This window comes from Saimiri boliviensis, chromosome 7 (genome assembly GCF_048565385.1).
Source record: "Saimiri boliviensis isolate mSaiBol1 chromosome 7, mSaiBol1.pri, whole genome shotgun sequence".
Lineage (NCBI taxonomy): Eukaryota > Metazoa > Chordata > Mammalia > Primates > Cebidae > Saimiri > Saimiri boliviensis.
Window position 1 is genome coordinate 63,467,972 of NC_133455.1, and position 121,896 is coordinate 63,589,867.

At 39.5% G+C, this 121,896-nt stretch overlaps 3 protein-coding genes, 1 long non-coding RNA gene and 1 pseudogene across 4 annotated transcripts; 3 read left to right on the forward strand and 2 right to left on the reverse strand.

Moving 5' to 3' along the window:
- Positions 1-2,690: 2,690 nt before the first annotated feature.
- Positions 2,691-118,806, reverse strand: LOC141585107 (uncharacterized). Its single transcript, XR_012518422.1, has 3 exons — positions 116,416-118,806; positions 89,911-89,998; positions 2,691-2,843 (listed from the first exon to the last, which is right to left on the reverse strand). It is a non-coding gene; the product is annotated as an uncharacterized LOC141585107 (long non-coding RNA).
- LOC101031470 (olfactory receptor 8S1-like) lies at positions 50,955-53,080 on the reverse strand. The gene is made up of 2 exons (XM_039472242.2): positions 53,040-53,080; positions 50,955-52,021 (listed from the first exon to the last, which is right to left on the reverse strand). The coding sequence occupies exon 2, from the start codon at positions 52,004-52,006 to the stop codon at positions 51,089-51,091; it is 918 nt and encodes a 305-aa protein (XP_039328176.1). The 5' UTR covers positions 52,007-52,021; positions 53,040-53,080; the 3' UTR covers positions 50,955-51,088.
- LOC101031161 (ER membrane protein complex subunit 3 pseudogene) lies at positions 54,677-61,424 on the forward strand (annotated as a pseudogene).
- C7H12orf54 (chromosome 7 C12orf54 homolog) lies at positions 79,919-94,141 on the forward strand. Its single transcript, XM_003927774.3, has 9 exons — positions 79,919-79,997; positions 80,659-80,780; positions 83,517-83,547; positions 84,037-84,075; positions 86,672-86,704; positions 88,313-88,337; positions 90,957-91,005; positions 92,529-92,710; positions 93,796-94,141. The coding sequence occupies exons 2-8, from the start codon at positions 80,716-80,718 to the stop codon at positions 92,668-92,670; spliced, it is 384 nt and encodes a 127-aa protein (XP_003927823.1). The 5' UTR covers positions 79,919-79,997; positions 80,659-80,715; the 3' UTR covers positions 92,671-92,710; positions 93,796-94,141.
- OR8S1 (olfactory receptor family 8 subfamily S member 1) lies at positions 110,005-110,943 on the forward strand. Its single transcript, XM_003927887.3, has one exon. It carries the CDS (start codon positions 110,005-110,007, stop codon positions 110,941-110,943), a length of 939 nt encoding a protein of 312 aa, XP_003927936.1.
- Positions 118,807-121,896: the final 3,090 nt, after the last annotated feature.

The following is a 121,896-nucleotide window of genomic DNA, read 5'->3' on the forward strand; positions in this document are numbered from 1 at the left end:
ATTGAAGAATACTAAGGATCTCTAAATAACCCACATAACGCATAAAAATCAATACCTGCACCTCCACCCCCAAATGACAGCAAGGGAGAAATGTTTGCTTTTAGTGTTATTAAAACGTTTGCTTTTAGTGTTATTAAATTCCTACCCAAGTTCTTTTTCTTATCCAAAACAGGTGTGCTACATAAATTAAGCCCCTCATCCAAGCATTACTAATAGTTAAGTTTTTTGCACCAGCCCACAGTAGGAGGTCTCTAAGGACCATTTTACTGTGGTCAGTTAAATCTCAAACTAAAAACTCATTTCTCCGAGGATTCATACTTTCGATATGAGGTTTGAGGCATCCCAAGGCACAGTCAAGCTGCAACCCCACAATAATACTATATTCTGGGCATCATTCAATTCTGTTATAGTAATCCCCAGACATCCACCCTTGTCAAAACCCCAGAATACTGCACAAACGAAGCCAAAGCAGAAACACAGAAAATCATTTACCATATATATGCAACTGCTGTTGTAGTTTGAGAATTAAAACATCTCAAACCTACATGTCTAATTTCATGCTGTATGATAATATATCCCCCGCTCAGAGATCCTTATTTCTATCCAATCTCTAAAAACCTAAAATTCCACAAAATCCAAATTCATTAATTAAAACTCGTTCTCCAACAAATTAAGTAACCATGAAAATAAATGTTCATGCTAAAAAATATAACCAATAACAAGCCTTATTTTCATTCCTATTTCACAATGCTTTCCATAATTATACTGTATCATAGCATAATTTCCTCCATTTTTCCTTAAAAATTCCAATTCTAAATTTTCAATTCAAAAAACACTAAATTCTCAATTTTCTATGGAAATCATACCTGATTTTCTATTTTAACCCAACTCCTGCTTGTATGGCTTTTTCTCTGTTTTTGATTCATGTAGGGAAGAATAGCTACCATATACTGAAGCCCTGGATTCATCAGGCATTGTGTTTAAATTATCACTACTTCTTTCCACACCACTGGCAGGTGACTAGTGTTATTCATATTGTACAGGAGAATGTAAACACCTCACCTAAGGAAAAGCTCAGAATAAGAATTATCACACCTCATAGGTAAACCCAACAAGGATACTCCTTCTCGATCTTCCACCCAGAAAACAAAAGTTGCCACACCAGCTCTTTTCTCACATCTTCTCATTAATCAAAGCTTTGCTTAAACCACAGTCCTTCCCCTACCATAATTTCTACCACACCAGCTATGCTACTCGTTTTCAGTGTTTTACCTCTCAGCATTGTTGCCTGATATGTGGAAATAAATGTGGACCTTTTAAATATTTTACATTTTCTAGCTGGCAAGCTTTGTCAGTAGAGCCCATTGAAGAGATCCTGCAGGAAAAAGGGGTTTTCCTCTCCCGTCTCTCCATCACCAGGTTCCTAGAACAGAGAGTGAAAAACTGTGGCCTACAGGCTAAATCCAGCCTGCCACCTGTTTTTGTATGGCTTGAGGGAATCCCTCAAGTGGTTTAGGACTTTGAGCCGCAGAGAACAAGCAGAACGTCCTGCTTCTATTTCCCCCCTCCACGCTCAGCAAATGCCTCTCTGGCCCAGGTTGCTGTTCCCCACCCCTTTTCCCAGTTTTGAGTACACACCCACCAGGGTCATTACAGGGCTTGCTGCTCTGCCTTTGTTCCACATAGCTGCTTTTAGACATCCTGGCCCAAGTTGTACACAAAAATACGCTAGATTCCCGAAAGAGTGGTCTCCTGAGCTCCTGGTTCCAGGAATGCCTGCAGTAGCACATCTGACACCCTCTCCATGCCCACTTATCAGCCTGTTTTGTCAGCACCCCAGAAGGTTATTCCTGCCTGTTCAGTGAATAGGGATCAGCTCTAGCCTAGGCAAACCTGCAAACCTCTCTTTCACCCAGTGTGCTGCAACTATATATTCTTCAACAAGGCCTGAACTCCCATCCCAGCTTTGTACTTGCTTGTTACTCTTCTATTGTTGCTTAAAAATTCTTTTTATTAACTTTCTTTATTTAAAGTTACTGTGTGGTTTCTGTTTCCTGGGGGCCAGACTGAAAAAGTAGCCCTATTACCCTGATTTGATCATCACACATATACACATATCAAAATATCATATTGTACCTCATAAATATGGTTATTATATGTCCGTTAAAAATAAAAATAAAGGCAAAAAAGTAGCCCTCTTATAGGTGTTGCAGAAGTGGGCTGTTTACTAAATTCAATCTAAAAAGCAAATGTACATCTTTAAATTGAAGCCCAATTTTTAAAACCACTTTCTGTTTTTTAAAAAGACCATGAAGCTTGTATCAGTTTGTTATTAGAACTTTCAACATGTTAAGAATAACTTGTAATGAGAAATATATAGTTTACAACTTGAAAAATGGCAGAAGTCAGAGGAACATTTAAAAATGAGGCCAGAAGTCAGAGGAACATTAGAAAATCAATAGTAATTTATCTACATGGCTTGTAAAATCTCTTCCATGGGATGTAATTTGAATATGGTATTTCCATATAACTGGATAAGCGATTGTACACATACAAAAAAGGAGATACTGAATAATTCACTAAAGCTTAATGCCGTCTCTGCATGAAAAAGATTAGAAAGCAAAAGAAAAGATCTTACTATTCTCTAGAGCAGCAATTCTCAAAATACAGTCCTTATACTCCTAAGGAAACCAAACACTTTGGAGGAAATAACACAAAGTCAAAGCTATTTCCATAATAATTCCAAGCCATTCCTCACCTGTAGTGATTGCATAATGGGTCTCTTTCTGCCTCTTCCATTTTTGAAAACGTTTGTCTTCAGGAAACCTCCTTTCCTGGTTCTTCTGAAAACAAAAATTAAGAGTAAGAATTATTTAAAAGATAAAGAGTTTTCAAAAATTCTTAATCTTTCCCACCCTAGACGTGTAGGCTCACAGCAGGAAGACCTCACAATGACATGGGCAGAAGGCTCCAGGGGAGCTGGAGGGGCCCTAAGGAGGCCAGGGTAGTCCCAAATTCACATGGTGGCTCACGGGACTAGGGAATCTCCTTTTCAGAGATGGCTGAGCCGCCCTTCCGCTCTCCCAGAGCTGCGGGACAGAGAAAGGTAGGGGATGGGCCTTGAGTTCCGTGAAACCACATGCTCAGTGGCAGAGTAGGCAAGGAGTTAGGGTGCTGCTTCCACCCAAGAAGGAAAATAAAACAAAACAAAACCCAAAGACAAAAAACTGAAATTCTCCTCCCAGGAGTCTCCGCGATATGGGAAAGGCAGCCATTGGCCTTGAGATCTTGAGAGCCACTGTTCCCCTTGCCCCGCCATGGCGGTCTGCTCTTATTTCCAGAGGCGGGAGGGAAATGGCTCCTGAGAGCCTTGCTAGGATAGCAAGGGTATGATGAAATTACCCTTTCATTTAAAAAGGTAACGTATACCTTTTGATAAGTTACATTTCTTCAGCATCCTGTGCATAATGTTATATAAATAATAATCATATTATTTTCGGGAAAAAAGGTAAGCAAAGATATGGCAAACATATGGGTAAACCTAAACAAAAGCCAACTGTATAACTAAAATCCTAATAAAAATGTTAATGTGTGGAGGAAGAGGAAAGAACTAAAATACTGGATTGAAATAGCATATAAATGGATGTTTTGATTTCAAGTGTCTTATGGTCTTTATCTTGATTTGGAAGAGGATGAAGATGCTAACTTTAGACTTTGTTAGGTGAAGTTAGTATGATAAAAAGATAGGGTAGCCAGCAAAAAAATAGACAAGGAGAAAGAAAAATGGAATAGGAAAAAGAGCCAGAAAGAAAAGGAAGATGAAGATGTGGGAAAAATAAAAATGGATCTGAATACACCAATAATAATAATTATTATTATTATTTGAGATTGAGTCTCACTCTGTCACCCAGGCTGGAGTGCAGTGGTGCAATCTCAGCTGACGACACCCTCCGCCTCTCAGGTTCAAGCAATTCTCCTGCCTCAGCCTCCCAAGTAGGTGGGATTATGGGCGCATGCCACCATGCCTGGCTAAATTTTATATTTTAAGTAGAGATGGGGTTTTATCATGTTGGCCAGGCTGGTCTCGAACTCCTGACCTCAGGTGATCCACCTGCCTTTGCCTCCCAAAGTGCTGGGATTACAAGTGAGCCACCGTGCCTGGACTGAATACATTAATAATTATTATAATGATTATTGATGAAATTTCCTGTAAAAGAAAATAATTTTAGGCTGGGCGCAGTGGCTCACATCTGTAATCTCAGCACTTTGGGAGGCAGAGGTGGGCAGATCACCTGAGGTCAGGAGTTCAAGGCCAGCCTGACCAACATGGAGAAATCCCATCTGTAAAAAAAATTCAAAATAAATAAAAATAAAAATAAATTTAAAAAAAGAAAATAATTTTAGGACTGAATAACATGATCAAAATGCAGCATATGTTGCTTACAAAGACATATCTCAAAACACGAGAAGAAATACTCTTCAGTAAAAGAAGCGAGTCATAGAAGAAAACACACAGTATAATTCTAGCTATATGAATTTCAAAAATAGGCAAAGCTCGACAATCTGATTTAGGGATAATGAATCAGTGATAAACTATAAATAAAAGCAAAGAAATGAGTACTGTGCAATTTGGAACAATGGTCACCTCTGCAGAGAGGGAGACAGCAATAAAATGGAGGCCACACACAGGGCTTCTAAGGCTCTGGAAGTAAGCTGTTGCTTCAGTCAGGGGATGACTACACAGTTGATTGATATATTTTTATTCTTTACACTGTACACACAATTTTGTAAATTGTAACATATGATATCATTTATAGTTAAAAATAAAAGATTGAGAGAGGCCTGGAGTCCTCAAAAAAAAAAAAAAAAAAAAAAAAAAAAAAACGACAAAAAAAAGAAGGAAAAATAGTCATGTGGCAAAATGTATAGAAGCAAGAAGTCACCTTCCAGAGCTCCTGACAGCACAGTGCAGGCCACCAGGTCAGGAAGCAGATAATTTTCAGTGAAAATCACCTGCACATGAAGCCCCATCTCATGTGCACTCTTGCATCTGCCATCGCCTCAGGCTGTCCTTGCTGTCAGGAACAGGATTACATGCTTTGGCCATTAAGAGTATGAAACCAAACAGGAAGTCTCAGATGAAACATTTCAGACATTTAGTTGCAAGCCTTGAACTGAGGTTTGGGCCTTAAAGTCAAGAACTATAGAGTTCACCATCTTGTCCTAGACATTCTGAGTTTAGCAAAAATGTAGAAAAGGGGCTTGAATGATGCTATGGGGCTTTCCAGCGTCACCAATCATCAACCACAATGAGATATCATCTTACTTCCATTAGAATGACTATTATTAAGAAGACCAAAAAAATGCTGGTGAGGATGCAGAGTAAAGTGAACTCACACATTTTCTGATGTGAATGTCAATTAGTGCAGCCATTATGGAGGCACCTCAAAAAACAAAAATAACTCTACCATACAATCCAACAATCCTACCAATGGGGATTTATATAAAGCAATATATTAAAGGGATACCTGTACCCCTATGTTTATTGCAGCACTAACTACAATAGTCAAGACATGGAATTAACCTAAGTGTCCACCAGTGAATGAACAGATAAGAAAATGTGACATGCACACACAATGGAGTACTATTCAGCCATAAAAAAGAATGAAATCCTGTCATTTGCAGCAACATGGATGGAACTGGAGATCATTAAGTGTAATAAGCCACCCACAGAAAGACAAATATCACATGTTCTCATTCAAATGTGGGAGCTTAAAAAGTTGATCTCATGGAGATAGAGAGTAAAATAATGGTTACTCAGAGGCATAATAGAGGCTAGGAGGGTTGGGTGGCAGGGTGAAGATAGACTGGCAAATGGGTGCAAAGATTCAGTTAGATAGAAGGAATAAGTTCTAATATTCTATGCCAGCATAGGGTGACTAAAGTTAAAAACAATGTGTATATATGTCAAAATAGCTAGAAGTAGAATAGACTTGAAATGTTTTCATTACACAGAAATGATAAATACTCAAGACAATGAATATTCTAAATACCCTGACTTGATCATTGCACATTCTATGCATGTAACAAAATATCACATGTACTCCATAAATGTACAAATATTATGTATCAATAAAAAATATGTAAATAGGGGATTGCTGGCAAGAGGGCCAAATAGGAACAGCTCCAGTGTGCAGCTCCCAGCGAGATCAACGCAGAAGTCAGGTGATTTCTGCATTTGCAACTGAGGTAACTGGTTCATCTCATTCAGACTGATTGGACAGTGAGTGCAGCCCAAAGAGGGCAAGCTGAAGCAGAGTAGAGCATTGCCTCACCTGGGAAACACAAGGGGTCAGGAACTCCTTCTCCTAGCCAAAGGAAATCATTAGGGTCTGTACCATGCACTCCAATCCAGATACTGTGCTTTTCCTGTGGTCTTAGCAACCTGCAGACCAGGAGATTCCCTCTGGTACCTACACCACCACCAGAGCCCTGGGTTTCCAGCACAAAACTGGGCAGCCATTTGGGCAGACACTGAGCTAGCTGCAACAGTTTTTTGTTTCCTTACCCCAGTGCACCTAAAATGCCAGCCAGAGAAAAATGTTTACGCTGCTGAAAAGGGGGCTGAAGCCAGGGAGCCAAGTCGTCTGGCTCAGCATGTCCTACCCTCATATAGACCAACAAGCTAAGATCCACGGCTTGAAATTCCCACAGCCAGCAGAGCAGTCTGAGCATGACCTGGGACATGTGAGGCTGAGACTCGAGTACTCGTACTTGAGTAGGCAGTTTTAAACTCACAGTGTAAACAAAGTTGCTGAGAAGTTTAAACTGGGCAGAGCCCAACACAGCTCAGCAAGGCTGTTGCAGGCAGACTGTCTCACTAGATTCCCTCCTCACTGGGCAGACTATCTCTGAAAAAAGACAGAAGCCCGTCAGGGACTTATAAAATAAAGCCCCCACCTTCCTGAGACAGAGCATCTGGGAAAAGGGGCAGTTGTGGGCATAGCTTCAGCAGACTTAAACGTCCCTGTCTGGCAGCTCCGAAGAGAACAGCAAATCTCCTAGCATAGTGTTCAAGCTCCAGTAAGGGACAGACTGCCTCCTCAAGTGGCTCCCTGACCCTCATGTAGGGACTGACACCTCTCAGTAGGAGCTGACAGACACCTCATACAGGAGAGCTCTGGTGGGTACCCCTCTGGGATGAAGATAACAGAGGAAGGAACAGGCAACAATATTTGCTGTTCTATAGCCTCCTCTGGTGATAACCAGGCAAGCAGGGTCTGGGATGGACCTCCAGAAAACTCCAGCAGACCTGCAGCAGAGGGGCCTGACTGTAAGGAAAACTAACAAATAGAAAGGAATAGTTTCAACATCAACAAAAGGATGTCCACTCAGAGACCCATTCCAAAGGTCACTGACTTCAAAGACCAAACATAGATAAATCCACAAAGATGGGGAGAAAACTACACAAAAAACCTGAAAATTCCAAAAAACAGAATGCCTCTTCTCCTATGAGGGATCACAACTCCTCATTTGCAAAGGAACAAAACTGGATGGAGAATGAGTTTGACAAATTGACAGAAGCAGGCTTCAGAAAGTGGATAATGACAAACTCCTCCAAGCTAAAGGAGAATGTTTTAACCCAATGCAAGGAAGCTAAGAACCTTGAAAAAAGGTTAGATGAATTGCTAACTAGAATAACCAGTTTAGAGAACAACATAAGTGACCTGATGAAGCTGAAAAACACAGCACGAGAACTTTGTGAAGCATACAGAAGTTTCAATAGCTGAATTGATCAGGCAGAAGAAAAGATATCAGAGATTGAAGATCAACTCAATGAAATAAAATGAGAAGAAAAGATTAGAGAAAAAAAGTGAAAAGAATTGAACAAACCCTCCAAGAAATATGGGATTATGTTAATAGACCAAATCTACATTTGATCGGTGTACCTGAAAGTGATAGGGAGAAAGAAACCAAGTTGGAAAACACTCTTCAGGATATTATCCAAGAGAACTTCCCCAACCTAGCAAGACAGACCAACATTCAAATTCAAGAAATACACCACAAAGATACTCCTCAAGAAGAGCAACCCCAAGACACATAAGTATCAGATTCACCAAGATTGAAATGAAGGAAAAAATGCTAAGGGCAGCAAGAGAGAAAGGCCAGGTCACCCACAAAGGGAAGCCCATCAGACTCACAGTGGATCTCTCGGCAGAAACCCTACATGCCAGAAGAGAGTGGGGGCCAATATTCAACATTGGGGGCCAATATTCAACATTCTTAAAGAGAAGAATTTTCAACCCAGAATTTCACATCCAGCCAAACTAAGCTTCATAAGTGAAGGAGAAATAAAATCCTTTACAGACAAGAAATGCTGAGAGATTTTGTCACCACCAGGCCTGCCATACAAGAGCTCCTGAAGGAAGCACTAAACATGGAAAAGAACAACTAGTACCAGCCACTGCAAAAACCTACCAAATTGTAAAAACCATAGACACTATGAAGAAACTGCATCAACTAAAGTGCAAAATAACCAGCTAGCATCATAATGGCCCATCAAATTCACACATAACAGTATCAACCTTAAATGTAAATGGGCTAAATGCCCCAATCAAAAGACACAGACTGGCAAACTGGATAAGGAGTCAAGACCCATCGGCGTGCTGTATTCAGGAGACCCATCTCACATGCAAAGACACACATTGGCTCAAAATAAAGGGATGGAGGAAGATTTACCAAGCAAATGGAAAGCAAAAAAAAAAAAAAAACCTGGGGCTGCAATCCTAGCCTCTGATAAAACGGACTTTAAACCAACAAACATCAAAAGAGACAAAGAGGGACATTACATAATGGTAACAGGATCAATGCAACAAGAAGAGCTAACTATCCTAAATATAATAAACCCAATACAAAAGCACCCAGGTTCATAAAGCAAGTACTTAGAGACCTACAAAGAGACTTAGACTCCCACACACAATAATAGTGGGAGACTTTGACACTCCACTGTCAATATTAGACAGATCAATGAGACAGTAAATTAACAAGGATATTCAGGATTTGAACTCAGATCTGAACCAAGTGGACCTAATAGACATCTACAGGACTTTCCACTCTAAATCAACAGAATATACATTCTTCTCAGCACTTCATTGCACTTATTCTAAAATTGACCACATAATTGGAAATAAAACACTCCTCAGCAAATGCAAAAGAACAGAAATCGTAACAAACAGTCTCTCAAGCTGGGCACAATGGCTCACGCCTGTAATCCCAGCACTCTGGGAGGCTGAGGTGGGTAGATCACAAGGTCAGGAGATCGAGACCAGCCTGATCAACACAGTGAAACCTCGTCTCTACTAAAAATGCAGAAATTAGCTGGGTGTGGTGGCGCACAACTGTAGTCCCAGCTACTCAGAAGGCTGGGACTACTCAGAATTGCCTGAACCTGGGAGGTGGAGGTTGCAGTGAGCCAAGATCACATCATTGCATTCCAGCCTGGGCAACAGAGTGAGACTTTGTCTGAAAACAACAACCACCACCACCACCAAAAAAAAGTCATACCACAGCGCAATCAAATTAGAACTCAGGATTACGAAACTCACTCAAACCACACAGCTACATGGAAACTGAACAATCTGCTCCTGAATGACTACTGGATAAATAACGAAATGAAGGCAGAAATAAAGATGTTCTTCAAAACCAGTGAGAATGAAGACACAACATACCAGAATCTCTGGAACACATTTAAAGCAGTGTCTAGAGGGAAATTTATAGCACTAAACGCCCTCAAGAGAAAGCAGGAAAGATCTAAAATCAGCACCCTACCATCACAATTAAAAGAACTAGAGGAGCAAGAGAAAACAAAATGCTAGCAGAAGACAAGAAATAACTAAGATCATTTAGTTAGAAATAACTAAGAACAGAAATGAGGAGATGGAGACGTGAAAACCCCTTCAAAGACACCAATGAATCCAGGAGCTGGTTTTTTAAAAAGATCAACAAAATAGATAGACTACTGGCCAGACTAATGAAGAAGAAAAGAGAGAAGAATCAAATAGATGCAATAAGAAATGATAAAGGCAATTTCACCACCAATCCTACAAAAATACAGACTACCATCAGAGAATACTATAAACACATCTATGCAAAAAAAAAACACAAAATCTAGAAGAAATGGATAAATTACTGGACACTTACACCCTCCAAGACTAAGGAGTCTATTCCCTGAATAGAACAATAAAAAGTTCTGAAATTGAGGAAGTAATTAATAGCCTACCAACCAAAAAAAGTCCAGGACCAGACAGTTTCACAGCCGAATTCTACCAGAGACACAAAGAGAAGCTGGTACCATTCCTTCTGAAACTATTCTAAACAATAGAAAAAGAGGGAATCCTCCCTAACTCATTTTATGAGGCCAACATCATTCTGATACCAAAACCTGGCAAAGACACAACAAAAAAAGAAAATTTCAGGCCAATGTCCCTGATGAACATCAAAGTGAAAATCCTTAGTAAAATACTGGCAAACTGAATCCAATAGCACATCAAAAAGCTTATCCATCACAATCAAGTTGGCTTCATCCCTGGGATGCAAGCCTGGTTCAACATACACGAATACATAAACATAATCCATCACATAAACAGAACCGAAGACAAAGGCCACAAGATTTTCTAAATAGATGCAGAAAAGGCCTTCGACAAAATTCAACAGCACTTCATGCCAAAAACTCTCAATAAACTAGGTTTTGATGCAACGTATCTCAAAGTAATAGTACCTATTTATGACAAACCACAGACAATATTATACTGAATGGGCAAAAACTGGAAGCGTTCCCTTTGAAAACCAGTACAAGATAAGGATGTCCCCTCTCACCACTCCTATTCAACATAGTATTGGAAATTCTGGCCAGGGCAATCAGGCAAGAAAAAAAAATAAAAAGTATTCAATTAGGAAAAGAGGAAGTCAAATTGTCTCTCTTTACAGATGACATGGTCATATATTTAGAAGACCCCATTGTCTCAACCCCTTAAGCTGATATGTAACTTCAGCAAAGTCTCAGGATGCAAAATCAATGTGCAAAAATCACAAGTATTCCTATACACTAATAACAGACAAACAGCCAAATCATGAGTGAACTCCCATTCACAATTGCTACAAAGAGAATAAAATGCCTAGGAATGCAAATTACAAGGCATGTGAAGGACCTCTTCAAGAAGTACAAACCACTGCTCAAGGAAATAAGAGAGGATACAAACCAACAGAAAAACATTCCATGCTCATGGTTAGGAAGATATTGTGAAAATGGTCATACTGCCCAAAGTAATTTATAGATTCACTCCTATTCCCATCAAGCTACCACTGACTTTCTTCACAGAATTGGAAATAACTGCTTTAAATTTTATATGAAGTCAAAAAAGAGCCCAGCATAGCCAAGACAATCCTAAGAAGAAGAATTAAATTAAATAAAAAAAACACCAAAGCTGGGGGCATCACTCTGCCTGACTTCAAGGTATACTACCAGGCTACAGTAACAAAAACAGCATGTTACTGGTACCAAAACAGATATATAGACCAATGGAACAGAACAGAGTCCTCAGAAATAGTGCCACACATCTACAGCCATCTGATCTTTGACAAACTTGACAAAAACAAGCAATGGGGAAAGGATTCCCTATTTAATAAATAGTGTTGGGAAAACTGGTTAGCCATGTGCAGAAAGCTGAAACTGGATCCCTTCCTTACACCCTATAGGAAAAAATCAAATCAAGATGGATTAAAGACTTAAAGATAAGAGAGATCCAAGATGGCTGATCACCAGCAGCTCGGGATTGTAGCTCCCAGTGAAAGCGCAGAGAACGAGAGGACGCCACACCTTCACATAAATTCTTGTTGCTCACGCACCAGGAGATTCCCAGCGGAGGAGCCCCACGGGTCGCCAGCACAACTTTTGTAACCAGTGAGGCAGTTTTGCCGGTGCCTTGGAGCATCAGTTCTTGGTGCAGAATCAGAAAAGCACCATCAATCTTAACGCCGCTGTTTTAGTTGGCGCAGTGGGTTGCTCAGATTTCAGCGCTGAAAATCAATAAGTTGGACGTCCACTCAGAAACCCAATTACAAAGGCGGTAATTATAAAGACCACAGATGGATAAATCTACAATGAAGGGAAGAAAACAGCCAAAAAAGGCTGAGAATACCCAAGATCAGAATGCCTCTCCCTCAGCAGCAGATCACAGTTCCTCATCAGCAATGGAACAAGGCTTGATGGAGAACGAGTGTGTTCCAATTACAGAAGCAGGCTTCAAAATGTGGATAAGAAACTTCTGTGAATTAAAAGAACTTGTTCTAACCCAATCCAAAGAAACTAAGAACTTTGAAAAAAGGTTTGACAAAATGTTAACAAGAATACACAATTTAGAGAGGAAAATAACTGAATTGATGGAGCTGAAAAACACAATACGAGAACTTCGTGAAGTATGCACAAGTTTTAACAGCCGAATTGATCAAGCAGAAGAAAGGATATCAGAGGTTGAAGACCAACTCAATGAAATAAAACGAGAAGACAAGATTAGAGAAAAAGGAATAAAAAGGAACGAGCAAAGTCTCCAAGAAATATGGGACTATGTGAAAATACCTAATCTACACTTGATAGGTGTACCTGAATGTGACGAAGAGAATGAATCCAAACTGGAAAATACGGTTCAGGATATTATTCAGGAAAATTTTCCCAACCTAGTAAGGCAGGATAATATTCAACTCCAGGTAATACAGAGAACACCACAAAGATACTCCTTAAGAAGAGCAACTCCAAAACACATAATCGTCAGATTCACCAGGGTTGAAATGAAGGAGAAAATACTAAGGGCAGCCAGAGAGAAAGGTCAGGTTACCCACAAAGGGAAGCCTATCAGACTTACAGCAGATCTCTCAGCAGAAACCCTGCAAGCCAGAAGAGAGTGGGGACCAATATTCAACATCCTTAAAGAAAAGAACTTTCAACCAAGAATTTCATATCCAGCCAAACTCAGCTTCATAAGTGAAGGAAAAATAAAGTTTTTTGTGAACAAGCACTCAGAGATTTCATCACCACCAGGCCTGCTTTACAAGAGCTTCTGAAAGAACCACTACACATAGAAATAACCACTACACATAGAAAGAACCACTACACATAGTATCAGCCTTTCTAAAAAATACCAACAAGTAAAGAGCATCAATATAATGAAGAATTTACATCAACTAATGGGCAAAACAGCCAGCTAATATTAAATGGCAGTATTAAACTCACATATATCATTATTAATTCTAAATTTAAATTGACTAAATCCCCCAATCCAAAGACAGACAGGCAATTCGGATAAAAAACTAAAACCCATTGGTATGCTGCACCCAGACCCATCTCACATTCAGGATATACAAAGACTCAAAACAAAGGGATGGAGAAAGATTTACCAACCAAACGGAGAGCAAAAATAAATAAATAAAAAGCAGAAGTTATAATTTTTGCCTCTGATAAAATAGTCGTTAAAGCAATAAAGACCAAAAGAAGCAAAGAAGGACATTATATAATGATAAAACGATCAATGCAACAACAAGAAGAGCTAAAGATCCTAAATATATACACACCCAATACAGGAATGCCCAGACATACAAGACTTATAAAGAGACTTAGACTCCCACACAATAATAGTGGGAGACTTCAACATTAACATTAGACAGATCAATGCGACAGAAAATTAACAATGATATCCAGGACTTGAACTCAGATCTGGAACAAGTAAACTTAATTAACATTTATAGAACTCTCCACTTCAAATACACAAAATATACACTCTTATCAGTACCACATCATATCAACATAGAAGTTTAAACGAAATATTGGTTGGCTCCTTTTTTATTATTCTCTTCCCTCATTTTCTTTCATGTCTCTATTATTAAGCACAATTATAGGCATACCCATATTTAGACTGCATTCTAGCCCGGGCAATAAACAATACCCCCATTCTCTCTCCCTCTTCCTCTTTCTCTTTCTTCCTCTTCTTTATTCTTTTTCTTATTATTGTTTTTTTCTTTCTCTCTTTAAAAAGAAAAAATTTAAAAAAAAAATAGTGCTCGTGCCGCCTTTGCCGAGAAGCCTGCTTTGGCTTACATTAAGCTGCCAGCATCTTCTGGGAAAAAACTTGGCAATGTGCTCAGCTAGAGGCAGTGCTGATATTTTCCCTTGACTCTGTTTCTCATTCATTTACTTGTGCCTCCATTAGCAATTTATTTTTAATTCCACACTCTATGGAAAAAAACATATTGCTGGAAAACAAGCACATCTTACATGCATATGCCTGACATTTAAAAAAATGAACGTAACACACTCCGTGCTCAAAATAAACAAGCTGCTTTTCCCTTTCCCCACACAATATTTATGAACCTCCAGGAGATTGCTAATGCATTTGCCACCACCAGTACACTAGTCCTTGCCATATAACTCCTTTGTTCCTTTGAAAGAACTGTGCCCCTGGCTCTCAGAATCCCACCCTGATTGCCCAGGTTCAGGAGTCACTGGCCATCAGGTAGGAGACCCTCTCCTGGTGACCTGCTGGATTCAGAACAGCAATATTTCAGTTAACCCAAGAAAGTTCTTGGAGCTTGCATATTTCTAATGAACAGTTGTGTTTACTTTGTTTGATAGTATTAATCTGCTTCCTCTGTGTTCTGCCCATTGAAGAATAGTTAAAATCACCAGGCATATCTGAGATGAGTGCCTATTCCATTATTCTCTGAAACCCTTGGCAAGAAACTTTTCTGAGTCTTAGCTTACTCATCCATATTTAAAATTTCTACCAAAATATATACATACACACACACCTATATTAAAAGATTATTGTAGGGATTAATGAGAAAATACTTGCAGAGTGCTTAGCTCGGGGCTAGACTTGCTAATAATTATTATTTGCTAAACCAATGATTAGATAATATTATTGATGTTTATAAATAGCTTTGCATTTTACAAAGCTGCTATCCTGAACAGCATCGGAAAAGCAATTGGTGTCCACATTAATATTGTTTTTCTTTAAATATCATTTTGATACTACAAATGAATTACCTGGGCAAAAAAAAAAGACTTAAAAATAAGCCCTAACACCGTAAAACCCCTAGAAGAAAACCTAGGCAATACCATTCAAGACATAGGCATGGGCATAGACTTCATGACTAAAACACCAAAAGCAATGGCAACAAAAGCCAAAATTGAAAAATGGGATCTAATTACCTAAAGAGCTTCTGCACAGCAAAAGAAACAATCATCAGAGTGAACAGGCCACATACACAATGAGTGACAATTTTGGCAATCTATCCATCTGACAAATGGCTAATATCCAGAATCTACAAAGAACTTAAACAAATTTACAAGAAAAAAATCAATAACACCATCCAAAAGTGGGCAAAGGATATGAACAGACACTTCTCAAAAGAAGACATTTATGCAGCCAACAAATATATTTTTTAAAAAACTCATCGTCACTGGTCATTAGAGAAATGCAAAACAAAACCACAGTGAGATACCATCTCACACCAGTTAGAATGGTGATCATTAAAAAGTCAGGAAACAACAGATGCTGGAGAGGATGTAGAGAAATAGGAATGCTTTTACACTGTTGGTGGGAGTGTAAATTAGTTCAACCATTGTGGAAGACAGTGTGGCAATTCCTCAAGGATCTAGAGCTAGAAACACCATTTGACCTAGCAATCCCATTACTTGGTATATACCCAAAGGAGTATAAGTCATTCTGTTATAAAGACACACACACACATATTGCAGCACTGTTCACAATAACAAATACTTGAAACCATCCCAAATGTTCATCAATGATAGAGTGGATAAAGAAAATGTGGCACATAAGCACCATGAAATACTATGCAGCCATAAAAAAGGATGAGTTCACGTCATTTGCAGGGACATGGATGAAGCAAGAAACCATAATTCTCAGCAAACTAGCATAAGAATGGAAGAGCAAACACCACATATTCTTACTCATAAGTGAGAGTTGAACAACGAGAACACATGAATACAGGGAGGGGAACATCACACACTGGGGTCTGTTGGGGGGTGGGCAGCTAGGGGAGGGATAGTATTAGGAGAAATACCTAATGTAGATGATCAGATGATGGATGTAGCAACCACTATGGCACACCTATGTAACAAACCTACATGTTCTGCTCATGTACCCCAGAACATAAAGTATATTTTTTGAAAAGTTTTAAAAAATAGGTAAATAAGTAAAAGCCTCATACAAATAAAAAATTTATAGTATGCATTCAGTAGGAAAATAGAAAAGTGGTATGCTAATGATAAAACAGGAAATACTAATGTTTAATAAACATTTCAGAAAATACTAAATATTATTTATGGGCCGGATGTAGTGGCTCATGCCTATAATCCCAGCACTTTGGGAGGCTGAGGCGGGCAGATCATGAGGTCAGAAGATTGGGGCCAACATAGTGAAACCCTGTCTCCACTAAAAATACAAAAATTAGCTGGGTGTGGTAGCACATGCCTCAAACCCCAGTTACTCTGGAGGCTGAGGGAGGAGAATCACTTGAACCTGGGAGGTGGAGATTGCAGTGAGCCAAGATGCTGCCACTGCACTCCAGCCTAGCAACAGAGCAAGACTCTCTCTCAAAAAAAAAAAAAAAAAAAAATATATATATATATATATATATATATATATATATATATATACATATATATAATTTATTATGAAAAATAAATGCAAACAAATGAAAGAATTAGATCTAATCCCTATCACATTGAAAAACATTAAAAAATGATTTTAAAACAATTCTTAGGCCTGACAAGTAGCATTTCTAGACTCTTTAATATTCTCCTGGCTGGACTGTAATTTAATACAAATATTTGTGCAAACTTATGGACACTATAAATCAAGATCATAAAATGCTAATAACAGGGAAACAGAAGAGAAAATGAGAAAGAGAAGATGAGGGGTTGCAGTTTCAATGTAAGCCATGCTTCACCAACAAAATTCATACATTCGGGGTATATGTGGAAGGCTGGAGGGACAGCCCGCCAGGGATAATTACTGCATGAGGTTCTGTGGTAGGTGACAAGCATGTATGCCACTTTATGCCAGTAACTTCCTTAGTCTCCTAAGGGAGGAGAAATTGTGTCTAGATTGGTTTTTGGATCCATCCCTCAAGGATGCAGATGAAGAAGGTAGTGTTTGCAAGACGCAGATGACATATTGTTAGCAACAATTTATATGACTTCATTTCTACCCCCTATTAGAGTTTGGTGTGGGGAAGAGGACCCTTTCCACTAGCCCATAATCTAGATTTAAATAGATCCACTTTAGAGAGTAACTTAAAAATACGAAAAAAGGGGGAAAGGTTGTAATGATGTTATTATTAACTCTTCCTTTATTTAAAAAAGTCAATTAAGTCCTGTTAGTCCTAACTATATCTCGAATTTGGATCACCTAGGAGAGAACCAAGATGCTCCACCTTAGGAATATGATTGACTACACTCTTGACTAAAACCTGTCTTTCCCTTGAAAAAAAATCAGATGACTTGTCAATTTTTAGAATAACTGACCTAAATGGTAATTTCTATTGATCATAATCATTACACATATTGTAGAAATACACTTGAAGACCAAGTATACTTTTTTCTGAGAAAAGTGAGTGTTTTAGACTCACATCTTTAAAAAGTGTAAAATATTTCTATTGTTCATCTGCTACCCATTTACCCTACTAATTCTACAGAATTTATTATATACTTAAGATTAAAAATTTATAATAAAAATATAAAACAAAGCAATAATGTAATTACTTCAAGTTTTAATAAATTAAGAAAATGTCAAATAAAAAGAAAATTTTGCTTTTGTTTAATACTTAAGAGTAGAAACACAACGGTGCCTGGTAAGTATTTCATTAAAGGGAACACGTGGGCCAGGCTCCACATTGGGTTTTGAGCTTATTGTTCCCCCACAATATATATCTTCTGTGACAAGAAATAAATGTCTTTGATTAAATGTATGTGCACACCACTCTAAGAAAGAAGGGCCAATACATAGTTCCAGCACACAAAAGAACAATGACGTCATTAGAAACAGTGTGTGTGTCAAAGTCCACTTGGACAGGGAGTTCAGGAAAGGCTCGGCTAAATGGGCCTGGCAGATGCTGAGTGTACTCATTGACTTGGCATTTCCAAGGTTGAGTGAAACATCGTTCTGAGATAGCACAGACATTTGTCACCTTGTATCCTAAGGAGGTCCCCATTCTAGTCACCAAGCAACCAGATTCTATGCAAGACATTCACAATGAGATCATCAGCACACCTGAAATTGTTCTTTTTCCTCTGAACAGGTTAGGGCAACTTCTTGACAATCTGTGTCTTTCCTCCTGACAACCAGAAAGTTAGTCAACTCTAATCAGACACATCAACGTTTTAGGGGCCCCCAAGTCAGGTGGATGAAGCAATCTTCCTTCAGTACCATCTTCAATCAGTAACTAGTTTACGCTTGGAAGAGTATTTCACATTCCCATTTTTTTTTTAAACCTTGGTAGTTCTATACTTTCAAAACTCTTACACAAAACAAGCAGGTTTGGACTCTATCTCCTCACATGACTCCATTCCAATGCCTATTTCTCAGTCTTTATTTTCTTGCCAAATATAATGTAATAAGGCATTTCACACTTGAATCTTCTATTACTCATACCCAAGAGGTTATGTTCATCAAATGGCAATTTTCTTAAGTGATGGAGTTAGCCATTAATATACTTCATCCTCTTGAGTATTTTTTCCTCATTGCCTTCACACCAAATGTAACATGAATCTTCCATACAGGGAAGGGCACGTTTACTGCTTCAACATTTCACATGGAGCTGCCTTCACCTCCTGGTTCTTGAGGCTGCAGATGAGGGCTTCAGCGAGGATGTGATCACACTGTACTGAATGCAGACCACTTGCTCCAAGATGGAACCCAAGAGAGGGGTCACATACCTAAATAAAACCTTGCCATAGTACAAAAGCACCACAGTGAGGTGGGAGGAGCAAGTGGAGAAGGCTTTGTCTCGACCCTCAGAAAAACAAATGGCTAGAAGGCAGAGACGGTGTTAGAGTAAGGAGAGAGGACCAGCAAAAAGTCACAAATCCTATCAACGTACATGATCCAACAAGAACGGCCTCATTGGCAGCAGGGAAGAGTGAAGGCAGCTCACAGCAGAAGTGAGGGATGACAGTGGGGCCACAGAAGTGTAAGTGGTAAATGAAAAGATTCTTTGTCAAGAAGTTCAGGAATCCCACTGCCCATGCTGTAGCATCTTGGACATGGGGACTGAAGGAAGGCAGAGATCTGGTAATGACAGGTGACCTAGGAAGAAGTACATGGGTGTTTTAAGGTGCAAATTGGTCCTGATTACCAGGATCACCATCAGGTTATTTGTCAGTGACAACAGGTAAAGCACCAGGAACACACAGGGCATGGTCTGCGTCTGAGGATTTCTAGATGATTCCATAAGGACAAACTCAGTAGTGATGGTGAGATTTTTCATCATTAGAGATACTGGCCCTAAGAAGAAATATAACACAGTTGAGTCATTCCAGATGCACATGAGTGCCACTTTTGTAAAAGGTAAATAAATAAATAAATAATGTTACTTTCAGTTTAAAGATACAAATGAAGAACTATTAAGCCAAGGAGTTTCTTTCTGGGTCATACCCATCAACCTCATCATTACTTCAATTCTGGAGGAATGCTGCATCCCAAAGTCCCTCCTCCTAGACTGCTTCCCTAATACCCATTTATTTATTCAACGGATTTTTAAAAAGCATCCAAATGCTGGACACTGTACCAGACTCTGAGGATACAAATCTTAAGATTAAGACATGATTCCCGCCCTCCAGGAACTTAGAATTTAATTGAGGTGCATAGACATGTAAAGAAACAAAATAAAGGCTATAATAACCTAACACACATGATACAGTGGTAGCACAAATGTGAATCAGTTATCTCTGTATGACCTGGTAAACCTTCAGAGAAGAGACGATGGTTAGGCTAATTTTGACTGATAATTACTCTCCCTGGGGAAGACAGCACCCCAGGAAGAAGAAACTGTGTGATCAAATATAGGAAGGCATGAAATCATAGGATCTCACTCAGAAACTTCATTAGCCTGGCGTAGATGGCTGCAAGGGGATGCAAGGTAGCATATTATGCTAAGCACGGGGTCACATGACAAGATCAGTAGTTTAGCCTGGACATGTGGAAGACAGGCTGGAGCAAATAGGTAGGGCAGTATCATTCATTCATTCATTCATTCATTCAGTAGATAATTGTCGAGTACCTACTATGTGCCAGGCACAGGTCTAGACTCCTAGTATACACCATTGAACACGACAGACAAAAATGCTTGTCATCAGATAGCTTACATTCTAATTGAGAAAGACAGAAAAGAAATAATGACATAATAAATAAATATCATGTGTTAGAAAGTGCTATGGAAAATAACAGATGAGGGAAAGGGAGATTCTGAATGGGGACAGGGTAGAAGAAGGCAGTTGAGGTTTGCAGTGTAAAGTACAGTGGTCAGGAAAGGATGAAATGAGACAGCATCCCTTGAACCAAGATTTGAAGGAGGTGAGATCACAATACATGAGAACATCTCATCTGTGGAAGGAGAACTTGGAGAGTATAGCAGAACCCTGGTCAGAGGTAGGCTAACAGAGGCTGTAGCACTGAAGGCAAACTAGAAGAGACGGATTTGAGCAATGTTACTGATTTGGATGCTAAAGGATGTCATCCTCCAATTAGATATTTAAGGTAAAGGGAAATGAACACAAAATGATTCTCAGGTTTCTGGTTTTGGTAATGGAGGGGCCCCATTTACCAAAATAGATGGCCCAGGAAAATGAACGTTTGTGGGGAAGATGATAACCTCAGTTTTGAAAATGTTGTCTCTGATGAGCCTGCAGATAAGGAGGGGATATCCAGGAGACACTTGGATGTAGGGTCCTGAAGTTCAGAAGAGATATTTGGGCTGAATATATGAGTTAAACTGTCATTGACAAGCTTACTCAGAGAAAACCCACTCAAGAGAGAAGATACTTTAGGATAGAGTTCCATATGACAGAAACATTGAACAGGAAAGAGAGGAAGAGAGACTCACAAAGGATCCCTGCACTCATTCAGCCTGTCAATCATGGACCCGAGTCTTTCTGATCTGAAGGATGCCTTGGAGGTCATGGAGTCCAATGCCCTCTCTTCCTAGGTGGGGAGACTGAGGCCCAAAGAGGAGAAGTGTCCGGTGACCCTTCCTGCCAGCTCCATCACTCACCAGCCCACCCACTCCAGCCCCATTCCTCTTTTATGTCTATCCTCTTAAGAAACTTCAGGTCTCAGCCCAGGGGACTTTTTCCCCAGGGAAGCCTTTACATCCTGTACACTATAATTCCATTTTGCTATACTTGTTTTTCTTCTATGATGTTTATTACCATTGTAACAAAAACAAAACAAAATATTTTGGGTATGTAAGAAAGGTCTCCCCATCCTCCCTCAGCCTGTCTCCATTCCCTGCTATCAATCTCTTATTGCCCTGCTTTGGTTCCATAGCACTTACCACCTGGCATTTTATAATATATTTATAATTGTCTCTTACATTGAAATGCAAGCTCAAAAACTTCATCTGCTTTTATTAACTTTTTTCTTTTTTTTATTTTTGTGGGTACATGGTGTCTATATTTATGGGGTACATGAGATGTTTTGACAGAGGCATGCAATGTGAAATAAACACATCATGGAGAACGAGGTATCCAGACTTTATGTTTTAATCATTGCTGTATCCCTAGCACTTATTAGAACAGTGCCTAGAATGTAGAAAGGGCTCAGAGTAAATATTTGTTGAATGGCTAAATGACCGAATGAATTGGTTTCATATCCTTCTATGTTTTAAGTAAGTCCCATGAGGATAGGGACTCTGTCAGTATTTTTCAACATTTTATCTTCAGAGCTAAGCATGGTGCCTGGCATTTAGTAGGAATTTAGTAAAGGTTTATAGAGTGAATGAATAAAAACATCACAAAGCTAGTTCTTGCACAAGTTTATTCTATTTTAACGCATTCTAGAGATCACAAATACATATATATATATATATATGGAGAGAGAGAGAGAGAGAGAGAGAGAGAGAGAGAGAGAGAGAATTGCTCCGTTGCCCAGGCTGGAATTCAGTGGTGTGATCTCAGCTCACTGCAACCTCCACCTTCATGATTCAAGCGATTCTCCTGCCTCAGCCTCCGGATTACAGGCACCCACCACCACACCCAGCTAATTTTTGTATTTTTACTGGAGACAGGGTTTCACCCTGTTGGCCAAGCTGACCTCAAACTCCTGACCCTCAGGTGATCCACCCACCTCCCAAAGTGCTGGGATTACAGGCATGAGCCACCGAACCCGGTCTACAAAAATATTTTGATTATTGAATAAATAAAAGAACAAATATATAAATGAATGTATTATTCATTAGCAACCCCATTAGTGAGACTGTAAGCTCTCTTGGGAGTCTAACGTCATATATGCTGTAATGTCTATGGCCTTCTTCCATGGAAAGGGACAGTTTGAAGCCACTGTGGCTCTCTTGAATGGATGGTGACGGGGCCGTATAGTCAGAGGACCTTGACATGAATCTCAGCTCTGCTACTGGTCAGGCATCTGACTTTGGGCAAACAAGCAAATTTAAATTGTCATTTTCTAATCAAATACATCTCTCAAGGTTTACATAACACACTATATAAAAATGAATTATTTTAAACAATAAATTCTGGTTTGTGATCCTAGTTCCAACACTAATTGGATTTGCTTGAAAACCTTGGACTAATTAGTTCACCACAGAAAGGCTGTGTTATGTTGTTGGAGAAAAAAAAATAGGGATAATAACATGTCTTTAACAGAGTGTAATTTATTGCAAAACAAATGCAACTTATTAGTGTATTAACTTCCTATTTCTGAGAGGAACTAGCTTAACTAGCGCTCAGTTGATTCTTCTTGGTTTAGTCTAAACACACTGCTAGGCACAAGGTAGTCTTCCCATTTCTGCCTAACAAATGTATTACTCTTTTATTTGTCTCCTCAGTATTTTTAAATTTTCCTCTTTCAATACTACTCTACCACATTTGCCTTATGAGATTGATCACCTAGGACTGAATGACTTGTGGCCCCTTTGCCTTCAGGGTCTCTCCTTCCCTGATGGTTTCTAGTTTCTGCAATTTCTGGGGCAAAACTAAAAAGGTAATATAAATAGCCTGAAACCCTATGCATATACTATCAATATAATGAAATATTTCCATTCTATTTATAAGCAAAGACTTGGGCATTGAAGCCAGATGGTAACACCAGGCCTAAATCTATTTATATAAAAACTATTTTAAATTACAATACCCGGTGCTAGGAAGATTTGGTGAGACTGATATGTCATTCCATGTTGTTGGAAGCATTATGTGTTGATACAATACTTCTGACAAGATGAAATCTCAAATTTCTTTTGAAAATGTATCCTAAGCAAATGATTGAAAAGAAGAGAAAAATAGTCTGTGTGTGAAAAATGTATATGTCAATATTTTTTTCAAGACAGTTTCACTAGGATCAACTTAGGTCTAATAAGTGAGGAATAGCTACTACATTTTAATAGAAACACATAATGGAATATTTTCTAACGATTAAAATAATAATTACAGAGAAGAGGCAGAAACAGAAAATATTGTTGACATGCTATCTAGTAAAAAGATCAGAAAACAGTTTAAATTCATTTGATTACATAAAATTGTGCACACCATAGAGGATTTTATGGAACTTAAAATGGAAAAATTAACAACTGAGTTGTTAGGGTCGTAACAGAGTAGACAATGCTTTTGATTTTATTTATTTATTTATTTGTTTGTTTATTATTTTGAGACAAAGTTTTGTTTTTGTTGCCCAGGCTGGAGTAAAATGGCGCAATCTCGGCCTACTGCAACCTCTGCCTCCTGGGTTCAAGCAATCTCCTGCCTCAGTCTCCCAAGTAGCCGGGATTACAGGTGCGTGCTACCATGCCTGGCTAATTTATGTATTTTAGTAAAGAGGTCACACCATGTTAGCCTGGCTAGTCTCAAACTCCTGACTTCAGGCAATCCATCCACCTTGGCCTCCCAAAGTGCTGGGATTACAGGCATGAGTCACCATGCTCGGCCTGATTTTACTTTTTCAAAAACATGTTTTTTATACTTTTAATGAAAAATATCTTTTTGGGTGGAGTAATATAAATTCACATTCTACCTTTTTGCTTCAAATTCAGCAATTAACTAAGCCTAATTCCAATAAGGAATATGCACATCTTCCTTTTACCATTCTATTTTTGCCCTACATACCCTCTAATAAAATTGAATTTGGCTGAGAAACCATTTCTGTAAGACGAAGGCTTGGTCGCTCAATTGGAGCATAAAAATGGCTCAAGCAGTTGGATTTTTCCATTAGTTTTTCTGCCTTTTGCCTGCCCTCTGTCTAGCACTCTTCAATCCCAAATCTGTGGTCTAGGAAGCTTGTCTGAACAAGAGGACAGTCCTGAGGCCACTGAGGAGGTTGAAGGCTGGGGCTTCTCTGCACTGAAAGCTCCCTGGTAGAGAAGGCAAAAGAAAAGCCTTTGAAGAGAAGAGAGTGTTAGAAGTGAAGCATGCTGTGCCCCTGTGGAGTCAGACAAGTGGTATCAAAGATGTTCTTCTCTTCCTTCATCTCACTCTCTAGTTACAGACTGTGGTCTCCATGAGTAAATCTTTGTAGACACATGTTATTTTGGCTTTTATGGAATGAAACTTTTGAATTTTTTATGACAAGAATGTGAATGGGGATTATAGAGTTTGCTTTATCCTGAAAAATTCTATGAAACTGCCCAATTAGTCTGTGCTTCCTACCTATTTTGTGTTGCCTGAGGATGGGACCCTGAGCTAAATGACCTCTCAAATTAATTTCAACCAAAGCTCTTGACATTTAGCGAGGAAATCCCCCACCAGAGAAATACTCCAAACTCACTGTTACCCATAATTCGGGATTGCTCCTCGGTGGCTTCCATCCAGCTCCCCACCTACCAGCTATGACCCTGCACCCCCACTAATTTATTCCAAAGGAATCTTAGCCTTTTGTCCAAAATCTGATAAATGAAGGAAAAGGACAAACAATTACAGATTGATAAAGCGACAAACTGTTCAACTTCCTAAAATATCTTATTCCAGCTCCGTTCATGACCTATTTTTGTGATTTTGGCAAGGCATTTTCTGCTTCCTCTTTCTGAGCCAGTTCTCTGTGCTGTGCAATGAAAAGTGTGGAACAATTGCTTATTAAGATTCTTCACATCTGGTGGTATGGGAAGGGCTGACAAGGACTGTTGACTCCAGTTCTTCCTGGAGACCTGAGCTCCTGCCTACCGCCTTGAGAAACAAATGATGTGGGGCACTCAAAGCACTCAGGCAGTTCTCTGGAAAATCTGATTTTCTTTTCCAACCAGTTGACAACTGTATGATTATTGCATTTAAGCAATATTCGATATGTGTTTAGTTTGGGATAAAGGCTAGTGTTGGCAGGCGTGGGCTCTGGTTTGAGTCAGTACCTCTAAGAGGCTTGGGCCATCCTCTCTTTCTTCCTCCTCATTAACCTCCTTTACCACTCCTGGTTCGGAGGATGGCTCCTAGCCAGTTGTGTGACTTTTTTCACTTTTTTCTAGTATTTTCCTATTGGTATCCATGTGCCAGGCTGGCCCTTGGAGAAGGAGAGAGAGTCATCCGGACCCCAAGTTGCTGGGGACTAATTCATACACATAGAGAAAGTATTAGTATCCAGTGATCTGGGCCCCCGAGATGGGCATCCACTCCTGCCACTTTTGTGATCTAGGGAAAGACCATAGAGTAAGGCACTGAAGGCTTTCTAACCCTTCTGCTAGCCAGGGACCAGCCTGGGGCCTCCTCAGATTTGGCAGGACCTGGTCTTTACTCTACACCTGCACGCACACATACTTAACCCACATTCTCTCACACAAACGCAAACAGACAACCCTTTTTCTAGAATCACAGGAGTCTATGGAGCATAAAAGATCACATGGATCACTTTATTTCTATCTCTAACCTAATACATCAGCCCCATTCAGCATCTCCAATAAGTGTTCATCCAGCCTCCATTCAACACCATCAAGAACTCATTTCCATTAGTGGTTGTAGAAGTGATTCAAAGTTTGTTTACCTCCATCCTACCTAAAATCCTGATATTACATTACCTTGACAGTATCCATGAACACCCAAACTTCAGTATTTTAAAAAATACTAAAAACAAACAAAAACCAAAGCAAAAAAATAAACAAAAACAAAAAGAACTCCCTTGACTTCATATCCTCTAAACATACTGCTTTATTTTCTCAATCTCCTTCACAGGAATACTTCTCAATAAATTTAACTGTGGTTGATTTCTCTATTTTTTCACCTACCATTCTGTTTTCATCTTACCCTAGCCAGCTGAAACTTCTCCCATCAATATTATCAACTACTTTCAAACCCAATGTTATAAAACCCAATGGAAACTTTTCTGTTCTTTCCTTACTTGAATTTGCAGTGGCACTCAACACAGCTGACCTCTCTATTCTTGAAGCAGTCTCTTTTCTTCACTTTTGTGATACAAAAACTTTATGATTTTCCTCTTGAGGCACACAATGGCTGCTGTGCCTCAGTTTCTTTTGCTGGATCATCCTCAGCTTGAACTAGAAATGCTGGCATGCTGTAGGGCTTCTTTCCAGGATTTGTGCTTCTTTTTCCTTAGATGCTCTATGCCAGTCTTACAGCTCAGAATACTACATATTCCCCAAATATTAGCCCTGACCATTTCCTAGAGCTTCAAAATAATATACGCAACTGGATACTTGACATTCCACTCTGATAACCAATACATATTTGGGCATTTTATTCACAATGCAACCAACCAGCCAAACTAACAGAAAACAAATCCTCAATTTTTGCCCTCCTAATGTGCATTTCCCCAATTATCCTGACTTCCGTAAATGATGTACCATCATCTACCCAGTTGCCCAAAAGAAAATTTAAACTTACCTCGAGTCCTCTCTTTCTTTTCTGGTCTATATCTAACGTAGCAGCAAGCTCTATAACTGTACTTTCAAAACAAATCCCAAATTTCTCTTCTCTTTATCTCTGAGCAATCTTAGTAAAAAAAAATGCCATCATACGTCACATAGAGTCTTGCAATAGCTCCTAATCATCATCCCTGATTCTACTCTTGTCCTTCCATAATTAGTGCTCCATAGAGAAGCCAGAGTAATCTTTCAAAACTCTCCCATATCACTGAGAATCAAACACTAATTCCTGACATCATGGTCTAAAAGTGACTATGGGATCTGACTGTGGACAGCCTTTTATACCCATCACTTGCTGAGCTTCAGTCATGCAGACTTCTTTCTGTCTACAATAACTCAAGTTTCTTCTGTGCCAAGGCCTCTGCATTAGCTCTTTCTTCTGACTGGAATGTCCTTCCTTCTGAGGACAGTGAGCTTCTCAATATTCAATATTGGCTCAAACAACACCTATTCCTCTAAAGTTCATGTCGAAGTTTAATTGCCATTGTATCAGCATTAAGAGGTGGAGCCTTTAAGAGGAAATTTGTCCTTAAGAGATGGCTAAGCATAGTGACTCATGCCTCTACTCTTAGTGCTTTGGAGCCAAGACGGGTGGATCACCTGAGGTCAGGAGTTTGAGACCAGCCTGGCCAACATGATGAAACCCCATCTCTACTAAAAATATAAAAATTAGCCAGGCAGAGTGGTGGGCACCTGTAATCCCAACTACTTGGGAGGCTGAGGCAGGAGAGTTGCTTGAACACAGGAGGCGGAGGTTGCAGTGAACTGAGACCATGCCACTGCACTCCAGCCAGAGCAACAGGGGGAGACTCCGTCGAGAGAGAAAGGGGGGGGAGAGAGAGAGAGAGAGAGAGAGAGAGAGAGAGAGAGAGATGATTAGGCTCCACCTCATGATTAATGCTGTTATCGTGGAATGGGTTTCTGATAAAAAAGGATGAGTTTGGTATGATTTCCCCTCTGTCTCATGTGTATGCTTGCCCTTCCACCATGTTATATGACACAGCAAGAAGGCCGTCACCAGATGCAACTCCTCAATATTGGACTTCCCAGCCTCCACATTCATGAGTCAAATACATTTCTTTTCTTCATAAATTACCCAATCTATGGTTTTCTGTGACAGCAGAAAAATGACCTAAGACATTTCAGAAAGAAGCACATGGGTATGCAGAGGTGGAATCAGCTCTGATCGCCAATGGCACTACCAAATTCTCTTTCAGGACCAGGAAGTAAACTACCAGAAACAGCAGAAAGAGCAGAGCCTGAATGTGAGCATCAGAGGCATCTCAAGAAGGATGAACTCAGAGATAATGCTGTGGTTCCTCACCCTCAAACAGAAAAATTCCACTTGGAAAAAAATAAATGTTTTAAAACTTCATTTTCTGCTCCCCTATTTCCTCCAAGTCTTAAATCCTTTTGCACATTATTTCTTGACCTTGGAATCAAGGTTCAAATTCTGAACCATCTTCACTAATTCTTTAGACACAATTACATCTTGATTTTGTTATATTCTATACCCTCAACCTTAGTCCAGTCTGATGCCATTAGATTTTTTTTTTTAAATCTTGTAATTTCAGCTTTTGTTTTAGATTCAGAGGGTAAATGTGCAGATTTCTTACATGGGTAGATTGTGTGATGTTAAGGTTTGGGGTACAATTAATCCCATCACCAAGGTAGTGAGCCTAACACCCAACAGTTAATTTTTCAACCCTTGGCCTCCTTCCTCTTTCTAGTAGTCCTCACTGTCTATTGTTGCCATCTTTATGTATATGAACACCCAATGTTTAGCTGCCACTTATAAGTGAGAACACGAGGTATTTAGTTTTCTGGTCCTGTACTAATTTGCTCAGAGCAATGGCCTCCAGCTGCATTCATGTTGCTACAAATAACATAATCTCATTCTATTTTATGGCTGCACAGTATTCTATGGTGTGTATGTGGCACATTTTCTGTGCCCAATCCAGCACTGATGGACACCTAGGTTTGCTAGAAAAAAAAAATATTCAGATGGAAAACAGACCATAGCATTTGCCAATGCAGGGAGAAATTGCTAATACATCAGCAAAGGGGATGAGTCAAGGTGTGAATTTATTGCAAATGAGAATTCCAAAATGATCCAGAGAATAGTGGAGACCACCTCAGGAATAAAGATTCCTTACCTACTGCAAAACGAAGGAAAGCAAAATATGTATAAAGCAGTACAGGGAAGGTAGGAATTTTAGAGTCTGGAAGGGAAGGGCATTCTCTGTGTATTGCTTCTGTGCTGTCAACACAGTGCAAGGTAAGTCATCAATAAGAGTGTGCTAGACAGGCTAGTGTTGGATTGATGGTAGTGTGGAAGGTCTATTCAATATTTTTATTATAAATTTGAATCCAGTGGTCATTTTTGTGTGATTTTTCTCCAGTTTGGTATGTGGGAAGAGTAAGTTGCCTTTATGTCAGACATGTGAGGGATTAGAGGGACAGACGACTTAACAAGTGAATTTAGTCTGAGTAAGAAGACAAGTGATGCTATGAGTGGCATGAGAATGAAAATGTGGCAGACACAAGGATCAGCATTCTCAATGCATGTGAGGAATGGCTGGCATGGGAACACCAAATCATATTAATTAGAAAAGGATGTGACTATGTTAGAATAATGTGGTTGAAATTGAGGTTTTTGAAGGTAATGGCTGAGTATGTAAAGGAAACAGGGACACAAGGAATTCCATTGTTGTTATTTTTATTAAGATGAAGATTTTTCTGTTGTTTAATTTTTTTCTCTTTTAGAAAAGAAGCCATATGATGTTTTAAAAAATTTAATATGTTACAGTTTTAAAATTTAAAAAGTAGAGCCCAGGCCAGGCACGGTGGCTCATGCCTATAATCCTAGCACTTTGGGAGGTCAAGGCAGGCAGATCACAAGGTCAGGAGTTCGAGACCAGCCTGACCAACGTGGTGAATCTCATCTCTACTAAAAAAAATACAAAATTAGCTGGGTGTGGTGGTGCATGCCTGTAATCCCAGCCACTCGGGAGGCTGGGGCAAGAGAATCATTTGAACCTGGGAGGCAGAAGTTGCAGTGAGCCAAGATCGCACCACTGCACTCCAGTCTGGGTGACGGAGCGAGACTCCATCTCAAAAAAAAAAGTAGACCCCAAGTAACATAGCCCAGAGATAGCATCCTTTTCATTTTCTGATAGGTGGACAGAATTAGAGATCATTATAAGAGCAGAAAAATCAATGCTCTGGCATCCACGAAAGTGGCATGTTGGTTGAGATGATCTGTTGAGCCACAGGAAACTCAATATACCTCTTAATGTCCTCTCTTCTATCTTTTCTAGACTGGGCAGTGCCAGAACTCTAATTTCAGCTTCGCTGAAGTTTTGTTACCCTAAAGAAATGCAGACTCTTTGCCCCAAAGACCAGAGAAGGCAGCAGGATATATGAAAATAAAAACGGCCTTGAAGACATACTTGGGATGGGGCCATAAATTCCTAGTTCTGTTTCTTACCAGCTCTATGAACTTTGAAAGGATTTTACGCCTCTCTTATCTCAATTTTTTTCCAGCCATAAAATGGCATGTAACTTCTCTGGCAATGGTTTTAAGAATTTATTTTGATAACATGTGCAGTGCTCAGCACAATTAGTCAATTTGTTATTATTAGAATTTGATGCTATCCACTGCCTTAATTTTAATCCTTCCATGTTCCCAAGCAAAAGAAAAGTCAACTCTGAGAGCAGATAAGAACATGTTGGTGAATAGATAAATAAAAACAAAATCAAAGAGGGATGGTGGAAATGGGGGATAGGAGAGAATGACCCCACTAAGAGAGCAGAGCTGCAGGAGAGCTCAATGACAAAGAAAGTACAGAAGAGAGGAGACATGGAGGAGAAGAAGGGATGAAAAGAAGTGATAAGTGCTGGAGGAGCTGGTCAGAGATATCAAGGAAGAGCTAACTCTTGTCATCCCAGTGGAGAGAGGCTCCAGGTACTCAGACCCATTAACAAATGCCCCAGTAAACCTTCACACAGATGGAAAAGAACAACAACTATGTTTCTCTAGGAACAGACTTCTTTCATCTATCTAGATTTCAATACTAGAAAAAAAATGTGCCAGGAGTCTTCCAGGTAAAGAGCTCAAAACCCTTTTCTAGATTCTTCTAATCTTGTGCTGAATCCAAAGAAAAGAGAAATATAATTTTGAGAAGTTCTGATTCTTCACAAATAGATATGTGAGCAATTGCTCAGACTATTTCAAACACGATTCTACAGTTGGTTTTTTTTTTCACTACTTTCTCTTGTCGTTCTAAATGTTATTCCCAAAATGTGATGCAAATAGACTTCTAAAATCCAGCCATTCAGAAAAGCAGCTAGCTGATATTACTCAGTGGGTGGGCAGCTAAGCCTGCAGCCCAGGAGGGAGCTGAGTTGATGCCTGCATTCCTTGGGGTTCAGCCAGAAGCAAATTTTTGACCTCATTATCTTAGAAATTTGTTTGTATGTATGTAGGTATTGACCAAGACAGCCTTAGCATTCACCTCCGTTTGACTAAACTTTAGACAGGTCTCTTTCTAAGTATAAGCCTTAGTTATCCTTTTCTTAGAGCATTTACTTTAGAAAACTTGAAATTGCAAATTCTGTCTCTGCTTCTTTGAAATATATGTAAATATTCTCCAATCCTCTTGCCAGTTTTACAACCCAGGGAATAATCTTTCTTAAGGACCTGGGAACCATCTCTTTGAAATGCAAACACTGAAGGAGAAAGCATCTCTTATCTCCCAGTCACTGTGGGAGGATAGAAGCATAACTTAGATGCCAATTCGTAAACACAGATGGCCTAATCACAGAGAAAAATGTAGCAAACTCAGGAATAACTTAATGTGATGGACGCATTCCATTGACCAACTTCCCTGCTAATGTCGTCCAGTGCTTTTCTAAACGATTACCCCAGTGCTGAAAAACTCCCGTCTTTGATTTCAGAAGAGTTGAGTTTAATCTCTCTCTCTGCTATTGCAGTAGTCTTGAATAAAGTCTTCCTTGCCTGTTTAATATGTCTGGTGCCATATATAGTGTAGTATGTACTGACGGATGGATTTAATTTTAACTCATGCACAGAAGATCAAGTTAAACATTTCTTAGTTCATAGCACTTCATCAACATTGTTCATTTAAAGGCTTTACTCTTCACCAATTTCCTTTTAAACTCATATTCTATTTCTATTCCTCTCCTCCCCTCAGGCACCTTTTCTAAGATGTTTAATTCTTATCCTTTGTCTATATGCCATATTAGTCCATTCTTGCACTGCTATAAAGAAATACCTGAGCCTGGATAATTTATATTTTTAAAAAAAGAGGTTTAATTGGCTCACAGTTCTGCAGGGTGACAATGCTGATCATCTACTTGGCTTCTGGGAAGGCCTCAGAAAGCTTACAATCATGGCAGAAGGCAACGTGGGAACAGGCGTCTTAATGGAAGAAGCAGGAGAAGAGAGAGAGCAGGGAGGTGCCACCCATTTTTCAACAACAAGATAGCAATGACAGCTCCAAGAGGGGTGGAGTGAAACCATGAGAAACTGCCCCCAGGATCAAATTACCTCCCACTAGGCCTCACCTCCAACATTGAGAATTACAGTTGAACATGAGATTTGGGTAGGGACACAGATGCAAACCATATGATATGCATTCTTTTTCTTTTGTTTTTTAAGATGGAGTTTCACTCTGTCCCCCAGACTGGAGTGCAATTGTACAATCTCTGCTCACTGCAACCTTCGTCTCCCAGGTTCAAGCGATTTTCCTGCCTCAGCCTCCCTAGTAGCTACGGCTACAGGTGCACACCACCATTCCTGGCTAACTTTTGTATTTTTAGTAGAGACAGAGTTTCATCATATTGGCCAGGCTGGTCTTGAACACCTGACCTCAGGTGATCCGCCCACCTTGGCCTCCCAAAGTGCTGGGATTACAGGCATGAGCCACCATGCCCAGCTAGCATTCTTGAATTAATGTTGTGAGTGGTTGCTTTTTTTAAAAATGCAAAAATGAAACCATTATATGAACACTAGAAAATGAGTAAATCATATATATTTGGTGTTGATATGTTAATTTGCCAAGAACAATCCAAGAGACTCTAAAAACAAAACTAAGAGAACTAATAAGAATTAAAAAGAGAGTTTTGTAACGTGGATAGTGCATCTATTAATGGTTAATTAGCAGAAAATAGAATCCACTCTAAGAAAAAAAAGATTTAAAAGTGTAAATGTTGTATTAAATAATAATTGTGAGAAGGGTTAAAAGAGGGGACTCTATTCTCAGATTCTCTAATGAATATCCTTGCACTGAGAATAGCTTCGCTTCTGTTGAAAAAAATACTGATAACAGCAGTGCAGGAAGTTGATGAATCAGGGAGCTGCTATTGCTACTGCTGACTGCAGGACTTCTAGACATCTGTCACCATTGTAACAACACCTGCTGGATGGAGATGCCAAATGCTGAATTTGGACATATTTGCTACGGTTTCTGCTTAAGAACTATTTCTTTTCATCAGGATTTATATGAGCAAAATGCACCTGACTAATTGGAACTAAATTATAATGGGAGGCCATGCTTTTTAGCTTTCTACACTTTGAACTCTAGAGGGTAGTGGAATAAACTTGAATGACTCAATCTAGTATATTCTACACCAGGTACAAGATGAGTACACAAAACTTGACAGTTTTTCCTGTGCTAGAAATTGTCATATCATGGAAACAGGAAAACATACTCATTCAGAATGGCAAAAAAAAAAAAAACTCAAGTTCTTAGAGGAAACTTTTACATGAAAAGTTAATATTTCTTTAAATGACATAAAACAATATATGAAGAGACTGAGAAGCAATGTTTATGATTGGAAAGACAGTGAAAATATCAATTTTCTTCAAATAAGTATGTGCAACTGATAAAGAATTTAATTAGAATCCTATTTTTCATGATTTGATAAGAAGATTTTGATATTCACTTGTAAGAATAAATTCTTGAGAATAGACAAGAAAGGGATGAAAAGGATCACTATTTAAAGCATTTTGAGAAGACTTCTTTTACCAGGTATTAGAACAACTAATACATTTTGTAAAGAAAAGCCTGAATTAATACAAAATAGTAAACCCAGACAGAGTTGCCAAACTATGTCATGAAGATTTGATTTTTCTTCTGTGAGGAAGGAACAACTTTCTTGCAAATGCATCTGTCACAGGTGGTCATATATTCGTAACATAGAATAGTTTACATCCATCTCATGCAGTTTGCAATAATTTGAGTTGTTTTAGTTTTATCTGAGAAGGTATTAGAAGAGAACATGTAGACAATGCACACTTATGACGTGAGGAAGAACTTCTCAGCCAGGCTAGGAGTTTTACATAGGAAATGCTATAATAAAAAGTGTATTTGACTACATAAAATAAAAATTTTGAATGACAGAAATTCCACAAGAAAAGTTAATAGAGAAATAACAGAGCTGGAAAAATATTTTCAACATATATCACAGGAAAGAGATAAGATATTTGACATTCCAAGAATACTTACATGTAGATAAGCATAATACAAATGCTCCAAAGAAGAAGTAGAAGATGAGTATAGGCAAACCACAGGAGCGTAACATCAAATGGTTCACAAAAGATGAAAATATGCAGAAATTCAGTAGCAGTCATAGAAATAAAAATTATCATTGATTTGTACCCATCTGGATGCCCCCAAATGTAAAAAGAATAAAGTCATTCAGTCTAAGCTAAATAGCACTCTAGCTTCATCTATTAAAATCAAACATAGTGATGAGGTAATGTACTTTGTTTTCTTGCTAGTATATAGAAATACAATTGATTTTTAATATCTTGTACTTTCTACCTTGTGACTGCTACTAGTTCTATTAACTTTTTGTAAATGTCTTAAATTTTTTCCATTAATTTATTAATAGAGTGTTACTGTTTTCATTTCAATCTATGTATCTTTTTTTCTCTTGCCTTACTATACTGGCCAGAGTATAGTACCAGACTATTCTACAGTACAGTCTTGGATAGAAGTGGTGAAAACAGGCATCCTTGCCTTGTTCTCTAAGAGAGAAAACACTCAGTGTTTTTTCCTTTAAATATAATGGTAATTCTCAAATTTTTAAATAAATGTCCCTTTACAAGTTAAGGGTGTTCTCATCTATTCTTAGTTTGATGAGTTCTTTTCTTTTTAATTATAAGTGGAAGATAAACATTATCAAAGGCTTTTTCTGCATCTGTTTAGATGATCATATGCTTTTCTTTTGTGATCTAATAATGCAGTGAATTACATTGTGTGATTTTAGAATGCTAAGAGCAACCTTGCATTCTTGGGGTAAATCCCATCTTGTTATGAAATGTTACTGATTTAAATATTGCTGGATTTCACTTGATGATGTTGAGATAATAAGTTTTGCATGTATATTCATGAGGATATTTGTTCAATTTGTTCAGAGTTTTCTATTCATGTATGTTTTTGTCTGGTTTGGGTATCAGAATCTCACGAAGTGAATTAGGAAATATATCTCTGCCTCTATGTTTTGGAAAATTTGGTTTATAATTAGTATTCTTTCTTTCTATTAATGTTTGTTAAAATTAACCACGAGGCCATCTAGACCCGGAGTTTTCTTCATGAGAAATTTTTAAGTAAAAATTCAACTTTTTTATGCTCACTAGAATGGTTTTAAATGAAAAATATCTTCAATACCAAATATTGGCAAGGATTTGGAGAACAATTGAAATCCTCATATATTGCCAATTGGAATACAGAATAGTACAGATACTTTGGAAAGTAGTTAGGCAGTTTCTTATAGAGTTAAGCACATATGTACGATGTGGCGCAACAATTTCACTCATAGGTATTTACCAAGACAGATGATCACATATGTCTTCACAAAGACTCCTACTCATATATGTGTATGGTGGAATGAATAAATATACCAACATCACTATGCTAAGGGATAGAACCCAGACACAAATGACTACCTTATTATTATTCCATTTATGTGGAATAGTAGGAAAATAAAAGCTATAGTCATAGGAAGTTGATCTGTGGTTGCCCAGAGCCAAGCAGTGGGAGAAGGAAACAATCTCTTGTAATGGAGATGTTTAGTATTACAATTGTCATGGTGATTAATACATATATGCATTTGTCAAAATGATCAAATTTAGTGATCAACGATCACTAAAAATTGGTGAATCATATGTAGGTTATATCTCAATGAAGCTTATTTAAAATAAAAACAAAAGCAATTTTTTTAACTTTTAGGTTCAGGGGTACATATGCAGGTTTGTTATATAGGTATGCTTGTGTCACAGGGATTTGTTATACAGATTATTTCATCACCCAGGTAATAAGCCTAGTACCCAATAGTTATTTTTCTGATTCTCTCCCTCCACCCATCCTCCATCCTCAAGTAGGCCCCAGTGTGTGCTGTGCCCCTTTGTGTCCGTGTGTTCTCGCCATTTAGCTCCCATTTATAAGCAAAAACACGCAGTATTTGGCTTTCTGTGTTAGTTTGTTAAGGATAATGGCCTCCAACTCCACTCATGTTCCCATAAAGGATATAATCTTGCTCTTTCTTATGATTCCATAGTATTCCCTGGTAAATATGTACCACATTTTCTTTATCCAGTCTGTCATTGATGGACATTTATGTTGATTCTGTCTTTGCTGTTGTGAATAGTGACAATATAAGAACTTCTTCAGATGTATAGTGTGCACATGTCTTTATGGTAGAATAATTTCAATTCCTCTGGATACATACCCAGTAATAGATTTCTAGTTCAAATTGTAGTTCTATTTTTAGCTATCTGAGGAATCACCACACTGGTTTTCACAACAGTTGAACTAGCTTACACTCCTACCAGCAGTGTATATTAGCGTTCCCTTTTCTCTGCAACCTCACCAGCATCTGTTATTTTCTTACATTTTAGCAGTAGTCATTTTGACTAGTGTGAGATAGTATCTCATTGTGGTTTTGATTTTCAATTCTCTAATGATCAGTAATACTGAGCTTTTTCTCATATACTTGTTGGCCACATGTATGTCATGAAAAGTATTGGTTCATATCTTTTGCCCATTTTTTAATGCGGTTATTTTTTTCTTGTAAATTTGTTTAAGTTCCTTATAGATGCTGAATATTAGAACTTTGTCAGATGTACAGTTTGCAATTATTTTCTCCCATTCTATAGGTTATCTGTTTACTTGGTTGATATGTTATTTTGCTGTGCAGAGGTTCTCAAGTGTAATTAGATCCCATTTGTCCATTTTTGCTTTTGTTGCAATTGGTTTTGGCATCTTTATCATGAAATCTTTGCCAGTTCCTATGTCCAGAATGGTATTGCCTATGTTGTCTTCCAAGGTTTTTTTTTTTTTTTTTTTTTTTTTTTAACTTTAAGTTCTGGGCTACATGTCCAGATCTTGCAGGGTTGTTACATAAGTATACACATGCCATGGTGGTTTGCTACATCCAACCCCCCATCACCTACATTAGGTATTTCTCCTAATGTTATCCCTCCCCAATCTCCTCACTCCCTGCTATTCCTCCCCAAGCCCCCCACACCCCCCAAAAGACCCTAGTGTGTGATGTTCCCCTCCCTGTGTCCATGTGTTCTCATTGTTCAACACCCACATATGAGTGAGAACATGCAGTGTTTGGTTTTCTGTTCTTGTGTCAGTTTGCTGAGAATGACGGTTTCTAGCTTCATTCATGTCCCTGGAAACGACATGAACTCGTCCTTTTTTATGGCTGCATGGTATTCCATGGTATATATGTGCCACATTTTCTTTATCCAGTCTACCATTGATGGGTATTTGGGTTGGTTCCAGGTCTTTGCTATTGTAAACAGTGCCGCAATGAACATACGTGTGCATGTGTCTTTATAACAGAACGATTTATAATCCTTTGGGTATATACCCAGTAATGGGACTGCTGGGTCAAATGGTGTTTCTACTTCTAGATCCTTGAGGAATCGCTACACTGTCTTCCACAATGGTTGAACTAGTTTATACTCCCACCAACAGTGTAAAAGTGTTCCTGTTTCTCCACATCCTCTCCAGCATCTGTTGTCTCCTAATTTTTTAATGATTGCCATTCTAACTGGTATGAAATGGTATCTCAATGTGGTTTTGATTTGCATTTCTCTAATAATCAGTGATGATGAGCATTTTTTCATATGTTTGTTGGTCTCCTGTATGTCTTCTTTTGTAAGTGTCTGTTCATATCCTTCACCCACTTTTGAATGGGCTTGTTTGTTTTTTTTCTTGTATATTTGTTTTAGTTCTTTGTAGATTCTGGATATAAGTCCTTTGTCAGATGGGTAGATTGCAAACATTTTTTCCCATTCTGTTGGTTGCCAGTTCACTCTAATGATTGTTTCTTTTGCTGTGCAGAAGCTCTTAAGTTTAATTAGATCCCATTTGTCAGTTTTGGCTTTTGTTGCCATTGCTTTTGGTGTTTTAGTCATGAAGTGGTTGTCTATGCCTATGTCCTGAATGGTATTGCCTAGGTTTTCTTCTATGGTTTTTATGGTGTTAGGTCTTATGTTTAAATCTTTAATCCACGTCCTTAAGATGATAAGCCACTTCAGCAAAGTCTCAGGATACAAAATCAATGTACAAAAATTACGAGCATCCCTATATGCCAATAACAGACAAACAGAGAGCCAAATCATGAGCGAACTCCATCCATAATTGCTACAAAGAGAATAAAATACCTAGGAATACAACTAACAGAGGAAGTGAAGGACCTCTTCAAGGAGAACTACAAACCACTGCTCAATGAAATAAGAAAGAACACAAACCAATGGAAAAACACTCCATGCTCATGGTTAGGAAGAATCAATGCCATGAAAATGGTCCTAACTGCCCAAAGTAATTTATAAATTCAATGCTATCCTCATCAAGCTACCATTGACCCTCTTCACAGAACTGGGAAAAAAAACACCTTAAACTTCATATGGAACCAAAAAAGAGCCTGCACAGCCAAGACAATACTAAGCAAAAAGAACAAAGCTGGAGGCATCTAGCTACCTGGGCTTCAAACTATACAACAAGGGTACAGTAATCAAAACAGCATGGTATTGGTACCAAAACAGAGATATAAACCAATGGAACAGAACAGAGGCCTCGGAAGAAATGCCACACACCTACAACCATCTGATCTTTGGCAAACTTGACAAAAACAAGCAATGGGGAAAGGATTCCCTGTTTAATAAATGGTGTTGGGGAAACTGGCTAGTTATGTGCAGAAAGCTGAAACTGGACCCCTTCCTTACACCTTATACAAAAATTAACTTCAAGGTTTTTATAGCTTTGAGTTTTACATTTAACTCTTTAATCTGTCTTGCATTGTTTTTGTTTGTAGTACAAGAAAAGGGTCCCACTTCAGTCATCTGCCTATGGCTAGCCAATTACCCCAGCACCATTTATTGAATAGGAAATCCTTTCTCCATTGCTTCTTTTTGTCATCTTGTCAAAGATCAGATAGTTGTAGGTTTGAGGCCTTCCTCCTAGGTTCTCTATTCTGTTCCATTGGTCTTGTGTCTGTATTTTATAACAATACCATATTGTATTGGTGACTGTAGCCCTGTAGTATGGTTTGAGGTCAAACCATGGCTCCAACTTTGTTCTTTTTGCTTTTAAGATTGTCTTGGCTATTTGGGCTCCTTTTTGGTTCCCTGTGAATTTTTAAATAGTTGCTTCTAGTTCTGTAAAGAATGTCATTGGTAGTTTTATGGAAATAGCATTGAATTTGTAAATTCCTTTAAGCAAAGTAGTCATTGTAATGATATTTATTCTTCCTATCCATAAGCATGGAATGTTTTTCCATTTGTTTCTGTCATCTCTGATTTCTGTGAGCAGTGTTTTGTAATTCTCATCGTAGAGACCTTTCACCTCCATGGCTAGTTATATTCCTAGGTATTTTGTTCTTTGTGGTAACCGTGAGTAGGATTGCATTGCTGATATGGCTCTCAGCTTGGCTGTTGTGGGTGGATAGGAACTTCGACTCCTTGAAGTTAATAACAACAACTTTACCAATACAAATATCCATCCATATGTTAGTTTCATCTGAAGACATCTTACACTCAAGAACTATTCCTTCATTAGGCCTCAAAACAGATGCAATCCCCAGATGCTTAAACCAAACTACCTTAGCTGCTATATGACCAGGCCTATGCTATGGGCAATGTTCAGAAAGTTGTGGGTCCAACCACAGTTTCATGCCTATTGTCCTAAAATTAATTCCCTTAAAACATTTCAAAACTTGATCCACATCCACACTTTAATATCACTATAAGCTACCCAGCATTAACCTTTTAAGTTAAAGATTGAAAGGATCTGTACCTTTCTGCAGTGAATGTCCCAACTAGATACTTCCTCATTATTCATTGTGATTCTGTCAATAGTCGTAACTTTATTCTCCATTATTCAATTAAAATTATTAAAGTTTATTTATTATACATCCCCTACACCAAAAATAGTCAAAACACAAAAACATAAAAAACTCTGAGAATTAAAATGAACGAAAACCTATTCACTTCTTTTATTACCCCAACAATTCTAGGTCTGCCTGTAGTAGTATTAATCATTTTGTTTCCTACCACACTAATTTCAACCTCTAGTCATTTAATTATTAATCAATTAATTTCCATTCAACAATGATTAATTCAACTTATACTAAAACAAATAATCATTACCCATAATATTAAAGGATGAACCTGATCCCTTATACTGATACCTCTAATTCTCTTTATTTCCTCAACCAATTTCCTTTGGCTTCTACCCTATTCATTTACACCAACTACTCAACTATCAATAAATTCAGGTATAGCAATCCCCTTATGAGCAGGCACAGTAATCACAGGATTCCACTTTAAAACAAAAATAACCCTAGCTCATTTTTTGCCACAAGGCACACTATAGTTTGTACACTGATTTTGTGTCCTGAAACTTCTCTAAAGTTGTTTCTCAGCTGAAAGAGCTTTTGAGCCATGCCAATGGGGTTTTCTAGATACATAATCATGTAACCTACAAACAGCAATAGTTTGTCTGCTTTTCTTCCTGCTTAGATGCCCTTTATTTCTTTCTCTTGCCTGGTTTCTTTGGCCCATACTATGTTGAATAGGAGTGGTGAGAGAGGGCATTGTTGTCTTGTGCCAGCTTTCAAAAGGGATCTTTCAAGCTTTTGCCCATTCGGTATGATGTTGGCTGTGGGTTTGTCATAGATAGCTCTATTTATTTTGAGGTATGTTCCCTTGATACCTAGTTTATTAAGGGCTTTTAACATGAAGAAATGTTGATATGTATCAAAAGCCTTTCCTGTATCTATTGAGATAATCATACGATTTTTGTCTTTAGTTCTGTTTATGTGATGAATCACATTTATTGATTTGCATATGTTGAACCAACTTTGCATCCAGGAATAAAGCCCACTCAGTCATAGTGGATTAGCTCTTTAATGTACTACTGGATTCAGTTTGCTAGTATTTTGTTGAAGCTTTTTGCATCAGTATTCATCAAGAATATTGGCCTGAAGCTTTTTCTGTTTGTTGAGTCTCTGCCAGGTTAAAAAAGACAAAGAGGGACGTGATATAATGGTAAGTAGCCTTGTCCAACAGGAAAATATTACAATCCTAAACATATATGCACCTAACAAGGGAGTTCCCAAATTTACAAACAGTTGCTACTAGACCTAAGAAATGAGATAGTAACACAGTAATAGTGGGGGACTTCAATACTCCACTGACAGCACTAGACAGGTCATCAAGACAGAAAGTCAACAAAGAAATAATGGATTTAAACCATACCTTGGAACAAATGGACTTAACTGATATATACAGAACATTCCATCCAAGAACCACAGAATACACATTCTATTCAACAGTGCATGGAACTTTCTCCAAGATAGACCATATGATAGGTCACAAAACGAGCCTCAATAAATTTAAGAAAATTGAAATTATATCAAGCAGTCTCTCAGACCACAGTGGAATAAAACTGGAAATCAACTCCAAAAGGAACCTTCAAAACCATGCAAATACATTGAAATTAAATAACCTTCTCCTGAGTGATCATTGGGTCAAAAATGAAATCAAGATGGAAATTTAAACATTTTTCAAAGTGAACAACAATAGAATAGTGACACAACCTATCGAAACCTCTGGGATACAGCAAAGGCAGTCCTAAGAGGAAAGTTCATAGCCCCAAACACCTAGATCAAAAAGACTGCAAGAGCACAAACTGACAATATAAGGTCACACCTCAAGGAACTAGAGAAACAAGAACAGACCAAACCCAAACCCAGCAAAAGAAAAGAAATAACCAAGATCAGAGCAGAACTAAATGAAATTGAAACAAAAAAATACAGAAGATAAATGAAATGAAAAGCTGGTTCTTTGAAAAGATAAAATTGATAGACCATTAGCAAGATTAACCAAGAAAAGAGAGAAAATCCAAATAACCTCAATAAGAAATGAAACAGGAGATGTTACCACTGACACCACAGAAATACAAAAATCATTTAAGGTTACTGTGAACACCCTTACACACATAAACCTGACAACCTAGAATAAATGGATAAATTCCTGGAAAAACAACACTCTCCTAGCTTAAATCTGGAAGAATCAGATACCTCAAGCAGACCAATAACAAGCAATGAGATTGAAATTGTAATTTAAAAATTACCAACAAAAAGCTTATCCACCATGATCAAGTGGGATTCATCCCAGGGATGCAAGGCTGGTTCAACATACGCAAGTCTATAAATGTAATTCACCACATAAACAGAACAAAAGACAAAAACCACATGATTATCTCAATTGATGCAGAGAAGGCCTTTGACAAAATTCAACAGCCCTTTATGCTAAAAGCCCTCAATAAACTAGGTATTGACGGAACGTATCTCAAAACAATAAAAGCTATTTATGACAAACCAACAGCCAATATCATACCAAATAGGCAAAAACTGGAAGCATTCCCTTTGAAATCTGGCACTAGACAAGGATGCCCTCTCTCACCACTCCTATTCGATATAGTACTGGAAGTTCTAGCCAGAGCAATCAGGCAAGAAAAAGAAATAAAGGGTATTCAAATAGGAAAGGAGGAAGTCAAATTGTCTCTATTTGCAGATGACATGATTGTATAAGTAGAAGACCCCATTGTCTCAGCCCAAAATCTCCTGAAACTGATAAGCAACTTCAGCAAAGTCTTGGGATACAAGATCAATGTGCAAAAATCACAAGCATTCCTATACACCAATAACAGACTTAAAGAGAGCCAAATCAAGAACGAACTGCCATTAAGAATTGCTACAAAGAAGGCCGGGCGCGGTGGCTCAAGCCTGTAATCCCAGCACTTTGGGAGGCCAAGGCGGGTGGATCACGAGGTCAAGAGATCGAGACCATCCTGGTCAACATGGTGAAACCCCGTCTCTACTAAAAAAATACAAAAAACTAGCTGGGTGTGGTGGCGTGTGCCTGTAATCCCAGCTACTTAGGAGGCTGAGGCAGGAGAATTGCCTGCGTCCAGGAGGCGGAGGTTGCGGTGAGCCGAGATCGCGCCATTGCACTCCAGCCTGGGTAACAAGAGCGAAACTCCATCTCAAAAAAAAAAAAAAAAAAGAATTGCTACAAAGAGAATAAAATATCTAGGAATACAACTAACAAGAAACATAAAGGACCTCTTCAAAGAGAACTACAAGCCACTGCTCAACGAAATAAGAGAGAACACAAACAGATGGAGAAACATTCCATGTTCATGGTTAGGAAGAATCAATATCATGAAAATGGCCATACTGCCCAAAGTAAATTACAGATTCAATGCTATCCCCATCAAGCTACAAATGACCTTCTTCACAGAACTGGAAAGAAAAAACACCTTAAGCTTCAGATGGAACCAAAAGAGAGCACGCATAGTCAAGTCAATTATAAGCAAAAAGAACAAAGTGGGAGGCATTACACTACCAGACTTCGAACTATGCTATAAGGCTACAGTAATCAAAACAGCATGGTACTGGTACCAAAAAAGAGATAGACCAATGGAACAGAACAGAGGCCTCAGAGGCAACACAACATATCTACAACCATCCAATCTTCAACAAACCTCACAAAAACAAGCAATGGGGAAAGGATTTCCTGTTTAATAAATGGTGTTGGGAAAACTGGCTAGCCATGTGCAGAAAGCAGAAACTGGACCCCTTCTTGACATCTTACACTAAAATTAACTCCAGATGGATTAAAGACTTAAACATAAGACCTAACACCATAAAAACCCTAGAAGAAAATCTAGGCAAAACCATTCAGGACATAGGCGTAGGCAAGGACTTCATGACCAAAACAGCAAAAGCATTGGCAACAAAAGCCAAAACAGACAAATGGGACCTAATCAAGTTCCACAGCTTCTGCATGGCAAAAGAAACAGTCATTAGAGTAAATTGGCAACCAACAGAATAGGAAAAAAAAATTTGCAGTCTACCCATCTGACAAAGGGCTGATATCCAGAATTTACAAAGAACTAAAACAGATTTATAAGAAAAAAAACAAGCCCATTCAAAAGTGGGCGAAGGATATGAACAGACACTTTACAAAAGAAGACATACATGAGACCAACAAACATATGAAAAAAATGCTCAGCATCGCCGGTCATTAGAGAAATGCATATCAAAACTACATTGAGATACCATTTCACACCAGTGAGAATGGCGATCATTAAAAAATCTGGAGACAACAGATGCTGGGGAGGATGTGGAGAAATAGGAACACTTTTACAGCATTGGTGGGCATGTAAATTAGTTCAACCATTGTGGAAGACAGTGTAGCGATTCCTCAAGGACCTAGAAATAGAAATTCCATTTGACCCAGCAGTCCCATTACTGGGTATATATCCAAAGGATTATAAATCCTTCTACTATAAGGACACACACGCACAAATGTTCATTGCAGCACTGTTTACAATAGCAAAGACCTGGAACCAACCCAAATGCCCATCAATGGACTGGACAGGGAAAATGTGGCACATATACACCATGGAATACTATGCAGCCATCAAAAATGATGGGTTTGCATCCTTTGTAGCGACATAGATGAACCTGGAAACTATCATTCTCAGCAAACTGACACAAGAACAGAAAATCAAACACCGCATGTTCTCACTCATAGGTGGGTGTTGAACAATGAGAACACATGGACACAGGGAGGGGAGCATCACACACTGGGGTCTGTTGGGGGGGAACAGGAGGGAAAGTGGGGGGTGGGGAGTTGGGGAGAGATAGTATGGGGAGAAATGCCAGGTACAGGTGAAGGGGAGGAAGGCAGCAAATCACACTGCCATGTGTGTACCTATGCAACAATCTTGCATGTTCTTCACATGTACCCCAAAACCTAAAATGCAATAAAATAAAAAATTTTTTTAATTAAAATAAATTTCTTGAAAAATAAAATAAAATAAAAAGAGAGAGAAACAAAATGCAGTATCTGTAAAGTACAATACAGGTATTGATCGACTTACGACCTATGCAACTTACAACCATTCAACTTTACGACGACGATCACTAGCCACGACTGCTCCGCATCTGGCAGCACAAACGTTGCCCAACTGGGCGTACAACAGTGCGGATCAGCTTCCGGCAGCACTACCATCTCCGTGTGCACCATTTCAACTGTTATCCCAGACTCGGTACAGCAATTTGTGTTTTGTACATGTTTATATATTTTGATATGTTTTGCAATTGGGAAAATGTTTCCTATGGTACTTTTTACACCTGTATTTTGTATTTTTGTATGCACCTGTATTTTGTAATTTTGTATGTTTTGCAAATATTAAACCAGTTGTACTGGTAATGCAGTGTTTTACTTAAACCTGACGAATGTAAAAATAAGAAACAAAATGGTGTAGAGATGATACAAATGGCATAAAATGAACAAAGAAAATTATGATATATAATAATAATGAAAGAAAAGTATGATAAAATATGACTTAAAGATTTTTATAACATCATTTCACAGTACTGTACATATAGCCTACTCAGCTTACGACCAAATTGTGTTACAACCGATCTGTCGGAACCAATCATGGTTCTAAGTAGAACGCTAGCTGTAAATCAAAACATGAAATGAAAAAAAAAAAATTACCAACAAAAAAAAGTCCAGGACCAGACATATTCACAGTGGAATTCTACCAGACATTCAAAGAAGAATTGGTACCAATCCTATTGTCACTATTCCACAAGATAGAGAAAGAGGAAACCCTCCCTAATTCATTCTATGAACCCAGCATCACCCTACCAAAACCAGAAAAGGACATAACCAAAAAAGAAAACTACAGACCGATATCCTTGATAAACATAGATGCAAAAATCCTTAACAAAATACTAGCTAACTGAGTCCTACAACATATCAAAAAGATAATCCACCATGATCAAGTGGGTTTCATACTAGGGATGCAGGGACGGTTTAGCATATGGAAGTCAATAAATGTGATACACCACATAAACAGAATTAAAAACAAGAATCACATGATCATCTCAATAGAGGCAGAAAAAGCTTTCAACAAAAATCCAGCATCCTTAATGATTAAAACTCTCAGCCAAAGAGGTATACAAGGGATAGACCTCAATGTAATAAAAGCCATTTATGACCAACCAACAGCCAATATAATACTGAATGGGGAAAAGTCGAAAGCATTCCCTCTGAGAACTGCAACCAGACAAGAATGTCTACTCTCACCACTCCTCCTCAATGTAGTTTTGGAGGTCCTAGCCAGAGCAATCAGACAAGAGAAAGAAATAAAGGGTTGGGGGCCAGGCACAGTGGCTCACACCTGTAATCCCAACACTTTGGGAGGCCAAGGCAGATGGATCAGGAGGTCAGGATTTCGAGACCAGCCTGATCAACATGGTGAAACACTGTCTCTACTAAAAATACAAAAATTAGCCAGGCATGGTAGTGCACACCTGTAATCCGAGCTACTCAGGAGGCTGAGGCAGGAGAATAGCTTGAACCTGGGAGGCAGAGGTTGCAGTGAGCCGAGATTGAAATTACTAAGGAATGGAAAACCAACATCGTACATTCTTACCGATATGTGGGAGCTAAGCTATGAGGATGCAAAGGCATAAGAACGATACAAAATAACTTTGGGGACTTTGGGAGAAAGGGTAGAGGGGGAGGGATAAAAGACTACAAACAGGGAGCAGTCTATACTGCTGAGGTGATGGGTACACCAAAATCTCACAAATCACCACTAAAGAACCTACTCACGTAGCCAAGCACCACCTCGTATCCCCATAACCTATGGAAAAATAAAAAGTAAAAAGGTATGTGTTTTAAAATGTTAATCATAAAATGTAGATGTGATTATATGGGTGTTCATTGTAAAATTTCTTTAACTTTGCTATATGTTGGAAACTTTTCATTTTTAAATGAAATGAATGCTGAATAAATGAATAATATTGAAAAATTGTAAGAGTATTATAAGAAACAAAATGCCAATGAAACTAGATGAATAATAGTGATGAAAATTACAAATCACCAACATTGATTAACAAAATATAAAATACAAATGTACCAAAATCACCAAAGGAATTAAATTAGAAATAAAAAAATTCTCAACAACAAGACAAGAAGTTCTTAAAATGTCAAAGATGAGTTTTTTTAAAAACCTTCAAGAAAGTGATCAACTCTTCTTTACACAAATATTTTAAGAAAATACAAAGATGAGAGAAAGCATATTATTGATACGCATTCAATGTCTAGAACAGACAAATTTATATAGATAAAAAGTAGTTCAGTGGCTTTCTAGGGCCAAGAATGGGAGTGGGATTGGAGAGTGACTACCCATAGGTGTGAGATTTCTTTGGGGATACTGAAAATGTTCTGAGATTGGTGGCACTGATGGTTGCACAACTCTGTAAATATGTTAGAAACCATTGAATTGTATACTCTGAATGGGTGAATATTGTGATATATGAATTATAATCTCAGTAAAGTTCTTAAAAAGAAAAGATGGGGTGAATGTGAGAAAAAATTATGCTATCTCACTTGCAAACATAAATAGGAAATTCCTAAATTAAATATTGGCAAAAGTTAATTAAGTTTTTAATACTTTACCTAAGTAGGGTGATTCCAGGAATGCAACAATTCTTCAAAAACAGAACATGTACTGATACAGTTTATTATTAACAAATTAAATAACAAAAATCATATAACCATTTCAATGAATTTATTTTTTTCCAAAATATTTCTATAGCATGCCTATTGTGTGACAGACACTATACAGTAGTAAACAAAAGAGAAACAATCCTAGTCCTCAATAGAAGCAGAAAAAGCATGTGATAAAATATCACACCAATTCTTAGCAAAACATGTTTAGAAAAGAATTCTCCTTTCAATATAATCCATAGGTTCAGAAAACACTAACAAACAAACAAAAGAACTATCTTAATAAGTTAAAGATATTCATCAAAAATCGAACATCATCCTTACTGCTGATACATGAGAAGCTTTCTCAGTGATTCCAACAGAAAGATGTCTATACTGGAGGTCCTGGCTGCTGCATTAACTTTAAAAATGAGATATATAAAAATTGCATACAAAAAAACTTTCCCTAATTTAAGATAAAATAATTAAAATGTAATGTTAAAATCCAATAGTATCTATAAACAAGACACTAGTACTAGAAAGATAGTCCAACAAAATTGACAGATACAAGATCAATGTATAAAATACCACAACACTCCTATACGTTAGAAACAGACAAGTAGTAAATGTATCTGAATTTTTAATTCACAATAGGAACAAAAAATAGGCAGTATCTGGTAATATATCTGGCAAAATGTATGTGTGATGTATATCAAAATACCTTTCACCAACAGCAACAGCAGATCAGCCTTGGTGAATGAAAGAAAATTTTGCTGTTTATGTAACCACCACCTTGCTCAGCCACAGCTAAGGTGCTTGTGCATTCATGGACCAGAACTAGGCTGACCAGGAAGGAAAGACTGGCATTTGCATGATAAGTGATTCTATACAAAAAAAAAAACTGTTTTGAACTGCTTTAGCAGTGGGATCCCTCTGGTGAGAATAATCCAAAATGGACTATTCGTTTCTTGTCCCATAACTTAAACATTCAAAATATAGTTATTGTGCAACAAGCATGTTAGAAGCTTTTAAAAATATTCTTGAGAAGGTAGTAAAAATGGCAGAAAAATGTCCTTGTTCTCTTAGAGTTTATACTCTTTGATGCTGAGGAGTACAAGGTGAAGGGAAGGGTGACAGTTGCCAGCTTGTAAATAAATAAAAACTAAAAAGTAACTTCAGACAGAATAACTAATTTTGGACCATGATAATTTTAGTCCACACGCCTCTCTCAAATCCACTTCTCACTAATCCTCCGATTGCGTTTCATGATCTAAGCGGTCTTTTGCTTAAATATTTCTGGTTTCTTTTTGACGTTTGCCACAGGCTCTGCCCAGTCCTTCCTCTGCCATTGGGCTCTCTCATGGCTGCCATTTCTACAGCATCATTAGGACCAAGAGGAAGAGCTACTTGTCTAGCAATGTGCATGGGCTGGAAAATCATCTCTTGTCACACACAGGTCCCCTCACAGCTACAGATGGTTGGCCACTGGACGAAAGTTTGAAGCAGAATAAACAAATATGTTATTTATAGTCTCTATGGGACATGCCTAGGTCCAAAAACACAATTTCAAATATCCCAATTGTCCTTGGATGTCTATACTTGCAATTCTATTGTGGTACCAATATTTATCTTTTAGGTCCTTTCCTTGCGAATGACAGAATCTAATTCTGACTTAAGCAAAATAAAATAAGACAACAATAACAAATCATTAAAAGGATAATTCATGTATGGAGTCTAGTGTAGCTCATAACCTCAATGGGATAGTCAGTGTATCAAGGTGGTGGTAAAGAAAACAGGCCTTGGTGCAAGTCCCTTTGGTTCCAAATTCCAACACCATGATTTATCTCCCTGAACCAGTTTCTTCTTTTCTGAAATAGGAATAACTTAAGCATTTGCCTAATGTATGTGTTGTGGCATTCAAATGGAATGAAGTATATAAATTGCTTAACACAGTGCCTGATATGATACAAATATCTAAGAATGGGCTCTTATTATGATTCATGTTTATAAATCTGGCCTTGAAAGGACAGAATCCAGGATAACTCTAGTGATCTTATCAGCAGAGGCACTTGCATAGGCTGTCAGAGTGCTGCATACAGCAAGGCTGATCTCTGACTCTCTCCTCAAGATTAAAATTCCTAAGACAGTAGTCCCAGCCACTCGGGAGGCTGAGGCAGGAGAATCGTTTGAAGCTGGGAGGCGGAGGTTGCAGTGAGCTGAGACCTTGCCACTGTACTCTAGCCTGGGCAACCGAGGGAGGCTTTCTCAAAGGAAAGAAACAATCCTAAGAAGAGTAAATGATCTGGCATTGACTATGTGCCCTTTTCTGGACCAGCCACTGTGCCAGCAAGAATGAGTGAATAATGACGGGGGGTGGGGGGTGGAGAGGTGAGGGTGGAGAGGATTTGGGGATTCCATGATTAACAACGTCTCCTGGAAGCATATTGAACTGTGGAGTTCAGTTATTAGAGGAATGGTAGAGATAAGCTGAGCGGATGGTAACAATGTTTACCGTACTGTGGATCATACATACATCTTTGTAAGAAAAAATTGCTAAGCAAGAGATTTATCTTATCCATCTCCCTCTGACTAGGACTAAACTGGTATCATCCCATGAAAATAATTTTCCACCTTTTCTTAAATATTTTTCAGAAAAGGTAAATTTTCCACCTTTTCTTAAGTATTTTTCAGAAAAGGACCTTGAAGATCTTGAATCAATGAATTCTCTTAGAATCCAGGCACTGCTTACTGCAGGTCCATCCCGTTCCCTTGTCATTCCGACTTCACAAGTCTATTGAAACACTAGAAATATTTTCTCAATGTTCTTCTCATAGCTGCCTTCACTTCCCTGTTCTTCAGGCTGTAGATGAGGGGATTCAGCATGGGAGTGATCACACTGTACTGCAAGGAGAAGATCAACTCTTGAATGGACCCTGAATTTGGCATGAGATAGCGGAGTAATCCGGAGCCATAAAAGAAAATCACTGCAGTGAGGTGGGAGGAGCAGGTGGAGAAGGCTTTGCTTCTGCCTGTGGTGGAGCTGATCCTCAGGATGGTGGACAAAATGCAAACATAAGACAAGAATATCATGAGAAAATTTCCAAAGAAATGCAGGAAGCTGGAGCAGAGCAGGGTGGTAAAACTCACAGACACATCAGAGCAAGACAAAGGGTAGAGAGAGGGTAGCTCACAGCTGAAGTGGTGGATATTTTGAGCCTCGCAGAAGTCTAAATCAAGAGCTACAAGGATATTGATGAGGGCATCCAGAAAAGCCAAGCCCCATGAGCCCCCCACCAGCCCTGCACACAGCTCTCTGTTCATCACTTGGCCATAGAGCAGAGGAGAGCTGACGGCAACATAGCGGTCATAGGCCATGACAGCAAGCAGGCAGGACTCAGTACCCCCGGTGGCAAACACGAAGAAGACCTGAGCCATGCAGCCCTCTACTGAGATGGTTTTCTTCTCAGACAGGAGATTCTCCAACATTTTAGGTACAGTCACAGAGGAATGGCAGAGATCCAAGAAGGACAATTGTCCCAGGAAGAAGTACATGGGTGTGTGGAGGCAAGAATCAGCACCGATCACCAGCACCAGCAGCAGGTTCCCTATGACGGTCAGGAGGTAAATCACCAGGAACAGCGCAAAGAGCAGAGCCTGAGTCTGGGGGCCAGCAGACAGCCCAAGAAGGACAAACTCGAGGACAACACTGTGGTTTCTCATTGCCTTCAGTAGTGTCTTTGGAATGAGATAAACAAATTGAGTGAAACCTTTTCTTATGCCTAACAAATACGTCAGTGTTTTAACCCTCTTTTCTATTCACAGTTTCCTGCTTACCCAAACAGTCCTGTGCAGAAATGATAAATTACTCTGCCCCTAGATTTCCTAAACCTATGATAATCTTTCCTGCAGGAGCCAAACCTTAGATCCACTCTCTTTCCACCTTTATGTTCGTTCTTTTATGTTTCAGAGCTTGTTGTTGCTGTTGTTTTATTATTAAGGCTACTAGGGAGCGTTTGTAAACTATTGATAATGATCTAAGAGAGAGGGAGAGACTGAAGGAAAAATAAGATAAAAATTGTAGAAATGGTGTCTCTGAGAGTGTGAGAGCAGAAGTAGAGCACAGCCTTAGGTGGGAGCGTGTTGACGTCATCCTCAGACATCAGGAAGCTAGCGGATTTGGTGCTGGGGAGGAAGCAATTTCCATCCAACGACTTTTACTTTTTAAATAAATTCTTAAGTGAGGTCAGTCATGGAAAGTGAAAAGGGACCATGACTGGAGAACTGCAGAGTATAGAGAAAGGGAAATAATCAGAGAGAAGGCAGCACAGAGAGACCTCCGATGCTCTGTAACTGATCATGAGAAACTGTTGGTCAATATGGGAACATACTCCAGTCATAATCTCCATGCCCCATTTAAACGTAATTTATATGTGAACTGTTCAGATTCAGATCTTGTCTATATCTTCACGCATTTGTAAACATAAACTACCTGCTAACTCTAAAGCATGATCTTCTTTTTTTCCTACTCTGCACTGACAGCCCAGTTTAATATCACAGACTCAGGAGAATTCTTCAGCACTACCGACCACACCATTTTGGCCCTTCCTATTCTGCTGTCTTTTGTGTTCATACTGCGAAACAGGCACATTCAATTCTCAAAGGACTTATGGTTTCTCTCTCATTGTTTATCCAAACACCACCCAGCAATAATGCCATTCTTACGAACCAAGTCCACACTACTTGCATTTCTTACCCAGTTTAACGATAAGCAGCACAGAATTAAAGAAAAGCTTTTTCAAATCCAGGGGTCCAGACTAGTAAGTCTGAATGTCAATGTGAGAATTAAGAAGTTGGGAGTTTGAAAATTCCTGTTGTTTATAGACCTCTTCCTTGATTCCTAAAAGAGGAAAATAAAAAGTTAAATAGTGTGTATTATTTCTAAAAACCTAAATACTTCTGTCATGTGGGGAATGCATTTTCCATGTAATTTTATTGTTTTTCTTTTACTCACCAGTGTAGCTCTAACTAGAGCAACCTGGATTCTTTCTGAGAACATCACGTCATTGGCAGAAGATGCTGGAAAGGCAGGGAATCAAACCAAGAAATGCAGACAGAACCACATCACTCATTATGATTTGGAGGGCAGCAAAAAGAAAGGTCTCCCCTTTTCCACTCGTCTCCAGATGGAGCCCCATTCGCCAGTACTAGAAACTTCTTAAATTGTGGGGGGAATCTCTCCTTTTGAAATAAAGGCCAAAGAGTGAAAATCTTACAAAGACGTTTTCACAAAGGACAAATTTGGAAATTGTACCCTGTCAGAGCCAGACTTCCTCACAGAAAAATGTACACTGTGTTAGCATTATTCAAGGGGCCACAGGAATAAATAAAGTCATCGCTTGTTTTTTTTTAACCTGGTGCTGCAATTTCACTATTCTCAATGCTTCATCCATTCAGACTCTGAATCCAAATTTAGAATGGAAACAGCTCTGAGAATGCCACCACTCTGTTTAGTTATTGGCATAATCAGTTGGAGTCAGCTGACCAGATCTTTCCCAAAAAGGCCTGTCTGAGAGGAACTTTTTTTAAGAATGAGACATACAAAAGTATCTAGCAAAGTTGCTCTCAAGCAATTCCTAGATTAAAATAAAATAAAATAAAATAAAAAAAGAAAGACAGTCACAAAAGTTGCTCCAAATATATTATTTTAAAATACAAAGGAATACATTGATGAAGGATGAGTATGTGAATGAATGCGGCTCAGGAAGAGAATAGTTTAGGGCTTTCGGCTCTCAGAGAACAGACTGACTGGGGGCCTGTAAGGGATTTTAGACACCCCGGGCTTGCATTAATCCAGATATAGCAAAGGTAAGAGAGCAGAATTTCACCAGTTGGAAAGGTTTGCCCCAAAGCAGTGTGTCTTGTTCTATTCTGTACTTCCACATACATCAGAGTATATAATTATAGGGGATATCTATAATTAAAGATATGGTTAGTTTCAGAATCTAATATGGTTGGCGTTCTGGGAGACAGTTCTTTCTGAGTCACAAAGTGCCCAGAGTCTATCGCTGATGTCTTCATCTCCTCCCACCCCTCGTAGTGAGCTCTCAAGTATTAGCCTCCCCAGACTTCCAGGTTTCTGGCATAATGTGGGCTTTCAGCACTAGAAACAAGAAATAGGAAAGAGATCTTGTCTCAATTGTGTCGTTTGTACAATGGAATCAAACAATAACTACCCTGCAAAGTGGTGAGGTCTTAATTGCTAACTTGAGTACAGTGCTGAAGACAATCAAATTCTCTTTTCTTCACCCCTCAATCCAAGTGTTTCATGTTCCCAAAAGGAACAAGAGTAGTGATGTTGAGCAGCAGACCAAAACATCTTAGGTAACCGAAATGAGCACTGTATCGAGAGAGCGGGGAGAGGACTCAGACACCTCCAGTGCAGGAGAACAAAGAGGACTGAGAGGGAAAGGAAGTACCAGATGGAGGAATGACGGCAAGTGGTGGAAACAGAGGGGGACAAAGTAGCAGGGAAAATCCTAGAAGGACAGAGAGAAAACATTACCATGCTTCTGTCTTTTCCCGGTACACAATGTATCCTGTTTTTCTGAGTTGGTGGGTGTGCCTCTGAACTTGGGAGAAAGTCACAGAAGAGAAAATGTACCGTAACTCTCTACTCTTGTGCGCTGACATTATTTTTTAAGACCTTTTTTGCATAAAGAGAAATACGTAAGTTCATTCCTCAAAAGCTCCTGCAAGCAAAGACTTTAAAAAGCTTTTCTGAAGTTTGACGTGTTTGCTGTTTTCCTGTAACAACCCCAAAACTACAAAGAAAGGAAAACTAGAAATCTTCAAATTCTTAACAGCAACTTCTTTCATACTTCCCCAAGCAATAATTACACAATCATTTCTCTATGCCTGTTAATATAGTGCCAAGCACCACGCTAACAAAGGAGGGTCAGGTCTAGCCATTCAGAAAGGCTGCTGGGGTAAGGTGGCCAAAGAGATGGCAGAGTATGACCGGAAAACCCTGGGGGCAGCTAGGCCCATCCTGATTAGAAAGTAAACACTAGGCTCATTAGCTAAAAATGGTTACTAGCTGATTCCACTGGGAATTCCCATTGAAGCTAAGCAACTCACGGCTTATTTTTAGATCACCTTGCCAATATTGTCATGTATTTAATTAGTAGATGTATTAAAAAGAGTGACTATTATATATATGATGTTATTATTAGGCAATCCATAATAATTCAAATCTACCCACATATTTGCCTTTTGGCTTTTTGCTCAACTTTTCTGTGTCTAGGACTGAAAATCTTGATAGCTGAAACTGAGATTTCATTGGATACATTTGACAAAAAACAGACAAAGCGGAAGAAATGTTAGTGACTCAAAAGATAGGTAAGAAGAAAATAAGAACATCCAACTATGAGCATTTTCTTTCTCCTTGAAGGCCTCCTTTTAAATTTTCCCTATTTCTTATAGTGATACATATATATATATGTATATATATATATATATATATATATATATATATATATATATACGTGTCCCTGCCCCATGATGACACTGTGAGGAGGTGACCATCTATAAGCCAGGAGGTGGCATGCTTTGATCTTGGACTTCCCAGCCTCCAGAACACTGAGCATATAGATTTATGTTGCTTAAGGCACTCAGACTATGGTGTTTTGCTATAGCAGTCCAAGTGACTAATACAATAGAAAAGACATCTCTTCTCAATTCAAAATAAATGCCTCTATCTGTGCTTTAGATAGATTATTCTGCTTCCTCAGAAACCTTGCTCTTCCAGACTTGCCCTTCCTCCTCTCAGGATTCCAATTTTCAAAAGTAGGAAATTATAGAACGGAAGTCTTTTTTATGCCATTCTCTAATCTGTTCCTCCCTACCCATAGATAACCACTATCCTCAAGTCAGAATGTCGCTTCTCGTGTAGCTTCTTTGTCTACTTGTGGTAGCAGAATTGCCTTCTAAAGATGTCCATGCCCTAATCCCTGGAACCTATGACCATGCTACCTTACCTGGCAAAAGAGATTTTGCAGATGTCGTTAAAGTTATAGACCTTAAAATAGAGAGATTATCCTGGATTGTCCAGGTGGATCTAATCTAATCACATGAGTTTCAGAAAACTTTCTCCCAGTGGTGTGAGAGAGATGTGATGCAAGCGGAAGTCAAAGAGATTTAAAGCATCAGAGGACCTGACCTATTGTTTGTTGTTCAATGAGGGACACACAGAAAGCATGAGAAGTAATGTGGGTAGCCTCTAGGTGCAAAGACCAGCCCCCAGCTGGCAGCCAGCACAAAAAACGGAGACCTCAGTCCCACAACTGAAAGAAAAAAAATCAGCCATCAGTCTAAGCTTGGAAGTAGAGTCATTCCTAGAACCTCAGGAAGGGAATGCAGCCCTGATGACACTTTGGTATAGGCTTGGTGAGACTAAGCAGAGAAACCATGTGAGCTACTCTGTACCCGGACTCCTGACCATAAAGCCATGAGATAATCAATAGGTATTGTTTTAGGTTGCTATATTTGTGGTAATTTGATTTGTTACACAGCAATAGAAAATGAATATATTTCCCCATGTATGCTTTTATATTTTTATTACACATGTCTGTTTTTAAAAACTTTACATAAATGTCTCCTGTTATATGTGACATTCTGAAATTACCTCTTTTTCTTTTTTTTTTTAATTGTACTTTAAATTCCGCAGTACATGTGCAGACCTTGCAGGATTGTTGCATAGGTACACACATGCCATTGTGGTTTGCTGTCTCCATCCTCCCATCACCTACATCAAGTATTTCTCCCAGTGTTATCCCTCCCCAACTTCCCTGCCCCCACTGTCCCTCCCCTGGCTCCTCACCCTGCAACAGACCCCAGTGTGTGATGCTCCCCCTCCCTGTGTCCATGTGTTCTCATTGTTCATTGTTCAACACCCGCCTATGAGTGAAAACATGCAGTGCTTGGTTTTCTGTTCTTATGTCAGTTTGCTGAGAATGATGGTTTCCAGATTCATTCATGTCCCTACAAAGGACACGAACTCATCATTTTTTATGGCTGCATAGTATTCTATGGCATATATGTGCCACATTTTCTTTATCCAGTCTATCATTGATGGGCATTTGAGTTGGTTCCAGGTCTTTGCTATTGTAAACAGTGCCACAATGAACATGAATCAATGAATCCAGGAACTATTTTTTTTTTTAGAAAAATAATGAAATAGACTGTTAGCTAGACTAATAAAGAAGAAAAGAAAGATTCAAATAAACACAATCAGAAATGATAAGGGGGATAGTGCCACTGACTCCAGAGAAATACAAACAACCATCAGAGAATATTATGAACACCTCTATGCACATAAACTAGAACATCTAGAAGAAATGGATACATTCCTGGACACACACGCCCTCCCAACACTGAACAAGGAAGAAATTGAATCCCAGAACAGACCAACAATAAGTTCTGAAATTGAGACAGTAATAAATATCCTGCAAACAAAAAAAAAAGCCCAGGCCCAGATGAATTCACAGCTAAACTCTACCAGAGGTACACAGAAGGGCTGGTACCATTCCTCCTAAAAAACGATAAAGGAGGAAACTCCTCCCTACCTCATTCTATGAGGTCAGCATCATCTTGATACCAAAGCCTGACAGAGATACCAAAAAAACAGAGAGAAGCTTCAGACCAATATCTCTGATGAACATCAAGGAAAAAAATCCTCAATAAAATGCTAGCAAACCAAATCCAGCAGCACATCAAAAAGTTTATCCACCACGATCATGTTGGCTTCATCCCCAACATGGAAGGTTGGTTCAACATGCACGAATCGGTAAATGTGAATCATCACATAAACAGAACTAAAGGCAAAGACAAAAACAACATGATTATCTCAGCAGATCCAGAAAAAGCCTTTGATAAGATTCAACATCCCTTTATATTTTAAAAAAATCTCAACAAAGTAGGAAGCATTCTCCCCTTGAAAACCAGCATGAGACAAGCTTGACTTCCCTCACCACTCCTATTCAAAATATTATTAGAAGTTCTGGCTAGGGCAATCAGGCAAAAGAAATAAATAAATGATATTCAAATAAAAAAGAGGAAGTCAAACTGTCTTTGTTTGCAGATGACATAATCCTATATCTAGAAAACCCAGTCAACTCAGCCCAAAAGCCTCTTAAGCTGATAAGCAACTTCAGCAAAGTCTCAGGATGCAAAATTAATGTGCAAAAATCACTAGGATTCCTATACACCAACAACAGGCAAGCCAACAGCCAAATCACAAATAACATCCCATTCATAATTGCCATAAAAAGAATAAAATATCTAACAATACAGGCCCTTGTAGGACCTCTTCAAGGACAGCTGTAAACCACTGCTCAAATGAATCAGAAATGATACAAATAGAAAAACATTCCATGCTCATGAATAGGAAGAACCAATATTGTGAAAATGGCCATACTGTCCAAAATAATTTATAGAGTCAGTGCTATTCCCATTAAACTACCATTGATATTCTTGACAGAATTAGAAAAAAAAAAACTATTTTAAAATTCATGTGGAACCAAAAAAGAGCGCAAGTGGCTAAGACAATTCTAAGCAAAAAGAACAAAGCTGGAAGCATCATGCTACCCAAATTCAAACTATACTACAGGGCTATAGTAACCCAAACAGCATGGTACTGGTACAAGAACAGACACATAGACCAATGGAACAGAATAGAGAACCCAGAAATAAGACCACACACCTACAACCATCTGATCTTCAACAAACCTAAGAAAAACAAGCAATGGGGAAAGGATTTCCTATTTAATAAATGGTGCTGGGAGAACTGGCTAGCCATATGCAGATAGCTGAAACTAGACCCCTTCCTTAACCCACACAAAAATCAACTCAAGATGGATTAAAGACTTAAATGTAAAACCCAAAACTATAAGAAAAACTCTACAAGAAAACTTAGGCAATACCTTCAGGACATAGGCACAGGCAAAGATTTCATGACAAAGATGCTAAAAGCAATTGCAACAAAAGCAAACTTGAAAAATGAGATCTAATTAAACTAAAGAGCCCTTGCATAGGAAAACACACACACACACACACACACAATAACAAAAAAAAAAAAAAAAACTATCAACAGAGTAAACAGACAATCTACAGAATGGAGAAAATTTTTGCAATCTATGCATCTGACAAAGATCTACTATCCAGCATCTTCAAGGAACTTAAACAGATTTACAAGAAAAAAAAAAAAACTCCATTAAAAAGTGGGCAAAGGACATAATCAGAAGAAAATATACATACAGTGAACATAGGAAAAACAGCCCAATATCACTGATCATTAGAGAAATGCAAATCAAAACCACGATGAGACACCATCTCATACCAGAATGGCTATTATTAAAAAGTTACAAAATAACAGATGCTAGCAAGATTATGGAGGAAAAAACACTTTTACACTGTTGGTGAGAGTATAAATTAGTTCAACCATTGTGGAAGACAGTGTGATGATTTCTCAAAGACCTAAAGACAGAAATACCATTCAACCTAGCAATCCCATTACTGGGTATATACCCAAAGGGATATAAATCATTCTGCCACAAAGGCACATGTGTTCACAGCAGCACTATTCACAATAACAAAGACATGGAATCAACCCATATGCCCATCAATAATAGACTGGATAAAGAATATATATATATATATATATACACCATGGAATACTATGCAGCCATAAAAAGGAATGAGATTATTTCCTTTGCAGGGACATAGTTGAAGCTGGAGGCCTTTATCCTTAGCAAACTAACACAGGAACAGAAAACCAAACACCACATGTTCTCACCTATAAGTGGGAGCTGAATGATGAGAACACATGGATACACAGTGGGCAACAAACAGCACACACTGGGGCCTGTTGGAGGGTGGGGCATGGGAAGAGGGAGAGGATCAGGAAGAATAGCTAGTGGATGCTGAGCTTAATACCTGGGTGATGAGATGATCTGTGCAGGAAACCACCATAGCACATGTTTGCCTGTGCAACAAACCTGCACATGCACCCCTGAACTTAAAATAAAAGTTGGAAATAGAAGGCCGGGCAGCCCAGCTGAAGGAAGTATGCTGGGCTCGCCGCTGCTGCAGAGTTCTGGGCAAGCCGGGCCAAGGGGCGTGAGAAGGCCCCAAGGCGAAGTCGAAGAGAAGCAAATGCTTCCCGAAGAGAAGTTCGCCCATCCCCGGCTGGGAGCCAGCTTTCAGTGAAGACAGAAGGCCAGAACTGTTGCTCAGCTCCAACATCCGCCTCTAGGTGGTCCTACCCATCGTAATTATCACTTTCTTCATAGTCATGATCCACCACTACGCGTCCGTCCTGCTGCAGAGCGATAAGAAGCTCACCTAGGAACGAGTGTCTGACAGTCAAGTCCTAATTCGAAGCAGAGTCCTCAGGGAAAATGGAAAATACATTCCCAAACAGTCTTTCCTGACACGAAAATATGACTTCAACAACCCAGAGGATGGATTTTTCAAAAAAATAAATAAATAAAACTAAAAGGAAGATAGTGCCACCTTCTCTTGTGACTGATCCTACTATGCTGACGGGCATGATGAAAGGGAATGTAACAAATGTTCTTCCTATGATTCTTATGGGTGGATGGATCAACATGACATTCTCAGGCTTTGCCACAACCAAGGTCCCATTTCCCCTGACCCTCCGTTTTCAGCCTATGTTACAGCAAGGAATCGAACTACTCGCATTACATGCATCCTGGGTGAGTTCTGCATCCAGGTACTTCCTCAATGTATTTGGGCTTCCGAGCATTTACTCTCTGATTCTAGGCCAAGATAATGCCTCTGACCAATCACGAATGATGCAGGAGCAGCCATGGCCATGCCGGCAGACACCAACGAAGCTTTCAAGACAGAGTAGGAAGCTTTGGAGCTGATGGATCACCAGTGGGCACTAGATGATGTCAAAGAAGAGCTCATGGCCAAAGACCTTCACTTCGAAGGCATGTTCAAAGAGGAATTACAGACCTCTATTTCTTATAATATTCTTACAATTTTTCAATATTTATTCATTTATTCAGCATGCATTTCATTTGAAAATGAAGTTTCCAACATACAACAAAGTTAAAAGAATTTTACACAATGAACACCCATATAATCACGTCTACATTTTATGATTACCATTTAATACACATGCCTTTTTACTTTTTATTTTTCCATAGGTTATCGGGATACAAGGTGGTGCTTGATTACATGAGTAAGCTCAAGCTACTGGTAATATATAAAAATCTTGGCAGAAATCCAGTCTTTGGAGGAAGCATTGTTAATTATAACTAGGTATTATGTGCAGTCAGCCTGACATCTAATCACAGGAAACTCCTGCTTTCTTGGGATCCAAACACCCTGTGTTTTACGATTAGTTTTGTTAGTATTGTTAACTTTCGTTACACAAGTAAACCATTTCCACTACCAAAGGTTTAGAAACTATAGATGAACAAAATGAATCTCCCTGTATTGTTCATTTTGAGCCTACATAGACATAGAGAGCAAATATGTCAAAACCTTACTCAAACAAACTCTCTTCAAAGTGAATACCCAGGGCCAGGACAGACTCAGCAAACCTTCTATATCCCTTAATTCTGTCCAGTGAAAATCAGTGACCCTGAGGCACTACCAGATTCTAAAGTGCCTTTGGGATCATCAGAGACAGGTAATAAATCATACAAATTTTGATCTGCGTGTCAGTATATCAAATCTATCAAACTCATTGACAAATCAGTGGTGCTATACTGGAAATGGCTACTTCCTTGGATGAAAGACCTGATTTCCCAGTTGCTCAGAGCAAAAGAGAATTTACATATTGCTGTAAGAAGGGAGAAATAGCAGTTGTTGGTAGACACGTAGATAAGGGTGCCCAAGAATAATTTTGTCTGGATTAAAGGTCCCAGGGAAGTGAGAAGATGCCATTTCTGTACCAAGAGGTGAATATAACTTGCATGTTGAGTGCGGTAATTAAGAACAAATGACTCTTGACTCCACAAATTAAACCATCCTGTTTTCTCTTAAAAAAAAAAAGTTGGAAATAAAGAAATGCAAATATGTATTCATATTCTGATGTTCAAAGAAGCTAATTTGCCCAGAGCCACACAGCTAGAAATTTAGAGATAATGAAGAGCCAGAATGTATCCTCAAGTTTATTTAAATCTGAAGTATTTTTAAAGAATAAAACAGGCTGAGGGCAGTGGCTTATGCCTGTAGTCTCAGCACTCCGGGAGACCAAGGTGGGCAGATCACGAGGTCAGGAGTTCAAGACCAGCCTGACCAACAAGGTGAAACTCTGTCTCTACTAAAAATACAAAAATTAGCCAGGCATGGTGGCATGTGCCTGTAATCTCAGCTACTCTGGGAGGCTGAGGCCAGTAGAATCACTGGAACCCAGGAGGCGGAGGTTACAGGGAGCTGACATCCTGCCACTGCACTCCAGCCTGGGTGACAGAGCAAGATTCCATCTCAAAAAAAAAAAAGAAAGAATAAAACAAAATACTTTGCACATTGCCTGTTTCAAACACACACACATTATATATATGAAACACATAAGCATAATATCATATATCTATATCCATCTATCTACCTATCTATCCATATCCATATATATCATATAATCCATATATCCATATAATCATTCACAGTTCATTTATCCTGACCTTGTGAAAACAAAGAAGGTGATATTTTACTTCTCAACAGAACTGAAAAAAGAAATTCCTTCTTTTGATTTAGACTCATTGTACTTGAAGCCTTCTGTAACTTTGGACCATCAGGACACCATGAAGTCAGGGAACTCCTTTTATTGTTGAGAAATAAATCAGAGTCTCTAAATTACGGGAAACAAAATCAAGACAGTTCTTTAATTTGATTAATCCGATTGGACAGGTTGCATAGTCACTTTTACTGACATAGAAACAAGATGAAGACTATCACAAACTGCAGGCAGATGAGGAAGGCCTAGGAGATGTGGAGTTTGCCTGAGCAGGTCTGAATGCTAAGAATAAAGCTTGGGCCTGCTTTCCCCCTTCCTGCCCCTTCTTCTCCATCTCTTTCTATCTTTCTTTAATGCAGCCTAAGAGGAAAGTTATTTAGAATAAGTGTTAAAAGAAACATGCAAAATTATACTTCGACTTTCTTTTTAAGATTGAAATTATTTCTTTGTAATATAAATCCCAAATATCATATTTTTAAAATACCATTGGGTAACTATAGTAACTTGGTAAATGAAATACGCAAAGCTCAAGGTTGTAAGTCTAGAGAAGGCATTGGCATAAATATGCCAGCCTCTTCAGACCTTATGGCTAGGACACCACTGCCTCCTTGTGGCTCAACTTTAGAATGACAAGTTTTAACTATTCCATGTTTCTTCAAATCATAGGGGCTTCTTTTTGGGGTTGTTTTTCCTTCCAACTTTGATTCTAGGTTCAGAGGGGACATGTGCAGGTTTGTTACCTGGGTAAATTGCGTGTCACTGGAGTTTGGTGTACGAATGATTTCATCATCCAGGTAGTGAGCATAGTACCAGACAGGCAGTTTTTCAATCCCATCCTCCAGCTTCAAGTAGGTCCCAGTGTCTATTGTTCTCTTTGGGTCCATGTGTCCTCAATGTTTACCTCTCACTTATAAATGAGAACACGCAGGATTTAGTTTTCTGTTCCTGCATTAAACCGCTTAGGATAATGGCCACCAGCTGCATCCATGTTCCTGCAGAAGCCGTGATTTCATTCTTTTTCATGGCAGCACAGCATCCTACGGTGTATATGTACCACGTTTTCTTTTTCCAGTCCACTGTTAACAGGCATCTAGGTTGATTCCCTGTGTTTGTTATTGTGAAAAGTGCTGCGACAAACATACGCATGTGTGTGTCTTAATGGTTGAATCAGAGTTTTGATAGTCAATTCTAAGCAGCTCACCAAAGCTGTGGCTTGGGATACAGAGAGAGCTGTTAGCAGAACCACAGCCTTGGACAGAGACACAACTGTAGTCAGCCAGGTTTTTCTTTCAGGCCTCCCAGGTTTTGGAGCAGAGAGGCTGAAGAAAAGATTGAAGTAACAAGAAAACCTGGAGTAGAGCAGCACCTACAGATCAGTGAGCAACTCCAGCATGATTGTACAGAAGAACTCACAGGCACTGGAGTCAAGCCTAGAGAACAGGCACAGATTTCTCATGTGATGTGTAGAATTATTAAAAATGTATCCATGAGGTAAGATTTGATGCATAACACATAAATGATCAAAATCTGTCATTCATTGTTTGACAGGGAATAAGTTACTTCTCCACCCGTTAGTTGCCTTATTTTTAGAATAGTGACAATCACAGTAAGTACTTCAGTGAATTTTCCCCATGGTTAAATAGTGATAACAATAAAAATAATAACCTGATTGAGTCCTTACCATGTGCCATATGCTATTTTAAGTGCTTTACACTGATTATCTCATTTCTTCCCACAAAAAGAATAAGAGCATATAAAGCTCTTAGCTATTACTATGTCATTAGTTTGTACTCAATAAATGATCATTTGTAAGTCTGTAAAGCTTTCTCTGTATCTGAACCAAGTAGGGAAAACACATTTTTTAAGCAGCTCAGCCAATAACAATTGTTTTCCACTCACTGTACTGGGCCCTGGGTATACAGAGAAGAGTAGGAGAGAGTCTCTGCCTTTAAGACACTCACACTGTAATGAGGAATAGTTATTCCTTATTCAGCTGAGTAATGAGGAATAACTTTATTCCTCATCACAGTGTGACATTAGAGTTGAAAGCTGTCATGCAATATAGTAAATTATATTCTACCAGTGTGACAAGATTGCTATGGGAGTTCAGAGGAGGAAAAATTCAAGCTGTATCAAGTGGTCAGGGAAACAGTTACAGGAAAGATACCATTTGACCCTGCCTTATCTAGATAAGCAAGCCCTTTTTTTTTTTTTTTTTTTTTTTTTTTTTGAGATGGAGTTTTACTGTCATTGCCCATGCTGGAGTGCAATGGTGCAATCTCAGCTCACTGTAACCCCTGCTTCCCAGGTTTAAGCGATTGTCCTACCTCAGCCTCCTGAGTCACTGGGATTACAGGCATGTGTCACCTTGCTGGCTAATTTTTTGTATTTTTAGTAGAGATGAGGTTTCTCCATGTTGGTCAGGCTGATCTCAAACTCCCAACCTCAGGTGATCTGCCCACCTCGGCCTCCCAAAGTTCTGGGATTACAGGCGGGAGCCACAGGGCCCGTCAATAAGCAAGTCTTAGAACAAAGAGTGGCAGAAGTCTTCGAGGCAGAGAAAACAGTTTAGCAAAGGAAGAGAGATGTGAACAGGTAGCACCTGAGATTAAGATCATGAACTCAGGAGCCAGAGTTGAATTTGAATCCTAACTCTGCTCCTCGCCTGCTGTGACCTTGGTGACCTTGGAAAAGCTATTTCTCTTTGTTTCCTTGCCTGGAAAAATGGCTTTGATAATTGTTCTCTATGTTAGGTTGGTTGTGAGGATTAAATGAGATGTTCACATAACGTTTAGCATATTGCCTAGCGCATTGGTGCTGTGTTATTATTAATACATTTCCCTCTGTCTAGGTTGCCATCAGTTGAAAAAACTGAACTATCTGTTAATTGTCAGCTTTCTTCTTTTTTGGCAAGCAGAATAAACAGCATTAAATGTACACATTCAATTGTAAGATGCAGCTGAATCTCAGAAACACCAAAGTATGATAAATGTGCTCTTCAAATCAAGGAAAGTATATTATCATCATTATGAGGACCAGTCTGCAAAGAATCTTTCATATGATGGTGAATATTTAGTTGTGATCCTACTGTTAAAGTCTTTCCTTTCTTGGTGGTTTCTAGATACGCTGTAGCTCTTAAATCATGCATTAAGTTTAGTGTGTAGTTAGTTGTATCTGTCTCCCCTGTTAATATGTGGTCTCTGTGGAATGTGTCCCAGCACATCGCCGGCAATTTGTAGACTATGAAATTAGATGGACTTGGGCAAAGTTGGGGGTGGTATGGGCTGAGAGGTGATCATAGGGCCACAGGCCAGAACTCAGAGGAATGGGCCATAAGCTTGGTGCCAAATGAATGCAACAAGCAGTTTTTTTCTTTTTTTTATTATTATACTTTAAGTTCTGGGATGCATGAGCAGAACATGCAGGTTTGTTACATAGGTATACATGTGCCATGGTGGTTCACTGCACCCATCCACCTGTCATCTACATTAAGTATTTCTCCTAATGCTCTCCCTCCCCTAGCCCCCACCCCCAACAGGTGGCAGTGTGTGATGTTCCCCTCCCTGTGTCCACGTGTTCTCATTGTTCAACTCCCACTTATGAGTGAGAACATAAAGTGTTTGGTTTTCTATTCTTGTGTTAGTTTGCTGAGAATGATGATTCCCAACTTCATCCATGTCCCAGCAAAGGATATTAACTCATTCTTTTTATGGCTGCATAGTATTCCATGGTGTATATATGCCACATTTTCTTTATCCAGTCTATCACTGATGGGCATTTTGGTTGGTTCCAAGTCTTTGTTATTGTAAACTGTGCCATAATAAACGTATGTGTGCATGTGTCTTTATCATAGAATGATTTATATTCCTTTGGGTATATACCCAGTAATGGGATTGCTGGGTCAAATGGTATTTCTAGTTCTAGATCCTTGAGGAATCGCCACACTGTCTTCCACAATGGTTGAACTAATTTACACTCCCACCAACAGTGTAGAAGTGTTTCTATTTCTTCACATCCTCTCTAGCATCTGTTGTTTCCTGACTTTTTAATGATCACCATTCTAACTAGCATGAGATGGTATCTTACTGTGGTTTTGATTTGCATTTCTCTAATGACGAGTGATGATGAGCTTTGTTTCATGTTTGTTGGCTGCATAAATGTCTTCTTTTAAGAAGTATCTGTTCATATCCTTTGCCCACTTTTTGATGGGGTTGTTGGGTTTTTTCTTGTAAATTTGTTTCAGTTCTTTGTAGATTCTGGATATTAGCCCTTTGTCAGATGGGTAGATTGCAAAAATGTTTTCCCATTCTGTAGGTTGCCTGTACTCTGATGGTAGTTTCTTTTGCTGTGCAGAAGCTCTTTAGTTTAATTAGATCCCATTTGTTTATTTTGGCTTTTGTTGCCATTGCTTTTTGTGTTTTAGTCGTGAAGTCTATGCCCATGCCTATGTCTTGAGTGGTATTGCCTAGGTTTTCTTCTAGGGTTTTTATGGTGTTAGGTCTTACGTTTAAGTCTTTAATCCATCTTAAGTTGAATTTTTATATATGGTGTAAGAAAGGGGTCCAGTTTCAGTTTTCTGCACATGGCTAGCCAGTTTTCTCAGCACCATTTATTAAATAGGGAATCCTTTCCCCATTGCTTGTTTTTGTCAGGTTTGTCAAGGGTCAGATGGTCGTAGATGTGAACAAACAATTTCTTGTTCGTCTCCCCACTCTGTGTGTTTGATCATCTTAAGAAAGAAAGAAATACAGCACCGAAAGCATTAGCACCACCCAGAAAGTTATTAGAAAGGCAAAATTTTAGGCTGCACCCGGGACCTTCTGAATCAGAAACTTAGGATGCCTTTCTAACAACCTCCTAGGTGGCTCTGGTGCTTCTGGTTCAGACCAGCACTGCACTTTGAGAAGCACTGCACTAGGGTAAGTTGGACTTCCTCTAGTCCCAGGCTTCAGCCAGGGACAATTGTTCTGATGGCGCTTGGCCCCTCCTAGCCTGTCTCTAATGGAACGGGGAAGTCAGCCTTGGTGCCCAGAAGCTGTGAGCCTCTCCAGTCTGCTGCCTCCTCGGCTGCAGTTCCTCTTTCTGTGTGGCATTCTCCACGCCCACAATGACACTGAAATTGTGTCCGGGGCAGAAGCAGCTGTGAGCCCACTGAGCATCATTAGCCAGAGGACAGGATGACTGGGGAGTGACGTTCTGTCTGGCCTTTCGGGGTCTCCTGCAAGTCAGTGCCTGTCTCTTCAGGCTCCAAAAGCTTCTCCCTCCTTGGACAGATCACACAAAGCTTAGCTGACGGAGGTTTTCGGCAATAGCTCCCCAGTGTCTGAGCCCAGGAAAAACTGCTGAAGGCAAGGATGTCCTGTACTTTACCCTCTGTCACCTACAGACTTTTGAAGAAACTGGTCAGGTGTCCACCTTGTTTTCAGTTTCTTCTCAGCAGAAATATCAGAAATGCAAAAAAGGAAGCAAATGCCCTTGAGGTTTTTATTAGTGAGCTCCAGCCTGACCTGCCAGAGTCAATTAAACGCACAAACTGCCCTTGGCCTCACTGACTGCAACTGTTCCATAGCTAGTGGGAAGAATACTCTAAATTTATAGAATATTTGTTTACTCATATGGAAGAGGGATCTAAACAGTCAAAACTCTGAGCTATAAGCATTGAATGAAAACACATCTCAATATTTGAGATAAACATGCATGGAATTTGATTGTTGGGGTGTTTGGACAGAATAGGCTCCTGTTTCCTGTAATTGCTCTTACCACCTTTCTACTGCTATATTGTTGTAACGGAGACCTCTCTGTCGACCTCCATCCCTGATTCATACAGTTGTTTACTGCGTGGCTAACCCAAACGTTACTGTTAACTGCAAAGCAGCTTCGCAAGGACAGGGACCAGTCACCTCCAGTTATTGTTACATGGGTATATTACATCCAGGTAGTGAGCTTAGTATCCAACAGATAGCTTTTCAACCCAAGCCCTGCTCTGTCCCTTCCCACTCTAGTAGTCCCCACCTAGCGTCTATTGTTCCCATGTTTATGTTCATGAGTGTCCAATGTTTCACTCACACCAATAAGAACATGCAGTATTTGGTTTTCTGTTCCTGCATTAATTTCCTTAGGATTATGGCCTCCTTCTTCATCCATTTTGCTGCAAAGAACATGACTTCATTTATATTTATGGCTACCTACTATTCCATGGTGTATATGTACCATATTTTCTTTATCCAGTCCATCATTGATGAGCATCTAGGTTGATTCCACGTCTTTACTATTGTGAATAGTACAGCAGTGAACATAGGCATGCATGTTTCTTTTTGGTAGAATGATTTATTTTCCTTTGGGTAGATACCCAAAAATGGAACTGCTGGATCAAATAATAGCTCTTTTTAAGTTCTTTGAGAAATCTCCAAACTGCTTTCCACAATGGCTGAACTAATTTACATTCCCATCAACAATGTAGAAGTGTTCTGTTATCTAGCAATCATGTTATTAGTGGAGTTTAAAAAAAAAAAGAAGAAATGCTCTCTTTTCTCCACAGCCTTGCCAGCATCTGTTTTTATTATTATTATTTAGATGGAGTCTCGCTCTGTCACCCAGGCTGGAGTGCAGTGGCACAATCTTGGCTCACTGCAACCTCCACCTCTTGGGTTCAAGCAATTATCTTTTCTCAGCCTCACAAGTAGCTGGAATTACAGGCACCTACCACCATGTCCAGCTAATTTTTGTATTTTTAGTAGAGATAGGATTTCACCATGTTGGCCAGGCTGGTCTTGAACCCCTGACCTCAGGTGATCTGCCTGCCTCAGCCTCCCAAAATGCTGGGGATTACAAGCATGAACCACCTCTCCGTTTATTTTACTTTTTGGTGATAGCCATTCCAATGGGTGTGAGATGGTGTCTCATTGCGATTTTGATACACATTTCTCTGATGATGAACATTCTTTAAATATGTTTGCTTGTGTGTGGTCTTTCAAGAAGTGTCTGTTCATGTCCTTTGTCCATTTTTCATGAGTTTTGTTTTGCTTTGTGTTGCTTGCTTGCCAATTTAAGTTTCTTATAGAGTCCTGGTGTTAGACCTTCGTCAGGTGCATAGTTTGCAAATATTTTCTCCCATTCTGTAGGTAATCTGTTTACTGACAGTTTCTTTTGCTGTGCAGAATCTCTTTAGTTTAATTAGTCCCACTGGTCCATTTTTGTTTTTGTTGCAATTGCTTTTGGGGACTTAGTCAAAAATTCTTTGTCAAGGTTGATGTCAAGAAGGGTATTTCCTAGGTTTTATTCTAGAATTTTTTTTCAATTTTTATGTTTATTTATTCTTTTTTAATTTTTAAAAATTTTTGTGGGTGCATATTAAATATATATACTTATGAACATACATGAGATGTTTTGATACAGGTATGCAATGTGAAATAAGCTCATCATGGATAATGGGGTATCCATTCCCAGAAGCATTTATCCTTTAAGTTACAAACAATGGAATTACACTCTTTAAATTATTTTAAAATGTACAATTATTTTTTATTATAGTCACCCTATTATGCCATCAAATAGTATATCTTATTCATTCTTTCTATTTTTTATATCCAGTAACGATCCTCACCTCCCAAACAGCCCCTACTATCCTTCCCAGCCTCTCCTCCGTGAGTTCTGTTGTTTTGATTTTTAGATCCCACAAATAAGAGAGAACATGCAGTGTTTGTCTTTCTGTGCCTGGCTTATTTCACTTAACATAATAATCTCCAGTGCCATTCATGTTGTTGCAAATGACTGGATCTCATTATTTTTATGGCTGAGTAGTACTCCATTGCGTATATGTACCACATTTTCTCTATCCATCCATCTGCTGATGGACATTTAGGTTGCTTCCAAATCTTAGTAAACAGTGCTGGAACCAATGTAGGAGTGCAGATATCTCTTCTATGTACTGGTTTCCTTTCTTTAGGGTGTATCTTCTAGGATTTTTATAGGTTGAAGTCTTGAATTTAAAACTTTAATTCATCTTCAGTTAATTTTTTTATATAGGGAAAGGTAAGGATCTGGTTTAATTCTCCTGCATATGGTTAGCCAGTTATCCCAGTACCATTTATTGAATAGAGTTCTTTTACCATTGCTTGGTTTTGTTGGTCTTATCAAAGATCAGATGGTTTTAAGTGTAAGGCTTTATTTCAGAATTTTCTATTCTGTTCCATTTGTCTATGTGTCTGTTTTTGTACTGATACCATGCTGTTTTGGTTACTATAGCTTTATAGTTAAGTCAGGTAGTGTGATGTCTCTGGCTTTGTTCTTTTTGCTGGGGGTTGGTTTTGCTATTCAGGCTATTTTTGTTGTTGTTGTTCCATATGAATTCAGAACAGTTTTTGCTAATTCTTGATTTTGTATCCTGAAACCTTACTAAAACTGTTTTTGTCAGTTCTAATAACCTTTTGGCAGAGTCTTTAGGGTTTTCTGCATTTTAAAATGAGTGTTCTGGATGCTGCGGAAGATGAGAATGTGCCAGTTAGGAGGCTTTGGCAATAGTCCATGAGATATATAGTATGGCTTGCCTTAGAGATGATGGGAAGTGATCAGATTTATGATACTCTGTAAAGGTACAGCCAATACATCTATCTAATGTAAGATAAAAAAAAATGGAGGAAGTAATCATTATTCTAAGGTTTTGGAGCAACTGGAAAAGTGGTAGCACAATTTAATGTGATGGGAGGTAATAGATTTTGGGTGTGGGTGGAATTAAGAATTTACTTTTGAGAAATGTCTGTTTATGTTCTTTGCCCAATTTTTAATCGAGTTGTTTTTTTTCTTGTTTATTTATTTAAGTTTCTTACAGATTCTGGATATTAGTCCTTTGTCAGATGCATAGTTTGCAAATATTTTCTCCCATTCTATAGGCTATCTGCTTACTCTGTTGAGGATTTTTGCTGTGCAAAAACTCTTTAATTAAGCCAACAAACATATGAAAAAATGTGCAACGTCACTAATCATCAGAGAGATTCAAATCAAAACCATAATGAGACATCTCATCTCACACCAGTCAGAATGGCCATTATTAAGTCAAAAGATATCAGATGCTGGCTTATACACTGCTGGTGGGGATGCAAATTAGGTCAGCCCCTATAGAAACCAGTTTGAAGATTTCTCAAAGAACTAAAAATAGAACGTTCATTTGACCCAGCAATCTCATTACTTTGTATATACCCAAAGGAAAATAAATTATTCTAACAAAAAGACACATGTATTTGTATGTTCATCACAGAACTATTCACAATAGCAAAGACATGAAATCAACCTAGATGCCCAGCAATAGTGAATGGGTAGAGAAAGTATGATACATTTCTCTTCAAGAAATACATCACAAAACACTATGCAGCCATAAAAAAGAATGAAATTATGTTCTTTGCAGCAACATGGTTGTACATGGAAGCCATTATCCCAAGCAAACTAACACAGAAACAAAAAACCAAATGCCACATGTTCTCACCTATAAGCTATGTTCACACATAAAGATGGGAACAATAGACTCCAAAAGAAGGGAGGGAGGGGACAAAGGATGAAAACCTTCCTATTGGGTACTATGTTACCATCTGGGTGACAGGATCAATAGGAGCCCAAACCTCAGCACCATGCAATATATCCTTGTGACAAACCTACATGTGTACCCTCTGAATCTAAAATAAAAATAGAAATTATGTTTAAGCATTACTTTTGGATAGCAAAAAACTTGGGGTGGTCTGAGAGAGATAAGAATTGAGTTGGATTATGAGATGCATCTGGCCATAAAAGGGTGAAAGTCCCTGCAATGAGAGATGATAAATGGAAGAGTTGAGACTCCTTACAGAAACTAGGGGAAATAAAAAGGTAGGTTATGATGGCAATGGCCCCAGTGGTCTCCTAGAGGGAGGGAGAGAGTCATCTCTAATCAGAGTCTAATTTGAAGCAGTTCATGACAGCAAGAAGGTGATGTTCAGGGAGGGTTCATGGTGGTCTCACTAGTAGCACCTGGAGCTCTAAAATCAAAACAAGGGATAGGACAGTGTGCCTTTCCCTTAAATCCTGCTGAAGATGGGTAGGGGGCCAAGCCAATGTTGACACCTCTATCTGTTGTACATACACTGGCATTTTTTCACCAGGTTGAATGATTTGCGAGTCCTCTTTAGATTTCAGCTGCCTCTTCTCCACTCTGCATTTCTGCATGAGGCATTTTCCCACTATCACCTGGGCAGGCTATGGGACCCGGAAGGTACTATCTCAGGTCCTGTCTGCCTAAGCACGCTATACCACAATTCCCACTTCACCACAACCTCCCATGTAGGCTCAGTGCTCTCTCTGAGGCTGCTCCTCCAGAGGTCTAGTTTCAGGGGAGAAGCTGGCCCTTGGTTCCTTCTGTTCTTAGATTTCTAGACTTATTGGGGTATTTTATATGCACCATCACCAAAAAGAAGCAGGTCTCGGAGTTGCACACTTACACCTAACGCCTATTCCCTAATAATCACTCCCTGCCTCCATATTACACCCCTCTACTTTCTTCAGAAAAACCATTTTCATCCCCTCTAAGGTTTGAAATCCATGATCATTCACCAAAATCAAATACTTTGGGAATTCACAACAAAACCATTTCTCTCTTAGGGATCTAGAGAAAGAACAGAAGGAACCAAGGGGCAGCTTCTCCCTTGAAACTAGACACCAAAGAAAGGAAATCAGTATACAGAAGGGAAATCTGCACACCTACATTGGTTCCAGCACTGTTTACTAAGATTTGAAGCAAGTTAAGTGTCCATCAACAGATGGATGGATAAAGAAACTGCAGTACAGGAGGATCCAAGATGGTCATATAGGAACAGGTCTGGAGTGCAGTTCCCAGCAAGAACAACACAGGGGGTGAGTGCTCACTGCATTTCCAAACAAGTTTTCACTGCCCACAGACCAGGAGATTCCCTGGGCCAAAAAGCACCACGAGTTGTCAGCACGGCTGAGGCAGCAGATTGGCGCACAGAAACCAAAAATTCTATAATAAAACCTAGGAAATGCCCTTCTTGACATCAACCTTGACAAAGAATTTTTGCCTAAGTCCCCAAAAGTAATTGCAACAAAAACAAAAATGGACCAGTGGGACTAATAATAATAGTGGGAAACTTTAACACTCCACTGTCAATATTAGACAGATCAACGAGACAGAAAATTAACAAGGATATCCAGGACTTGAACTCAGATCTGGACCAAGTGGACCTAATAGACATCTACAGAACTCTCCACCCCAAATCCATAGAATATACATTCTTCTCAACACCACATTGCACCTACTCTAAAATCGACCATATAATTGGAAGTAATCACTCCTAAGCAAATGTAAACGAATGGAAATCATAACAAACAGTCTCTCAGGCCACAGGGCAATCAAATTAGAACTCAGAATTAAGAAACTAATTCAGAACCACACAACTTCATGGAAACTGAACAACTGGCTCCTGAATGTTGACTGGATAAACAATGAAATGAAGGCAGAAAGACAGATGTTCTTTGAAACCAATGATAATGAAGACACAACATACCAGAATCTCTGGGACACATTTAAAGCAGTGCCTAGAGGGAAATTTATAGCAATAAATGCCCACCAGAGAAGAGAGGAAAGATCTAAAATCAACACCCTATCATCAAAACTGAAAGAGCTAGAGGAGCAAGATCAAAACAACTCAAAAGCTAGCAGAAGACAAGAAATAACTAAGATCAGAGCAGAACTGAAGGAGATAAAGACACAAAAAAACCCTTCAAAAAAATCAATAAATCCAGGAGGTGATTTTTTGAAAAGATCAACAAAATAGACAGACTGCTAGCTAGATTAATAAAAAGAAAAGGGAGAAGAATCAAATAGATGCAATAAAAAACAAAAAGGGGGATATTACCTCTGATTCCACAGAAATACAAACTACCATCAGAGATTACTATAAACAACTCTATGCACATAAACCAATAAACCTGGAAGAAATGGATAAATTCCTGGATACTTGCACCCTCCCAAGACTAAACCAGGAAGAATTTGAAACCTTGAACAGATCAATAACAAGGGATGAAGTTGAGGCAGCAATTAAAAGCCTACCAACCTTAAAAAGTCCAGGTCCAGAAAGGTTCACAGCTGAATTCTACTAGACATACAAAGAGGAGCTGATACCATTCCTTCTGAAACTTTCCCAAACAATCCAAAAAGAGGGAATCCTTCCCAAATCATTTTATGAGACCAACATCATCCTGATAGCAAAATGTGGCAGAGACTCAACCAAAAAAGAAAACTTCAGGCCAATATCCATGATGAACATAGATGCAAAAATACTGGCAAACCAATTGCAACAGCACTTCAAAAAGCTTATCCATCACAGTCAAGTAGGCTTCATCTCAGGGATGCAAGGCTGGTTCAACATATGCAAGTCTATAAATGTAATCCACCACATAAATAGAACCAAAGACAAAAACCGCATGATTATCTCAATAGATCCAGAGAAGGCCTTCAACACAATTCAACAGCCCTTCATGCTAAGAACTCTCAATAAACTAGATATTAAAGGAACATATCTCAAAATAATAAAAGCTATTTACAACAAACCTACAGCCAATATCATACTGAATGCACAAAAACTGGAAGTATTCCCTTTGAAATCTGGTGCTAGACAAGGATGCCCTCTCTTACCACTCCTATTCAATATAGTATTGGAAGTTCTAGCCAGAGCAATTAGGCAAGAAAAAAAAATAAAGGGTATTCAATTAGGAAAGGAGGAAGTCAAATTGTCCATATTTGCAGATGACATGATTGTATATTTAGAAGACCCAATCATCCCAGCCTAAAATCTCCTTAAACTGATAAGCAACTTCAGCAAAGTCTCAAGATACAAAATCAACGTGCAGAAATCACATGCATTTCTATACACCAACAACAGACTAACAGAGAGCCAAATCATGAGTGAAATCCCATTCACAATTGCTACAAAGAGAATAAAATACCTGGGAATACAACTAACAAAGGATGTAAAGGACCTCTTCAAGGAGAACTACAAACCACTGCTCAAGGAAATAAGAAAGAACACAAACAGATGGAGAAACATTCCATGCTCATGGTTAGGAGAATCAATATCATGAAAAATGGCCATACTGCCCAAAGCAATTTATAGATTCAGCGCTATCCCCATCAAGCTACCTTCTTTACAGAACTGGTAAAAAAAAAAAAAAAAAAAAAAAAAAACCACCTTAAACTTCAAATGGAACCAAAAGAGAGCCCACATAGCCAAGACAATCCTAAGCAAAAAGAACAAAGCTGGAAGCATCATGCTACCTGACTTCAAACTATTCTACAAGCCTACAGTAATCAAAACAGCATGGTACTGGTACCAAAACAGAGATATAGACCAATGGAACAGAACAGAGGCCTCGGAGGAAAACACCACAAATCTATAACCATCTGATCTTTGACAAACCTGACAAAAACAAGCAATGGGGAAAGGATTTCCTGTTTAAAAAATGGTGTTGGAAAAACTGGCTAGCAGTGTGCAGCAAGCAGAAACTGGACCCCTTCCTGACACCTTACACTAAAATTAACTCCAAATGGATTAAAGACTTAAACATGAGACCTAACACCATAAAAACCCTAGAAGAAAACCTAGGCAAAACCATTCAGGACAGAGGCATAGGCAAGGACTTTACAACTAAAACACCAAAAGCATTGGCAACAAAAGCCAAAATAGACAAATGGGACCTAACTAAACTCTAGAGCTTCTGTACAGCAAAAGAAACAATCATTAGAGTGAACCGGCAACCAACAGAATGGGAAAAAAAATTTTTGCAATCTACCCCTCTGACAAAGGGCTAATATCCAGAATCTACAAAGAACTAAAACAGATTTACAAGAAAAAACAAACAAACAAACAAATCCATTCAAAATTGGGAGAAGGATATGAACAGACACTTTTCTTTTTTTTTTTTTCCAAAGCCTTTTTCATTTGGAGCCCTTGCAGAAAAGCACAGTATAAATGAGTGACAAACCTAAATTAGATAATTTTTAAAAGAATGGTAGCTTCATTATTTTCAAGTAAAAAGAGTAACTTAAACTCAGTCATGAGGTGTTCCTTTGTAGAAGCCCTTAGAGACTTTCCTTAATGAGTAGATTATAATATTGGTAATCAGCATAACGTTTCTCTGCAATGCATGCTTTGAAAGCAATTGAGCATATTAAGTGATTTTGATGTTCCACAGGGCAATTTTGTTTATAGCATTTATCTGCTCAGTATATACCCTTTATAACTATAACCCTCTGGTTGAAACAAAAAGAGTTCTGAAGTCTGTCCTTCAGGCAACGTTTGATTACTAGTATGGGAGACAGAGAGATACTTAGTAGGACTTGGATTTTTTGGCCATGGTGCCTGATAGAATTATGGGAATAAGTTCTTTTTTTTTTTTTTTTTTTTCTTTTAACGTTTGATGGTTGTGCTATATGTAATTCTTGAACACACAACAATTATTTACTGGGCTTTTGCTTTTGACTCTCATTTAGTCTTAATTTTTCTAGTAACTGTTTTGTAGCTAGACCTTATAATAGTACCTCTTTAATCATTTTGACTTTCTGAAGCTTGTTTTCTAATAATTCTTCAGAATGAGCTCATGGGAAAAATATACCCTGAGTTCTTACAAATTTAATCCTTTGTGTTTGCCTTTTATACATGCAAGTCTGTCTTTCTGGATACAAAACCCTTGGCTTACATTTCTTGAGTATCATAAATATGATACCCGATTTTCTTTTGACATAAAGCATTGCTGTCAAAAATTTGATGTTGGTCAGATTTCTTTTTTTTTTTTTTCTTTCTCATTCTGAAGCACTCTTTAGAACTTCATTTCTTTCTTTCTTTTTTTTTAATAAGAAAAAGAATAAAGAAGAGGAAGAAAGAGAAAGAGGGAGAGAGGATGGGGGTATTGCTTTATTGCCTGCGCTAGAATGCAATCTAAATATGGGTACGCCTATAATTGTCCTTAATAATGGAGATATAAAAGAAAATGAGGGAAGAGAATAACAAACAAGGAGGCAACCAACATTTTGTTTAAACTTCTAAGTTGATATGATGTGGTACTGATAAGAGTGTATATTTTGTATATTTAAAGTGGAGAGTTCTATAAATGTTAATTACATTTACTTGTTCCAGATCTGAGTTCAAGTCCTGGATATCATTGTTAATTTTCTATTATTATGTGGGAGTCTAAGTCTCTTTATAAGTCTTGTATGTCTGCGTATTCCTGTATTGGGTGCGTATATATTTAGGATCTTTAGCTCACTTTTCAAAAGTGAACAGACACTTTTCAAAAGAAGACATATATGAGGCCAACAAACATATGAAAAAATGCTCATCATCACTGATTATTAGAGAAATGCAAATCAAAACCACATTGAGATACCACTTCACACCTGTTAGAATGGCAATCCTTAAAAAAATCTGGAGACAACAGATGCTGGAGAGGATGTGGAGAAATAGGAACGCTTTTACACTGTTTACACTGTTGGTGGGAGTGTAAACTAGTTCAACCATTGTGGAAGTCAGTGTGGTGCTTCCCCAAGGACCTGGAAATAGAAATCCCATTTGACCCAGCAATCTCATTACTGGGTATATACCCAAAGGATTATAAACCATTCTGTTATAAAGACAGATGCACATATATGTTCATAGTGGCACTGTTTACAATAGCAAAGACCTGGAACCAACTCAAATACCCATCAACGATAGACTGAACAAGGAAAATGTGGCACATATACACCATGGAATACTATGCAGCCATAAAAAATTATGAGTTCATGTCCTTTGTACAGACATGGATGAATCTGGAAACCATCATTCTCAGCAAACTGACACAAGAACAGAAAATCAAACAGCGCATGTACTCACTCATAGGCAGGTGTTGAACAATGAGAACACAAGGACACAGGGAGGGGAGCATCACACACTGGGGTCTGTTGGGGGATGCCAAGGGATAGACAGTGGGGGATAGGGAGGTCAGGGAGGGATAACATGGGGAGAAATGCCAAATGTAGGTGACTAGGGGATGGAGGCAGCAAACCACATTGCCATGTGTGTACCTATGCAACAATCCTGCATGATCTGTACATGTACCCCAGAACCTAAAGTACAATAAAAAAGGGGAAAAAATGGAATTGTCAAAAGTAAACTGAAAAAAAAAAAAGAATCTGTGGTATAAATACACAATGGAGTACTATTCAGCCATAAAAACAATGAGATCCAGCCATTTGCAACAACATGAATGGAACATTATTATGTTAAGTGAAATAAGCCAGGCACAAAAAGACAAACATTGCATGTTCTCACTTATTTGTAGGATCTAAAAATCAACTACATCTAAGAACAGAAGGAACCAAGGGTCAGCTTCTCCCTTGAAACTAGACCCCTGGAGGAGCAGCCTCAGAGAGGGCACTGAGTCTGCATGGGGAGGTCATAGCGAAGTGGAAATTGTGGTATAGCATGTTTAGGCAGACAGGACCTGAGATAGAACCTTCCAGGTCCCATAGCTCTTGAAATTGAAAGCCAGATTTCTCAGACCTGATTTTGAAATTCAAAGTAAAAACTGGATTCTTCTGGCTTCATTCCTGTCATCTCTCAGAATCAGTGGATTTCTAATGCAATGGGTAGAAAGCAATGAAGAAGCATTAAATTGCCAGAAATTAAAACTAAAATCCCACAACATTATTCCTCCATTTTACCATTATTATTTGGATTGACTGGAGCCTAGGGTGTGGCTGGGAGGCAGAGCAAGTTGTCCCACCTCTATGAGGTCACAGCTGAAGTCACAAAGCGTTGAAAAAGGCAAGGTTGATATGGGAACAGAAGGCTGTTGTAAGATGGGGCTCAAAGAGGAAAAAGTCTAGCAGCGAAGGAGTGGGGCGAAGTGTGATTTGGGGAACAAAGCAAGGTAAGTTCCTAGACATAACTGACCCGGTTCTTGATGGTGGCTTGGAGGTCAAGAAGGGTGGGAGTGGGAAAAGTGGGAGGGAAACTTATCAAAGGAGGATCTGTCTCCTGTCTAGGTCACTGCTTATGATCCCTCCTTCTCTACAAAGCACTTGAAGGCTAGAGATGATGGCCCTGCATCCTGAAACTCTATCCTTAGTTAACCATGAAAATTCTGACTGAGGCAGGAGCGGGTAGGGTATTTGCCAATCTTGCATTCACTCTACACTATTTGCTGTCCTTGCCATTGAGTCCACCCCAAACTCAAAGATCCTTTGGCCAATGCCCCATCCACAGTCTCAGGTAACTGTTATTTTTCACCAACTTTCTCACTGCAATTTCTGTTGTTACTGACAAAGACTATAGGAAGATTTTTCCAGGGGCAAATACTTCCTTCCTCTTACTCTCCTCTTACCCTCATCTTTCTTTACACATTTATACACACATACATGTACATATATGCATGTGCACATGCACACACGTGCACAAGCACACTCACCCATTCAAAACACAGATGTTTCATTAACTGCTGAGACATCTGTCCTGGTAGTTCTCCAGTGAATAAGCTCTTTTCTTCTCACCATGTGCCTACCTTCTCCCCAGATTCATTTATGACTCCCCAGGGCCTGGAGCTATCTCCATCTTCAGCCCCAGAGTCCTTGGTTTCTGTCTGAGAACAAATGGCACAGCATCCCTGGCAGGATCAACAACGAAAGGCAGAAATGGCCTCCAAGCAGCAGAGAAGGTAATGGGGCTAATGATGACCCTCAAGCATCCTTAGATTGCTATACTCCATGGGGGAAGAACCAGGGCCTCCTGTCTCCATCGCTCTTCGTTTAGCTTCACTTGCTTCCTTGCTGGATAAGATGTGGACTTTCGTGTGTCCTCCCCCTTCTCCATCTCCTCAGTGAAAGGAACAATAGCAAATCTTTGCCATTCTAATTCAGAAAGCAGGCATCATTGCCATTCCTCTAGGAATTGGGGGCGTATACAAGCTAGAGACATTCGTTTACTCCAGGACTGATTTTCCTTAAGTCCTTTATGTCCCCTATAGTGTGAATCAAGGCCAACCATCAAAAATCAAGCTTCTCTTGGCCTAGCATGGAAAAGAGAATTAGAATCTGCTGCTTGAGGCTAAATATGAGACCCAGGTGAGGGTATCCATAAAGTCAGAAAAAAAGGAGGGTTTACTGTGAACTTATGGGTCACAAAAGCTTCATAAAGGAATCAGAAGTTGGCTGGAGCCTTTGACTTGCAGCAGATGTCTCGAGATAAGAGTTTGTAGAAATTTGGGAAGAGAAAGTTTCTAAGCTGCCTACCTATGAAAGTGCTCAGAAAGGTTACCTGGGCCTCAAGCCTGAGAGCCAGTAAGGAACGGAGAAGCCTGAATCTGGGGGAAGTTGGGAGTCTGCTCTATCTAAGAGTATGAATTCTCCTCCGGACAGCTGCAGGACCTTGCGGAGAAAATACTGAGCAGATAGTGGAGTCTCCTAGACTTCTATATGAGGAAGCATATAAACCACACCAGAGCCCGGCTTTTCTGCTGATGAACAGATGCTTTTTGATGGTGGAAGTGGACAGGACATAAAAATAACACACAATAACTATAATGCCTGAAGAAAAACTTAACAATTACAAAGGTTTGCATATGATCATCCCCGAAATCCTTGACAGAAAGATTACTCCTCTTGTTTGATAGGTGAGGAAACAGGCTTAGGGTTGGGGTTTGATAGCACAATAGGGTGACTATAATGAACAACAATTCATTATGTATTTCAAAATAGTTGGATGAGAAGAGCTGAAATGTTTCTAGCACAAAGAACCCATCAATGTTTGAGGTGATGGATATCCTAAATACTCTTGATTTGATCATTACATATTGTATGCATTATCAAGCTATCACATGTATCTCATAAATATGTACAATTATTACATATCAATAAATAGATTAAAAGGATGTTTTCAGAATTAGGGGCATGGCCTGGATACTCATTGCAGTGAGTAATAGCTCTGCCAGGTTCTACGGAGAACTAGCACTCCAACTGGCAGAATTGTGTCCCTGAGCCATCTGATATGGTGGCTCCCAAGGAGATTTCCCCATGCTATCAATATTCATCAAAAGTATCCTCTTAGCTAGAGATCTGTTAGGCTTAATGTCTTTTTATTTATTTATTTATTTATTTATTTATTTATTTATTTAAATGACAGGGACTTTCTCTGTTGCCTAGGCTGGAGAATATATACATATATATACAGCGCAATCATAGCTCACTGCAGCCTCAAACTCCTAGGCTTAAACGATACTCCTGCCTCAGCCTCCTGAGTAAGCTAGAACTACAAGAGCCTGCCACCACACCTGGCTGGGCCTTTGTCGCTGTTGTTGTTGTTTGATTTGGTTGTTGTTGGGTTGTTTTGTTTTTTGTTTTTTGTTTTTTGTTTTTTTATAGAGACGAGGTCTCACCATGTTGTTTAAGCTGGTCTTGAACTTCAGTGTCATCTAGGGCCCAGTTTTTACTCTATTCTGGGTCCCCAGACCCCCTGTGATCATTGGCCTCCCTACCCTTGTTTAGAAAAACTTATTTTTTTTTTTAATGGCAGAACTGTATTAGCAGGAACTCCAGGCCAGAGATGTAAGGATCATTGGTTTCCGAAACATCTTCCCTCTATCGCATTTTCCTCTTTTTTTAAGGTCCCTTTTCAGGTTTCTTCCCCAGAGCTCCTGAAACAATTCTAGAAGGTAATTAACCTACCCTTCCTTCCTCTAGTTCATTACCTATGTCCTGGCTTCCTTTGTCCTAGTCAAGTGTGCACAGGGCCAGGAGATGAGGCTGAGTCTGCTCAGGATCCACGAGCATAGGAGAGCAGACGGGTTCCCCAGATTCCACTCGCTTTCACCCTTCTTCCTCCTTCAGTTACCTGTCTATCTGTATACGCCGCCTCCCAGGTGACTTTGGTACTGATTTAGGACTTAGGTGGTATTTAGGAATGAGAGCTTCAGTTGTGCTGCCAAGAATAAGCAAAATCTTTCCACTTCTTCCTCAGCCTCTCATCCCCATTTTCACCCCGTCATCCGTCATGAAGGAAAAGAACACCTTTGGGGAAGCAGTTTGCTAACTGAGTGTACTTTCCAAAGAGGAACCTGGGAAGTTTGACAGGTTAGGTGGGATGAAGGGTGGAGAGTGGACATAAATTAGGCAGGCAGGAGAATGACAGTGACCATCGCCTTCACTTCCATTGTTCTATGGTTTAGAGTTCTCAGAGGGCTTCCACAACAGTCAAGATGCTTGGAAGATGAGGCAAGGGTCCCACCTCTCCCTATACCTCCCATAAGAAATGTGAGAGGCAGGATCCTGGCTATCCTTCCTGAATTTTTAGTACAGAAACTTCGAGAATTCCTGATAGGAGTGATAGAATAGTTAGGAGAAGCCTTTAGCCCACGTTCTCTGCTCCTCATCAGTTATATTTCATTCTTTCTTTCCAGCACATCCATAGAAGAGACAATGAGACCACAGGTGGGTAAGGTATCCAAATTCTCTGGATCCTCTGGGGCTCCTAATTCCTAGGGAGAGGGGAGGAAAAGAGGTTGTAGACAGGAGGCCAAAAAAAAAAAAAAAAAGACTACCTGACAAGGGACAAGGTGCTCTTGACTGGCTGGTGGGGTGGGTCATTGTCTACCAAACCAGGTAACATCTCCAGTGTCACCATGTCACCAGACGACTCCAGGGGCAAGCAGGCTGAACAGACATTGACACGGTGGTACACAGATGGGTCTACTTGTACTTGTCACCCACCAGCTAGATCCAGAGCAAAGCAGGACGTATGGGATGAAAATGACTCAGCAGGGCTGCAGGAAACTTTTGGCTGCCTGAGAAATGGAGTGATTTGGGGTCCCCAGCTCAATTCCAAGAAATATCTTCTCTTCCACCAGTTTCATAATGTGTCCCTTCAGATTCTGGGAGAGTTGGGATATTGTTTCCAACATTTGTTCCTTATTTCTACAGGAAAGACAGGTAACCATTACTGAAACCTTGTGGGACCAGGTGAGTATAGAGGAATCATTTTTGACAGCGCGGCGAGAGGTGGGAGGCGGGGGAGGGCTTCAGGAAAGTGCACATTTCTTTCTCTTTCCTTGAGCAGTTTGTTGATTGGTGGTGAAGGATCAACACACTCCCTCCCACCTTATTCTGTTGCTCTGAGGACACCGTCTCATATCCTCAGAGCTCCTTGTGTCTGTGCATGTCAGTGCCCCTTCCCGACCCCACTTGTTTGAAGCTGTCACAGGTCCTGTTTGTTTTAAGGGGGTTTAATCCCCAGTTCTCAGTGACTGCCATGGACTTGAAAGCACAGGCTTGGCCTTTCACAAACATGAAAATGTCAGTTTCAATTCAGAAACATAAAAATGCCAAGTTTCACTTTATAGTTGAAGGGTACAGGTGCGCAGAAGCTAGTAATGCCCACAAGATAGCCACAGCAAACTGTAGTGAACTTTCCTAGAACACAGACATTTTCTTGGAGTTTCTAAGAGGCCTTCACACAAATACCAGCTACATCAACATCCCAATCTTACCATATTCGTTGCTTGTAAAGCCTTGAATACGGATGAGAATTAAAAGATAATTGATCACTTTTGAATGTATAATGTTGGAAACTGAGCAGGAAAAGACTTAATTAAATCAATGACCATGGCTTTCTGATTAAAAATGAGTAAAATTCTCCAGCGACTCTTGTGCCAGCCCCCACTGTACAATATTATATAAAATGAATAATGTGTCCAACGTGTTTTATTCTCTGTGATATTCAATGACTCTTTACATAAGGAAATAATCTTAATTATAATGCTATACAGTATCATAACTATTTCATGTTCTTACAGTTGTTGTATTAGCTAAAGAGTAAGTTGTTTGTGTAAGGGTCAGAAGACCACCCTGTTGAGAACAAGTGAACAATCAGATACTTATAACAAAGGGTCAACAAAGGGAAATGAATTGATCATTGAGAGGCAACGAATTGATCCTGAGCACGCTCTACCCCTTTGACCATTCATTCATCTTCCATATGTACCCTTATACACAAATGGAAACTCCTGAACATCTACACTATATTTCCACCAAACAAGATACAACTATCTAAAAGTTCTCACACTTTCTCCCAAGGGAGAAAAGCCACAGTTCCAACAGTCACTGGATCCATACACAGCTAGGTAGTACAGTAGGTGGACAGCCGAGGCGGACGGATCATGAGGTCAGGAGATTGAGACCATCCTGACCAACAAGAGGAAACCCCATCTCTACTGAAAATGCAAAAATTAGCTGGGTGTGGTGGCGTATACCTGTAGTCCCAGCTACTCAGGAGGCTGAGACAGGAGAATCACCTGAATCTGGGAGGCAGAAGTTGCAGTGAACCAAGATCATGCCACTACACTCCAGCCTGGTGACAGAGTGAGATGAAAGAAAAGAAAAGAAAAGAAGAAAGAAAGGAAGGAAAAAAATAAAGAAAGGAAGGAAGATGGAGGCAGGGAGAGAAAGAAAGAAAGAGAGGGAGAAAGAGAGAAAGAAAGAGAGAGAGGAAGGAAGCAAGGAGGGAGGGAGGGAGGGAGGGAGGGAGGGAGGGAAGGAACTGCCAGCCCCAGCCCCAGCCCCAGACCCTACAGCCACCCAAGTGTTGATGCCTAAGAAGAACTGGATTGCCATTTATGAACTCCTTTTTAAAGAGGGAGTCCTGGTGGCCAGGAAGGATGTCCAGATGGCTAACACCAGGAGCTGGCAGACGAGCTGGCAGTCATGAAGGCCATACTGTCTCTCAAGTTCCGAGGCTATGTGAAGGAACAGTTTGCCTTGGAGACATTTCTACTGGTACCTTATCAAGGAGGGTATCCGGTATCTCCGTGATTACCTTCATCTGCCCCCAGAGATTGTGCCTGTCACTCTATGCCACAGCCATCCAGAGACTGGCAGGCCTCGGTCTAAAGGTCTGGAGGCTGAGCGACCTGCAAGACTCACAAGAGGGGAAGCCAACAGAGACACCTACGGAGTGCTGCGCCCCCTGGTGGCGACAAGAAAGCTGACGCTGGGGCTGGATCAGCAACTGGCAGATTCGGGAGACATGGTCAGCCACCTCAGGAAAACTAGGGAGGATTCTTTTGCATTGAATAAACTTACAGCCAAAAAAGAAAATGAAAACAAAGAAAGAAAGTGCCAGGACTTTTTCCAAAGTGAGCATATGATTTTACACTCCCTCCAACGATGCGCAAGAGTTTCAGCTATTCCACAACCTCATGAACATCCAGTGCATTATAACCTAAATGCCTGTTGATTTTAATACCTATACTAAGCTTCAGAATAAGAACCAATTAGACAGAAAAGAAATATAGCAGTAGGTTTCATTATACATTCCATGCACAGCCCAGTCCTCTTTAAATACTTTACTGTAGTTTGCCCATTTACCATATGGAGAAACGGCGGCCCACTCTACTTCTGTAGAGTGGAAATCAGTGAGGATTTATTGCTAGAGCTACAAAGCCACAGTCTCTTGGCATTTACATTCTACAGCCTAGTGGCTAGGAGACTAGGTAACTAAATTCCTCTGTAATACAGTGATCATCTATATTAATGTTTCTTTATCTTTGTCTTCTGTCAGGTGCTGACAGCTTTTAAGAATATACAAAAGGAGGTGAGATTAGATTTTGACTCTCGGAGTTCCCCAGCCCCGTCATGTGCCCTGATCCCAATTTTTCCTTACCCTACTGAGATGTTGCCTCTGACCAAGGTTTCAGCTTTATTTATTTTTCTAGTGATTTCTCCCTTAAAGAGTACCGCTGACTTATCAGTCCGGGCAGCTAAGGCAAGAAGATGCCTAACAGTCCCCTTGAGGAAATGTAGTCATATAGACAGGAAATCGTATCTGCTAGAACTTCTCTCAGCAAAGATACTCTTTGTGGTTGTATGAAATGCTGATAAGTGATAGTTGGGAAGAATCCCCTAGTGATATAATAAACTGCCTTATTAGGTGAGTATGTCTGTTAACTTCAGGGAAGTGTGAATTAGAGACCAGGGCTAACCTTCTTGGGTAAATAGAAATAAAACCTCTTCCTCTGCTCTCCTTCTATAGATTTCAGTGTCTCTCTCTTTGTCTCTCTTTGTCTCTTTGTCTCTCTGTTGCCCAGGGTGATCTCAAATTCCTGGACTCAAGCCATCTGCCAGCCTCGGCCTCCCAAAGTGCTGAGATTACAGGCATGAGGCACTGTGCCCTTCCTAAGAAGGATTTTTTTTTTTTGAGACAGCGTCTTGTTCTGTTGTCCAGTCTAGAGTGCAGTAGCACAGTCTCGGCTCACCACAACCTCCGCCTCCTGAGTTCTAGTGATTCTCCTGCCTCAGCCTCCCGAGTAGCTGGGATTATAGGCATGTGTCACCACTCTGCTAATTTTTGCATTTTTAGTAGAGATGGCATTTCACCATGTTGATCAGGCTGGTTTCGAACTCCTGACCTCAGGTGATCCACCCGCCTCAGCCTCCCAAAGTGCTGGAATTAGACGTGAGCCACTGCACACAGCCAAGAAAGAATTTTTTTAAAATCCTTTACACATACTTAAAGCTTCTCTACAGAGAAGCACTGGAGACTCAATGGGGAGTGTAAAAAGGCCCAGAAAAGACACAGCAGGAGGGTCAGAAAGAATAAAGATGTGAGGTCTTGGTATGAGTAGTTATGACTGTATCGAATTGTGTGTCTCCCACCCCTAAAGAGACACTGCTCGCTCCTATTTATTTATGCATTCATTATTCAAAAGACATTTATTGAGCATATGCTATATGAAGTGTGAGATACAAAAACAATACAAATTGTGCTTTCAGAAACCTTGAGATTTTGGCTGGGCACGGTGGCCAAAGTGCCTGGGTAGCAATCCCAGCATTTTGGGAGACCGAGGTAGCCAGATGAAACCTGGTGAAACCCCATCTCGACTAAAAATACAAAAATTAGCCCTGTATGCTAGTGCATACCTGTAATCCCAGCTACTGGGGAGGCTGAGGCAGAAGAGTCCCTTGAACCTGGGAGGTGGAGGTTGCAGTGAGCCGAGATCACGCCACTGCACTCAAGCCTAGATGGCAGAGTGAGACTCCATCTCAAGAAAAGAAAGAAAGAAATCCTGGAGTTTCGCGTCCAAGAAGCCCATATTCTCCCAAACAGACATCCCTGCATTTGACCAAGTCTATAGCGAGGACACTACAGGTCCGCAGGAGACCAGCCCCCACCATCTGATTCTGTGTTCTCGTTATTTTTCAGCTGCAGGAAGATGCTCGGATTCGAGGTAAAAGAGCACCATTCCAAGGTTTGGGTAAGGAAACAAGGGAGAGGATTTGGAATTCAAGTCTCATTGCGTCCATTTTCCACAGCAAGAAAAATGGCGCTAAGAAGTGAGATGTGGAGTTCATCCCAAAGTCTCACCCTAGGATCTTCCATTTCGCTTCCAGCCCGAGTTCAGGCCCTCCTTTTCCTTCCCCCTCCCCTCTTCAACCAAGCTAGGGATTGGCTTTCCTAAAGCGTTCATTTCATAAGCAATGCAAGTCTCTCCTCTGTCCAGCTCAATTACCTCGTGTCTGAGCCTTTTAGGCTGCTAGAACAGAATACCATAGACTGGGTCGTTTATAAACAACAGAAACATTCCTCACAGTTCTGGAGGCTGGGATCTCCAAGATCAAGGTGCCAGCAGCGTTGGTGTCTGTTGAGCCCCTGCTTCCCAGTTAATAGAGAGCCAACTTTTTCACTGTGTCCTCTCATGGAGGAAGCAGTAAAGGAATTCTCCATATTCTCTTTCAAATGGACACTAATCTCATTCATAAGGGCTCTACCCTCATAATCAAATTACCTCCCAAAGGTTCCACACCTTAATATCATTGTTTTGGGGGATTAGGTTTCAATATATGAATTTGGAGGGGACGTAGGCTTTCAGTCTACAGCACGTGGACAGGGATGGAAGAATCTTTTTCTCCCTTGGAATGGCTGTTGAGGGCCTGAGAGCACTCTCAGCCCTCGGCTAGATATGGTTCTTGGCAGTAAAGACAGCAAGCACAGCAAAGGGGAACAGCTTTCCAAGGCTGGCACAGGGATGGAGTGGCAGGGAGGCTAGAGTGGTCAGGTTACAGTTTTCAAACGCCCAGATGCTAATTCTAGCACTTCAAGAAAATACTCAAAATACCTAGGAGCCTAGAATTACAGCAGAAAAGACATAGCTGGAACTCCTTCCTTCACCCCTCCAAGAAAGAACCTATAAATTGAGGCTTTTCAAACTTTTGTGTATATACAGATCACCTGGGTCCCTTGTTAAAAAGCAAATTCTTATTCAGCGGGTCTAGGGTAGGCTTGAATTCTGAAATTCTGTATCTCTTGGAGACTCCCGTATGGTGCCAAAGCTCCCAGCTCTCAAATCCCACTGATTATCAAGGATATATATGACTGAGCCCAAAGAGAGAGCCTCCAAAGTCAGAAGTAAATAAGATTGAACTCAAGGATTTTTATAGCCCACGGAAGGGGTGAGAAGCCTTCAGTTGTGGATATAAGAGTCAGGGAGAGGAGGAAATCTGAAGGAGATACTGACTTCTCTTGGGGTCTCTCTGGCATTGGAACCACTCTATGCTTTTTCAGCCCTGCCACAAAACTGAGTTCCTTAAGAGTACAAATCTTCTTGGAGATCTTTAAATACAGACAGTTCCAGAGAAGACTCCCTCTGATCTTTCCCCAAACCTGGCCCATCACCTCCACTCCAGAACAAGGAACTATGGCCTCCACTGTGAGATCCAGAGGCTCGTGAAACACTTTTCTTAGATGCTGATCCAGAGGTTTGTGAAATACTTTTGTCAAAAGGTCAAAAAAGCCCAGCTTACCTCAGCTTGGAGAGTGCTCTCCTTCATCCTTAGAAGGCTGATTTCCAAATAGTTCACAGCAGGGCCCTGGGAACTCCCGCCTGATTACCTGGGATATAAAAATGTGGATTTAGCATTCTAGTATAAAGACACATGCAAACGTATGTTTATTGCGGCACTGTTGCAATAGCAAACACTTGGAACCAACCCAAATGCCCACCAATGATAGACTGGATAAAGAAAATGTGGCACATATACACCATGGAATACTATGCAGCCGTAAAAAAGGATGCATTCATGTCCTTTGGAGAGACTTGGATGAAGCTGGAAACCATCATTCTCAGCAAACTGATACAATAACAGAAAACCAAACACCACATGTTCACTCATAAGTAGGTGTTGAACAGTGAGAACACATGGACACAGGAAGGGGAACGTCACACACTGGAGCCTGTTGGGGGGTGGGGGCCTAGGGGAGGGATAGCAGGGGGTGGGGGGATAGGGAGGGATAGCATTAGGAGAAATACCTAATGTAGATGACGGGGTGATGGATGCAGCAAACCACCATGGCACATGTATACCTATGCACAAACCTGCATGTTCAGCACATGTACCCAGAACTTAAAGTATAATTTTTTTTTAATGTGGATTTAGGATCTAACTGCTGCTATTGCCTTTCCACTTCCTGAAAGATGGGAGGGTGAAATCCAGGGTGAGATGAGGAGAATTCAAGTCTCATTGTATCAATTTTTCATACAAAATAAATGGAGATAAGAGGTGAGCTACCAGGGACTTGCTCCAGTAGCAAGGGGACAGAAGCACTCTGTTCCCAGCCCTGGATGAACAGAGCTTCAGTGGCCATGATTCCCTCTGCTTCACAGGGGGCCAGATTTCTGGTGCCACATTCTGCAACTGCCTCTCTATCGGGCTTGTTAGGACCTCAGTGTCCCTTCAAGTCTGGCCCCTCCCACTTTGGCTACACTTCAAACCAGGAATGTGAGCTGGGCAGCTGGGGAGACATGTCCAGGACTCTGTAACAGAAGGACTTTTTTCTGTGTCCACTTCAGGGATGAGCAACTGCTCCATGACACCCATGACATCCGCACCCAGAACTGGGTAAGTGTCCATATTCTGACAAGGTCCAAGGGAGATGGCACCCGCCTGGATGTGGGTACGCTTAGCCGTGAGTATAGCTAGCTCTGAGCCTTGAGACTTCTTCAGAAGCCTGTGCTTCCAATACACATTAAGGGCAAGAAGTTCCCCCCTCCCCAACCTGACTATCTCTACTTGTGATGAACTACAGAGCCTGGGCTTCCTCCTCTATCCTCAGCCCCATCAGAAATCTCTGGGATCTCAGGATCAGCCCTGAACCTCACCATAAGAGATTTTAAGAAATTATCTCAACTCAGTTGAGGGAACAAGGGAACACAGAATGACAGCTAGGAAAGGAAAGCTGCAAAGAAGGAATAAAGAATCAGAGATGTAGGCTGGGCATGGGGTGGCTCACACCTGTAATCCCAGTACTTTTGGAGGCCAAGGTGGTTGGATTGCTTGAGCCCAGGAGTTCGACACCGTGAGACCTGTCTCCACAAAAAAATATGAAATTAGCCAGGTGTGGTGGTGCACGCCTGTAGTCCCAGCTACTCTGGAGCTGAGGTGGGAGGATAATCTGAGTCTGGGGAAGTCAGGACTGCAGTGAGCCATAATCGTGCCACTGCCCTCCAGCCTGGGCAACAGAGTAAGACCCTATCTCAAAAAAAAAAAAAAAAAAAAAAAAACGGGGACTTAGAAGAAAGTTATAAAGAAAATTAACAAAAGTTTGAGACCCCAGTGCCCTAATATTGGGAGATGTCGCTTTCTCTTCCATAACAAGATGAGGAGAAAAAAGATCAGGCTACTGCAACACAGATTTACATTAGACATTGGGAGGAAAGACTTTTCAATAGTGCAACTGAGAGATAGAACTAGGTAGTCAAGAAAGACAGCAGCACTATGTTCCTCAGAGAACATAGTGTTTAAAAAAAAAATTAACTTGACATGTTACGGTTTTTCCCAAACCAGTAAATGGAAAAGGTGAACTCCTTAGATTCCTGTTTGAACAGAATTTGTCTCTATATCAGAAAATTAACTCTCATGAAATAAAGCCATTCGTTTTAAAGAAATGGATTGCTAAAAAAAAAAAAAGAACGGAAAAGAAAAAGAAAAAAGAAATGGATTGCTATGCTTTAACTTGCTCAGTGCTGAAACCATGGAAGGAATACATGAAAAGTGATTTCATATTTACAAAATTCTAAATGTAACTATTATAAATCTTTGCATATGAGGAGCGCTTTTGATTGGTCAAAATCCTTTCAGATATATGATATTATTTAATTTTATTATTCCTCTGAGTAAAGCAGGAGGAACTGTCCTGATAAAAACATAGGCTGGAATAGGTTCATCTCCTAAAGCCCACCCAACAAGGGCATTTTCCTGTGAGCCATGCATCCAACAGGAAATTGCAACTCCCAGAGCCAGAGATGCCCATTCTCAGTAGAGTATAATAATAGGATCCCTAGGGTAGTGGAGGCCAGGGAGGGGGCTGAAAGGGCAAGATATCTTTCCCTCATGTGTCCACAACTTCCTCTTATTTGGCACAGAAGCATAAAGCTTCCAGATTCCTGCATGACCCCAAAGTTGAGAAGATTGCAGTTCAGCACTAGAGAGCAGCCATCAGGAGATCGTGTCCACCACGTGAAGATGCAGCTCTCCAGTCAGTCAGCTTACTACCCTGGACCCTAACTGTAGAATCAAGGAAGAAGGACATCTCTGCTTCAGCCAGGTGTTTTACCCAGGCGGCTTTTCCCCTGAGCTCCACCCTGCCCGTCTGTGGCAGTCGGGAACCCAGGCCTCATAGGTCCTCATCTATGGCAGGGCAGCACCCCATGGAGCAGGTGCAGTCATACAAGGGGCTATGGGGTGAGGGGGTGGACAAGTGAAGGCAGGGCTAGGCCAGGTTCTTTTGGTCTCTGTGATCAAGACAAAGATCCAAACAGTGCATCAGGTGTGGATAGTGTTCAGGAATCAGGAACAAACAGTTGTGGGATAAAAAGATGGAAAGGTGGAAAGTTTTAAAACACACTAATGGATGTGAGGCCCATCATTCCTTCTGGAAAGTGCTCTAGAAACTTACACTACTTTGGGGGCTTAATTCAGTACCAAGAATCAAACACAGTCTGTCCTTTATAGGCTCCCTCGTCCGGGTTTTCTTTCACAAAGCACTTGAGTATGCTTTCCCCAAAGGCACTGTTTAAGTGGCAGGCCATTTCCCTAAGCCCTTTCACTCTCCTGCTCCATAGGCTCATCTGACACCAAACTCACCTGGAGAAGACTGTCTCAGGCGCTCACCCTGTGGCATAAACTATACTAGCCATGCCCTCTATATGGCCTTCTCTAGGGCTCATTAGCTGTTCCTTTTAAGAAATAATCTGGGTTATAGGTGATGGAGAAAATGGGTTTCGTCTGCCTGTGTCTAAGTACAGTGATTCTGCATCTTCTTGAATAGCCCCCTTTGAAATATTTTATCCTGTTTCAGTATTTTAGCATTAAGATTATATTTTGCTGAATGTAATACACACACGCACAAAACCTCGATCAAAACCCAGTTTGGCTTCAGATTGTAGGCAGGAAGGTCCTAGTGTGACATGGACAGCAAGTGTAGGATAGCAAAGATGCTGAAGTGGAAAGTACACAGAGAGAATGTGGTCTTCACCTTAGTTCCTGTCGGATGTCTTGGGAGGGGGTCACAAGGGTAGAAGCATCGCCACGAGGACTGCCTTTTCTCAGGGTCACCTGCCTAGTAAATTGTCTAGCAGGGAGGAGAATAAATTTCTTTTATTCCCATCCATGTGACCGTGACATCTACAGCACAGCTTCAGTTGCTGGAAAAGGGGAAGATATTAGGCAGACATCATCACTGAACCTAGAAGAGAGTGTGGTGCCCATAAGTGGAGATGCCAGGGTCTACGGCTAAAACTGGAAACTGAGAAATCACATGAGACCCAATCACATTCCAACCACCAAAGCAAAGAAACCAGCATGCAAACAGCTGATGAAATAAATGTGACGTAAAAGACCTGCCCTCCTGGTTCTTCCTGGGCTGTGGAATGAGTAGTGACAGAATTTCCAAGTGTGATACTGCATTTGTTTCAAAGAACAGCACTGTAGCATGGGAGAACCTGCATTATTAGGTCATAAACTCATTCTGACTTTGTCTAAGCTTTCCTTCTTTGTGGGCCTGTTTCCTCTCCCATAAAATAAGCAGCTATTACTAGAAAATCCTGAAGGTGCCTTTCATTTCCAGTATCCTGTGATGTGGATGATCTCACAGTCTACCATTTAAAGACAGTTCTTCTCCCAGCCTGTGAAAAGACCTGCTAGTCCAATAGTATTTCCTACAAGAAAGGATTATTCAGGATATTTGTCAAAGATGGCAATCTTTTCGTATATAAATGCACACATTACATGACAGGGAAAGTCTCATTTTTATTTCTTTCCTTTTAAACAAATCTGAACAAACGAATATAACATATTAAATATTATACAACATAAAATTTGACCCCAGGAATGGGAATTGGTCACAACACCCGCAAAATAATAATCAGAACAGCATGGGGAGAAATACCAGATATAGGTGAAGGGGAGGAAGGCAGCACATCACACTGCCATGTGTGTACTTATGCAACAATCATGCATGTTCTTCACATGTGCCCCAAAACATAAAATGCAATTTAAAAAATCCTGTTTGCCATAGTGTCTGATAAATACCTTACAACTTAAAAATAATAATAATAATAATAATCAGAACACATTACGGCAAAAAGGTAACTTTTTTAAAATCTTCACCTTACAGATGTTGACTTGGCATTTGTTAAAATACAAATTATAATTATTTAACACTTTAAAAATTAAATTACCTAAAAAGGAGCACCATAATTATTGGATTATATTGAAAACAAAAACCAGACAAGTGTGCCCTCAATTTTCATGCTAGCTCAATAGTATTAAAAGTGTTGTCAGTGTTTTCCATTTCTTTATTTTATTTTATTTATTTATTTTTGAATCAGAGTTTTGCCCCTGTCACCCAGGCTGGAATGCAGTGGCACGATCTCAGCTCACTGCAGCATCCGACTCCCAGGTTCAAGTGATTCTCCTGCCTCGGCCTCCTGAGTAGCTGGAATTACAGGTGCCTGCCAGCATGCCCAACTAATTTTTGTATTTTTAGTGGAGATGGGGTTTCGCCATATTGGCCAGGCTGGTCTCAAACTCCTGACCTCATCATCCACCCACCTCAGTCTCCCAAAGTGCTTGGATTACAGGTGTGACCCACCCCACCTGGCCCCCCAAATCTAATTTTTAAAGGGAAGTCAGAAATGTTGGTTTTACATAAAATGTCTGGATTTTTAGATGTTGGTCTAAATTTTTTTGTAAAAAGCTCTCTGCAAGCTGAGCAAGTCATCAGGCTACATCTGGGTCCCAGGCCAGCAGCTTAGGACTTCTGTTCTATTGTACTGCCCCTTTATTTTCTCCCCTGCTCTTGGCACAATTTATACCTTGTTTATTTATTTACTTGTTTTATTGTCTGTGTTGTATCACTGTTGTATTTCCAGTGTCTTACACAGTGGCTGGCACAGTCAATTCCCAATAAATAAATACTTGATGTTGGATTAGACAGGGAATCTGGCTTGGTGCTTTACTTAGAAGCTTTTTATATATTCTAAATATTATTGCATACATGATTTATACATATGAATATATCAGTATGTATGGGTTTATATATGTTTGTGTATATATACACCCATCTATGTATGGCAAATATTTTCACCCAGTCTCTGTCTTGATTTTAACTTTCATGGTGTGTTGGCCAGACTGGTCTGGAACTCCTGACTTCAGGCAATCTGCCCGCCTCGGCCTCCCAAAGTGCTGGGATTACAGGCATGAGCCACCTCATCCAACCCAGTGTTTTCCATTTCTAAAAACACTTAAATGTAAAATCTCAGCAAGATATTTTATACAAATGGGTAACAAAATTCATCCAGAAGCATAAGACAAAATGTCCAAAAACAAATCAAGGTATTAATGGAGTTACCTTCAAGTATTAATGGAGTTACCTTCAAATTTTTAATTCTCAAAGTTGCGGCCACTGAAATTATATTCTATTATATTAAAAGGCAGAGTTAACTAGTAGACTAGAAATGCAATTCATGATCCAGGCATGTTTCAGCCTGTGATAGCCAAAAATTCCTAATCAAGAAGGATTGGAAGGGCTCATTAATAAATGATATTAAGGCTGGGCACTGTGGATCCCAGCACTTTGGGGGGCTGAGGCAGGTGGATCACCTGAGTCAGGAGCTTGAGGCCAGCCTGACCCATATACTGAAACCCCATATCTACTAAAAATACAAAAATTAGTTAGGCTTGGTGGTGGGCACCTGTAGTCCCAGCTACTTGGGAGGCTGAGGCAGGAGAATTGCTTGAACCCAGGAGGTCAGGTTTGTAGTGAGCTGAGATCATGCCATTGCACTCCAGCCTGAGCAACAGAGCAAGACTCTGTCTCAAAAATAAATAGATAGATAGATAGATAGATAGATAGATAGATAGATAGATAGATAGATAAATGATATTGAGGAACTTCATTCATTTACAAAGAAAATATTGTCTATTGTGAGTCAGACATGGAGCTTAAAAAACATAGAGATAAAGAGATAAAGAAATAACAACTGCCACAATATCTCCAGTATGAATGGCATTAAGTAAGAGAGCACTAATGTCACAGGATCATCGATGGTGATCCAGGGCACCAACTGGAGCAACTGGGTGAAAGGAAGCAACACATTACTAGCAACTGAGACGACTGAGAGGAAGAGACTTTGGAGATGAAAACAAAAGTTTACTTTGGAAATATGTTTGAGAGTCTATAAGACATCAGAGCAGAGACTTCAAACACATTGTTAGTTAGATGAATTTGCACTGCAAAGCAAAGATTTAGGAGCTTTTCAACCACCTAGTCAATTATACTTATTTGCTTTTGTTACCATGCCATCATTCCTGGGCTAAGAGGTGGGGAGGATCTTCATGAGTTTTACTTCCTAAATTTTAAGGGAAAAGAAAGTAGCCCCTAGAGAGTATTAAGGACTTTTGGGGAGAAGACCCATGGGAAAAGTAGGACTTTGAAGGAGCCAGGACAATGGAGGAGAGCGGGTTTTATAAATCAATACTCAGCATAAGACCGAATTGGCATGGGAGGCTTCCTGCTTTAGAGTGTGTATAGAAGTGTGCCCTTGGTGCACATCCTTATTGCCTAGCTCACCTGTCTGCAATCCCAAGTTGATTAGCCTAGAATAAGCCTGAAAAAAGTAGCTTTCCACCTGTTTCCTTAAGTGTCAATGACAGTGACAAGGGAATCAGTATATCAGAAGTAACACATTCAAAATGTCATTAAGAGAAAAGACTGATTTCTAATAGCATTGCTATATTTCAACATAGTTCTGAATGTTCTAGACAACACAATATCAAAAAAGGGAAGAGAAAAAATAAGTGGAGGTCTAAGCATTGGAGAGGACAGGATGATATGTAGGAAAGCGTGAAGGTGGCCCGCTTGTCTACTTGGATGCACTCTCCATGCTCCTGTCTCTGCGGACGTCCTCTCCTTGTGTGCTAGGTCCATAAAGGATCAAGCCTTCTCAAGAGCATTGCTCCCACAATTCTCCCCTTTTTCCCTCACATCACTTTTTCTTTTTTGTTGTTCCAATTATTTCAGTATCATCTATACATGCCATCATTTCTCCCATTTCTCACCACTTTGACTCTTTTCCCCTTAACAGAACTCCTCTCGCTTATGATTAGAGCTTTGGGTGATATGTATTTTTCTATCCTTTTAATCTATGTGTTTTATATTTAAATCATATTTGTATTTAAAACTTACATTTGAGTCTTGCTTTTTTATTTACTCTGTAATTTCTACCTTCAGTTGGAGTTTTTAGACCACTTATGTATAATGTACACATCAGTAGTTGGATATAAAATGACCATCATGCGATTTTCTCTTTTTCCATTTTGTAATTTATTCTTTTTTTGCCTGTTTTCCTACCTTGTTTTGGGCTAACTGAATATATTTTAGCCCTTCATTTTATTTCCACTACTGGATTCTTAGCTACAAATTCTAGGTTTTTTTAGTACTTTCTCAGTTTATAATATGAATTTTAACTTATCTACTTATAACTTTAACTTACCTCCTTTTTGAATTCAACTTTCAAATAGTATGATACCATCTCATAAGGTAAAATATAAAAACCTTAAAACAATATACTTCTATTTTTCCACTCCCATTGTTTTTTTCTATTTATGTCATACATTTTACATCCGTGTACATTAAAGTTTATTATCTTTTTAACATCTTTATTTAATAATTTACATTGGGGAGCACTACACACTGGGGTCCGTTGGGGGGAAATGGGGGAGGGACGGGGGGTGGGGAGGTGGGAAGAGATAGCATGCGGAGAAATGACAGATACAGGCGAGGGGACGGAAGGCAGAAAACCACACTGCCATGTGTGTACCTATGCAACAATCTTGCATGTTCTTCACATGTACCCCAAAACCTAAAATGCAATAAAAAGAAAAATAAAATAAATAAATAAATAAAAAATAAAAATAAAAAAATCAACTCATTTTAAGCATACAATTTGATGAGCTTTGGCAAATCTAGGCAGCCATGTAATCACCACCAAAATCAACATACAGAATGATTTCCATTCAACTAAGTTCCTTCATATACCCTCACCATCAGTCTCTGTTCCCAGCCTGCCAAGCCTCCTGTCCTCCTTGGTGACCATGGATCTGATTTAGGTCACTGTAGTTTTGCATTTTCTAGAAGTTCAGATAAGTTAAATCATACTGCCTGTGGTATTTTTATCTTCTTTCCTTAACATAATGCTTTGGCAATTCATCCTTATTCTTCCATGTCTGAGTGGTTTCCTTCTTTTTAATGCTGAATGTGTTACCTTATATACATATACCACCAGATTTTTATTCAAGAGTTAATAGATATTTGGTGTTTTCCCCACAGGCTTTGACTATAAATAAAGATGACATGAACTTTATGCACAGGTGTGCAGTGGATAATATGACAAGGGTAACTTTATAAGAAACTGACAGGCCAGGTGCAGTGGCTCACACCTATAATCCCAGAACTTTGGGAGGCTGAGGAGGGTGGATTACCTGAGGTCAGGAGTTCGAGATCAACGTGGTGAAACCCAGTCTGTACTAAAAATACAAAATTAGCCAGGTGTGGTGGCGCATGCCTGTAATCCCAGCTACTTGGGAGGCTGAGAAAGGAGAATCACTTGAACTGGGAGACAGAGGTTGCAGTGAGCCAAGATCATGCCATTGCACTCCATCCTGGGCAACAAGAATGAGATTGACTCAAAAAAAAAAAGAAAAAGAAAAGAAAAAGAAACTGTCCAATTATTTTCCAAATTGGATATACCATTTTTTACATTCCTACCAATAAATGAGAGATCCAGTTACTACACATCTTCATCAGTACTTGGTATTGTGAGTCTTTTTAATTTTTAGCCACTCTGGAGTATGTAATATATTTTTCTAATGACTAATGAGGTTAAGTACTATTTCAAATGCTTACTTGTGAATCACCTATTTTCTAAAATTAATTTGTAACCCCAAAATCAATACTCATGATACTTTGTGGTCATTCAAAGACATTCAGAGAGTAGTGAAAAATTTGAGTCACCCAAAGTGTACATTCCCAACTGAGGTTGAACAAGACAAAGCTCTGCCTTCCTGTTTCAATTCTCATATTGTAAACAAGTATGTTTTTTGCAGCTATTTAGCAACACTTTTTTTGTGCTTTTATGTTTTTTGTTGGTGATTTCACTGTTTAAAATGGTCCCAAGCATAGTGCTGAAGTGCTGTCTAGTATTTCTAAGTATAAGAAGCCTGTGATGAGACTTACAAAGAAAATACCTATGTTAGATAGGTCTGATTCGGCAAAAGTTATAGTGTAGTTGGCCATGAATTCAATGTTGGTAAATAAACATATGGTACATCCAGACAAAGGAATAGGAAATTCACTGATCTGTATGTGAGGCCCTATGGAAAGTGCTAAAATAACAGGAGAAAGCTATGGAAAAGACAGAAAAGCAGCTAAATTTGTAGATTTATGAAATGATTAGCAATATTTAAAATGCATAGTGCCTTCTCACCACTCCTTTTCCACAACATTCTGGAAGTCCTAATGCAGTAAGTTACGGTGTAACTTACTCCATATATATATATATATATATATATATATATATATATATATATGTACATGGAGAAAATAAAACTGTCTTTGTTCACAGATGATGCAATCATCTATGTAAAAAATCCAGAATATTGACGTAAAGACTCCTGGAACTAACCAGCAATTATTGCAAGGTTGCAGGATGCAAGATTAATATACAAAAATCAATCACTTTCCTATATATCATCAATGTAAAAATTGAATTTCAAATTAAAAACACAATACCTCTTACACTAGTGCCCCAAAAAAAGAGATACTTAGGTATAAATCTAGCACACTGTGTACAAGATCTATACAAACAAAACTACAAAACTGGTGAAAGACATTGAACTGTAAATGGAGAGATATACCATGTTCATGAATAGAAAGATTCAATATTGTCAAGAAGTCAGTCTTCTCAAATTGATCTATAGATTCAACCTTTGTCTACTGATTGATTTATAGATTGAATCTATAGATTCGATGCAATCCCAACCAAATCCCAGTAAGTTATTTTGTGACTATCAACAAACTGACTGTCTAGTTTATATGTAGATGCAAAATACCCAAGATAACCAGGATAACCAACAATATTGAGGGAGAAAAATGTATCAGAGGACTAACAGTACCTGACTTCAAGACTTACTATAAAGCTTTAAATATCCAGATAGTGTGGTATTGGACAAACAGACAAATAAATTAATGGAATAGAATACATATATAGCCCAGACATAAGTCCACACAAATATGGTCAACTGGTCTTTGACAAAGGAGCAAAGGCAATGCAATGGAGAAAACATAGTCTTTTCAACAAATGATTTTGGAGCAACTGAACATCTACATGCAAGGAAATGAATCTAGACATAGACTTCACATTAACCTAAAAATGAATCAAATGCCTAAATGTTAAACACAAAACTATAAAACTAGAATATAACACAGGAGAAAATCTAAATGATTTGGGGTGCGGAGATCACTTTTTAGATGCAACATCAAAGGCAAGATCCATGGAATTAATCATTGATAAGCTAGACTTCATTAAAATTCAAACCTTCTCCTTTGAGAAAAATTCTGTCAAGAGAATGAGAAGACAAACCGCAGACTGGGAGAAAATATTTGCAAAAGACATAGTCCATAAAGGACTATTATCCAAAATATACAAAGAACAATAAGAAAATGAACAATACCATTTAAACGTGGGCAAAAGGACAGACACCTCAGTAAAAAATATATACAGATGGAAAATAATCATCTAAAAAGGCTGAGCACAGTGGCTCACACCTGTAATCCCAGCACTTTGGGAGGCCAAGGTGAGCGGATCACCTGAGGTCAGGAGTTTGACACCAACCTGGCCAACATGGTGAAACACTGTCTCTAATAATAATACAAAATCAGATGGGTGTGGTGGTGGGTGCATGTAACCCCAGCTACTCAGGAGGCTGAGGCAGGAGAATCACTTGAGCCTGGGAGGTAGAGGTTGCAGTGAGCCGAGACTGTTCCACTGCACTCCAACCTGGGTGACAAACAAGACTCTATATTTAAAAAAAAAAAAAAAAAAAGATGCCTCCATATAAAGGTAATTAGGTAATTGCAAATTAAAACAATAATGAGATGCCACTACACACCTATTAGAATAGCCAAAATCCAAAATACTGACACCACCAAATTCTTGTGAGGACGTGGAGCAACAGAAATTCTCATTCATCGCTGGTGAGGATGGTCACTTTGGAAGATAGTTTGGCAGTTTCTTAAAAAAGTAAACATACCCTTACCAAATAATCATTTTGATATTTACTCAAATGAGTCAAAAATGTATATCCACACAAAATCTTGCACATGGATGTTTACGGCCACTTTATTCACAGTTGCCAAAAATTGGAAGCAAACAAGATGTCCTTCAGTAGGGGAATAGGTAAACAGTTGTACATCCAGACCCCAGAATATTACTCAGCCCCAACACTAAAAAAACATGAGCGATCAAGACATAAAAACACAGGAAGGAAGCTTAAATGCATATTACCAAGCAAAAGAAGCTACTCTGAAAAGGCTTCATACAGGATGGTTCCAACTATGTGACACTCTAGGAAAGACAAAACTACAGAGACAGTGAAAAGATCAGTGGTTGCCAGGGATTGTGGGGTGGGAGGGATGAGTAGGCAGAGCACAGAGGATTTTTAGGGCAGTGACATTTTGTATGATGTTATAATGGCAGATACATGTCATTATACATTTGTCAAAACCCATAGAATGTACACCAAGAGCGAACTTTCATGTAAACTATAGACCTTGGGTGATAATGTATTAATGTAGGTTCATTAATTATAACAAATGGACCACTCTAGTGTGGAATATTGATAGTTGGAGAGACTGTGCATGTTTAGGGGCAGAGGTACACAGAAACTTTATACAGTTTCAGCTCAATTTTGCTGTAAGCCTAAAACTGTTCTAGAGTATAAAACTTATTTTAAAAATAGTGGACCACATTGCTGTGAAGCTGAAAGCCAAATAAATTTATAGTCACATTACTCAGGGTGAGGAAAACGCTAAACCTTTTTGGTTAGTGCTGGCTAGCTCACTTGTTTTGAAAGGCAATATAGTATGAAAAGTGTTAGGCCAGGTGCGGTGGCTCATGCCTGTAATCCCAACACTTTGGGAGGCCAAGGGGGGGTGGATCACCTGATGTCAGGAGTTCGAGACCACCCTGGCCAACATGGTGAAACCCCATCTCCACTAAAAATATTTAAAAAAAAAAAAAAATAGCCAGGCTTGGTGGTGCATGCCTGTAATCCTAGCTACTCGAGAGACTGAAGCATGAGAATCTCTTGAACCTGGGAGACAGAGGTTGCTGTGAACTGAGACCGTGCCACTGCACTCCAGCCTTGGCTACAGAGCAAGACTGCCTTCTGTTTCAAAATATAATGTTATTTATAAGCGTGAAAGTCCAACTTCACTATTCTAAACAATGTAAGGAAGTAAATTATAAAAATGTAACAATGATCATTTATTTGGTATTTGAAATCATACCTGAAATGCAACCACTGGGTTAATAGGTAAAAATATTGGTAAGATTCCTGTCACACATTGACAGATTGCTTTCCAGAAGGGTTGGCCAGTTTACTATGATACCAGAACTGAGGTAAATGACTGTTTCTACCCTGCATTAAATACCACTGCCTTAAAAAATATGGTACTTCTGGGTGCAGTGGTGTGGGCCTGTAGTCCCAGCTACTCAGGAGGCTGAGGCTGGAGGATCGCTTGGGTCCAGGAGTTCTGGGCTGTAGTGCGCTGTGTGGATCAGGTGTCCGCACTGAGTTCAGCATCAATGTGGTGACCTCCCAGGAGCAGGGGACCACCAGGTTGCCTAAGGAGGTGTAAACTGGCCAAGGTAGGAAACAGAGCAGGTCAAAACTCCCATGCTAATCAGTAGTGGGATCATGCCTGTGAATAGCCACTGCCCTCCAGCCTGGGCAACATAGAGAGACCTGGTCTCTTAAAAAAATATAAATAAATAAAAATTAAAATAAAAGAAAAAATATGATACTAGTTTGAAAAGTATGAAATGATGTTAATTACTGTAAAATTTTATTTCATTTGTTATTAGTGATAATAAAATATTTACTATGGAAAAATTCTTATAAAACTCAGCAGGCAAAGCTAGACACAATTGTGCAGAGTGGATGACGGTTATAGTCAAAATGCAGAATATCATAAAGGACATTGATTTGTACTTATCCTGTTGTGCTCGATTTTATAATAGGGCTCACAGAGAAACAGATGTAAAAATGTCTGTATTTTAAAAGCTGTCGCCAACAATCGTGGCCAGTTGCCTTTTCCCTGGACTTATTAATAGATGTTAGAACAGAACTGTTATCATTAACCACCACATCACACCTACATTCCCATGTGTACAGGAAATCTAGAAAGAAGACAGGGAGTCTACGATGTCCTCATTCTGTGGGAAAGTGCAACATTCAACTCTGCCACAGACTTGTTCCCCAAATGTTCCTTTCCATGCCTGAATTAAAGAAATCCTGAAAGTCAGGTAGAATAAAACAGCATTCCTCTATTTGTGGACATTTGATAATTTTCACATATTTTTTATTGGAAAATGAAGAACCTTGCTAGTATTGTAGAATCTAGTGATTATTACATTTTAAATAGAGAAAATTAAATTAAATGGACCTGCAGTTGACCCTAGAACAACACAGGTTTGAACTATGTGGGTCCATTCCTGCCATGCCTGAGAAAGCCAGACCAACCCCTCCTCTTTCTCCTCCTCCTTAGCCTACTCAACCTGAAGACTACGAGGCTGAAGACCTTTGGAATGGTCCACTTCCACTTAGTGACTTGTAAATATATTTTTTTTCCTTATGATTTTCTTAATACATTTTCTTTTCTCCAGCTTACTTCATTGTAAGAATACAGTATATATAATACATGTAACATACAGAATATATGTTAGTCAACTGTTTAGTTATTGGTAATGCTTCTGGTCAACAGTAGGCTATTGGTAAAGTTTTTGCACCGTCATAAGTTATTCACAGTGGCTGGGCACAGTGGCTCACACCTGTAATCCTAACACTTTGGGAGGCCGAGGCAGGCAGATCACCTGAGGTCAGGTGTTCGAGATTAGCCTGGCAACATGGTGAAACCCATTTCCACTAAAAAGACAAACATTAGCCAGGTGTAGTGGTGGGCACCTGTAATCCCAACTACTCAGGAGGCTGAGGCAGGAGAATCGCTGGAACCTGGGAGGCGGAGGTTGCTGTGAGCCGAGATCCTGCCACTGCACTCCAGCTTGGGCAAGAACAAGACCCTGTCTCAAAAAAAAAAGTTATTCATGGATCTTTGACTGTGTGGTGGGCTGGCACTCCTAACTCCTGTGTTGTTTAATGATCAATTGTACAAAATTTTGATATAAACATTCTAATTCCACTGTCAACAGAGTAATACCTCGTTACACAGAAACAGATACATGGTAGTCGCTATAATTGATAAGGTCCTATCAAATAAAATACAACTAAATATGAATAAAAATAGCTTAAAAGGAACAAATTACTTTAAAAACCATTCTTAATATATATCAATGTCTGCTTGTTGATAAGCACTTTTTAGAATATGACGTCTAGGAGAAAATGCCTCTGGAACAAGTGGTTAATAATAACAATCTGAAATTAACAAGTTACACAAAGGAGAACTATATACCAAGGTATTACAAGAAACAGTATGTTTCTTTTTTGTTTTTTTTTTTTTTTTTTTTTTTGAGACGTAGATTTGCTCTTGATGCAGCATGATCTCGGCTCACTGCAACCTCTACCTCCTGGGCTCAAGCGATTATCCTGCCTCAGCCTCCCAAGTAGCTGGGACTACACACGTGCAACACCACGCCTAGCTAATTTTTGTATTTTTAGTAGAGACGGGGTTTAACCATGTTGATCAGGATAGTCTCCATCTCTTGACCTAGTGATCCACCCACCTTGGCCTCTCAAAGTGGTGGGATTACAGGCGTGAGCCACTGTGCCTGGTCAAGAAAGTATGTTTCTATGCAGAATTTGTGTTATGACTGCATAAATGTATCATAAGAGAAATTTTCTATCAGCAAAAAGGACATTTATTTATTTATTTTAGAGTTAGCATTCTTGCTATGTTGCCCAGGCTGGAGTGCAGGGGTGCAATTGTGGCTCACTGCAGCCTAGGAGGTAGCCTGTAATCCCAGCACTTTGGGAGGCTGAGGCAGGTGGATCACCTGAGGTCAGTTTGAGACCAGCCTGGCCAACATGATGAAATCCCGCCTCTACCAAAAATACAAAAATTAGCCAGTTGATCTATTTTTAATTTAACCCTACTTTTCTACATATTTTTATTATTGCAGTAATAGTAATGTATTACTTTTTTCTTTTATTCTTCTCAAATATTTTTGTTATAAAGAGTAAAAATATATATGAGCAGTTTAATAATAATTTAAAATAAGCAACCTCAGACTCTGACCTGTGTATAACAGTCTCTAATTATGGTTCAAATCACACCTCCTAATAATGTTCATCTGTATTAATTTGCTTATTGGCTATTTGGAAATCCTCTTTTGTGAAAGAAGCGTTTTACTGTTTTTCCTATTTTAAACTTGTTATTTGAAATTTGTTTATTTGTAGTACTTCTTTTCATCTTCTACACATACCACCATCATACACATGTACTATATTTATCTTCACTCAATCTTTGGTTTGCTTTTTCACTGTCTTAATGTTGTCTGTCAATGAACAGAAATAACTTAATTTTTATTTTATTCAGTCCAATTAATTAATCTCCTGTTTTAAAAAATAACCCACAAAAGAGTAGATACAATTGTAATAACAATTGTTATTACAATTGTTCATCAGGGTTTATTAAAGCAAAACACACTATAACACTTTCAATATACATTATTCATACTGCAACATACACACATATACACATAATCAGAGGTATGCATACATTGTTATATATGGGGATAGACATTATATATATATATATATACATTTTGTATATTTATATACAAGTCATATCATATTTCAAGGAACTCTTAAATATACACATACATACATGTATAAATTCTTAGATATATCTATGAATAAATTTTCTAATCAAAAGATAAATAAAAACTAAAAGCTTTAAATTCTATATTTATCAGCAAGGAAAGCCAATGTTTTAAAAACTGATTGATTATTCTAAATATCCTTAAGTTGTATCTGTTTTGCTTAGTAAGTTGAGCCAAGTGCAGTGGCTCACGCCTGTAATCCCAGCACTTTGGGAGGTCGAGATGGGTGTGTATCTTGAGTCCAGGAGTTTGAGACCAGCCTGGACAATGTGGCAAAACTCTGTCTCTACTAAAAACACGAAAAATTAGCTGTGTGCGCTGGCACATGCCTGCACTCCCAGCTACTCAGGAGGCTTAGGTGGGAGAATCACCGGAGCCCAGAAATCAAGGCTGCAGTGAGCCGTGTTTGCACCACTGCACTCCAGCCTGGGCAATGGGAGTAAGACCCTCTCCCAAAAATAAATAAATAAATAAATTGGCAGGGGACAGTAGGAAATAATCTTTTGCAAGACAGTCTAGTTTGAATGAAAACGTTATACCTCATTGTAAATAAATAAATACAAATAGTCATTTATACTACAGTCTGTTACTACTTATGACTCTAAAATAAACTATTAAACCAATGCTTCCCTAAATATCCCTAGTCTGACCAATCAAACTGTAACAGGTTCCTGTGTAGCCATCAAAATGGATCCATCAGAGGAAATTTATCTCAATAAACTTTATGCAAATAAATGTTTGTGAGCTTGTGAACTTTTTTCTTTTTACTGTTTGATCAAAAAATCATTTTTCACAACAAATTTGCCTGGAGGTGATTTTACCTGAAAAGTCCCAGAGACACTAGGCCTTAGAGTGTCAGTTGTAAACTGTTTCTTTCCTGCTTGGGGAACCAGCCAAATACCACTTTCAACTCCCACTAGGTTCTAAGGATTTGGATTTAATGATTATAGGCCATTGCATCAACCTACATGTTTCAAAGGCCACACCTAGGAGATCCCCATTGGTCTTTATGACAGTCAATGTTATTAAAGTTCTTTCTTACTAAATCTGACTTCATATTGTGACTATCGAGCATAAAAGCTGTTGTCTGTCCAACAAAGGCAATCACCTGAACCAGCAGCCTTAATATAGGTGCTCTGCAGATTGGTTAAACCAAACTATGCTGCGTAGAAATGAGACATTGGTTTCAGAAACAGAACAACTAAAGGGCATTTTCGAACCTTTCAGAAAAAGACCTGCCCTACGGCTATTTAACCTCACTAAAGCATTTTATCATCAATAGGATTTTATAAACCCAACCATGATACAAGATTTTAAAAGTAGTCTTCTCCAGTTCATTGTTATTTTTAGCAGATTCATCTAAATAAAAATCCTGCAGCCAAGTTGAAGAGAAGATTGCCTTGCTGGACGGGATGTATAGGTAATCTGTATTTGGGGTATGGGAAGAATTTTGAGGCTGAGTTTCTAGATAAAGATTTAATTAGTAAAGATTCAGATGTCCCCCTTGGCTGGGCTTCGAACTCTTCAGGAATAGCCAGGACCAGGAAACTGACAGGGACATCATGAGTCCGACCCAAGGTCAGACTTAGGATGTAAGGCCAAAGCTGGCAGTTATGGGTAAACATTCAGTGTTCAAGGAAATAGAGCATTGTTGTAATCCATACCTGAAGACTCATGAAATACATACTTGAGGGCCATGAGGGAGAATACCCTCTGGCCATAAGAGAGAAATCTGGGATATGAAGACTGGGGACAAGGTCTCAGGATGAAAGTCACAAAGCTAATCTAAATATGTGTACAAGAGACACAGAAGAATGAACGTTCCACTCTGGTTTTAAACAGCCTTCGGAGTATGATCAGAGAATAGTGGGTCGGGACTTCCCCATATAAGGTAAGGATTACCAGCAGACACTAGATGCTCAGAGTCTAACACTGCAGTCCTACAAGATGAATTCCCAACTTTTTTCCTGTTGTCTGAGAGAGTGGTCCAGAATATGCAGTAGTGCACAGTTGGTTGTTGCTACAACCTATATACCCACTCAAGTATTCTTGTATCATGAAATCCTTTCAAGTCTTCCTCTTGCTTACTTGTCCAGAGATTCCAGGCATTCCTGGGATACACATCTTCCCTAGCAAGTCTATCGAAGATCCCCCTAGGTGTGTACATGGGTCCCAACCAGCTTCTCTCCCACTTGTCATGTCTGGTGTCTAGTAGCAATACCTATCAGGAGGAATTACATGCCCTCCTTTCTGAACGACATTATCCACAGTAACTGCAAAGTGGTTTACCCTTTAAAAGAAAAAAAAAAACAGCCTCCACTCCAAAATAATTCCACACCTCCTATTTTTCTTCTAATTGAGGTAATGAGCAGGAGTGGGCTTCTACCAGTAATGATTTCAGTATGATTTTCTTACACCTCTCTTAATAGAGGCACAAAGTAAGAATAACAACAGCAGCATTAGCAGAAACAACTTTGATTTTTGATAGTGCTTCACCCTATCAGAGAATTTATCTGAGTTTCATCTAGACTTACAACTTTAAGAAATAATTTTAATAATAACAAATGTCCATGAACAGTTAGGAGTAGGTAGTTTGAAGCACTTTACATATAATATCATATTTATTCCTTAAAGCCTTACATAGTACTATTATATGCATTTTATATACTAAGAAATTGAAGTACAGAGCTTTATGTATCTTGTACAAGTCATATTGCTAATTAACAGCACAGCTGGAATGTGAATGTAGTCTGACATGGGAGTACACTTAGTCAGTGATCTGTGTGGCACAATTGCACTGTAAGCATCAGCTTTTCAGAACTACCCACGTTTTACTGAACATGACTTGATTTCTCCTCAGTCCTGAGCTTTTGAACACATTGTTTGTGCCAATTAATTGTCTCTTTGATATTTATTTTCCTAGGTCAATCATATGCTTTCTTTAAAACTTTGTCCAAACTTCTTCAATGTATTATCGTTACTGACCACTGTATAAATTAAAATTTGAGTTCTCTTCATATTAATTACACTGCTGCAATTTCTTTTTCACATCCATGTTCTTCAGTGGGCTATTTAAAGAGCAAAGACTACACCTCAATCATCTTTATGTTCCACGTGACTGATAAGAAAAGAGAATTGGTACCGTGAGAAAGCTGTCTGGAGTATACTTGACTTGGCTGCTATGGTTTTCCGTATTATTTCAAGGAAGCAGTCTCTGTCAATGGCCTTGGGGAACCACAGCACCATCACCGAGTTCCTCCTCCTCGGGCTGTCTGCCGATCCCCACGTCCAGGCTCTGCTCTTTGTGCCTATCCTGGGGATTTACCTCCTGACCGTGATCGGGAACCTGACGCTGCTGCTGGTGATCAGGGCTGACTCTCGTCTCCAGACGCCCATGTACTTCTTCCTGAGTCACCTCGCTTTTGTTGATCTTTGCTTCTCTTCGACCATTGTGCCCAAGATGCTGGAGAACCTCCTGTCACAGAGGAAAACCATTTCCGTAGAGGGCTGCCTGGCTCAGGTGTTCTTTGTGTTTGTCACTGCAGGGACCGAGGCCTGCCTTCTCTCAGGGATGGCTTATGACCGCTATGCTGCCATCTGCTGCCCACTGCTTTATGGACAGATCATGGGTAAACAGCTGTGTATGCACCTTGTGTGGGGCTCGTGGGGACTGGGCTTTCTGGATGCACTCATCAATGTCCTTTTAGCTGTAAACATGGTCTTTTGTGAAGCCAAAATCATTCACCACTACAGCTGTGAGATGCCGTCTCTCCTCTCTCTGTCATGTTCTGATACCTCCAGAAACCTCATCGCCTTGCTCTGCTCCACTCTCCTGCATGGGCTGGGAACCTTCCTTTTGGTCTTCTTATCCTACACCCGCATTATCTCTACCATCCTAAGCATCAGCTCTACCTCAGGCAGAAGCAAGGCCTTCTCCACCTGCTCTGCTCATCTCACTGCAGTGACCCTCTACTATGCCTCAGGCTTGCTCCGCCACCTCATGCCAAATTCAGATTCCCACATGGAGTTGATCTTCTCTGTACAGTATACTATAGTCACTCCCATGCTGAATCCCCTCATCTATAGCCTGAAAAATAAGGAAGTGAAGGTAGCTCTGAAAAGAACTTTGGAAAAATATTTGCAATATACTGAATGTTGAATTAAAAACCAAGCATCGTTGGCCCAGGAACAACAGCTCAGGAGTTCGAGACTAGCCTGGCCAACATGGTGAAACCCTGTCTCAAAAAAAAAAATAAAAAATTAGCTGGACATGGTGGTATGCACCTGTAATCCCAGCTACCTGGAAGGCTAAGGCAGGAGGATCGCTTGAGTGCAGGAGGTCGAGGCTGCAGTGAGCTGAGATTGTACCACTGCACTCCAGCCTGGGCAACAGAGCAAGACACTGTCTTTAAATAAAATAAAATAAAATAAAATAAAATAAAATAAAAAAGATTATGGAAAATTTGGGTCCCGCTGCATACAACACAACACTGGATAAGTTTATAGCAGTAAGGAGTATGCCTGACTACCCTCAGTGTCTGATACCGCAAGCTATAAATTAGAAGTGCATGAGAGAGCCATGCGCAGTGGCTCATGCCTGTAATCCCAGCACTTCGGGAGGCCAAGGCGGGCGGATCACGTGAGGTCGGGAGTTTGAGACCAGCCTGACCAACATGGAGAAACCCCATCTCTACTAAAAAATACAAAATTAGCCGGGTGTGGTGGCAGATGCCTGTAATCCCAGCTACTCAAGAGGCTGAGACAGGAGAATTGCTTGAAGCCAGGAGGCGGAGGTTGCGGTGAGCCGAAATGGCACCGTTGCACTCCAACCTGGGCAACAAGAGCGAAACTCCGTCTCAAAAAAAAAAAAAAAGAAGTCCATGAGAGAATGTCACAAAGCCATTACAGAGAGGACAGTTAACTTTAATCCCTCTTAGAGACAAAGCAAATTATTAAATTATCATCTTAATAAAGATTTGTTATGAACATATTGATTCATTTTTCTCATTCTAAAACGTTCACCTTGGGCTTTGCATTTAGTAAAATCGGTGTCACGAATCTATCATTATTTTTAATTTACTTTGGTGAATACACTAAAAGCCATGTGTTTAATAAGAACACAGTGCCATGGATCTGTGGGAGAGAAAATTATAGATAAGAGTTGATGAGAAGAAGGAGAAAGATTTCCAACTTGTGGCCACAGAAGACATAAACAGCTTAAAGAACTGCAGAAGCAATCAACATCCTGAGGCAGAACTCAGACTCGTACGAAATTCCCAAGAACTTCACTGTGTTTGCAGCTTGGTGGCCAGATCTCTGGTGCAAAAGGTTGCAAGGAGGCTCTGTGGCTCTAGAAACTTCATGTCTCACATGGTCTTCATTCACTGTATAGAGCATTTATATTTATGCAATTAGCTGATCTCATCAGTGTGTCTTTTCCTTTTAGAGCGGAGGCTAAAATTCACCAAACAATGGGGGGAGACGATAGAGAAGACCTTGCTCTTACAGTTAGATGAGCTCGATACCCTGTTGCTGATTCCTGAAGTGAGCATGAAGCATTTCCTGGCATAGCTTTAGCTCATCCTGGGTTCTCTCTGGGCACCTTATGTGAGTCAGCCTTTGGCTGTGACTTTTATCCTTCCTTTATGTTACTGTTGTGCTGTATCCTTTTCCAGAAGTAACCATAGATTGGTAAGCATCATTATTTGGGGTGCTGTGAGGGACTAAAAGTGTTTTTGGACTTTGCAATTCAAGGAAATTAAATTAAGTGTTTTGGATTTAGCCACAGCACTCTGCCTAACTGCTGCCATTAGTTCAGCCACTCGGCATCATATATGGGATTAGAAATCTGTCTCCCCAACTCATTTTTAACTAAAACTGTAACTAAGGCATTATATATATAGAAAAGGTGGGGTTCTGATAAAGGGGATGAAAATGTATCATTGATGGCATGTGCTTGCCTAGTCGCCCTTAGTTTGAAGTAGCACGTTTTGAAATCACTTGCTGATAATAAAACTTCCCAGTGGAATCTGAAAATTATAAAACTGAAACCTCAGGAGCTAGTAATATGGATTGGCAGAAAATTTCAATCCGGTGGCAGGTCCACTAAAATTCAGTTCCACAGTGTCTGTATTCAACCTTAGCAAAGAAAAGGAAGCCCAAGGATCTTCTTTGGTTGAGCGTCACTCTCTCTGGCCAGGAGATGGCGCTCCAACCAAAGGAACCTGGGCAACCACGAGGACACCTGGACATACCAATGAGACTAATTACTACTAAAAAGACATTTAAGTAAGCTGAAATGTATTTCTACTACGTAAGCAATTTTAATTTTGATGTAGTTGTTTAATTGTTCTGTAATTAATGGGCCATTGAAAAATACGTTCTTGTTCATTGTTGGAATTTTCTTACAGGCCTTACGTGGCAAGTTTTTGTTATTTCTCACCCATTATACATATGTGCCACCTTTTTATGGCAAAACTTACTTTTTGGTTGTAAAGATGTTTATTACGTATATGTTTTTTCCTAATAAAGAGTTGTTATCAGCCAGGCACAGTGGCTCAAGCCTGTAATCCCAACACTTTGGAAGGCCAAGGCGGGTGGATCATGACGTCAAGAGATCAAGACCATCGTGGCCAACATGGTGAAACCCCATCTCTACTAAAAATACAAACAAAATTAGCTAGGTTTGGTGGTGTGAGCCTGTAGTCCCAGCCACTCGGGAGGCTGAGGCAGGAGTATTGCTTGAACCCAGGAGATGGAAGTTGCAGTGAGCCGAGATCACGCCACTGCACTGCAGGCTGGCGCAGAGCAAAACTCTGTCTCAAAAAAGAAAAAAAGAGTTATCAATTTGCAAAAAAAAAAAAAGAAATTTCAAGTGGGGCAAGCTGATGATAACGGAGGGAGGGCAAAAAGAAGCATGAAAATAGGGGTTTGTTCAGTGAGATAAGTAAGACATTTTATAGTGTTAAAAGCAGCTTCCCTTTGAGTCCTTGCTGAAATGGCTTCTGAGAGTTTTAGATCAAGGTGCAGTGTTCCTGTCCTTGAACACCGCTGAATAGGAAAGAATGATTGCCAGCTCCTAAGGGAATATCTGGGCTTTCCCTGGATCTTCGGCTGGCTGCTACCTTTGCAGGGACAGTTCATGGGGCAGCCATTAGTTCACTAGACTGGATCAAGGGAAGAACGTGTCATACATACTCAGGTATGTCTGAGCTCCTGGTTCTGATGTGTTTGTGTTTTACATACACATTGGTGGTTTCTTTTTTTTTTTTTTTTTGAAAGACGAGGTTTCACCATGTTGGTCACGCTGGTCATGAACTCCTGACCTCAGGTGATCTGCCCACTTTGGCCTCCAAAGGGCTTGGATTACAGGCGTGAGCCACCGGGCCTGGCCTTACATTGGTGGTTTCTAATCGAGAGAGAGAGCACATGCTGTATGACCCTGTAGGGGGAAGACCGGAGCTCCCTTCAGGACTCCTTGCTGGGGGGCAGCCTTTGGCTGTGATGCATATCCTTACTTTAATGCTGTTGCTGCACTGTATCATTTTTCCTGCAAATTATAGATTTGTATCCAATGTCGTTTTGGGTCTTTGGAGTCTTCTTTATCCATGGAATCCTGTCTAACTGCCATCATATCATTAGTCCAAAAATCTCTCACCCTCAGGAAAGTCTGCAGTTTAGTAGCGGCTGAGTAGCAAGTGTGGGGTCAGCAAGGAGGCCCCGAAAGCTGTCAGGGAGGGTTTCTCATGAGCCAAGGGGAGAAATGATAGGTTGATCATCAGACTGCAGTGAAGTCTAAATGAGCTAGTATTACTTGCCCTAAGCCCATAACCAAAGAGCTTACTGGGGGCTTTGAGAAAGGGGACGTTAGAAGATATCTGGGTTTGAGGAAATTTTTATCTGGAAGACAAATAAATCATAAGTACTCAAGGACTTGAATGCAGTCTCATAAAACTTAGAAGTGAAAATAATAGATTTTTCTGTTAAATAATACAGTTAGCATTTAATGGGTTAGGCTAATGATATGCAAAATCAACTGAAGATGCCGCATGATTGACCATTAATATATCTAATATTTTCTATCATTAACATAAACATTTCCCACCATACTCTCTAATCCCAAGTCCAAACTTTTTTTTGCGACTTTCCTGAGCTAAGCTGCAGCTAGAGCAATCAGGGAGGTGGGAGTGGTACAGCCCAGGCCCCATGGGAGTCCCTTCCACAGCAGCAGCAGCTGCAGCAGCATGAGTGAGCCTTTCTCTCCAGGGGCTGAACATGGATGTTCTGGGAACACTAGCACTCAGGTGATGGACATATAGGTGAAAGGTTGGTATTGTCCACATAAATGCACCTCTCTAGCTGACTCCCAAGCATCTAAGGAAGAAGTAAAACAGAGAAAGTTTCCCTATGTTAAGGATGGGAAAGCAGAGGAAGATGAGTGCAGAAGTGGGTGCCTGGAAGTGGGACTGCACCCTGCCTGCTGCTACACCGCAGGCAGAGATTCTGGGTGGAGACTCCCTTCTCTCGTGAGACTGTTAGCACTCAAAGAATTGAAATAGCCAGTCTTTTGCCACAATGACAAATGAAAACAATAGTACAAAGAGGCAATGAGAGAGAAAAATCAAGAGGGATAATCAGAACAACCCCATTAAAAATGCTGAAGGAGACAGACATGGACCAAAGCAACTACCATATATATATATATATATATATATATATATATATATATACATATACACACACACACATATACATATGTATACATATATACGTATGTGTGTGTATATATATACACATATGTGTATATATACGTGTATATGTGTATATATACATATATATGTATATGTGTATATATACATATATATGTATATATGTATGTATGTATGTATGTGTGTGTGTGTGTATATATATATATATACACATATAGAAACAGAGTTTCAAAAGTTACATTTAAGGCAGGAGAATCCCTTAAGCCTGGAAGATGGAGGTTGTAGTGAGCCGAAATCATGCCACTGAACTCCAGGCTGGGTGACAGAGTGAGACTCCGTCTCAAAAAAAAAAAAAAAAAAAAGTGGAGGGTTAGAAAGATGTTACTCCCACTCTTATTTAAATTTTAAAAAATGCTGAACAAACTGAAAATCAGCAACTTTTCTTGGACCATAGGAGTACTGAGGTCACAGGGCTGATGGTCACAAAGAAATCAACGTGGAGAGGCAAGTTCCTGCAAGGCGACACATAACCTGAGCATTTGCTTACCTAGGACAGAAACTACTGGGTGTCATATAAACAAGTAGGAAGATTAAACCGGAAATTTTGATAAATCGCTGGTTACTGAGTGCATGATAGTGTGAGACTTTGAAGTACCTGGGGGTCACAATCATAGAGGGTTTCCCAGTTTTTTGCAGTCTTTTCCTCCAGGAGCTCCATGTGGCTCTCAAGAAAAGCTCTCCCCATACTCCTAGCTGGGGTAGAGGAACAGCAGCAGCCACTGTTAAATCCTCCCAGACCCAGTTCTCTTATCTCCACTACAAAACAAAAGGCTTAACCAGAAGCAGGAAATTTACCAAAACCCCAGCTCTGAAGGTACTGGTGCAATCCCACTGTAGCCAGGAAAATAGATTGAAAATCTTACCTTGAAGAAGCTGGTGAATATGGAGGAGAGAGATCCGAGATGGCTGATCACTAGCAGCTCGGGATTGTAGTTCCCAGTGAAAGCGCAGAGAATGAGAGGACGCCACACTTTCAGACGAATTTTTGTTGCTCACGGACCAGGAGATTCCCAGCAGAGGAGCCCCAATGGGTTGCCAGCGTGACTCTTGTGGCCTGTGGGGCAGTTTTGCTGGCGCCTCAACGCGGCAGTTCTTGGTGCAGAGTAAACAGGACTGGGTCCCCTTTTGGCCGACGTTTGGAGGTCCGGGAAGGCAGAGTCGCCCATTCAGCTGATTGAAGGACGGACTCAAGAAGGAAGCCAGACCGGAGATTCCCCGGGCAGAAAAGCATCATCAATATTAACGCCTGCTGTTTTGGCCGGGGCAGTGGGTTGCTCAGATTCCGGCGCTGGGAATCAACAAGTTGGACGTCCACTCAGAAACCTAATTAGAAAGTTAGTAATTACAAAGACGACAGACGAATAAATTTATAACGAAGGGAAGAAACCAGCCTAAAAAGGCTGAGAATAACCAAAATCAGAATGCCTCTCCCTCAACAGGGGATCACAGTTTCTCATCAGAAATGAAACAAGGCCTGATGGAGAACAAGTGTGTTCTATTAACAGAAGTAGGCTTCAAATGGTGGATGATAAGAAACTTCTGTGAGTTGAAAGAACTTGTTCTAACCCAATGCAAAGAAACTAAAAACTTTGAAAAAAGGTTTGAAAAAATGCTAATGAGAGTAGACAATTTAGAGAGGAATATAAGTGAATTGATGGAGCTGAAAAACACAACACAAGAACTTCGTGAAGTATGCACAAGTTTTAACAGCTGAATTGATCAAGCAGAAGAAAGGATATCAGAGTTCGAAGACCAACTTAATGAAATAAAACGAGAAGACAAGATTAGAGAAAAAAGGATAAAAAGGAATGAGCAAAGTGTTCAAGAAATACGGGACTATGTGAAAAGACCTAGTCTATGTTTGATAGGTGTACCTGAATGTGACGAAGAGAATTAATCCAAGCTGGAAAATACTCTTCAGGATATTGTTCAGAAAAACTTTCCCAACCTAGCAAGGCAGGACAATAATATTCAACTCCAGGTAATACAGAGAACACCACAAAGATATTCCTCAAGAAGATCATCCTCAAGGCACATAATCGTCAGATTCACCAGGGTTGAAATGAAGGAGAAAATATTAAGGGCAGCCAGAGAGAAAGGTCAGGTTACCCACAAAGGGAAGTCTATCAGACTCACAGCAGATCTCTCAGCAGAAACCCTGCAAGCCAGAAGAGAGTGGGGGCCAACATTCAACATCCTTAAAGAAAAGAACTTTCAACCCAGAATTTCATATCCAGACAAACTAAGCTTCACAAGTGAAGGAAAAATAAAATCTTTTGTGAACAAGCAAGTACTCAGAGATTTCATCACCACCAGCCTGCTTTACAAGAGCTTCTGAAAGAACCACTACACATAGAAAGGAACAACCAGCATCAGCCTTTCCAAAAATATACCAAAAAGTAAAAAGCATCAACATAATGAAGAATTTACATCAACTAATGGGTAAAACAGCCAGCTAACATCAAATGGCAGCATTAAATTCACATATATTATTATTAATCCTAAATTTAAATCGACTAAATCTCCCAATCAAAAGACACAGCCAAAACCCATTGGTATGCTGCATCCAGACCCATCTCACATTCAAGGACACACAAAGACTCAAAACAAAGGGATGGAGAAAAATTTACCAACCAAATGGAGAGCAAAATTAAATAAATAAATAAAAAGCAGGAGTTGCAATTCTCACCTCTGATAAAACAGACTTTAAAGCAACAAAGATCAAAAGAGGCAAAGAAGGACATTACATAATGATAAAAGGATCAATGCAACAAGAAGAGCTAAAGATCCTAAACATATACACACCCAATACAGCAACACCCAGATACATAAGACTTATAAAGAGACTTAGACTCCCACACAATAATAGTGGGAGACTTTAACATCAATATTAGACAGATAAATGAGACAGAAAATTAACAAGGATATCCAGGATTTGAACTCAGATCCAGAACAAGTAAACTTAATAAACATTTATAGAACTCTCCACTTCAAATACACAAAATATACACTCTTCTCAGTATCACATCATACCTACTCACGGGTTTAAATGAAATATTGGTTGGCTGCTTGTTTGTTATTTTCTTCTCTCATTTTTTTTCCTGTCTCCATTATTAAGCACAATTATTGGCACAAAAGAGGTTTTCAATACCCATTTTTAGACTGCATTCTAGCCTGGGCAATAAAGCAACACTCCCGTTCTCTCTCCCTCTTCCTCTTCCTCTTTGTTCCTCTCCTTTATTTTTTAATTCTTTTTTTTCTTTCTCTCTTTCTTTTTAAAAAGAAAGAGAGAAAGAAAGAGAGAAAGAGAGAAAGAGAGAAAGAAAGAAAGAAAGAAAGAAAGAAAAGGCCAGGCGCGGTGGCTCACGCCTGTAATCCCAGCACTTTGGGAGGCCGAGGCGGGTGGATCACGAGGTCAAGAGATCGAGACCATCCTGGTCAACATGGTGAAACCCCGTCTCTACTAAAAAAATGCAAAAAATCAGCTGGGCATGGTGGCGCGTGCCTGTAGTCCCAGCTACTCAGGAGGCTGAGGCAGGAGAATTGCCTGAACCCAGGAGGCGGAGGTTGCAGTGAGCCAAGATCGCGCCATTGCACTCCAGTCTGGGTAACAAGAGCAGAACTCCATCTCAAAAAAAAAAAGAAAGAAAGAAAGAAAAGGCCAGGGCTGGAAAAAAAAAAAGAAAGAAAGAAAGAAAGAAACTGGTGAATATGTGAAGGCAAAAGTACTAGGACAGCCAAAACAATTCTGAGAAAAAAGAACAAAATTGGAAGATTGGCATCCAGTTCCAAGAATTGCTACACAGTTATGATAATCAAGACTGTTCTGCCACATATGCACAATGGAGTCTATTCACCCATTCAGAGGAGTGTGATCCAGTCATTTGCAACAGCATGGATGGAACTGGAGATCATTATGTAGAGTGAAATAAGCCAGGCACAAAAAAAATAAACATTGCATGTTCTCATTTATTTGTGGGATCTAAAAATCAAAACAATTGAACTCATGAACATAGAGAGTAGAAGGATTTCTACCAAAGGCTGGGAAGGGTAGTGCAGGGCTGGTGGGGAGGTGGGGATGATTAATGGGTTAACTCTAAAAAGAAAGAGAATGAATAAGATCTACTATTTGATACTACAACGGGGTGACTGTGTTCAACAATAACTTTACTGTAAATTTTCAGATAACTTAAAGAGTGTAATTAGATTGTTTATAACTCAAAGGATAATTGCTTGAAGGGATGGATACCTCATTCTCCATGATGTGATTATTTCATATTGCATGCCTGTATCAACACATCTCACAAGAAATTAAATCTAAAATATACGAGGAACACAAAACAACAATAGAGAAAAATCTAATAGAAAAAGGCAAAGGATAAGAAGCAGTATTTACAGAAAAGGAAACTCACATAACTAAAGAACACATGAAGAGATGCTCAAACTCATTAGAAATTAAATAAATGTAAGTCAAAACATCAGAGAGATGTCACTTCACATCTGATAGACTACCAAAATTGGTTAGTTGGTGAGTACTTAGTGATAGAGAAACCCAAGTATTACAGTGAAAACTGGTACAACGATTGCAATGCGAAAGTACTTAATCAAATTATATACACACAAACACCATGACCCAGAAATTATTCACCTTGGTAAAATTGTTATGTAACTTTTAAAGCTGTTATGTAACTTTTAAGGAAACATGTATTAAAATGTTTATTGCAACCTTATTCTTGGTGATAGGAGGTTGGGGGCAATCTCTGTTGGTTAGTAGACCTATTTTAGGAAGGTAAAGCCTAAGCTGTCATAGAAAAGATTCCAAAAAATAGCAAAAAAAAAAAAAGACTAGTTTTCTCTTAAGACCAGTGGGTAATTATGAAGTTGCAATAGTCATAATTTCAAAACCTGCTAAGTGAAATACAGAAAAAGAAAGTTACAGGTCTATTTTACTTATGAATATAGGCAAAATAATTCTAAATAAAATATTAGCTAACTAATATATTATATTGAGAAAATAATACACCAGAATTATGTAGAGTTTACCTTAGGAATGTACAGAAAGTTCAACATCAGAGTAGTTATTGCTGCAACTCTAATAAGCTAAAAGAGAAATGTCATTATCTCAATCTATGTCTGCCTTAGTCCATTTAGTGTAGTTATAAAGAAGGCTTAGACTGGGTAGAGAAAAGAGCTACGAGACTGGACATCTACATCTCATGAGGGCCTCAGGCTGCTTCCACTTACGGTGAAAGGTGAAGGGGAGCCAGCGCCTGCAGAGATCAAGCAGCAAGAGTGGCAACAAGAGAGCAAGACGGGAGGGAGGTGCCAGACTCTTTTGTCCAGAGTGAAAGGCCCAAGTTCTTTCTATATGATTGCTTTATTCCTAGGGACTTGTTCAACCATCATTCAATCTTCATCCAAGGAAAGATGATCATTGCATTCATACTTCCCTTCTACTTTGCAGTAGTAGAATATTCCCATGTTTTAGATAGATGACTGTTCTGGTAATATAGAGACTACATTTTTCAGCCCCAATATGGTCAGAGCTGGGTAAGAGCCAGTGAACTGATAATTGCTGAAGCTGGGTGACTGATATACAGGGATTATTATACTATTCTTTCTACTTCTATATATGTTTTAAATTTTCCATAATAAAAAGTTTTAAACACAATTTTTAAAATGTTTGAAGTTTTTTTTATCTAATTAGATTTTACTTGAATTGCACAAACTAAAAGGTTGATTTTGGATAACACAATAAATTTTTTTCTTTATATTATTTTCTATATTTATCATATTTTTATAATCATAAATATGATTTAAAAGATAAAAGGAGAAGGAAAGAAGTAAGTGTAGGGGGCAAAAAGAACTTCCCCTCACCCCTGAAGTTTTGATAATTTGAGCCTCTGGAATAAACTTGACAGTAGGCAGATTAACGGGAGAAAAGGCATCAAATTTATCACATGTATATGCACAGTAAACTCACAAAATATAAACAAAGAAGAGTCAGATGGTTGAACCCTAAATAGCATTTTGAGCTACAGAAAGAGAGACCTGAAGGCTCCGGGAGGGTGGTGGCGACAAGCTGGGGGAGGAACTGCACTTGAACAAAGGTTTTTGATACAGATAAAGTCTCTCAGGCATCAGCCTGCAAAGAATAAGTGAAAAGTCTGCCTAGACAAGGTGTCCTAGGTTTGGAGACCTTTTGCGTCTATTGAGATATGAGTTAGTCTTCTCTGAGTAATGTGGATCCCAGCGAGCAGGTTCATGACAATCACATTTCTTCTGGAGAAACTTCCCTTAGTCAGATAAGGGAATCTTCAAAGAAAGCCTCTCCTTGTGCTTTA

Excerpts from the sequence above, each read along its gene's own strand:
- LOC101031470 (XM_039472242.2), bottom strand. The coding sequence starts at position 52,006 with ATGAGAAACCACAGTGTTGTCCTCGAGTTTGTCCTTCTTGGGCTGTCT.
- C7H12orf54 (XM_003927774.3), top strand. The coding sequence starts at position 80,716 with ATGGCACAGCATCCCTGGCAGGATCAACAACGAAAGGCAGAAATGGCC. Across the intron at positions 83,548-84,036 it reads AAGAGACAATGAGACCACAG|GAAAGACAGGTAACCATTAC; the intron begins GTGGGTAAGGTA and ends TTATTTCTACAG. Across the intron at positions 91,006-92,528 it reads ACATCCGCACCCAGAACTGG|AAGCATAAAGCTTCCAGATT; the intron begins GTAAGTGTCCAT and ends TATTTGGCACAG.
- OR8S1 (XM_003927887.3), top strand. The coding sequence starts at position 110,005 with ATGGCCTTGGGGAACCACAGCACCATCACCGAGTTCCTCCTCCTCGGG.